Here is a 119,713-nt window from a genome sequence, read left to right on the forward strand (position 1 = left end):
CAGGAAGCACATCATTGGAAATATGAAAGAGTGCTTGGATGAGATCTAGCTTTTATGTGCCTCAAATACTCTTATATACAGGTGAATCTGTCATTAGTGGGACAAACAAAAAACACTTAAAAGAGGAGGATATGGCCTGTTTCAGATGCAGGAGAGCACGCAGCAGCAGGCACTGTCAAAACATGGTGGAACATGCCTGTGTAAAACATGTGAGCTACTGTGTCTGGGGCCAAATTATACTCATTTGATGATGAAAGAGGGATAGTTAGAAGATTATCACTTTAATTTGCCTGCTTTCTACTCGGAAAATTTTTTAAATGTAACTTTGATTTGACGGAATTGTACCACAGTTTGCCTCTTAATCAGTGTCAAGGTTTCTAAGAGAAGTTAAACCTGACATTTGGAACTGGGGCTGCACAGTGACTCAGTGGTTAGCACTGTCGCCTTGCAGCTAGAACAGGGGTGTCAAAGATAAGACTCGCAGGGCGGATTGGATCCTCTGGCGGGCCGGTTTTTTAATGACTTTGGACAACTTTGTAAAGTGAAAAAATTACAAAGGCGAAAATGAATACTGACTGTGAAAATATTTAAATGTATTGAGCACTGTGCAAAACAATGTGAGTCAGCAGCTTCAGTATGACAGTTTGGTTTGGTGGAACCCTAGTGTTGATGCACTGCCACAACTTTTATGCATTTTTTATGTACACATTTTCTACATTTACAAGGAAGGGGGCTAACTTACCCTTCTTCCTAAATAGTTCCCACTTTAGTTTGTGTGGTGTGTCAGGATTACTTCACAAATGTGGAAATGAATGTCATTGTAACATAACTGCACTGCACAGTGGCTTGGTGGTTAGCAGATTTGGCTTGCAGCTAGAAGATCCCCGGTTTGTGTCCCGGCCTGTCCGGGATCTTTCTGCATGGAGTTTGCATGTTCTCCCTGTGCAGTGTGAGTTTTCTCCGGCTTCCTACCACAGTCTAAAAATCTGAATGTCAGTGTGAGTGTTTGCCTGTATATGTGGACCTGCGACAGACTGGCGACCTGTCCAGGGTGTCCCCTGCCTTCGCCCGAGTCAGCTGAGATAGGCTCCAGCACCCCGCGACCCTAGTGAGGATAAAGTGGTGTATAGAGAATGGATGGATGGATGGATTGACAAGTTGTGAAATATTATATTATTCAGTTCCAGATACCTGCGACTAAATGTTTTGTGCCTTTGAAGATACACTGTGGTCTGCAAGTTGTGATATACAAATGGTAAACTGAGGCATAATATTGTTGAAATTTTACCTATTTTGCTTAAGAAATTTCAGATTGTTCCTAATGTTTTGTAAAAAGATAGTTCATTAAATCTGAACATTGTCAGAATGTAGTTTTTTGCACTAAAACAAAGGAAAAAATTAGGAGTTGTCGTTATTTATCGGTTATTATGGTATGATTTTAGTAGTCCGGCCCACTAGAGAACAAATTGGGCTGAATGTGGCTCCTGAACTAAAATGAGTTTGACAACGCTGAGCTAGAAGATCCAGAGTTCATGTCCCAGCCTTCAAGGGATCTTTCTGCATGGAGTTTGCATGTTCTCCCTGTGCATGTGTGGGTTTTCTCCAGGTACTCCGGCTTCCCCCCACAGCACACACTCATCACCTCATGAACAACTGAACGTGTCAGAATTGAGAATAGGCTGACACATACTTACTTTTATTTTTATATTTTTATATGAATTTATGATTTCAGATCATAATTCCACATTGAGAGGTTATTGTTTTTGTGTATGTACAGATATGTATATTTGTATGTATGCAGGCTATGCTATGTACTGTATGTGTCTCCTAGGTTTTTAGAGACTCTTGTGACAGTTCTGGTGTGAGTGTGAGGAAGATATTTGTGGGGTTTATTGCATTATTTATATGAAAAGAGGACTTTCTGTCACAGTTTGACAATAGGAAACTAAGCACAGCTCACCCTTTGCTGTGTTGTTACCTTATGAGGTTATTTGGTAATTCTAAATTGTCCGTAGGTGTGAATGTGAGTGTGATTGTTTGTCGCTAGCTCTGTGATAGACTGGTGACCTGTTTAGGGTGTCCCCTACCTTCACTCTAAGTCAGCTGAGATAGACTCTAGCCCCCCGCGACCCTAATGAGGATTAGGCGTTGTATAGAGAATGGATGGATGGATGGATTTTGGAAATGGCTGGTTTTGTCTTGTACATTTTGACCTGTAGAAGAAGGTGCAACTGCAGGGACCAGACTCTTAACTCTGTTGCAGATGCATGATGATGATGTTTTTACACGATGACAGAGAGGGAGGCTTATTCACGGATACCATGTGTCGGTTTGTGTGTCTGAACAAGAAACAGGGGGCAGGCAGATGTTACGCATTATGTACCAGTCTGCTGCCTCTAAAATTGTTCTGCAAATGAGGATCTTAATGAGAGGCTGTGTTTGTGGGTCAAGGAACAGCCTAATCATGCTAAGTCAATTGCATCTTGCCTCGTTGTCTATGTGTGTGCGTGAGTGTGCGCGCGAAGCAGTGAGCAGATGAACCGACATTTGTCTGACTCAAGACGAGTGCCAGTCATCATATTTCTTCATTTTCCTCTCTCACCCTGTGCTCCACACTGGCTGGACACTTAAGTACATTAGCCGCACAATATGGAGTTGTCTTGTTTCACCAGCAAAACAGATGTCAGATTTGTGTCTTTGTTCGTGTGCCTTTTCTCTCCATTTGCTTGCATTCAGTTCTCAAAACTCGCACTACTGACTCAGGATTCATTGTGCCTTCAGTGTCTGTGACCTTACAATGGGTCATTAAAAACCTAATAGGTAGGCAAATATCAACAGGAGCAAGGTGTAAGTATGTCTGTAAAAAAGAAAAAATAATATTTAAAACATAAGCTGCCATATAAAGATCAATATCATATGTCAATGTCATTCCTCTTTACCATCAACCATGCAGCGGCTGAGCTTTGATATAACAACAGGGATTTATAGCCTTGTAAAACAGCGCTTACAGACACAAGGGAACCTTTATTCTATGTGGTGTGTGTGTGTGAGGGAGAGAGAGAGAGAGTGAGTGATATCAAAATAGTTACACGTCTCTAGACCGTTGAGAGGCTAACATTTTCTACGACTGTGCAATTTTGACACTCTATAAAAGTTCTTGTCTGTTTTTCATTTAGAATTATGCTACTGTAATTTTTAGGCATTGCATTTATGAAATAAATGTATACTACTATTCAAAAGTTTGGAGTCACCCAGGCAATTTCATGTTCTCCATGAAAACTCACACTTTTATTCATGTGCAAAAATAATTACACAAGGTTTTTCTAATCATCAATTAGTCTTTCAACACCATTAGCTAACACAATGTAGCATTAGAACACAGGAGTGATGGTTGCTGGAAATGTTCCTCTGTATCCATTAAAAATCCACCTTTTCCATCCAGAATAGTCATTTACCACATTAACAATGTCTAAACTGTATATTTGATTCATTTAATGTTATTTTCATTGAAAAAAAATACTTTTCTTTCAAAAATAAGGACATTTCTATGTGACCCCAAACTTTTGAACACTAGTGTATGTTTGAAAAATAAGAGTAGCAGCATTTGAAGCATTTTTAATTTTTTTTTTTTTTGGTTCTTTAACCCAATAGGAAAGCTGTATATGACCTTTCATTTTGGACTGTTAACATTCAAATGATGATGGACTTGTTTATGTGAATTACAGCATCATTAGCTGCAACATCTGCCTGTTACGTACAACTAGTAAGTTCAACGAGAGTATCCTGAGGGCAATTAAGTGACAAATATTGTGCAAGAACAGCATTATATACAACCCTGTCAATTTCCACTTCTTAGAATGTTTACTTGACAATTATCACACCTAAAATAAGAAATAATATTCTGTACTTTTAGCAACTAGTTCTCAGCTGTAAACCACAAACATCATAGGGTTCTGTATACTAATCAGTCTAAATCAAAATGAGTACTACCCAATACACAGTGAACAACAACAATCTGTACCCTTGATCTGTTATAAAATAACCTTAAATGTTCTGTGCAGTGATGTACATTTTAAAATACAATAAAATACAGTAAGTAGCACTCTATACATTTAACAATAAACCTGAGAAAACAATAACAAACAGTAACAATATTCCATATTCTTAAGTCATTTAAGAGTGCACAGATCAGCAAACATCATAGTTTTCTGCATAGAAATCACAAAAAGCTGCTCTCAGTAATATTCCACAGTGAGCAGATGTTCTTGTGTTGCAGGTCCATGGTCCAGACGTGGTCATCGCACAGGCCGGGGGGGGGGGGGGGGGGGGGGGGTTCTGGCACCGTCTACTTCCTAGAGCACCTCCTCTTTTTGCATTCTTCATATGGGATGGAAATAAAGTAATGTTGGTTTAGCGCGTCCATCAAAGGCCTGTCGGTGTGAAGCAGGAAGCCCTCCACAATGAAGATGTGAGTCTCCTCCTCCTCCTTGTGGTTGGACTTCAGGACAATCTCTGTGTCCAGGGTGTTAACACCATGAAACTTCTCAAACTTCACCGGGTTCTCCAGCCACGTGTAGATCGTACTCATCATGGTGTCCATGTCCAGAGCAGTGATGACATCATACTGCTTAAAGCCATCTTCACCAACTTCAATCTGATCTTGGGACTTGAAGAAGTCATCTTGATGGACATTCAGAACTAAACTTCCATTTTCCTTCTTGTACTTCTGATACTAGAACTAAACGTGTCTTCAACACACTGGTTTTAATGAATCAGCAGCATCACAACAACAAATGAGACAATTTTCAACAAATTAATGAAATTGATGTCATTTAAAACTATCAGAGCCTGTTTTAGTGTCAAATTAAAGCTGACTCCGGACAACTAGAACATTAACGTTACTGTTTTAATCACATTTAAGTTTCCTCAACGTTACATTAACGGCAACCAGCCACAGTTTTATGAACTTAATGAACCAGATTACAGGAACACAACGCATTTCAGCTGCTGACAGGAAACAACACAAACATCGTTAGCTTGATGCTACATTTAGGTGCTAATCAGGACTGGTCAGCTAGCTCAGTTAGCATCGTTAATTCACATTAAAGCTAACATTCACTGGATGCTAACTCTCTTCTCTGGTCAACACACACAAATAAACTCCACCAACTCCTGGGATTCACTGCTCACATTATATCTGACTCTGAAGTTGAACATAAAGTTCATTAAAACCGGCACCGATCAGTAAATTATCATTTATTATTTTATTAGTCCTTCAGTGTCTGTTGGTCCAATCAGCTGAAGGACTGAATTACTAAACTCAAAACTGATTAAAACAAGACAATGGACAGTAAAACTGTCTGTGGAAATTGTGCTGCTTCTCCACTGATAAATACCAACAAACTAAAACAAACTGAAGTGCTGCTTTTAGTGATTTTTTTTTAATAAATAGCAAATTTGAGGCTTTTATTTTTCTGGAAGTAAAAGGAAACGTTGCTTATCCGTAGTTTCGCTAACTTAACTTTAGCTGCACTTTTACCATGTTCTGATAGATAATTTTTTTTAAATATTAAAATAGCTGCACTTCCTTTGTATATTTGGCGGTTTCTTATGTTGCTGCTGTTTCATTGCAATTATGTTTGTCAAGCCCAAATGAAAAACGAATCCATATTCTGGCTACATGGAGTGACCGGAAGTTAGCCGACCTAGCGGAAGTGCTAATGAGGTCTGCTCTGGCACGGATTATTATCGTCACACATGTAGCTTTGAAAATAAATCTTCTACAAGACACAGAGTGTGAGCTCTAATGTTTCTCTGTGTGACTGTGTCTGACTTCCTCTAATAAAAACCTCCTGTTCCCTGGGAGCTGCAGCCATAGATATGGGGATGGCTAGTAACTACGTCATCGTGTCCAAAAACGTCACTTCCGTGTCCTACCAAACCAACGATATAATGGTGCTGTGTTGTGTCCTGTGTTGCAACAATAGAAATGATGTAAATAAAACGATATCTTTCAACCACTTTCCTCTGGACGAAAAGGAGAAGAGAAGATGGCTGACACTGATAAGGTAAGTCGGATTTCTAATCTTAGAAAATACATTTAGCGCCGGGAGCTAACGTACGCTAGCTAGTATTAGCCGCTTGAATCATGTTATCTTTTTGTGTTATGAGGAGTGTTTGGGCCACATTACAAAAGAAACTAAAAGTGGTCGAGATTAAAGTCTCTGATAATAAGTTTATACTTTTAATTTATAAGAATAAAGTCTGCCGAGAGAGACTTTTGTCCCAGTTTTGGGGACTTAGACTTGCTTGACCAATCTGCCCAAAATACTCGACTTGACTAGGATATGGGTCTATGTGACTTGGATTTAATTGAGTCCAATACTTGGACTGACTTGCTAAAAATGTTTGACTAAGATTGTTTTAACTGTTATGGATTCATGATTAGTGTAAAGAGATGCGTAGTTATTTACATATGCAAATTAGCCATGTGCTCCGGCAGAAGTTAGCGCTCGAGTGTGCTGCTGGGAATCTTTAGAGTATACTTTTCAAATCTAACATAACAACTCTAACAAAGCCAAGTAAATGACATTTAACCTCACACAGATGATAAAGCTAGCTTTATTTCTGACATCCTGTGTTTGTTAGCTTACACTACTTAGCTACTCACCTCAACACTGTACGTTTTCCTTTTCATTGACGCCTGCACTTTCCCTTTAAAACCACCTGCCAGCACACTAACTCTTACAACTCTGTTTGAGTTGTAAGAGTTAAGACCTCACTTTACCGACTTCGGAAAATCCGCAAAATAAGATGTCACAGTGAAAAAGGTGACCGGTTCTTTCGCTACTGCCATTGTGTTTTCATTCGGTACGCCGCGGCTTGGACACGGAAGTGGTCCATGACGTCACACTAGCCATCCCCATAGCTATCTATCTACTGATTCATATATATGCACATTACGTGAGAATGCAAGTACAGACAGTTACGTACTAAGAAACATGAGCCATAGTCTTCTTACCAAAAAGGTACAAATCTGCTCGTTTTCTCCTCCAGCATCATGAAACGTCTTCAAAGTTTCTTCAAATCCAAACTAAGCACAATCAAAAGCTCAAACTAACGTCATTGGTGCATTTAGGTGCAGTCGGACAACGAAGTTGCGTTCAGGAGCGTTGGAAATCGGTAAATTATGTAAATTTCCAATGAAAATGTTGGAGGGGCTCATGGGGTGGCCTATCAGATCACAGGGGGGACCACTGCCCCCCCGTGCCCCCCCCCCCCCTCCGGAAGATCCGCCACTGTCTGGACTGTATTTTTGATTAATTAATGGTTATTTTCACTGGGAAAAAATGTATATAATACATATATATATATATATATATATATATATATATATATATATATATATATATATATATATATATATAATGTATTTATAAAGATATAAAGATATAGTCTTCTTTTTCTTCTTGCTGAATATGATGAGTACACTATACTTTTATTTGAATTTTTGAAAAAGACTGTACTTTCTTCCAACCGTCTTCTGTACCCACTTTATCCTATTGAGGGTTTTTGGGATGCTTGAGTCCATCCCAGCTGATAAAGAGCAAAAGGCAGGATAAACCTTGCCGGGTTGCAAGTCCATCACGTGCATTGTCTCTATTTGACAAAGGACCATATGAACTGGACACCACTGTGTGGTTCTAATTTTTTCCCTCATCTTCCATATAGTCTTTGTGTTTATTACCCAGGACATGCAAAGATCTTAAGACTGCTTAAAGTATTAAGTCCTTAAATTTAATCTATCTAATATGATTCAGATGTTGTTATCAGATGTTTTTGACATTTTTGAACCAACCTTTTGAACAGTTAAAGCCTTTAAGTGAAATTTGATATGATGGGGGGAGAAAATCAAGAAACATTTTCATATTATTTGTGTGGGAATAGAATTATAAATTATCACATTATTAAGTAATTTCTAGGATTATTGTGTTAGGCCCTCTTTATGATTTCCACCTTACTCTGTGCACATTGTACCTCAAATCATATTTGAAGAGGACTTCATGTCCAAATCCAGTTTGCCACACTTAAATGCTCTACATCTTTATCTAAAATAACGACTTTGTCCGGCAGCCAAGGAGGGTCAGCTGTGGTGTCTGAGGCTTATCTTTGACTTGGGTTCCGTTTCCCGTGATCTCACACTTTCACGTATTTAAAATGTTTAGATTTATTTATCCTTCACACAAAGATATTGATGAACGAGGACTGTTTTACTGATTTTTTTGAAAGCATCCTCACTTTACTTTTCAAGCCTCCTACTTTTGCAAAACAATGTGTTTAAGGACAAACATGCATAACGAGCAATAAAACCATGTGCAAGTGACAGGCAATGCATGTTATTGTGTGTGGCACTTACCCTTCATACAGGCTGCACAGTGGGTTGGTGGTTAGCACCGTCACCTTGCAGCTTCCCGGTTCCCATTCCCCTCTCAGGATCTTACTGCATGGAGTTTGCATGTTCTCCCTGTGCATGCAGGTTAATTGGTGATTCTAAATTATTTAATAGTTTGTTACCTCCACCAAGGAGGTTATGTGACACCCGGCGTCTGTCCGTCTGTCCGTCCGTCTGTTAGCAAGATAACTCAAAAATGCCTGGGCAGATTCACATGAAATTTTGAGGGGATGTAGACTATGGTAAGAGGAAGAGCTGATTTAATTTTGGTGGTAATCCGGAAAGGATCCTGGATTTTGGATCACTTTGAATTTTTTAGTATGTTTTAGTATGTGGTCCAAAATATGACAAAAACATCATAGGTTAGTATGTCGTCCTAGCCTAGCCGCGCTAGACAACCCACGGCAATGAATTTAATTCTCAGCCAGAGTGGGTCTAGTTACCCTCCATAAGGCTCGAGGCTGGATGCTCCTAAAACTGGCCGGAAGAATCACCATGAAGTGTAGAGTCAGAAGGCGGGCGTAACGAAGTGACGACAGAGGCGCGACGATTCTGACAGAACAACCGGCGCACAATAAACAGTTATCTTTTGACTCGGCTTTGGCCACAGCTCTTAAAGATTTGAAGCTAAAATTCAACTTGAAAGATAAACAAAGGACGGCACTTAAGTGTTTCATTGAGAAGAAAGACGTATTTGGACTTATACCGACGGGATATGGCAAATCCTTAATATACCAGTTGGCTCCGCGGCTCCGCTGGTTGGGAAGCTAATGGGACTTAGCCACAATCCGCCAGTGCTCTAGGAACTACGTCAGCCTATTTGTTGCGTTGATTGGTTGTATACCTACCCAATTGCTGCAGAGGGATTTGATAGACAACCTTTTAGCCCGCCTCCCTCCCTGTCGAGCTTCCCTAGACCCTTGTGCCCTCAGAAACATGGGTCTAGCATGGCTAGGCTAATGTCATCCAACAAATTGGAGAAAGGTGTCCAGATAGCTCAACTGGTTAAGAAGGTGGCGGAGGTCTGCACTCTGAGTGCTTTTCTAGTTTCTATATGTAGCCCTGTGATAGACTAGTGACCTGTCCAGGGTGTCCCCTGCCTTCATCCTCAGCCAACTAGGATAGACTCCAGACTCTAATGAGGATACATAATGAATGGACATTTTGTACATAAAATGCAAAAAATGTGCATGCGACAATGTGTTAAATGACCATTTAAAAAGAAGCATGAAAATGCAAACAAGAGTAAGAAGGGGAATTAGTGTGATATAGACATAATAAAGTGATTAAAAATGATTAAGTCGATAAAAAAAGCAAATGAATTACTCATCCACATCCAACGATTTGAATGATTAGGAATTCTTTCATATATAGTTATTTATAATTTAGCACCAGTGGACTTGACCCGTGGTGGTCTGGACTTGGTAGTCGCTGCTCAGAGTTGGTCTTGATTGTAGTTTAGTCAGCTAAAATGTTCTTCTAAGATGAGAACCCAGTGAGAGACAAGAGCTGATTCAAGAAGTCACAACCAGAGCAAATTAGAAGGGCCTCTAACAAATAAAAAGAGAACATTCTAACTGGAGGTTTTCTTGGAAATTTATTACAGGCACATAAATACATGCACGTTATTGGTCCTGTTGTGATAAAGGACCAAAAGACCAAACGCTGAAATTATTTTATCCTGTGCAAAACACCCATGTTTGACCATTTAAAGCAGAATTTTAATGTTGTTATTCTTTAGGTAAGTTTTAAAACTGTGTATATATATGTTCTGCTAAATCATACCCAACTTAATTTCACTGAGTACCATCCCAAGAGCACCATTTGATGACAACTGCACCTATACAAGAATTGTCGCAGCTAAGAGTGATCACAGTCACGTCACACTTTAATTTGATTCAGTTTTTCTGTGTGCTGTGCCCTGTATGGATCAAACTGATAAATAATAATGATTTGTGGCTTTACTATTGAAAGCATCCTCACGCCATTCAGCCTACTACATCAGCGTGTAGAAGGAAAAACAAGTGCAATGTTCAATCAACCAATGTGTGAGTGACACCCAAAGGGTCAATATATAATTGAGGGACTTTTGAAGTCCATGAGACATATCCTGCATGCATTTTTATGTAAGTTAAAAAAAATTACGTTTTTTCACATTTGTTGTGATCATGTCTTTACAGATTCCATAATTATTTATGATGGAAACAATCTTTATTAATAATAAATTACTGGATATCACTAAAATGTCAACTAAATAATGATCCAAAATTCATAACAATCACCTTCTAATTAGCAAAACAATAATAAAACGAGCTTTTTCAAAAACGGTTTTGATTGTGTTCTTTTTACTAAGTTGAGATAATCATGACAGATATTTCTTTTTGGCAATATATCAAATTTTATCTGGAAAATAACAAATTGTATCTGCGTCCGAGAAATCACTTTCAACTAAGTTACTCATGACAAAAACTCCGCTCAAGGAAGTGTGTTAATTCCAAATCACACGACCTGCTCCAAATGATGTCCTTTCCTCCTGAAGAAAAGACTGGCAAGACTCCAAGGCTGTCTTAGTTATTGAATATAAAGTAGTGTGTGAGTCAAGTGTGGATTTATCTCATGTGAACAGGCTTACTACAATATCTTCATAAATAACTTCCGATTTCAATTTTACTCAATTTTCTTTGTAATATATTGTAGAAGAATCTTTCTGTAAAAGTGCCATGTGGTGTTTGATTATAGGCGGTAATGTTGATTTTATTCCTTAAAACAGCAAAATTGTCAACTACGATACCTGTCAACTATGTTACAAAAAGTCTTGCAATTATATATTGACCCCAAACATAGTCTTAAAATACATTAAAAATAAAGCATAAAGGACCAAAACACCACAAATTACTTCAGCTCATGCGAAAAGCCCACGTTTGTACACTGAAATTACACTTTAGTGCTGTTACTGTGTAGAAAGTTTAAGAAAATGTGAATAAACATGTCTTTTTACTAAATCAGGTTAAACATAATTGGGTCGAGTACCAAGACGCCGTTGTTGTTGGAGCCAGAGCCATACCTGACTCCATCTCCAAGGATCCGGATCGTGCTGCCGTACATGAGCGGCAAATGTCGTGAAATGACGTTAACGCCCCTGACGCGGAGGGACAGAAGCGGAAAACAGCGGGCTCGTTTGAAAGGAAGAAGTCATCGCCGTGGTTACCGACAGTCGTGTTGCTCACTGAGAAAGTTTGGTTTTTGGCTTTGCAGGAAAAAAATAGCTCAGTACGTTGCAGTGAATGTTAAATATGCCTTTGAAGCATGTTGTGTTGTTTTTCGAGGCACTGGCGTTGCGCTGAAAGCTGTCAACACCAGACAACAAACGGAAAATATATAGTGTTTAGCGTAGAGGTGGCTAACGTTAGCTGCTACAGTAGCACTGTTTTGCACAGACATCACACAGTCCTATTTCTGTTGGTGCTGCTACAGTCTTGATATCTGTCTGCTTAGCACGTTATCGAAACAGGTAAGAGGCAAACTACATAGTGTCCAGTTAGCTTGTAATCTGCGAGAGACGGGCACCGTTATGTAGCTAACATCACATACAAAAATACAAACACCCCGCTGATTATTACTGTTATTACCGACGAAGTAGAAGCAGGTCATTTGCTGATAATGTCCCATCTGTATAATCTTTAATCCACTGCTACAAACATTTGTATGCTTCTCATTCGAAGTTCTAAACTGACCTCTGCTTTTATTTTTGCTTCCTCGTCAGTCCCAAAATGAGCTCCAAAGACGACGCTCGCGTCCTGGTTTTGGAGGAGCAGGTGAAGAGTTTATCAGATGAGTTGATGCAATGCCAGGTATGTATATACATGTGTGTTTAAAGTCATATAGTGCTGTAGTGTCTGCTATTTGAAGGGTGTATTATTTCATAAGAAACGCAAACGATTAGGACTGACCTCCACATAACCCGAAAACGTTTAATAACTCTTAAATGGCTAAATCTGCTGATTGCACTGATGACACTAAGTTTAATTTTCAAATTTGGATCATGTTGACAATTGTTCAGCTAATTTAAAAAGCTTACAAATGCACCAGAGTGTACAAGTACTACAACTAGTTCTGCCGGTAAAAAAAAAAAACAAAAACAAAACTGAAAACTATTAAGCACATCTTTTTATGTGCAGCCAGACACTTCTTCTTACAGTTGCCAGCACTACTTGCTCTAAAGCAGATGCTGTATGCAAAGCTTTTCTTTCCCTTTTTACTACTTATCATTTTAATCTGCTCATTGTGCACTTTTAAGAAAAAATCCAGTTCTTTTCTAATCTTATTTATGTCTATTTCTGCTCAAAAAAAGTCTGTGACTCACATAAGATACATCTACAGCAGGTTTTTGTCACAGAACAGCAACAAATATGAAATAATTCTTGGATATATAATGCGGCGCATGCTACAAAGTGTGTGTGTATATATATGTATATATAATACTCAAACTACATAATGATGATGATGATGTTTATGACAGTCATCGGTTTAAATTGCATTTTTCCAGGGATTTTTTGTTTATTATTTCTAAATAACATTTTTTTTTTCACTAAACTGAATACAATATGTTCAGTCAGTTGGCTCCAGAAGATTGTAAATGTCTCATTCAGCAAAGGCTGTAAACAGTGCGTAGCATCCCCAAATTTTCTGTTTGTTGAAATAAATGCGAACACAGACACAACATGCTTCTGAGCAGATCTGAGAAGCTTTCATCTTCACTTTATGAGTCAGTGATTGAGGGAGTCCTTGCATACTCACCACCAGGTGGTGTCTAATAACATGAGTGAATTGATCCCAGCATTTCTCACTTTGCATATCCACACTACCTTGCTGTACAGGTAGGTAGACAGCTGTGGATTTCAGCAGATGAGGTGTTGCATTGGCACTTTTATTACAATGTTGATACCACCTAACACGGTTTGCCAGGAACATTTGTTTTGGTTCTGTTAGGCTGTAATCACACATATGCCTATTAACTTATATATCTTGTGCTCAAACTTAGGTCTGACTTTTAAATTAAAATTTGGAGGAGTACTAAGGTATCTTTACAAACCTGTATAGTGGTACAAATCCATGTGTGCACCTATGCAATTCAATAAACGGAAAACTTTATTTATTTACTCCCAATTCACCAGTAACTTGTATTATTGCATTATATGACTGAAAGAATACTCTTTGCATAATTTAAAATCAATAGAAGAGACACAGATTGTGAGCCATCAGTCACTTTCTGCTTTTAAAATGTGCATTTGTGAAGCAATTTGTTGGAAGTTAGTTGTACATAAAGTTTATGATTTTGGTAAACATAGTTTATAGTGTTGTAGTCAGTAAATTAAATATGTTGTGTGTTATTTTTGTCATCTAAAATTCATATTTAAATTCATATTACACATTTTATATATCTGTTATTTTAAAAAATGTTTCCACAGCCTATAGCATTTATTTCTCATGACAGTGCTGTTTATTTACACTACAGTTGAAAAGTTTGGGGTCACTTAGAAATTTCCTTATTTTTGAAAGAAAAACAATTTTGTTTTCAACGAAGACAACCTAAAATTAATCAGAAATCCAGTTTTAACCATCACTCCTGTGTTCCAAAGCTACATTGCATTCACTAATGGTGTTGAAAGGCTCACTGATGATTAGAAAACCCTTGTGCAGTTATGTTAGCACATGAATAAAAGTGTGAGTTTTCATGGAAAATGAAATGAAATTGCCTGGCTGACCCCAAACTTTTGAACGACAGTGTATACCACTGAGTAGTCCTTTGTCATGCAAACTTTTGACATATACGTGAGAACACCTTTAAAGTGCAGCAACATTATTAGAATGTTTGTTTCAATTACAATGCACAGCACTGCAGTTTTACTAGTTTGCTGGTGTACTTAATTGATTTCAGACCTACGATTCCTGTTGCTTTACTCTTAACTGACATGGAGGCCGTCCTTGGTGGTCTCATCTCAAGTAGAACATCAGCAATTCTGTGTATCTAATAAGGACCTTAAGTTGTAGAGTGTACAATTTAAATAGTGGCATTTGAATACTACTGATGTCTTAAGTCTCTGGCATGATGTACTTCAGGACAGCCATTAACTACAAAGAGTCTCTTCTGTCAGCCAGCAAATGTTCCTGCTAGACCACGCTACTACTAATATGTGCTGAATTCCAGCGACTCTCTCTGGTATGTTTAGCCCATGGTGTTTCAGTGTCTGGATTCAGAATGAATAATTCAGAGATCATCAAACACATATTCAATGCATCTTTAAGTACACATACGGCAGAGGAGAGCTCTTGATGAGGGTCCTCACTGAACATTTGTCTGTGGAACGGCTAATGGCAGCCAAAGGCCAGACACAGGGAGACCACGTATTTCAAGTAAACCATGCTGCTTAATTTAATCGTTAGCCGCACTCCGGAGTTGATTTGGTGAGATCTCTATCTCCCTTTAACCCTGTTCCCTCTCTGTAAACACACACACACCAACACTCAGATGCATATAGAGACAGAGACCTACAGTCCTTCCACTTTATATGTTCAGCTCATGGTCTTATCAAGGTCTGTTTCTGCCATTTTAGTAAATAATTGATTAGACACTTTTGAAAAGGGGGTTAAAATTCATGTACTAATTGGAGACCAGTAGATTCCAGTGGGAGGGATGACTTTTATCTTATGATGATGTGAACATAATTTATCAGATAATTTTATATTAAGTCGATTTGGTATAATTCTGTCTTTTAATGTCAGAAAATGTAGTTTTTAGATGTCCCTCATTAAATGTAATGTAGCTTAAAAATGTTTGAAAAACCAGCGAGACAATTTGAATTGGAAATGTGTCAGGGGCTGGCTGGGTTTTTCCACTTGAAGATGACTCTCTCTGTCATCAGTTTTGAGTTTCTTTGGGGCTAGTTACTTGGGAGCCGTAGTGGAAAACATATCCGGAGAGCAATTGATTAAAAAAGAAAATGCAAGCTCGACTGCTGTGTTTTGATTTGGATCCCAGCTCTCCGCAGTCATAAATAGTGCATAATGACAAGTGTCAATGCTGGCTCCCCTTGAGTCGAAGGTCACAGCACTGCTAAGAGAGGCTCATGATTAGAGAGGACAGGCCAGATTTAAAAAAAAAAAAAATTGTACAAGATGTTTAAATTATTGATTGACTGCTCCTACTATCATATGCTAATGTCACTGAGCATCCTGTTTCATTTTTTGTTGTTTTTTTTTTTGGTGAGAAGAGCTGCGATGTGTTGCAGCTTTCCCTTTTAGGGATTTATCAAAATCAAACTTGTTGTCAAATGTATCAGGCATGATTTATCTCAATTAAGAATAACAGCTGTTGAGTTGCTAAATCCTTTATTTTCACAGGCAGACAAGGAGTTTGTGTGGTCCCTGTGGAAACGCCTGCAAGTGGCAAATCCGGACTTGACCCAGGCTGTTAGTTTGGTGGTTGAGCGGTGGGTAGATTCATCCTTTGCATTGCTACCTGAGAGGCTCAACAGCTGAACATTGCTTTATCTCACAAGTGAAGAGAATATGTGTGAAAGTCATTCAAGGGGTGTTTAAAGCACCTTGGCCGTTCTTCGGGGGTTATGACGGAATCTGGTGCAGATGCTGATTTAAGCCCTCTTATCCCCCGTCTAGCAGTTCAAACAACGGAAACCCTTTTAATGAAAACACTCTTCTTCTTCTGCTCACATGCTGGACAGTTGAAACAGTCCTGCCAAATGCTTGTCTTTATCGGATAAATTGTGAGATTGGGTATGACCTCTTTTGCAGGATGACTAAGCTACACGGAAAATAGTGGCCTGGGAACTTTCGGAAAAGACAGAGGTTCAGGCTTTTTCCTGATGATGCACATTTGGCTACACAAAATATATTCTTTGTTATTAGGAAAGATATTGTGTCCTCAAATTGTCTTTCTTTTATCACAGTACTTTAAGAACTGTTTGTTTATTCTACTTTCAGCAACAGCCCTTAAGGTTTGTGTACAAATTTATTCAGTTTTTGCTGACATTTTTCTTCAGGGAATGCGATAGAGCCATATTTTCCGGTGCATATCGCACACTTTCTGAGGTCTGTCAGTTGTTAGTAAGCCCTTAATAGAGGTAGAACACAGTGCAGAAACTGCCTCGATACCTGTGCCTCTCATTTCTTCTTCTCACCCTCTTCAGTTCCTTATAGCCCCTTAGGAAACCCATCAAAGTATGTAGGTCCACCGAGACCGGTGGGGGAACATGCAACCAGAGAGTGTATGTGTATTGTATCACCTGATGCGCAGGAGGATATTGACATGGTAATTGTGTCGACTCCAGTCAAGCGCTGGTGCCCACTGGGAACCGCCATTCATCCCTCCCTCCCCTTCCTGTGCGGATCATGTAGAGTGATTGGTTGGTTGCTCAGGACATGGTGAACACAGCCCAATATATGAGGAGATGCAGCTAGGCCTGCCTGCGTTCCAGCCCCTCCAGGGACAACAGATACTTATTTCAGCGTCTGCCGGGGGAGAGAGCTGATCAGAAGAGGCAAAGAGACGATAGAAAAGGCCTCAAAGAGGGGAGGTGTAGAAGGAACAAGTGATGAGTGGAGGGAATGGGTGGTCTCTGGTGGTCTAAAGCAGTTGAAACAAACAGGTCCCCAATTGAAGCCTTGTTTTTGACTCCCTAAAAGTTAATTATGATAAAAGACGTGCTAGTCAACTAGAGAGAGGGTTCAGAGTTTGGCGCTGCAGCATTGTAGTACTGTAGTTCTTTTGTTAAACTTTAGCTTTAGTGAACATGAAAAGGATTAAGATATTTAAAGATATGTGTTTTTTAGCTGGTAAGTGCAGCAAGTGGACAAAGAATTTGAAGTTGACAGTTTGAAATTAGCATGATTAGAAAGGACAGAGTCTATACACACGTGGACAAAATTGTTGGTACCCCTCAGTTAAAGAAGGAAAAACCCACAATTCTCACTGAAATCACTTGAAACTCACAAAAGTAACAATAAATAAAAATTTATTGAAAATTAAATAATCAAAGACAGCCATTACTTTTGAATTGTTGATTAACATAATTATTTAAAAAAACAAACTAATGAAACAGGCCTGGACAAAAATGATGGTACCTCTATAAAAGATTGAAAACTATTTGACCAGAGTGACATGATTAACTCAGGTGTGTCATTTAATTGACATCACAGGTGTTTCCAAACTCATAATCAGTCAGTCTGCCTATTTAAAGGGAGACAAGTAGTCACCCTGCTGTTTGGTGAAAAGGTGTGTACCACACTGAACATGGACAACAGAAAGCGAAGGAGAGAATTGTCCCAGGACATCGGAAAAAAAATGATAGACAAACATCTTAAAGGTAAAGGCTATAAGACCATCTCTAAACAGCTTGAAGTTCCTGTGACAACAGTGGCTCATATTATTCAGAAGTTCAAGACCCACGGGACAGTAGCCAACCTCCCTGGACGTGGCCGCAAGAGGAAAATTGATGACAAATTGAAGAGACGGATCGTTGGAATTGTATCCAAAGAGCCCAGAGCAACCTCCAAAGAAATTAAAGGTGAACTCCAAGGCCAAGGTACATCAGTGTCAGATCACACCATTCGTCGTTGTTTGAGCCAAAGTGGACTTCATGGGAGACGACCAAGGAGGACACCACTGCTGAAAAAAACTCATAAAAAAGCGAGACTGGAATTTGCAAAAATGCATGTTGACAAGCCACAAAGCTTCTGGGAGAATGTCCTTTGGACAGATGAGACCAAACTGGAGCTTTTTGGTAAGGCACATCAACTCTATGTTCATAGACTCAAAAACCAAGCATACGAAGAAAAGAACACTGTCCCTACGGTGAAACATGGAGGAGGCTCAGTAATGTTTTGGGGCTGCTTTGCTGCATCTGGCACAGGGTGTCTTGAAAGTGTGCAAGGTACGATGAAATCTGAAGACTATCAAGGCATTCTGGAGAGAAATGTGCTGCCCAGTGTCAGAAAGCTTGGTCTCAGTCGCAGGTCATGGGTCTTCCAACAGGACAACGATCCAAAACACACAGCCAAAAACACCCAAGAATGGCTGAGAGAAAAGCGTTGGACTATTCTAAAGTGGCCTTCTATGAGCCCAGATCTGAATCCCATTGAACATATGTGGAAGGAGCTGAAACATGCCATTTGGAAAAGACACCCATCAAACCTGAGACAACTGGAGCTGTTTGCTCATGAGGAGTGGGCCAAAATACCTGTTGACAGCTGCAGAACGCTCATTGACAAATACAGAAATCGTTTAATTGCAGTGATTGCCTCAAAAGGTTGTGCAACAAAATATTAAGTTATGGGTACCATCATTTTTGTCCAGCCCTATTTCATTAGTTTGTTTTTTTAAATAATTATGTTAATCAACAATTCAAAAGTGATGGCTGATTTTGATTATTTAATTTTCAATAAATTTTTATTTATTGTTACTTTTGTGAGTTTGAAGTGATTTCAGTGAGAATTGTGGGTTTTTCCTTCTTTAACTGAGGGGTACCAACAATTTTGTCCACGTGTGTACTGGAAATGACAAAATTTTACTGAAAAAAGTTGCAAAACATTTACATTTGAAATATTTTAATAACGTGGATGCTTTTTTCAGATAATCTAGCTGTTGAATTTGGAGAATAAGCTTGTTATATACTAGTTTAGTCACTCTATGCTCTCATGAATATGGACACGTGTTACTTTTTTCTTTCCTTTTTCTTCTAGTGAGAAACACAAAGCTGAGATGAAGGACCGGAAAGTGTTGGAGATCCTCCAGTCCAAAGACTACAAGATACAAGAGCTGGAACAGGTACAGTACAGGCTGTTACTCACTGTGTTAAGCAGATGTCTGTCAAATCTCACTCATATTAATTTGTATATTTATGTAACCAAAGCTGTGAATTGTATGTATTAAAGCAAATCAGAATAAAAGTAAAGAAATCTCTAGTAACATAAAGAGAAACTAAATCCACTTTATACAAAAGTTACAAAAGCATTCCTATATTTGAACTTTCTGTATTAACAAATCTGGAAATCTTGTTGGCTAACAACCAGTTCCAAAGGGACAGCGACAAAGCATCTATCTGACATTTCAGTCACATCTATTTCTTCTATATAATTATTTATTTGATGTCTTTCACTAAAATCGGTTAGGTTTTGATATTCTATTTGACACGATCCTCTTTTGCCTTTTCTTTGGTTGCAAACGAGTGTTTGTTATTAGCTTTTATATAAATAAATTAAATGTATCACAAAAAAGTGATACATGAAACAATCTGTGTATTTTTATCAGTATCACTTTCATGCTATCTCTCTCTCTCTTACCTGCTTTTGCTTCGCACCTTTAGTAATATTTCTTGATGGTATGATGGCTAATGATAATGACATCACTAATGTAATTTACTCCAAATCATCATCCCTTCACCGAAGCATCTGTCAGTCTCCTTCATTAGCGCCCCTCATCCAGGATTGTGTTCATTCTTAATGAGACTGGCTGTAATGGAGTCATCAGCCTGCCAGTGCTTTTTGCCATTAGCCTCCTGAGCTATCATAATAGTAGCTCATAGGACTGCAAGATATGTTATTAGTGCAAACTTTATTTTAATGCAGCACATGCTTTTAAAGTAAAATATTCTAGTCAGCCAAGATAGCTCACTGTTTTCTCACAGGATTCACAAAACTGCGGACAAAATATCTTTGAAGCACAGAGACTCCCAAGTACTACAGCAAAACTCTCTTGATAGTTTTCTTGATTTGGAATTGTTATGAATGTTTCTGCTTTGCATTGTTTCTGAAAAAACAGAATAGAATTCTAATGGATATAATCTTTATCCATGTATCCAAATAATGATTGACCGTTTGGCGCCCATGGTGGCCAGCTGGCATGCAAACTCTAAAACTTTTTAGCATCTAGATTGGACACTATCAGTGATGCAGCAAATGTCCAGAGAACAAGCTGCTGTATGACACTACCATTGAAAAGTTTGGGGTCACCCAGGCAATTTCCTGATTTCCGTGAAAATTCACATTTTTATTCATGTGCTAACATACACTCAACAAAAACATAAACACAACACTTTTGTTTTCGCTCCCATTTTTTATGAGATGAACTCAAAGATCTAAAACTTTTCCTACATACACAATATCACCATTTCTCTCAAATATTGTTCACAAATCTGTCTAAATCTGTGATAGTGAGCACTTCTCCTTTGCTGAGATAATCCATCCCACCTCACAGGTGTGTCATATCAAGATGCTGATTAGACACCATGATTAGTGCACAGGTGTGCCTTAGACTTTCCTCTGTAATTATATTTTACAAGACTCCACTCAAAATCGTTCAGTTACCTCTGCGTGAGGCCTGCTTCGTTTTAACAAGACTTAGATAAACTGAGAGCTTTACTGGTTTGGAATATTGTAACTTAACAGTAGCCTAAATTAATGACGGGCACATGACTAACCTGCTACAGCTAAACTTTACCTATTCATCCAGTGTGCCAAACCTCAGAACCAACCTTCCATGTTCCTAACAAACATTTGAACCTACCTCCCTCTTGCTAATTTCATAGCTTGCAAACAGCACAAACAGGTAAGACAAATGGTGACTTAAACACGGTTAAACTATTCATGCTCATTTGTGTTTAGGTGTAAACGTACAATATATTTTTTGCTTTCATAGAAGCCTTGCATTTTTGCTGCATTTCTTCAGAAGAGTTTCACAGCTTTTTTTTTAAAAAGCTCATTAATAGCGCTGGGCTCTGTGCTGTGTCATCCGGCCCTCTGACAGTCATCATCTCATCCATAGTCTTGAGCCATGCTCACATAGTGATTAATTGGTCTTCCCTCTTTTTTGGGGGGCGATGTGATGGTTCGCTGAGTCCACATTGGATCTCAAATTTTTCTTAATATATCGGCTCTTCCGCTTTGATGATCTTTTTTTCCCCTTGTCTTCTTTTTTCCCTCCACCTCTTTTACGCTATACTTTTGTAACATAATTAGCTTTCATTTTTGAACTGCACTGGGAATTTTCAAATGCTAATCTTTCTGTCCTAGACCTCTTAACTTGGCGGAACCCCCCTTTTTTTTCTCCTCTATCAATTGAGCGCTACTGGGGTTCAAATTGTTCTTTCCTATCTCATTATCAGCGTTTGAATTTATTTTCTGCTCTCCAGTATAAATCTCTATTAAAGCCCCTCTGTTCTTATAACGGCAAGCTAGAAGTAGCAAGGAACGCTAAATCCACTATCTGGATATATCTGAGCGATTTCCCTCTACATGGCAATTAACTGCATCCCAGAGCACAGTGTTATTTGAGAGGAGGGTGTACCCACAGAAGGCTGTGGATTACCAGCCAATGCCAAACCCCAGCTGATGTAGTGTTAAGAAGCCAGCTTCCTCCTGCTCGGGCCACAAAGTCTGCCAAAAAACATGAATTGAACATATACCAACATCAGAAGTTGGTGGTCATTAAATCATTGTAGTGTTTCTGTTGGCCTCTTGTTTGTTGAATCTTGAGAATCATCAAATTAATCATCAGAGGACTTTGTTCTGTTTGTCTTGTGGCTAATAAAATTAGAGTATAAAAATCTATAAACTCCAAATGTTTTCCTTTGTTTTAATGCAAAAAAATATTTGTTCTGAAAATGTTCACACTTAAAGAATTACTTTTTTCACAACATTATGAACAACCTGAAATTTCTTACAAAAAATAAATTCAATTTCAACAACATTATGCCTCAGTGTATCATTTAGATATCGCTACTTACAGGCACAAAACGTTTTATCACACGTATCTACAACTGAATGAAATAGCATTTTACTTTATGATCAAAACGACAAAATGTTACAAAAATGAGACACAAAACGATAAAAGTGAGAAACAAAATGACAAAAAATGAGACAAGCGACACGAAACAAAACAAAGAGACAAAGACTGACAAAAAACACTTAAAGGCGTCAAAAAAATAGGCAAACAACACAAGCGAGACAAAAAAACCACAGAACACTGCATAAAGCAAAGCAAAAATAAGACCTGTGTTATTGAACTGGGGGTCAGTTGGGTGCTAATAGATGAATGTGTGTGAGGGCTTTCTCTTCAATCATTAATCAAAAAACAAAAAATTAATCAGCAACTGCTTTGAAAGTGTAGTGGATGGTTTTCGCTCTTCTTTCAAACTCGTGTTTTCCAAACAGGTAATTGTTCCTGGTTCTTAAACCTGCCATTTTTTTTCCATTGTCTTAACTTCCTCGTAAATCTTTATGTTTTGGTGTGTTTTTTGGGCAAAACAAGACATCACTTGGAGCTCTAGAAAGATGTTGTATGCGTTTTCTGAGGCTTTAAAGACTTGACGAGGACCTTGTTTAGTAACAGCTGGCAAAACAGATGATTATCAAAGAAAATGAGTCTTTAGTTGCTCTTCCATTTCTGTTACAGGGTGAAAACCAAGTTTGCTAAATATCAATTTTATACAGTCAGTATGTTTTCTGTTTAATACGCACAGATGTAATGTGAGTTAGTATATTTAAAAGTGAGTGTTATATGTGCTTCAGACCATAGTAGGGACGTAATCCACATTTTTGATTTGAGTTTCCAATACTTAAAATCCAAAATATAATCTGCCACCCTCTTTCTCTCTTCCTTTCTTACCGTGTCATTCACTGCCTTTCTTCTATATCTCTGTCTGCCACAGAAAGTGTCAGGACAGCAGCAGGAGATTAACAACTTTGTACAGAGGAGGACAACAGTGGAAGAGGAGAGTGCTTTAATGAAGAAGGAGCTGACAGCTCTGCGTGAACAACTGGTCAATAAGAGTCAGCAACTTAAGGTTGGTGGAACCAAATTTCTGTGGCAGTCTGGGCCTCAGATTCGAAAAGTCTCTTTTCTTTGTGGCACCTAACACGACAAGCCCCCTGTGGCTATGGCTTCAGGCATTTGAATCATTTAGAAGAGAAAGGATTGTTCAGCCCTCCTGAACACAATCTCAGTGTCTTTGTGTCGTCTTCTCTCATTTTCACCCTTACTCTTTCTAGCTCTTTTTTTTTTTTTTTTGCTTTTAGCTTTCTTTCTTGCTACTGACAACAGAGAATACTTAACAGCTGGAAAGTCTGTGTGTGTGTGTGTGTGTGTGTGTGTGTGTGTGTGTGTGTGTGTAAGATAGAGAGAAGGAGTCAAAGGAAAGCAGGTTGTTAACTTGCAGATAAATACTTAATGCCTCCTTCAGTGGGGGGAAAGTGAAAAGTGTGCACATGATGGTGTGGCTTCTACCTAATTATGCTTAGATGGGACACGGCTATGATTAATTGATAAAGGAATGGTCCTTACACAGTCTTGGTGGGGTCTCATGGTGAGAAATCGTGGGGGACAGCATCAAAGGAGACCTCGGTTGAGTGTAATGGGTCTCGTAGCAAGCACCATTCTCATTAGGAGCCTGTCATTAAAGCTGACAGACTGGCCCCTGCACCTACATGAGTCCAGCTCTTGCAGCAGAGTTCGGCCCACACCAACCAACATCTGGCCACGTGGGCCCAGTCATACAGCACAGGTGACCTTGGCCAATCAACGACCCATGCAGGGGGCTCCCGCAGAAAAGCCGCTTCACTGTTTACATATTCATTTCGGCTTCAACCCCGTGGGCTGCTTCTTTCTGTACCTCTCCGGCTTCCTTTTTTTTCATTTTCTCAGTTTGAATTGCTACTTTTTTCTGTTTCTCTTCTTTCGTCACTATTGTTTATTTGGCCCTGCTGACCCCCCGCTCCTCTCTGCACACACACACACACACACCTCTCTTGTTCAGGAAATGAAGACGGAGTGTAGGAGGAAAGAGGAGGAGGAGCAGCAGGTGGTGCAGGCTCTAGAGGAGGAGAAAGAGGGATTAACTTCCCGCTGTGCCGCCCTGCGAGCTGACCTGGAGGAGAAACAGAGGCAGGCCAGCAGCCAACGAGACCAGAGGGATGCTGCCCAGGCCAGATTAAAGGTATGAGCACGGTGACAAGTCCATTCAGACACACACACACCTTGAACTCTCTGATCCCTCACAGCCTTTCTTCCTCGCCTTGTGAATATAAAAAGATCTCTGTAGCAAAACACATAATTGAATATGCAGAGACTATATTCAAAGGAAGGAAAAATTATGATTTAACACAGGGGAGACAGATCTTGCTGGGTTGGGGTAAAAAATGAATTGGGTGGACCACAACTGAAAGGAACTTTTGTGAAGTTGTTGGTATGTGCGGGTTTCAGAATTTGTGCTGGTTGTGTGTTGTGTGTCATTCAGTCTCCCTAAAGCAAGCAGGTAGTATTCAAAATCTGTCTATTGCTACAGTCATCATTATGGATCAGTACTTTTCATCACCGTGGGCATGAGAAGTACAGTGACAGATTTTTGAATATTAAACCAATCGAGTGGCAGTCAAAATCCTTGAAGAATTTTCCATTTCAATATGCAGCCTGTTGCCGTTTCTTCACAGAAATCAACTTCCTAGCAGAGTCTCAGGACATAAGAGCTGCAGGAGAACCTCACATTCTTCCCCTTCCTTATGAACTAATCGTTATGAAATGTATTGCTCCCCTAGTCAAATGGAGTCAGACAGAAAGTCCTGAATAAGTCAGAGCTGCCGAGTAATTACACTTGGATGGGATGGAGCCCGGCAACTAGTATATGCACATCCATCACAGCCGGAGACACTCCACCTGTTCCTCATTTTTTGTATCATACATTGATTTGAAAGATGGAGATGGAGATTATGGGATGCACGGGGGATACATCATGCCAATTTGTTTGACATAGCAAAGATTTGTCCAGGACTTTATCATTTAATTCAGTCATGCAAGCATAGATAAGATATAGTTATTATTATTACTTAAACTGCACAGAAATCGAAAAATGTAATGAAACTATAGCCCCTAAGCTAATGCAAATTTAGTAAACACCAATGTGTATGTTATAGCAAAAATATTTTTCCTGTAATTTTCAGTGAATACTTGATTTGTTGTATGGTTTATACCGGGTTTGGTGACTTATTAGTGTTTGATGTCATGCCTTAAGGAAAGTCTGTCACTAACACCATTCCTGCACCTACCGCACAAAAGCATCATAGCAGCAGGTGCAGTCTCTAAATATTCTGGTATAGTGTTACATCCATGTACATTTTGCGCTGAGGTGAGTCTGCTGAAAGTCAGTGTCACACAAATAAAGGCCTAAAATATTTACCACCCTGCTCCTGGACTTAAAACTAAAACCGCTGTCACAATTTCTATGTTTTTGCAGTTTTTATGAATTAATTATTTGTGGTGTTGCATGTTTTTGTTGAATTTCTCAGTAAATGTGTGAGTTGTAGGCATCTAGTAACAGCAGGTAGATTTACAACGTCAACAATAACACTGTACATATCCAAATGCTGCTATTGATTCCTTCACAGAGTAGGTAAAGTATACCACACTTCCCAGTTGGTTTACGGCTGTGTCATAAAGAGTCGGCGCAAACACATAAGCTGGCATAAAAATGCTGACATAAATATTTATTCAGAAATACACTACTGTTTCAAAAGTTTGGGGTCACTTAGAAATGCCCTTCTTTTTGAAAGAACAGTGTTTTTTTCAATGAAGAGAACATTAAATGAATGATAAATCCAGTCTAGACATTGTTAATGTGGTAAATGACTATTCTAGCTGGAAATGGCTGATTTTTAATAGAATATCTTCATAGAGGTACAGAGGAACATTTCCAGCAACCATCACTCCTGTGTTCTAATGCTACATTGTGTTAGCTAATGGTGTTGAAAGGCTAACTGATGTTTAGAAAACCCTTGTGCAATTATGTTAGCACATGAATAAAAGTGTGTATTTTCATTGAAAATGTGAAGTTGTCTGAGTGACCCCAAGCTTTTGAATGGTAGTGTAAACTGGCATAAAAATGCTATCATTAATATTTCTTAAGAAGTATATTTTTTGCAAAAGACTGTCAATTTAAAGTCATTGTTCCTCTTCTACATCAGGATCTGGAGGAGGAGCTGCATAAAGCTTGGCAGGAGCTGTCTGCCTTGCAGAGCCACAGCAGAAGTCTTGAAGCTCAGCTTTCTTCCAAAGAGAGGGAGGTAACAACCAAAGAGGAGCAACTCGATCGACTTCGGTGAGCCCTACCAACTGAAGCAGTGTCTTTGTTCTTGTAACAACCACACCCTAATACCTAATACACCCTTTGGGGTGACACAGATTTCTTCCACTCTGGCTCACCTAAAGCCACTTGATAAGCCCTGCATAGTGGATGTGCTTTAAAAGAGAGAGAAAAGGGAAACAGGGCAGGCTTTGGCTAAGCTTTAGTCGATATGATAAAAACTGTGAGAACTGTAGGAGCCTTAGTGGTAATCTCAACCTTTTTTAACTACTTTTCTGTTTTAATGCCAGAGGCACTCTAACATGTCAGTCACACCAGGACTATAGAGTATTCTTAAGGCTTTAGGTAGGTGATTAAAGATGTCCTTATAAGTTAGAGGAGCACTTTGTGATAATTCCATGGAAGGACACGTAAACAAATGAACTTTGATGCTAATTAATGTTGCTCTGTTGAGAAATTAGCCGTTGTTGATATAAGAAGGAATGTGAATGTATCACTGTCCTTAGTTCATTACAGTGATGTAATTTGCAGTTTGTGAATATTCTCATAATGGTTGTTATTTCCATGTTTCTATGGGGAATATGTACTAACCATGAAAACAAATATCTGGTGCTATGAAGACTGTACACAGGGTGTCCCTAAAGTCTGGACATATAGGCAAAAATACACATTTTCAAGAGATGAGATTTTAAACAACATTTTATTCAATATATTGTTTTTTAAATATATTGAATTTAATACATTTGATAATTGATCAAATATATATTTATATGATAGCCATATTTAATCTGTGGAGGCAAAGAAATTGTAGTTGATGAGATCTCCTATGTGTCCAGACTGTAGGGACACCCTGTATTTGTTTAAATAATTTAAATTATGTATTTAAATTACACTATTTTATATTTACACACTTTCAATGTTATTTTAGAAAGAAAAAAAATCATACACCCTGATAATTCAGATGCCTGGACATGCTCTTGACTTCATATTTTAACCCTTTAAGCTTCAGTCAATTCCAGCCGTTTTCAGTACAAAAAATCGCTAATATTCTATTTTTAAATAAAAAAATTACGAAAAATACGGGGAATATTGGACGCGCATCGGGAGGTGCATTTCCTTGAAAACGACCGATTCGGGGATTTTATACTGACTTCAGGACATGTTTGGATAAAATAGTTTACTGGCTTGTGTCATCTGATGTAAAAGGTTGGATTATGGCCGTTTTTTGTGGAATCTTTTTTTTGTGTGTAATAATAAACCCGGAAATGTGAGTCGCGCTGTGTGCGTTGAAGCCGTGTATAGAGAACGGATGGATGAATATTTGTTTTTGTCGGACAAATGTGTTTTTCTCACCCGCTGTGGTAATCGCATCTGAAAGTGGTTTATACCGGCGGATTCATGAGAATCTAAGCTTTCCATCGGTGTATAGTGTTTGTATAATCGCGTTTGCACCCGTCGGACATTCTTGAAATTCCTATGCAAATTAGTAGGTGTACCGCCGGCGGTACACTGAAGCTTAAAGGGTTAAGGAATTTCTTTATCAGGATTACGGATTCTTTATTTTTTTTCATCCAAAATCAAACCCATAAATTTAGACATATAATTTCAGAATGTGGATGAGGAAAATAATTTCCACCCTATACATACATAGAATTTTTCACAAGCTTTGACTGTGTATAACGCACTCAGTGTGTGTGTTCAGTCGTGATTTTACAGAAGTGCAGACTCTGTACAGACAGAGCACGGAGCATGCAGCCGAGCAGAGCCACCTGATCAAGCAACTGGAAGGACTCAACCTAGACACACAGAAGGTCCTGAGGAACCAAGAAGAGGCACACACTGCTGACACCACTTCCTATCAGCGGGTACTTGTGCATGCCAAACCTCAAACTCATCGTTGTTAAAAACCACTCTGTTGCACTCCATTTGGGCCTCACCCGCTGTTGTGATTTATTTCCAAGCTAGTTGTAACCTGCAATTATTTTACTACTGCCAGAAAAGCACTTTTCTCACAGTTACTCAGTTACTATCCAGTTACTGTGAATAGGTTCTCATAGTACCACACCTCCATCTGATGACTGTGCAAGTGGAGGTATAGAGAGAGACATGTTGCAATTATAAATCATAAAATAGCTATTAAGAAACCTTTTTGGCCCTACTATGTATCATCTTTTGTTTTGTTTTTTTGCCTTTCATCCTTTGTTTTTGCTATTATTCCCTATTTAGATGGTCTTAACAATGTTTTTCTCAATGGAAATAAATAAACATTCCTACAGGAATGCATAGAACAGTTTCCACATCAGCTAAGTACTATATTTGTGTCACGTTCCTCTGGTTGACTTATTTCCCCTCCTCTTCACCCCCCCTTTGCCTACTTTTCCAACAGTTCTGTCTCATTTATGTTTGTTGACAGCTATACAAGGAGTTGAGTCAGTGCTACCAGGCTCTTGTCACTAGTGAGGCCAAGCTCCGTCAGAGTCACCAGGAGCTCAGCAGCCAGTTGGCTCAGAAAGACCAGCATATCTTGGAACTCCAGACCCAGCTACAGCAACAACAAGAACAAATACAACAGCAGCAGCAGCAACAGGCTCAGCAGACAGCCCTTTACCCCTCACCAAACAGACAAACCAACTTCAGGGTAAGCATCGTTCTTCTTCTTTACCGCCTCTCCCACAAAGGCCTTCTCTTTGTAGACTTTATAAAGTGCATAAAAACTCCAGGCTAAGAAGCGTTCTTCTTGGTCTGCTGTAAAAGTTGTTGAAATTTCATATCCATGTGTGTGGGTATGGACAATAAATTTGTTTGCTTACGTTTTCCAGAATACTGTACCTATCTTTTCATTTATATAACCAACATTATATTTTGCCACATCTGCCAACCACTTGTCTTGGCCTAGTGTGTAATTGTCCGAAGGTAAAGTGATGTGTTGGTGGATTAGCAGGCACATCAGTAACTGACAAGCGCCAGCATGGCCTCTGGTGGTGGTCTTTAACTCAGAATCATTCTTTTGATATTTCTCTAGTTCACCCTTGATCTATCCGTCTCTCTTAGCACCACTGTCTTTTATGTCAGCTATCTGATCTTCTCCACTCTCCGTTCTCGGCACACGTGCTCTCTCTGACTTACTTACTTTATCTATCTTCTTTCTCCCCTCCCAACCAAGTAACTGGAAATCCTTTTAACACACTCCGGTCAGGTAGCAAAGACAGATAAGAGGTGGAGAGAGGTGATTTAATTGGAGCCCAGTAATGTTCTTGAAGATGATGTTACAGTTCTACATCTGTCAGTCACCAGGAGTTCGGTTTTGGCTCTTTAGCTTTGAACCGTCACCCAAAGCAATAGAGGCCTTTAATAACTCCTAATGATATAGTGATAGGTGCTGGACCACACAGTGTCAAACATTCGGTGGAAAAAAGCATCTACATCTTGTACACTTTAGCCACGATGGAATCTGTCAATCTGTTCTGCAGTATGATTTTTGCTTCAGTTTAAATTGGATCCTGTTTCAAATAAAACTGCTCTGGAGCTGATGCAGCTAAGATAATATTTTTGCAGCCGTTGCGTAATATGTCTATACCTCCGCTGACTGTAATTTCTTAATTTGATTGGTTGATTTTCTGAAAGTGCTGCCCCCAGACTGTGGAAGTTTCAAGATATCAGCTCAAATGTTAAGTGAGTTAAAATCACCCTGTCTCACTTAACCCTGTTAATTTAACCAGCGGTAAAGTATAAATGGATCATTTAGTCAGTAATTAAATACAGTACTGCAGTGTTCCTCCAGTAATTAATACTGCATTTAGAGAAGATGCAGTTAGTGCTGTGTGTGTTAATGTGCATTTTTTGTGTGTATGTGTGTGTAGTATGGCCCTATATGCATTCACACACGTATATATTTAAGTGTGAGTTTGTTTTGTCAGACTGAAGATGCACTCCACACTTTGTCTCTTTGCCGCCCGGGTCAGACAAAAAAATAAAAAAGAAGCGGAATCACAGATCTCCATGGCTGAGAAATAATTACGAAAATAATCATGTGTCTCGCCAAAAGCTAAGAATGAATAATAACTTTTGTTTACTGAACACATGTAGCTCCTGTCTGGCTGATTTGTTTCTTTAACTTTCTTCCCTACTGACATCAAAGTGAACAGATCAGGTATCCCAAGGTATAGCACTCAGTCAGGAGGGCTTTCTGTTTCCCACTCTGTAATTTCACTGACAGGTTGTGCGTATGTGTGCACGTCTGTGTCTGCGTGGGTTTGACGGAAGGTGTGTGTATCTGAGCACATAATCGCAAATTCTGTAACAACTTCCTCCCGAACACCTGTTAAATTCAAATGCTCAGGTTGTTAAGGCAGATTTAATTTTAATTTTAAATGTTTTGGTGGAAGTTACCATTGGAGGTGATCAAAGTGCTGATCGCAACGGGAGCACAGGGGGAAACGCGGTGCTCATTTGAATATGGACCAGAGCGACGGCTTTGAACACCCCTCCCGCAGTGGTTTAGGTGGGGGTGGGGATAAAGGAGGGGAGGGTAGGTGAGCGGAATAGCACTCATTGTGTGTTATACTTCCATGCTGTGCACAAAGATTGATTGTCTGTTCTCTCGTGTCTTGTGCCAAGCTAACTCTTTACACATAAACTTACAAAGGCTTGAATATGAACCGTCCGCGGTATACCAAATGTTCTCAGTCAAGCTGTCAGTTGATGTCAATCATGTTATGTTTTTTAGTTAGATGTCACCTTCTCTATCAGTCAGCTTTTAATAAGTGAGGATTTCTTTAAAACAGCAATATTCCAGTATTGTTAGCTATCACAATCTGCACCATCCAAGTACGGAGACATTGCTGTTTTTTCATGTTTTCAAGTTATCTGTCTGTACATTCATGCATGTATCCATCTAGTTTTTGAGAAGGCAATATGTCTTGAACGCCTTAAAGGAATTTGCTAAAATTTGAGACAAACTTTCACTTGGACTTAAGGATGCACTGATTGGATTTTAGTGGTCAGTGTGACTTCACAAAACACATTTCTGATTATAATTCAGAAATTCATACTCAAATTATATCAAAGTTTCAGCCCCAAATGTCTAATGGGAAATAATTCTGACATTTTATATCCAAAAGATCTGGACAGACATGGACATAAACTGCAACTTGATTTGTTGAGGTATATACCATAATATTGTTAATGCTAATTTTGATAATATATGAATCAGAAAAAAAGAAGTTGTAGAGCAGATGGCAACACTTTAAAATGTGAGCAGTCCTAAACAAATTAAATTTATACTGATAAAGAAACAGAGGAAAGAAGTAATTTCTCATAATGTAGAGTTTCATCTCAAGATTGTTCAGTTAGTCAACAGATCGACTGTTTCTTCTTGTACTAACGCACTTGTCCTGTTTCAAGACTTTTAGTATGGATGTATTTGTCTGTTGCATTTTGAAAACAGTGAAATATCTCCATAATGTCAGGTTGTAAGTGGCCCAATGCCCCGATCTTCTAGCTTTAGGACTTGGCTGATGGTCATGCACCTGGATGACCCCCACGCACAATGAGATGCTGTCTGAACAAAATGCCAAGTTATGGACGTTTGGGTTGCCAGTTTGGGTGGTCACCATCACATTCTAAAGGCAGGGAAGATCCCTCATTAGTGGACAAAAAACTAACTGGAGTGAACATTTAATCATTTACAACTATCTCCGTTACTGCATCATCGTATTTACAGTAGTCTTGTGCTTGGCTACTATCAGAGCCGAGCGGTGATTAAAGACCAACATTAGAATCCATAGCAGACCCCCAGGCTTTCTGGAATCATCACCACCCTAAATGAGTGGTAAGCTGTTAATTGTGTGGGCAGTCATTCAAGCACTGGTTCTTCTCTCATCAACATTGGAAGAGGAAAATTAAACATTCACTCCAAAAAAGTTGTATCTAAATATACGGAAAGTAGCACTTGTTGCCTTTGAAATATTTACTGAAACTTTATTTTTTATGTATTTCACAGGCCTGTTTCACAAAAGATATTTTGACATGACACATTTGGAAAAGTATAGCAAAAAAATTGAACAATGGCTGATTTCCATTTAGCTGATTGGAGTTTGGATGTGCTTTGGATTGTCTCATTGGGGCACTCGGTAGAGCAGAACCAGTGTTAATGTCATTTGTAGTGACTGTGTTCTTTCAAAATAGTGTTAAATTTTTTTTTTGTGCAGATTTAGCATTACAGGAAAGAACAGCGAAGAAACAACAACAGGAAAGTCTGTTATTGGCTTTTCTAAATAGATTTTACCCTCAGACATTTTTGCTGTGTTTTTTACATTTGCTTCTGGCTTGTTATTATATTTGTTAATCTAAACACTGTTAGATGTATAATTAAAGTACTAGTTGCAGACACATGCGTGCTCAAATACACCCACCATTTGCCTGGTCACCTTTGGCTTTGACGAGGCGTTTCTTTTGATCATCATCATCATTAATAGCAAACATCAAGTGAAAATGATGAACCTTAATCTACAAAGAAACACGGAAATACTGTTTTCAACTAAAAACTAAACAAACAGAATGGGAGTCAGCCAGAGGCTCTCCATATTGTGTTTTGTATGTCTGTGTTTTTATTTACTGTGCAGAACTGAAGTTTGTACTGTTTTTGACCTTCTGGTACTCCATAGAATGGATGTAAGCTTAAGGATAGAGAATACTAGGAAGCAGCATGGAATCAGCCTCTGTATGATTTTCACCTTGAATAAATTTCAGGATACATACGATCATCTCTGCTGGGATTCAGAAGGATGTGATAGAAAGGTGGCAAAGTGTCATATCTCTCTGTTGACTTTCTCTTGGGTTTTGATTTGACTCATACCTCCCCTTTACTGCAACTCTCAGGACATCCCTCAGAGTACGTTAAGCGTTTATTGCAACTTGCTGCTTGTATTTGCATGCCTCTCTTTCTCAGATACTTCAGTTTGACTTATTGACGTAAAAAATAATGTACTGTGGATCAAATAATGCCTGCAAATTTTAGCCTGATTCTTATAATACAGTATTTATCAACTACTCTTCTTGTGTATGCGGAGTGTGTTAATCGATAAATAGTATGTCAATTTGAGTTTGGATATGAATGTGTATTGGAGCTGGACCATGTCCAGGGCTGGAGACATACTAATGACATAGACGCCAGTGGTGTGTTTTACAAGCTCAACTGCTCTCATTAGATGAGAACCTCAGTGTAGCACAGCTCGCCTCATTAATGAAGCACAGCCATGTGCCGCTTTAGAGACATCCACTCACTCGCTCGAGCACATACACCCGGGTCAAGCAGACTGTGTGGGAGGACTCAGGGCTTTTGTACGCACACACACACACACACACACACAGAACACAGATGCACCTACGTCCAACTTTCTGTATGCTGTCCTTCTGCAAAGGTCCCTTTCCACTGTGCTATCAGTTAACATGCTCATACATAAACACACACATTCCTTGAAGAATCACCATCTTGAATACAAAGTGCACCTGTCCTGGTGGGGAGCGTGCACCTTATAGCCCTCATTTCTCAGGCCTATCCAATCACTTTCTTTCCACAGATGTGTGCGGATGTGATCGTGTGAGCTTGTGTTGTGTATTCATGCTGCTGTCGTGTGTGTTTGTGTGTGTGGGGTGGGGGCCCCTCCTGATTATAGCTACTCCATAATTAACAGTGATCAGATTTGTTTTGTGGCATAAATGGTGCATGTGTATGAACATTAGGCCTGGCAAGTCTCATTTCAAATTCAGCTCAAGGGCTCGGCAGCAGACGGGTCACGAGCTTCAGGGAGCACAATCACAAGCCTCGCTCCATATGGTCCTGCCTGCGCATCCTCACCAGCGAGGCCGCGAGTGCCAGACAAGTTCCCCCAAGAACCTAATCGTGTTCAGTAATTACCAAGACCGGCTTTTCTCTTTTTCCCTCCCTCCTCAGCCTCCTTCCAATCTCTTGCTCTTTTTTGTTCCCCACCACACACTGCCATGCTCTCTCTTCTCTTTTAGCCTCATGCTCGCTCCCCGTCTGTTGGTTTCGCTAAGCTGCTTGTAATATGTTTATTTTTTCCCTTTTATATCTTTGCTTCTTTATGGTTTCTGCGTTTTTCTGTTTTCTGCTGAATGAAAATCAGGATGGGGACAAGAAAGATTGCAAGAGGAAAAGAAGTCAGACACTCCCACATTAGTTAATTTCTAAATTGCTTTATGTGGCTGATGCCGAAAAATGTACTCCATCCTCCTGCCTGCCTGGAAATTATAAATAATTGTAACAGATGCGCCAATATGGCCGGCCTCCAATAAACGAGGCCCCAGATAATTTGACCAACCCCCTTTGACAGGCCAATTTAATAAAACATGAACAAAATCTTCCTCACTAATAATTTATCATCCCCTCTCCTCCCCTTTGGTTAAAGTTGATTACCCTGGCAGTTAACAAGGTCACGCCCAGATGCCAGGTTTCTGATAATGCAATCAGGACTTGTTGGGAGAAAAGGTGATGACATCCTGTGTGGTTTCTTCACAACCTGGCCTCCCTGTACAACACAGTTGTGAAGGCTTTTGTTGGTCGAAAGACTTTTGATTTGATGTTGAGTGGAAGTGTTGTTGACAGCATGGGCAAGGCTGTTCTCCTCAGTGTTCACACTTTTATTAAGGATTAAAGAAGAGACAGGTGTGAATATCTGCAGGTGATAGAGGTATGTGGGTGTACGATATGTGGGTGTACGAGTGTTAATGCCACGATGAGAACTTGACTATCCATACACACTGTATATCAGCACATGTCCTTGGCAATGGAATGCAACTGTTTTAAAACAAAATTCATGATAGCCTTGAAGCATATATATGCACAATATTATGATGGGCTACATGAATGTTCATAGCAACAGCAGCAAAAGTTTTGTAGATTAAAGTGAGATATACACTACTTTTCAAAATTTGGGGTCACCTAGACAATTTCATGTTTCCATGAAAGCGCTGAACTTTATTCATGTGCTAACACAACTGCACCAGGTTTCCATCATCTATTAGTCTTTTAACACATTAGCTGACATTAGAACACAGGAGTGATGGTTGCTGGAAATGTTCTCTGTACTCTATGGAGATATTCATAAAAATCAGCCGTTTCCAGCTAGAATAGTCATTTACCACATTAACAATGTCTAGACTATTTCTTATTCATTTATTGTAATTTCAATGGAAAAAAAATTCTTTTCAAAACAAGGACATTTCTACGTGACCTAAGTTTTGCACCAGTTAGTACATTATACAATCATACATGCACGGTGTACAATAGAAATGTACACATGCAAGTGCATAGTTGTGGTGTGTATACAACTGTTGTTTGCTGACTTTAATCCTTGTCCTTAGTTGTCTTTGTTGTCGTTGCTATGTAAGAGGTGTACAGAAACAGTCAATCTTTAAATTACCCATTTGCTGCATTAGAAATGTTTTACACTTTGTTGTTTCTGTCTATGTGTTGCACCAGGTTGGGCTTTGCATCATGTGCCATATTGAAACCTTTGTCAACTATTCTTGAAATAATTTTAACACAATATGACAGTTGCTAATTTACCATTATATGTTCTATGTAGAAAATCTTGTTTGTTTTAATGTTTTTTGATTTTCTAATAATTGCCAACAAAATTAAATCAGTTCTACAGTGGATATTACTACGAAGCAGTCAGAGCAGTATGTGTTCTCTACATTTGTTTTTTTCCTACAGTGAATTGAACAATCATGAACAAATTTTTCAAGGTACACTGACAAGTCACACACTGTTGATTATTAATGACCTGTCTGTAGCCCCTTGAGATCTGCTAAAGCTCAGATCACACGAGATATTACTGCTGAATTGCTCAATTTTGGAGACATTGTAGGCAATTCTTCTGGTTTTCTAGAATATGCTTAACAAAAAACAGGTGTCACCAAACCAGTTCCTCTTACCTATCGACAGTCTTATTCACCTGTCTCACAGACTCTGTTCTTTTTTCATTCCAGGCAGTGTCAGAGCAGTCTGTTGCTGAGCTCAGGGGTCTGGCCCGAACTCTGACCAGGTCTCCACTCGAAGTTCAGATCTCAGGCCAGAAGACAAGAATTCCATCACAGATCTACTAGTTCTGTCAGAAGAGCAGGTATGTCAGCCCACACTACTGGCAATTATTTCGAAGACACACGTGGGTGAGCAGCTAACATGACCACACTTATCATTACCATTTGCTCAGACTAGATCAAAGTCATAGACAAGGGATATAATGGAAACGGTCCTGTTGAGAATCATGTGATTTTTCAGACCCAGCCTCTGCCACCTTTGTCCTGAGCTTCCCAACACACACACACAGATGCCCCTCCTACTGTGACCAGGTCGGCGTGTGCTGCTGGTTCACGCATGCCTTGGGCTCAGGCACTGGCTAATTTACCGCTTCAGCAGTACATTATGAAAAGAAAGAGCTTTGATCTTCTCAGTATTCAACTCATAAGTTTGGCAGGACATGTTTCTAGATGGCCTCACTCACTCGAAGCTGGCCTGAAGACACATTGTTTGATTTATACCACTGTCCTCATTATGTCTTAAACTGAAGCGCTTCTAGTCTGGAACTTTATACATGTAATTAATTATACTGTGCAAAATAAGTAATAGTATTGACATCATTTGATATTCTTGCCTTTCTACAGGTCTGCTGTATTGCCCAAGGACACAAGCTCACACGCACATATAATCAGTCTGTTGTTATTCACCGACAATTTATTATTAAGAATGTGCGTGTGTTCGTTCTGTTACAGTAAATCAAAGCAGGGCTGTAATGCAGCTTTCACCCAATAACTTTTGATCCTTAATTAGACTGATTATAACATGAATCATAATTGGATTACTGAAGTGTAATCGGTGCATCTGTTGTCCTTATCAATTGGAATTAACTTGCTGACTATGAAATGCAGTCCCAAGAGTTACTGATTAATACTATAGTATTCTGCCCCTGACTACACCATACACTCACACATTCACTCATACATATGTTTACAATTAGATTTTATGTGTACGTGATGATATCACAGCTGCTCGGCCAACATTTATAGAGAAGATTTTAATCAAGAAAAAGGGAACAAAACTGACAGTGCAAAGAACAACGGGCTATAATTCAATTGCGTTAAAGTTTATTAGATATGATTTTAGATTCAAATCAGTTTGTTTTTGAACACATTGTGATTTATTCCTTTATTGTTGAGTTATTACTGCACCGTATCCAGAGTTCGTTCTCCCACTGTGTGATTGTTTGTCAACAAAATGGGTTACACTGGTCAGTCTCAGTACATAAATGTCTTGCTTGACCAAAACGCATTACACTCACAACCAAATTGCCATGGCCAAGAGTAAGGGTGGAAAAGCTTCTCTTTCAGAGAGATTTGTGCACAGGCCATTGCTCTTCCAAATGCAGGAACAACTTCAGCAGGTGCTTAAGCCCTTTGCAGAAGTAGCCGCTGGGTGCAGAAGTGGTGGCAAAGGTACAACAAAGGAAGATCCTTCAAAGACTTGGACGTCCATCTGGCCTAACTGCAAGAGCCAAGGATCTGATGAGAAAGGCCAAGGGTAAAAGACACCAGTCATGCCGGCGACTCAGTCAGAGGCTGAAAAATCTTGGAGAAAGATATTTCTAAGAGTGCTGTGCATCGTTACTTAACAGAACATTGAGCAGAAAGCTTACAAGAAGCAACGTACCCCGCGACTCAACATACTGCAGAAGGAGAAGAGACTGGCTTTCACAAAGAAGTACAGAACTCTGACAACAAAAGACTGGGAGTACTGGATTTTCTCTGATGAAACCCCTCTACTTATTCAGACACCAACAGTCAGAACAGCTGTAGTTGTATACAGATGATGGTGAAAAAGTACCGTCTTCTGAGCAAGCGAAATTAGTGCCAAGTATGTTTGGGGCTATGTCACTTCATGTTTCTCAGAGCTGCACATTGTGCCTCAAGTACCACTGTTAATGCACAATATATACCCCACCACCACCGACCACCATGAAACAGCTCAACTCTGGACCTGTGAGGGAGTGGGGGAAGACAGAACGATCCACACTCAGAAGCTCGTACATTCCATTCCTGAACGACTGAAAGCCGTGATCAAAGTGAAAGGGAAGAATACTGTTATTCCTCCACCAAGGAACACAGCGGAGTATGTGACGATTGCCATTGGTTGTCTGTCTGTTCGCAACATTACTAAAAAAACAGATTAACCCATTTCAGTGAAATTTCAGGAAGGTCAGAAATGCACAAGGACCAAGTGATTAGATTTTGGCAGTGATGAGGCTATAGTCTGGATCCACGGTTGTGAATATTTCTGTATTATTGTGAGAAAGCAGCACGACGTCACTGTAACTATGACAACCAGTGAACACTACATCAGCTGCCTGCTGACGATCAATGATTGCGATCTACTACAATCGACTGCTGCAGACCATGAATTTTCTCAAGATTTCATCCATTGGAAATGATACGACTGAGCAGTCTTGATGGAGTACTGCGCACTCTGACTGCTTTTCTTGTTGAATTAATTATATGCATATTCAGTCTTTGAGCTTTTGTTTTTCTTGGAGAACAAACTTTTGGAACACAGTGTACACAACATTGAACTCTATAAGGCTGCCAGTACTGCACACCTTCTTCTTTCACCAAATAACAGTGGAGTGCTCACGCGACTCTCCCAGTATGTGATTCTCCTACTCACCACTGACTGTAGAGTTGTAAAACCTAAGGGTTATACTTTTAGACAACTAACATCATAATCATGTTTAACTTAAGCATTAAACCACAAACGTTTTCAGTAGTTGTCACCGTTGGATGCTTAACATACAAATATGATGATGGTCCAAAGAAACCATACACCTGTTATGCTTCATTACATGCCATTTAAACAGTAATAGCAATCTGCAAGGTCAAAAGTGATGAAACGAGCCTTCTGTGCAGCCTACTGCTACCACCTAGGAAACAATTTGCAGCTGTTCTACTAAGTGCCCTAAGTGAAATGTGGTTATTGACGGAGGCAACGAGCAGCTCACAGTGGTACATGGCTCACAATTTGCTGCTTATAGTAAATAATAAAATGATGTTGATTGTTTGGGAAGACACTTCTTTGTTTTCCAAGGAAATAATGTGTGTGGACTTCATGAAGAAACTGAAACTTATCTGGAAAAATATGCATTTGAAATAATAAACAATCAGAAGTTACATTTATTAATATTAACTCAATTTAAAACCACTTGGAGTTTGTCTTGGAAGATAAATTTGCTAATTTATCTAACAGAATATTGCTTTGAGTGGTCAACTGTTGAGCAGGGATGTAACTTAGAATCAAAGCTTATTTGGTTTTAAAAGCAATGCATTACATTCACCCAGCCATTTTGTTGTGAGGTGGCTCCAGTGTAGGGCTTTTGAAAAAATGTCCCCCTTTAATATATATTTTTTTGTAATTGTGTACATTGTTTGAGCTTTGTGTGCACCCACACATTTACCCCTTGAAGTGTGTATGTATGTCTGGCTACATATGTGTTGTCCTGTGTTTGTGTGCAGATTTTATTTCACCGGGGAACGTGAACAAGTTTATCTTGAGAGCTCCAGACACACACATAACATGCTACTGCAGTCATAAAGAAGCCCATTGATGACAGTGACCCCTCTCTCTGGGAAATGGAGGGAGAGAGAGTGGAGGAGAGGTGAAGGGAGAAGGAAGGCGAACGATGAAACATTTTTTCTTTGCTCCTCTGACCTCTCAGTAAATAAAACTTTTGCTTTAGCTGGCATACAAACTCTATTTAGATAAAGGCCTTTCTCCTCATTTTCCTCTTACTCTATGCCCTCTGCGACTCCGTCTGCATTGCACTCTCATGTTTACAGAGCCATTATGGGTTGCTGTGCACAGGTCAGTTCATGGCCACCAACCAGCTGCTGAGCTGAGGTAGACAGCGGGGACATCTTTCTTTGCCTCATGCTCTCTGCTTTTTATCATTCAGGCTTGTTTTGTGGAATATTGACATCAGTGCCAGAGTATAAACTTTCCCATACAAACAAAAGGCATTCATATGTCTGGGTTGCTTTAGCAGACCAGGGTCCAACTCAAACAGGGAGGACATCTGTACCAAATCTCAGTCATTTGTCAGTGTCACCATGTCATTTTTCTTGTACACTCCTTCAGACAAAGCACAAAGCAATTTATCACCTATCATTCTCCCCCACAGAGAAACAGTAATGACTGTCATTCAGCTCACTGCTACATATATCCTCCACAAAATGTATTTTCACCTGAAAACCAATTTAGAGTTCATCCTCAGAAAGTCATACTTTGTAATTAGTCATCTTTACTTTTAAGTTTAGAGCTTTTAGTTGGTTTGGATTCCCCCTTTTGGCCCCTGTGTTTCCCCGTTGTACATACAGACTAAGCCAGTTGGCCTGCCACTCATCAGGAATATGCAGATCAATCTGCTAATTAGTTGCATAGAGTCATTAAGGCTGAGTTAGAACACATGGTTGGCACCCATGCAGGCATGTTAGCAGAACCTGGCGCACCAGGTCACTGGAGTCAACTGTAGCCCCAGGGCACATTCCCAAACACGCTTACATGCATATACATTATTGTCAGAAGAAGATTTTTTTAAATATGCATTCTGCAATAGTTAAAAAAACTTAGTTATAATATTTAAAAAAAAACATGATTAGTAGCATTTTTCAGTAGCTCCTATCAAGTGTACAGTACTTCAGTTCTGTAGATACCTCTCTACACAGTAGTTTTCACTGTTTCTGGTAAAGTCTGCCTTTTATGTGAAGGATTCCAATTGCGGAGCTGTACACAAGGTAGTTTACTGACAGCAATGCAAACAAATCATAATCAGTTGCTTACATGCATATCAGTGTTACCATTTCACAACAACATCTGATCATGTTATATCAACCTTGTCTTGTGCTCTTTTAACAGATGTATGAGTTGCTCTTTTTCAGTTTAAATTAATGAAATTCAGTGGATGTTTTCTCATACTGTGGTTAAAAAAAAGTTTTTAACCACTAACATTTTTTGATTCCTGACAAAATGGAATTTAAAGAGGAGTTGACTTAAAGATGAGGGTACTAAATTATAAATTAAACAACAAAAAATTATGACTTCATTTAAAATTGCTGTACAGTGATTGGCCTAACAAAATGCAACCGAGCAGCAATCTTTCATCTTTAAATATCCTCTAACATAATTAAACTGTTTCCAGCGGTTTAATATTAAAGTAAACCTTATGTCTGATCTATGTGATGAAGTTACATGTTCCCTGTAGCTGAAGTGAATCCAGCTGCTGGAGAAAGCTGCTCAGCTGGAACAGATGTCCACTAATATTGTCACAGCAACTTTATTTGTCCAGGAAATCTGTCACCTCTAAAATGTATTTATTCTCTAAGCAGAGTGTTGCCCCATCATTTTAGTTTGAATGTTGTGAAAGCCGGTAATCAGAGTCTTGCTCCTGCTGAACGTTAGCAGCTACAGCTGCTCTCTGCTGACAGACCCTCAGCTTTCAGCCTGCATTTGCCTTCGAGAATCCTTGTTTAGTGTTGGCATGAGCCTCAGGTAGCTAGCTAAACCAGACAGCCACCAGACACCTTTTCTTTTACACCTTTATGCTTCAGATTTCATCAACACTAGTACCACCGTTAGCAGTTAGAAAGCAGGAAGGTGTGCTCATTTTACGGATTTTGGCGGGTGGTCAGCAAACACACCTATACCTCCATCTCATGAAACAGTAGCCAGTAAACATGCTATATATTTTCTGATGTAAATTTCCTTCGTCTTGTGTCTTACCTTTCAAAATATTTTTATTGATTAAATTATTACAATAAATAATCAATTGACAGTTAAACATCCATATTCCCAAAACACGTTCTGTTCTCCCAGTGGATGATACATGTTTGATTATGATTAGAACACTGGAACACTCTTGCTGTTTTCAGTAGTAACGACAGGTGTCACCAAATCAGAAAGGACTGAAATGTTTAGTTCTGTAATTAACTGACAGCAAAACTTGTCAACGTCCATGAAAACACAGCTTTGGAGGATGTTGTTTTACTGATCCACTATCCTATCATTAACCTCCCCACTTCACCATCACCTCCTCCTCCTGTGCTCCTCATCCACTTTTGCTCAAGGACTGTTGTGCATTTAGTCGCATTGCATATTTTAGCTTGCCATCTGGTCAGCCCTGCCTGGCACTACAGGGGGCCTCCTATCCTCTCATATTCATATTCCACTAGCATATTGTTCCCACTGCTTTTCTACCGCACGGCCCCAGCACTTCTTCATTTCTTTATTTATTTCTACAGAAGAGGCTGGCTAGCAAACTGCACCCCCTCCTAATCGGCGGCTCTTCCAGTTGTCCTATCAAGTGTAACCTGGAGGCCCCTAGTAGAGCAATTAGAGCGGCCTCCCTGCCCACCTCTTGTAATGAAGCCCAGCACATTCTGGAATCTATAGCCCCTTTAGTCTCCCCTAATGGGACATCATTATTGTCAAAGAAACAATGTAAATGGAAATGAACATACTCATTAGCCAGTCGCAGGGAGAAACCTTTGCTGCTCTCAGCTTGCAACTCCTGCTTCCAAACACACATGCATGCAGACGCACACACACAAAAGTAAACCTCCCTTCAGCTTCTGTGGACTGCTGCTCCAGCTTGCTTTATTCCTCTGGCAGCCTGTTTGTTTGTGTGTGCATATGTGTGTACCAAAGAAGACAATGTTCATGTTTTACTCAAGGTGAGAGGGGAATGGAGTGAACATGGATAATTCCATTATTGGCATTCACTCAGTGTTTCTACAGATGTTAATTGCTGCATGGGTTTGTGCCTGTCCATGTAAGTGAAGTGTGCTCAAGTTCTCACCCCAGTGCTTCTTTGCTTACCCGTCCCAGGGTGCACCTGTGCAGCGGTCCAGGTCTCTGTCCCCAGCCAGCAGTGTGGGGTTGGAAAGCGGAAGAAGGGAAGGAGCAGAGAGGAGGATTCAAGACCTTGAGGAGCTGCTGCAATTGAAGGTGATTACTCGCTAATGTATATGAATACACATAATATCTTTGTCTTTCTCCCCTTTTTTCACAATTATCTATTTCTCCCAAACTCTTTAAACTGTTTTGTTTTCTTTCACTATAAGGTACTTAAAGGTATCATTTGCTAGTTAAGGTGTGTTCATTGGCATAAACTGGTATCCATCCGCTGATAGTGTGAAACACCAGACTGCCCTATTGGAGCTGCTTGTTGCTGTGTCTTACAATTGCTGCTATCCACTGCTGGGTTGAAGAGAGGTCTGCAGCACTGTAACAGTCACAGTTTGCAAAGGGTTCAATTGCACTACTGCTGCCACAGCCTCCTCCATGACCTTCTCCTACAGTGTCTTTCACACACGCATACATATATGTGTGCACACACAAACAGAGTGTGCGTAGGCAGCGAAGCAGCAGGAGAGGAGCTGCTCTGGTGAAAGTGGATGCAGCAGGGTTTTTTCCTTAAACGAATCAGCTTTATTGGTCTTTTAACCTTCACATGTTCCGTGATATTCTTCTCACACTATTCTTCATTCCCATGTCCTTCTTGTCTCTCAGACTGACTGCAAGCAAAAGTTAATCTTCACCTCAAACCTATGTTTCTTTTGGGGTCTCAAAATTTGACTTCCTCTTTTTTTAATGCCAGGAGAGTATATTTCCCCAGTTCATTTGGACTTTCACCTAAACCTGTCCTCCTTAGTACCTTTCCCTGTTCTTTCCATCAGCTGACCAGTGAGTGAGTGTGTGATTATGCAAAGGTCATCTCCTTTTGAACACAGTCCTAGGAACACATTAGGCACCATTTCCTTGTCAGATCTGAAGTGTCTGAATTACATCACTGGCAGACACCTAGACAGTAATGCTCTGCAAAGCTGCAGACAACACGCATGACTGTCTAAGTTAATGGTGCCATTTACTTGTCTGCCGGGTGAGGGGCATTTAGCAAACGTATGCACAGAAGAATGTGACCACATTAATGAGGGCATTAGTTCAGAGCATGATTTAGTGGTTTTGTCCTTTGCTTGGTTTTGACAGTTAGCAACATGCCCTCCATCAGCTGCACTTGAGATCTTACCTTCAACCTCTTACTACTGTACTTCGCTCTGTCCGGTTCGTTGTTCTGCAGTTGATCCTTTGCAGTTCTTTCCGATAGAATGCTTTTCAAATTGGGTACAGCAGCCATACCATTGACATGTTGACCTTAGCGGCTAACAGCAGACAACAAACAATTCGCTTAATAATGGCCTCCTTTTTTTCCTTCTGTACACTTTCAAGTAAAAAGTAAAAAGTAGCTGTTGCTGTGTAATTATTTTTCAGCTTGAGAACGTCCACAGATGTGTATGCTGCCTGAGTAAGGGGGTGTATTGATCGGTGGGCAAGGGTCTGTGGCCTTATGACCAGAGCTGGGCTGCCCAGGGGAAACTCTATAAGGAGCCTGGGAAGCCATGATGTGGCTAATGCCCTGCCACTTGCTCCTTCCCACCCTCCTACCCCTCCATCAGTCAGCCCACAACTCTTCTGTGTCCTCCCTCAGCTCCTAGTTCCACCAGTTAACACTGCTCTGGTCAGGCCCCTTTCATTAGAGCCTTGTTTTTGAGAGGTTGGGGGCTGCTTGAAGGGGCTGAGGATGTCTTGCAGATGTCCTCTGTGAATAATCCACACTAGGGAAAATCCATACTTGTCACACTGGAAATGTGGATGTGCATCGCGCTCGTGTGTGCACAGCCGTTGTGTGTCCAGTCCATGTTTGTGTGCTCTCTCTGTTCTCTTTGTCCTTGTTAATAATAACAGGGCTGAGGGCTCGCATTTCCCTCTCTGCAGGGTAGCCGTGTCATATCAGCAGTAAACAAGCTCCTTCCCTTCAGAAAGCGCTCGACAACTCTCCCTAGCCCTGGCCACTCAAGCAGAAACCTGTCCTGCACTCTTCCTTTCACTTTTCCTTAGGCTTTGCTCTCTCTCTTTCTTCCCTTTCTAATTTCTTTGTTCTCTGTCTTTCTCTTTCTTCTACTTTCATGAGCTGACTTTCTCTCTTTCCTTGCTCTCTTTCCACCTCTGTTTGTCCTGCCTGTTGAAAGTATTTTCTCCATCGCCCTCGCTGTTAAGGTCAATGTGATGGGGAGGAGGGGTGCCCCTGACAAGAAAAATCTATATGTTGTCTTCTCTTACTCCTTCTTTAAAGCAAGAGCCCAATCTTGCTGTGTTTTAATAGCTGTCAACAACAGTGTCAACAACAAACCCACCACTACAACCCCCACATCACAACACATGCTGGTCATCAGTTGGTAACTCCAGTGAGTGAGTTTCTTCCTTTCACACGTGTGTGAAGTGTGTGTGTGTGCATGAGCATGTACATGACTGCTTGGTGTTCTCTAGCACCACTGACTTGTCATGTAAATGCCGTTCTTTAATGATGTCTCAGTTGCCCAGTAAGAGTAGAAGCACTTGTCCGGGACCAAGGAGAAGGGAGAAATGAATCCGAACCTGCTTGTTTCTGTCAGGCAAAGATATATCAGCTGTAGACCAGTTTAAACATGTAGATGGTGAGCAGCTTCCCTTAGAATTCCTAGCACACTGTTGTTGAATGAAGCTGACTGACAGATTTTGTCGCTGTTCTTACAGGTGGAGGAGAATGAGGAGCTGAGAAGGGCTCATCATAATCGGCGTGAACGCCTGTGTTTGTTTCAGACGAACTACAAGACAGTGAGAGATCAGCTGAAAGATTTGGAGAAATCAAACGGCTTGTGAGTATAGAATTCACATTTAGTAGCAAACTCTTGTGACACATCAGGAAAAATAGGTGTGAATACATATCGTACAGTTACTCATACCGGACCTGTTGGTGTGCACACAATAAATCTGTAAATCACAAAACCTGTGCATACACAAAGCAACTTTGATAACTTCCAATTGTGCCCAGCAGCAGTGTGTAAAATAGATTTTAAAGCGTATAACTCACCTACCTTGTGTTGAAAGCCCATGTGAAACAGTACAACCCCCTGAAACCACTCACAAATAGTCTTAGGGCCCCATTGCTCTCCACATGCTGTCTGACAAGACCTGAGTGGTGGATTTGGGAATGTAGGAGAAATTCCTGTCTTTGCCTTTGAAAAGCTCAGAGGTTTTAAGCTCAGTCAATTTGGGCCGTTTTGTGCCAAGTGTATGTGCGCTTCTGCGCCTCTTCTCCCACAGCGTTCATTAAGATGTGAGAGCCGGAGACTAGAGGTGTCTGGTCCTGGGGGTGCAAGGTGTTTGAGAAGGCCTGTGGAGGGAGGATGGAAGAGAGAGGAGGGAAAAAGGCCATTTCCTGCTTCGACCTGTTATCTTCAGTAGAAACCACAGGATTTTTACACACTGAAAATTTCATTAACATAAGGATCTTGTTCTTTCTATTGTCTCCCCAGTCTTTTCCCACTTTCCTGTTTCCTCAATCCACCAGCATCGTTGAGGCCATTTAAAGTGTAGCAAAAGGTGCATATGTTTGGTGGCCGTGCGGGAGCAAAGTGTTGACCCCGTCAGCTGTTTTCTCTCTGGGTTAATTAAAGAAAACAGCAGTGCAATGTGAGCCCGTGTGAAAGTGGTGTGAGTGAGAGAGCATGTTCAGCCCTAGGCTCGACTCGGCTCATGTTAGCTCAGTGCGGCTCAACAGCATGTGTCTGAGACAGTGGGAACAAAGACAGAGATGTAGACAGAGAGCTTCAACACCGGTTGTGCCACTGTTACACATTTAGGATGTTATCAAAGGAATGTCTAGCGAAACACTGTACATTTAACAAGATCTGAATGATAACCTTGATTTTTTTGAGAAAAAAAACATGTATGTCCCTACAATGAGACAGACATGGCTTTGGTTAAAAGTATAGACGTCTTAAAACTAGAGTTTGTATTGTAATGTATTGTGTCATTTTATCTGTATTTCATGACTGATTTGACATGAAATTGATGCAATAGGCAGCTTTGCCCTTTTCAGTCAGAGCCTTCCATGGCACCAGCCAGTCACTCAATGTTATGATCTTGGCATTCATTTGGCATTAAGCCACATCCTTAAATAGCTGTTAAACCCACTGGGGTAATGCCAGCTTGAATGAGAGACAATAGAAAATGACTTAAATACTCCCATTAGTGCAAGGAAATCAGGGCCCTAACAAGTCAGTAGGGATAGGCGTCGAGTCTCATTGCATTTCGAGCTTGTTAGGGATTTCCCAGTAGCTTCCATGCTGTGTTGTTGCCTTTTTGGAAAGATGCGGGGGGTCGGTTTTGTTCCCCTTTTGTGTGCAGGACCAAAGACGAGAAGGCAAAACAGCCTCCCTACGTACCTGCCAGATCCAAATACCTGTGGTTGCGCGCACACACACACACACACACACACACACACACACACACACACACACACACACACACACACACACACACACACACACACACACACGTATATACACACACATTTATGTATTCAGTAATGTCCGTATTTGTTTCCCTCATAGTTTCATCTCCCATCCTCAAAGTATTGATTCAGAATCGGACAATTGGCTGCTGTACGGCGAGCTGCTGAGTGATACCAGTAGTGTGTGCAATAACCAGTCCCGCCCAAGGTAGATCTACCAGCCAATCACAAAACAGATGAAGGATCCTTTAGCTCATCGGTATGCAAGCAGTGCGCAGTTGGCCAGTCCCAGTGAAACGACGCTGCCATTCACCATTACTGTACCACCATATTTTCCCAAAATGGCATGAAGGAGAGGGGAAAAAGCCAACTTCTTATTTATATTAGAGAAGGGAAAAAGTTTTTTAATCAGACTGGGGATGATGGGGGTGAGCAAATAAAATTAAAGGTTATTAAAGCATCCGTACTCTGATCAAAGTTGCGCCCATAAACAGATTCCCCCTGATTCAGAGCAATTAGCCGCAGCAGCACGGAAAAGTTCTCTCTATTTCCTCCTGCTTAATAATGGAAACTAGGAGATACCGTAGGGGAGGATGCACTGAGGCCTGAAGAAGATAGCTCTCTCATGGCTCCATGTTCAACAGCTTTTAGGCCCACTGTAAACAAATTAAAATGTATAAAGCTTTACCATGACTTAATAAAGCTACATACACCTTTCTTAAGCTATGCGGTTAATACACTACAGAAGTATAAATCACACACAGAGTCGTGGATTCAAGATCATGTACTTCACGGATCTGGGCACGGTTAGTATAATTTAGGCTACAGTCACTGCGCTTGCAGTTGAATACGTTTATCAGACTCTGTGCCCATACAGTACAGTGAGATTATCCATTAAATAGCTTTTCTCTCTGGGAAACTAACAAAAGCCCGTAGATAGCACACATATACAGTCACACACATAGACTACAAAGAAGTTCGAGGGCTTCAAATTGCTCACAGGGGCATTAGCAGTATTAAATGAAAACATTTGCCATTCCTCAGTAGCCTCCAACTCCCAGGCACCAGGGTTTAACTAGTATTAGCGTAGTGTGGCGGCGTCTACATAGCCAATACTGACCAGTGGAAATGGAGCCCTCTGCCATAGCAGTGACCCTCACAATCCATTTCCACACCTCTGCCACATTGATTGAGTGAAAATGAGAAACTGTAGTGTGTGTTTGCTTGCATGTGTGCTTGTGTGTGTGTGTGTGTGTGTGTGTGTGTGTGTGTGTGTGTGTGTGTGTGTGTGTGTGTGTGTGTGTGTGTGTGTGTGTGTGTGTGTGTGTGTGTGTGAGAGAGAGAGAGAGTGACAAAAATGGTATTCTCTTCTCATCTGCTACTTTTGCAATCTGTGGATTTCTCGCCAAAACCTGTTTTAGTTTGCAAATGAAAGGCTAATTGGAATTGAATGTGTTGGGCTAAGGCTGATTGATGACTTGGATGAGTGCAGGGATGCAGTTGGGGGCAGTAGGGATGGTGTGTGTGTTTGTGTGTGCGTGTGAGATTTTGAAGGGGAAGTTCAATGGAGGCAGCAGCTACTGAGCACAAAGTGTCATTAAGTATTCATAAGTGAGGTGTACACATTTGAATGACCTCGTTTGCAAGTGTGTTTTTGCCATTATTTACATTTGCATGGCACACAGGGAATGCTCCACTGCCCTGCCACACGGGCAGTGCCTTGGGCTTTAACAAACATGCATACGTGTGTACATGATTTGCCACTGAAATGTCAAAGTCAAGGCTGCTCATTTGAATACTGCTAAAGATGGCTGAATAACAAAAGCACAGTGAGACTAAGGGGCCTCGTTACCCCATGTGAGTTGACCAGAGGCAGCAAGGTGATGTACAGTACCAACCGTTTTCCCTTGTTAGTATTTTTGCTTTCCATGTGTATGTGCTGAGTGAGGCTGTTTGCTCAGTTTTTTTATGTCTACATTCATATCTACATTTTCTTGTTCTTCCATTTGCATGTTGTCTTCTTATATGTTGTGTGTTGTTTATGTGTGTCCAGGTCAGGAGGAAGGATGCAGCATGCAGAGCCCTGGCAGCTTCGACAGGAGAACAGTGATGCTGTGTGGAATGAGCTCGCTTACATGAAAAGCCTCAACAGGAAACTCTCCCTTGAAAAGTAAGTCACCTATGGTCAAACTTATCTTCCTTAAAAATGGATCAAACCAGCACTGGAAATTTGAGGGCACATTTGTGTGAAACAGTTTTTATCGCTAACATGTGTGCACACTTGCCGACATGCACTCCCACTGTCCCTTCTTGTTTGTGGGTGTCAACATTTGAATGTGCCCTATCCCAACTTCACAGCATCCATCTGGCCCTCCACATCATTACCAGCCAGCAGGGGCAAAAGCAAGATCATTAGACTCTTCTCATTTGTAAAATTGGCTGCCCAAAAATTCACACATAAATGTGCAGGAAGTAAAATCACATTTTTAGAATCCCAGTGTTAGTGAGTGTCAGTAAGTATTTTGACATAATTCTAGTTTCTAAGCTGAGTATATTGTTAACATAAATGTCAACCTAGAGTTTAGTGACAGTGTTGACAGTCACAGTGCTACTTTTCTGCAAGTTCAAGTGTGTTTCACCTCATTGCTTTCTTTGTTACCTCATGTCTCTTCACTCATTCCGTCTTGATCCTGCTTTTGTTTTTTTTCTAATTCTCCAGACGTAGTATAGCCATTGTCTGTCTTGATATAGAGAAGCCCCTGTAACCGTACCACTAACACTGACCCTCTGTGATGCTACACAAAGCTTGGCCTAAAGCCACAGTCTACCTCTCTCCTGTCTTCCCTAGCCTTCACCTCTCCTCACCTCTTCCCTTCCCTCTCCTATGCCTCTGTACCCTCCTCTTCCCCTCTTCCTACTTGTCTTCCCAGTTGCCTCCCTCCGGCCTTCTGTGATGCTGCAGTAGGCTGAGGCCAGAATTCTGGTACTTGCCCCCCTCCTCTGCTCTCCCCTCTGCTCACCCCCCTGCCCTGTCCTCCTAATCCCAGCTGAGCTCATTATGATATAGCCCGGCTGCCTCTCTCCAAGCCTGAGCTGTCCGAGCTAATTACAGGCTAGCAGCCCTAGTGCCGCCGATGCTGCCTGTTAAGGGATGTCCGTCCGCCTGCCTGCCTGGCCACGACTAGAACTGAGCAGAGCTGAGCACTGGATAGTCTAGGGGCGGGGCATGTAGAGGTGAACAGTCCAAAGTGAACATGCAGGGTCCTTGGAACTGACCTGCAAGGAAAACCACAAGGGACGGAGAGCGGCTGGCCTCTCCCATACTGTGAAACTGGACTGTCCTTTGGGGTTAGTGTTGATCCCCTTCATGTGCTCCTGACCAGCTCCACCTCATTTCCTCCATTCCTGGCCATGGGATCCCTTCTTACCCGGGTGGCTGGTGCAAAGTAAACTTGGCTGAGATCTGTAAACTTGTGCTTTAGAAAAACTCTCTATTCCAGGGCATGCATCTTCACTCACATACAGCTCAATGTGTTCCTGATGTCTTCCTATCTCTTTTCTAACCCTCACTTTCTGCCTGTTGTGAGAATTAGCAGGAGTGAACAGATAGATATTTGGGACTGTAGACAAAGCCAACTGAACCACATAACTTTACTTTCCTGCAACAAACAATGCAAATATTTACCGAGTAACAAAAAAATGGCAAAAGTGGGGCTATCCTTGTACAACAATAGCGAAAGTTGGTGTAAACATACAGTAGCTGCCAGGAAACTCTGGGGCAGTTAAAGCTTGTTGTTCCATTGACCATATTGTAGTGATTGTGTTGGTGAAGGTTATGCTAGATAAGTGTTAGCAATGATCCACTAATGGCTAATTAAATCTTGGCAGTTGAAAAATTTAGGGCCAAATAAAGGCCCTTTATAAAGCTTTAAATGCCTAGTGGCGGGCTTTAGCTGAGAGCCTGTGTTTAAACTCCATTTGTCTCTCATTTGCTTTCCACATTGTCATGATATCATTCACAGATGCTTCCTCTCACCTTCTCCAAAAACAGCACTTGTAAAACACTGTCTTGGGGCCCAAATGACCATTTCCCACCATGAATATTGCTGTGATAACTCCTGCACAGTGGGTCCCCACAGTGTTTGAGAAGGTTATCGCACCCAGCCCCCTGTAATATCTGCACTTGAATAGGAGGTTGAGGGGGAAGGTGAAACAAGTCTGTACGTCTGCTCTCTTAGCTGATTTACAGGCTTCCCGTGGCTCAGTTTAATGACATAAGGATGTATTAAGCCACAAAAGATTCTTTGACACCTCTTTGTTGAAAATATAGCATGTTGCTCTTATGGCATGCAGTGCTAGAGAGACAATTTCTCTTGTAGCCTGATGCTTGCTGGACATACACATCATGTAAATGCTCATATTTTTGTTGAGTTTTGGAATGCTGTCGAATGAGTGGAACAGTGTTTTAGATTAATGTTGTTCAGATATTTAAATTTGTTAGCTATACATACAACCTGGTAGGTGAACCCCAGAGCTTTACATTGCTAATGTGGTTGTAGAGGATTTCATTGTGTAACAACATTAACATAAAGTTGCTCCTTCTTAGCTTTTTTTTTAAACAGCTTCCTCTCCTCTGTGAAAGCAAAGACATAAAGACAGTCTGTCGTCATCCTTCCTTCTTTGCTCCTGATCTGCTAATACTACTGAAAATTTTTCCAGCATCCTACTTGAAAAAACTACTCTAAAAGTCAAAGCTCTACCTGGGAAACATGTTCGCTGACTTATATGACAAACAGTCATTATGATCCACAGCTCAAAGAAGTGAACAGTACAAGGGTCGTTCCAGAATTGGAGGACATTTTACATCTCGCCCATCAAATTTGTCTCTTGTTCCACTCTTCTGATGACCAAAATTGAATCTCAGACAGTTAAAATGAAATCTAAATCTCCAGTTTTTTTATTACTTTTTTCATTCATATCTCTTGTAATTGTAGGAACTATTTTAATCAACATATTTTAAATAATAATTACATGCAACCGTGTTAGTATAACCTGTTTAGCTGGTAGAAGAAGAAAACAGTAAATCACATGAAACGCTGTAATTACCATCATCAAACAGTTTTCCAAAAGAATGTATAGAACAACACTATGTTCTCTCTTCTATTTTTCATATTTTATAACATTGTCAGCCTTGACTGAATGACTCTACCTCATGCAACCCTGTTATGCATATTATCCGGAAAAGACTAATTCTTTTTACCGTTTTCCATCAGTCAGTTTGTCCTCTTGGTCAACAGTAACAGCTAGCTAAATATCTAGCTTCTACTCCTGAGAAAAAGCAAAAGAAATAAAACATGGAATAAAAATGGTATCACTGATGTGTAAGCTGAGCCAATCAAGCCTTTGATAGTGTATTACGATTATTGATGAATATGTAGCAGAAATTTGTAAAAGAGAAGATTAATTTTTTTAAAATGTTGAAGCCCAAATGTCCTCCAATTCTGGAATGACCCACATAGGTGATAAAAATATTTCACCCTAATGAAATTTATGGCGTCACTTCTGCTTTTGGTAGAGTCTAAAAAAGTGATAATGTGTATTGCCTTTACCATCAGATATGAGTATATTTATGATGTAATTAAGGTAGGCAGCCCTCTCATTTCAACATATTAGCCCACATTACCAAATGTAACCAGTAACCATTAAATATTACCTGGTAATGTTGTTCCTGTACAATACTGCACAGATAGTTTGTCCATATGTCTTACTATTTCTGAAGTGATATTTGACCGCATCTGTAATTTATTTTTCTCTTTTGAATACCTTTTTTTTATTTTGTGCTAAGAACAGTACGACTGTAAAAAAAGACTACACTGGTCAGTTCTGTGCTTTTGCGTTCATCACTTGCCATATTCACATTATTAACTTTGTAAAGCCTTTTCTGGACATTGGTGGGACTGTCATCAATACTTCAGTTTATCCATTATTTATAATTGAAGAAGCAGTATGATTTTTTTTTTCAGCTCACTTTTGTTAGCCAGGCCAGGGTTTCAACTTTTCATTGTAGTAGGGAACAGCTCTTTTGCTTTTATTCTTCATTCAGCAAACTGTCTAACTGCACAAACTCTTTTATATAATAATATAATGATGAACTGACTGAATCTGACATAAAGAGCCCTCCACACTCAACATTTAACCTGTTTAAAACATCTTTTTAGTTTCTTTATGCCTTTAAAGCAATAGGAACTGACAAATTAATTGACACCAAGGATGAGTTTCTTCTGGTTGTGTGGTCCATCGCTGGTAAGCAACTATTGGCAGCGTAGGCTCAAAAATTCGCAGTGGGATCATTTTATCTGCCTCATTATGCATCTGTCTGCGGCACTCCATGTCCATGCTTGTTAATTGTTGTTAAAGGTCTGTTGGTAAAAAGAGGCAGGGATTATTTAGGCTCCATAAACAGAATAAACACATGCAGTGCACCCTCAGACTTAAGATGCTATACTCAGACGACATCAAAGCATAAATTAGCTAGCGATTACTGGGGAAAAAGCCTTTGAGATCATTTGCACTGCTCCTCTGTAGAGAGTGACCATTATGGACGTGAGCCTCCCCAATAAGCGACGTTGACTCTAATTATGTTTAATAAAGTTTACCCTGATGTTCCTCATATTCCTCTATTTCTTTTCGTTTCATCTTGATTTGCTAAAAGGTATTAGAAGTAATGAGAGTCTTTTGCCCCCCGGACCAGGGCTTAGTTGGAGGAGGGACACATTTGTTCACACAAACAGAATGTTTTATGCATGTTCCTAAATCAGACAACTAAGGGTTTTCCTTCATTAATTATTTGGTAAATCAGTTATTGTGTTAAAAAAAACAGCTTATCTTAGCCGGAAGATGATGATGCAAGCTTCAGTGTGCCATCAGGTCTCATCTGTTTTCATAAAGATTCAAAATAAGAGCACAAAGAACGCATTCAAAAATACAATATACAGTTACAGTACAGATTATTGTGTGCTGATTTTCTCTCGTTTTAATTGACATTGTCAGACAAAGTTGTATTTACTTGTGCAAATGTTCTTAGTTTTCCTTTATTTAATAAATACATTACAGCATTTGGATGTTGTTTGATTCTATGTTTAAATATCGTGTAGCATCAACAAGCCACTTCAACTGTGAATATAGTGGACATTTAGGTTGCTACCTTCTTACTTATAACATAAATCTCAATTTACCTCTCATATCAGTGGCCTGTGGCTGAAGAACCAAACTCATATAGACTCAGTGTTGCTTCTGCTGATGCATTTCCCACAGCTAAAGTGCATCACCAAGGAATGTGAACTCCACCAGTCACCATTTCTGCTGACAGCAGTGGCTTATCCACCCAAACTCCCTCCAAGAAGGAGCAGCCTTCTCGTCTGAGTTTAACCATGGGGGAATCCCCCCACACCCCAAAACAAGATTCTTTCCCCAGCGATAAAGATGCCAGTGGTGTTTTCACTTTCTCACCCTATTCCCTGCTTTTCCCGTGTATTTTTATGTGCCGAATAAGAAACCAAGAGGAGGCTGGCATGTGAAAGCACAGTGGCTCCAGATGATGTTGTGTTGTACACCCTTGTGGATGAAGGCTGGCAGTTTGTGCTCTAAGCTGTGTTCGGTGCAGCACAGGTAGAGATGAGATCAAATGACATGGAGTGGATAGCTCAGGGCTGAAGTTCTAGCACTGCATGAGAGCAAAAATGTTTTTTAAAACAGGGCCAAAAGAGCGGCGTGAGACATGGACTTGCATTGTAGACCACATCATTACCAAACATAACACCTGTCTGTTGCCATTAGTTTAGTTTCTGCCGAGAAACTTCTTTTGCTTTTATGCCTGCTGAGTGTTATTCTACCTTAGGTGAAGCGGCAAGTTGAGAGGGAATTGAAAATTGTCCAGCTAGCTTCATTTGATTTATCATCCAGATATATATATAAAAGAAGAACTCCTCTGTAGGAGGTACAGCTGTAGCAAACCTTCTCTCCGCTGTGATATGCAGTGTATGACAAGAAAACATGGTTTTATTTCACATAAATTGCTAGTTACTGGAGGTAGTCTGACATAGGGAAAAGATAGGAAAGGTATTTGTTTCAGATGCAGGTGTTTATAATGTGATGCAGATCAGAAATGTAGCTCCTTGAGGATGGAATTTTGCTTGCTACCACCACAGCCTTACAGTGTTTCCTCAACATCTCTTCGAATTCTCACAGCTGCTCTTTTCCCATCATCAGAACCCCAATAGGCTGAAAATACCAACCTCTGTTTATCAAATGATACACTCATGCAAGGAAAACAATGTGTGTGGAGTGAGACTGTAAGAGAAGATAATAGCAAACACCTTCCAGTTCTAACCAAACGGTTCCTGTAGCGCTAAATTGAAATCATACGTAGTTTTGACATTTGTTTGAATGTGTCGCCTAAAGAAAAAGAAAGAGCAAGAGAAAATGCTGTCCACACTAAAGGCGGTGCGTTCATTTAACAACTCATGCAATTTAACTGACTGATGCTAAAGCAGATATCACAACTAGCTTCATACTTAACAGAGTTCTTAAATGCAAATGGGCCAGCACACCAAAGACATTTGAATGTCCTGATTTATATTGCGTTCTTATTACTGCACTTTCAACACCTCTAACACTGGATTCACTATCTTTTGCAGATAGGAACAAATAATCCATCAACTAGGTGTTACTAAATATGAGTGCAGTAGCGCTTCATGTCTACAGTGTTGTTGTGAAACTGGAGGACCCTGGACAATGAACTCTATTTGAAATTCAATCTGTTCTTCATCTAAGAAACTATGCTTCAACCAGACTGAATGTTTTGCATATGAACTTTGCTTTACCATCAATACCATCGGCATCCGAAAAGGCATAAAGGGGAAACATGAGATGGAACAAGCTCCTTCCACATACTGCAGATTTCAGCTCATTTGTCCCATTAACAGCCCGGACGCATAAAGCAACGCCGGTGCCTCATCGACTTGAGTTCATTTATGGAGGAAGATCTATAGAGTAGCGACACATATCCATCTGCTTCCTCACCCTCTCTGGGGAGAATCTTTTGTGTACTTATTTAAGCTGTGGTCAGCCATTAGACCGGGCCTCTTCTGGACTGTATGGGCTAAAATGCTAATTGTCTTCTCTGTACGATGGCTGTAACTTTTCCCATTATGGTCATCATAGTTCACCACAGCCACAAATGCCCTTTAACTCCTCGAACGCTTCACAGAGGAGTTTGCTCTTCTCATCATGTGCATTAAGAAGTCAGTCAGAAAGAAGACCTACCTTTGTAATGAGGTTAACTGAGGGAAGAATGCCACTACAGTAGCTTGTTTCCAGTGTTTCTCTCTGACTCTTTGGAGCAGAGGGGAGGGAAATTAGGTGTGTGTTTCAGGTGTGGTTGTCTCAGTGGGCTTGTGTGTATCCTCAGTAGACTTCAGTTGGGGTCCTAATAATAACTTGAAAGTGCAAAGTCTACAGCATGGCTCCACATAATTAGCCTTTAGCAGGAATCAAGCTAATTGCAGAGAGGTAATTGGGCACGCTTTACAGTCTGTTTGTCTGTTGTGATACGCACACACGCAGATGCACACTGTACTTTCTCACCTTGACGTTTCATGTTGCTTGTCACTTTGATTTCCAGATGAATTAAAAAGCATTTTAATTAGTTGATTGCTTCACCGTGTCATCCCTTCTTTTTTTTCCTGAGGAGAAGCCAGCACGTGAGAATCGGCTTAAAATGCGGGATAAAAGTTTCTACAATAATGTGTTTCAGAGTGAAATTTGTACAGATGTAAAAGATACATATTATCCAGTGCTTGTGTTGAAAGTGAGTTTGCAATTCTTTTGTTATTTCATTTATGTTTTAAGAAGAATAGATGTGATGTAACTGTGGTGTGAAGAAAAGTTCATGTTTGTGACTGCAGAGCTGTCCTGGAGGAGGAACTGGACACACTGCGAGTCCAAGCTGCAATGGACCGGGCCACAGTAAAGGAGCTCCACCTGTGTCTGGCTAATGAACACCAAGGTGAGCTCTTTTTTTAAATCTATAAATATTGTTTTTCTTTGGAAGGGGGCTGGCTTAAAAGTGATCATTATTTTTTTATAGTCACTTATTTATCTACATGCTTTCTTTGACCTTTTCTTGATTCTTTGTTTCACAGTCGGTTGCTCTGGAAATGTTTCACGTTAACACATTTCACTGCAGTTTTTCTCGTGTCAATTTTTCTGTATTGTTCTCCGCAACGTTAGCTAATGTTCAAAGCTCAAAGAAAAGTATGCATGCTTAACATGACAGCACCTTTAAGTAATCCTTTTCCTTCTGGGCCATGTGTATTAATGAGCAGAATTAATAAGACTACTCCCAGTGGAATTAACAGGACAACTCAATTAAGACTTGATCAACTCGTGGCCAATTGATTGGGATATCAAGTAATGTCCGTGTTGCCTGCATATGTCATTGCCAAAGTTAAAAAGCACATCGCTTCTAATCCAATCTGCAGCCTTGTCAGATTGTTGACCACTGCAACCAGTGGCCCTAATTAACTAGTTCAATAACAGATCTGTTCTAGATCACTTTAATTTTCTTCACAACCAATTGTGGTGTCCGTTGCAGATGCAAGCATGTGATTTAAAGGATTGTGCTAATTAAAATAGGGGATACTCTCCTATTGACGGTGAAATCAGGAATACTTGGAAATAAGCTCCTTCGAAAGGACATGCATAGTTTTACATCTGGTCAGACAAGTAATCTCTCAGTGTAAGTGTTACACAAGAGCCTGGGTATTTATTTTCTTGTGTTTTGAGCTATAAATCATCTTGTTGTATCTACAAGGTAAAAAAAGAATTTTAAGTCAAAGGGTTGCTCAAAATTGTACTTTGCCTAGCCTCACACAAGTGTTGTATGCCTGTATTGTATACACAAAACCCACAGAAGCACTCTTTAGCAGTGCATATTTAAGGAAAAAGATAAATTCTATCAAAACCTAAGCTTCATTATAAAAGCTGTACCTATTTCAATTGTATTTTAGGTTTATGTGATTGACAAAATAGTTAAATACATTCTGTAATCTTTTTTGTAAAGATTATCTTACTATTATCTTTGTACTTTTGTAAATTATTAATCTTATAGTTATTTTATACTTTAAATGAGGCTAAGTCATCATAGCAGTATTGAGAATATATAAATCTGGAATAAAACTGGAGTTAGGAGGAGATAAAGTTAACATTATTAAGAAAAAATTGTGAATGGCCACAACATTTATTTCTGAAGAACCCCTGTGACCTGATCAAAAGGGTGGAGGGTTGAAGCACTCACACCAGGATCACACTAACCAAAGGCAGCAGATGAAAGGAACAGGGCCTTTGTGCTGTATCCTATCAGGAGACATGGGAGGGACGTTAATGTATGCCGCGGTGCCAGAGCCTCCTTCAACAGTGGGTGACTAGGGAGCCACCACGTCTTCTTATCAAGGTAGTGCTGAGGTGCCAACTCCCATGCCACCAGTGTTGGAGCTGGATAATTGTCTCCCAACCTGGTTATGTACCCAGCGAACACAGCAGCCCTCCTGTCCTATTTGGTGCTCTGTCTGATTGAATGTGACATGTTGGGAAGACAAAAGGGCAGGCTAATTCAAAGTAACAAACTTCCCTGGGCAAAGCGTCAATGCAAAGCAAGGGAACAGCCGCTCTTTACAGCCTAACTCTCTCTCTTTCTACTTTCTCCTTCTATGGCCCCTTTCTCCAACTCACTCTCCAAAAGATCAACTGACCTGAAAAGTCAAGGTCCTGAATATTTAATGTTTCCAGCCTCATTGTACAAATTATTTTGGTCGTCCTGTCATGAATGTTTAACAGGAGGGAATGAAAGGCAGAAAGTTTTATATTGTTTTGTGTTGCCGTCTGCATATAGGTGAGCAGGGCAGGTCCTTCTACTTTGGCAGGTGGATACTGTATGTCCGACAGTTACACAGAGCCCTCTTAGATTGTGTATGCTTGCGTGAATATGTGTGCATACAGTCCCCATGCACTTGCACTCTTGAATGCATGCATTCTGTTGTTATCATAAAGCATAAATCGTATGTTTGCCAACGCCACTACTGAAGTTCCCAGAATAAAGCAGCATGTTTGTCTGTGGAGATTAGACGTCCTTTGGGGAAACACAGTGGACTACAAAGCAGTGCAGCCTGGGGCTATGTGTCCACAAGGGATTCAAGCACTTCTCTTCGTTTGTTTAAGATCCCTAGAGAGAGGTTGCACATTGTATGTGCCAGTGTGTGCTTTTGAACACTGTTTTCCTGTTTCCTTGAGGATTAGTAAATAAAACACCCTTCTGCTAATCGGGAGTAAATAAAAAAAGTCTATTTGATAAGATTTTTGAAACAGGAGGTGCATTTTAGCAGTGAAGATTTTAAGTCCATATGAAATGGCATTAGTGGTTTTGCTTTGCTTCTGATTTGATTGACAAAAGAAGAGAAAAGAAACTGGACCTCACGAAGGAAATTAGAACTTGCTAATGCTAATTGATTTAATGTACCCTTTTTATTATCATTCTATTGATTGAGCAGCCTGCGTTTGACATGTGTCACAATAACGAGCTTTGTTCCCCTTCGCAGAATTGCTGCAGAAAATGGTAGAGGAGCACCAGGTCAAGAGCAGCACTCCGAAAAAGCCTTCTCTTTCTTCAGGCCGAATGGAACAGTCATTTAAAAAGGTACAGCACTATGCCATCACTAAGTGTTCTTTGTCACTGCCAATAAAAGAAACCAGACAGAGCCATAACTACAGCATGATGTCTTTCAAGGATAATTTCTGTTCTCTCTTTGGTGAATTGGTCATACAGTAATTTCCAAGTCAAGTGTCATCTAAGAAACAGTAGTCATCGGCCAGTGTAGAATTTCATTCCGTTGCTATGCCGATGACAACCAGTTGTACCTCAGGACTGACTCAACCCCTTCAACTGCTCCGTCACCATCATCATCATCACTCTCAACACTCACCACCTGCCTGGAGGAGATAAAGGTGTGGATGAGTCATAATTTTATTCAACTGCACTTCTCTAAATCCAAAGCTATACTTATTGGCGCCCCTCACCAAGTCCACTTATCCTCCATAACCACCATCTCCTTTTCTGGACAAAATAACCAACCTCGGTGTGAGACTGGACCCTCGCCTAACTTTTGAAAATCATATCAAACATCTGTGTAGATCCTGCTTTTTCCTCGTAAAGAACATTGCCAGACACGTCCCTCCCTCACCGTATCAGACGCTGAGAAGCTCGTCCATGCCTTCATCTCCTCCAGGCCCTCCTCATTGGGATCCCCAGCAAAAGATTCCACAAGCTCCAACTGATTCAAAACTGCACTGCTAGGATCCTACTCAGAGTAGGAAAACATGAACATATCAGCCCAATACTCCGCATGCTTCACTGGCTTCCCATCACTGCCAGAATAAATTATAAAGTCGCTGTCATCACTCATCAATGCATTTGTGGAACGCCCCACCATACCCCCAAGAACTCCTCACTCAGTTAACCCTAACCTGGAATACACGCTCTGCAATTCAGGACCTCCTCCACGCTCCCAGAACCAAGCTGTGTACTATGGGAGACTGGGCCTTTTGCGTGGCTGCACCACATCTGTGGAACTACTCAGCCACCTCAGGACCCCACGGACAGTGGCTGCTTTTAAAAAACAGTGGAAAACCTTCCTTTTTGAACAGGGTTTTAACTTACTTTAGGTACTCATTTTTAAAATTGTAATTTTAAGTGTTTGTGCCGTTTCTTTTCACTGTGTGCTTGAGGTACTTGAGGATTTCTTTAAATGAAAAGTGTTTTATAAATCAAATCTATTATTAGTTTGTTTTTCTCATAGTTACAAAGCAAAATCTACAAATATCCACAAATACTACATAATATCTCAGAAAGTGGTAGGTAGTTTAAAGTAAATTTTGAACTGAAGCTGTTAGTAAGTTGCACTTGTTTGCTTTAAAAACCCTGCTTGCATGAGTTTGTGTGTTGCCCCCCTTCTGCCGTCATTGCAGTGAATCATCAGAAGCGAGGATAGCTATCTAATTTTGTTTGAAAGGTACCAGGCTTCACCAGCGAGCAGAGTGAGAACCAAAAAAAAAAGAGAAAAATTGCCTGGAGGCACAAACCCAGCAGGCACCCACTGTTCTCTTAAAGAGTCTCCACCAAAGATCTAACACACAGACTAAGTGCTCCTCGTTGCTGTCTAGTTAAAGGTGATCAGGGTAAGGGGTGCCAGTCTGATGTCCACAACCTTGCCTGGCTGGAGAGAAGGGTGTCACTCCTCTTGCTTACCCACACCACCATCTCCTCCAACACACACATACAGACACTATCCACGGCATATAAACTGTAATTACACACTTGAGAAAATGTCAGTGAAGAAGGAAACCACTGTGTGCATGCTATCACAAAGATCAAATTAAGAACTGGCCTTTCTCATAGACTTTTTCTTTCATGCTAAAGAACAACAAACTAGGAAGTGCTCATGTTGGACATGTTGGTTTCACTAGCAATGCATGAGCACCATGTTTAGGGCAAAACTGTAGATATGCGAGGGGAAAAAATGAATGTTTTGTATCACTGAGGCTCCATATCTGATTCTTTCAGATTGAGCAGCTGGAGCAGAGGATGGTGTCTCTGGAGGACCAGACAGAGAGGCTGAGGGAGGAGAAAGAGCAGCTTCTTGAGGCCAACAAAGACTTGGCCCACAACTGCCACAGACTCCAAGCCTCTGTGGATCATCTGCGAACCCAAGAAGCTGTCTGTGAAGAGGCAGCCCGTGCCCAGGCCTTGGCCCAGGGGGTGCAACATCGCAGTGAGATCACGGCTCTAGAAGCTCAGCTGGATGCATCTCAGAAAGAGGCTACCAAGCTTCATCAGCAGATGCTGAAGCTGAGACAGGACCTGGGGATTGTCAGAGCAGCTCGGGACTTCTATAGGAACCGTGCAGCAGCTCCAGCGCGGGCAGGTGGGATTGCTAACAACATTAGCAGCAAGGTCAAATTGAAAACAACCAGACACAGAGGTCTGCTACGCCAGCGCAGTCACCAAACAGTCAGCCCCAATCAAGCCATCAGCTGGCAAGGCCGCAGCACAAGTCCCGCTAAGGACGAGTGGGAGGACATGAGCGTCGATAGGTAATGAGACACATGCACACGCACAGACGCACTCATTCTCACTACCTCCTCCCTCATTATTTTTAGGTGGAGAGGGTGGGCTGGCTGAATTGTGGGGGGCACACGGCATCGAGGGGACAACGTGCATATGCAAAGCGTAAGCAAATGGGTGATTGAATTTCATTGTCTGTCTAGTTGGTATTCAGGAGCCAAAAGAAGAATGTGAGCAAGAATGATAGAGAGAAAGAGAGGAGGGGGAAACTACTGTCAGATCCTTTGAAATATCCTGGGACGCCTTGCTCGGAGCTTATTGACTGAAATTTGCATGCAAAATTAGCCACCTCTCTACACAAAGTTGAACCGATGCCAGAAAAGCCCAGGGATAAGGGGGCCGCCAAAGCCTTGATACCTTCCAGCGATGCCATTTTCATGCACTAGTCACGCTACCCCGAAATTGACAGTTTGGCAGTTTGATTTAATTTACTGGTTCTTTGCATATTTACTAACCCCCCCTGACAGCACTAAGGATCCCCCTGCAAGGACCCACCCCCCAACTCATACACACGCAGCCATATATGCTTGGAAGCTTACCCTATCTCGAGTCTAGTTATGTTGCTTATCTTGTGGCATGTCAATTCACAAATATCTGTGTGTACGTGTGTGTGTGCTTCTCTTACCTCCTCCAGCCACCCCTGAACGCCCTCCCAACACACACATGCATTCCCTTTCCATCCCACGCTCCTCTACTCTCCCTTCGCTTTAATTTGGTTAGATAAATTTTGAATGACCCTATTCGGATCAGTACCAGATGTCTACAAGCTGTTTAACACCCTCTAAATTAAGAACCATCGACAGTAATTATTTCATGTATGTTTTATGCAAAAAAGCCACTGAGCCAACATCTATTGAGTGATGGTTGAAATGATTTGATTTCGAACACTCGCTGATATTTATTTCCCTTCTCTTTCTCTCCCTGTATGCCTCTCTCTATCTGCTCTCTCTTTAGCTCAATCCTGCTAACTCACCATTTCTTCACCAACTAATTCATCAGACTGTAATCCACCCCAGCTCTATCCGCATGAGGCCGTTTAACGGGGACCGGGTGCAGCTATGCGCTGCTTTCCTAATGCCTCTCCATGTGGCTAATAAGCAGCAGTCTAATAAACGCTTTACCTGAGAGGAGGATCTAAGTGGATTTGTGAAGAAGGAGTCTAAACTGAGATGTTGCCTGATTTAAGGCACCTGTCAACTGATTTGCTACTGTAAAGCCTTCTGTGTCTCTTATCTTGCAGGGGTCCTCTTCATGTCTTGTAGACGCTCCCGGAAATACAGTATTTCTGCCTAAGGAGCTGTGGCCTAAATAGTGCCAAATAAAGATGTCAGACCTTTTAAGGCCACTGACAAGTCTTTGTTTTTCCCCCCTTCTTTTACTTGATGCCTCTGGCTCCCTCTCTCAAGTTTTGAGCTGCTGGAGGCAGCTGACCATTTTGAGCAGATCAGCAGTTTTGCTAGTGAGCAGGACAGAATGAGAGCAGGTGGGCAAATCTTCCTGAGTAGTTCTGGTAGATAGAATAACGTATATTTTTTGTATTAGACATGTTCTTTATTCGTGTTGGAAGATGGTACATTGCAGATGATAGGGCAACACATTCAGGCGAGGTAATAATATACAATGTCTGGTTTCTTAATTAGGTGGTGAGCCACCAGAACTATTAGAAGAGCTTTGCAGCTTCTTGCATAGAATCTCCGTGTTTCTGAAAGTCTGCTGGAGCCATGAAACACCACTGATTCAAAAAATAATCCCTCATTTAATCCCAAGCTATGACATAGGGAGCGTTGTTCATTAGTGTCAGGATTGATCGCTTGTTTCTTGGTTCCCCTCACACATTGAATGTGCTTGACCACTGACAGCCAGGCCAACACCTTGCATGGTAGCTCTACTGCAACTGGTATCTAAAGATCTTTTTCTTGTAAGCTTGAAAGTGTTCTATCAGTGCAGTGCTGTTTGGATTTATGGTGGTGGTGGTGGTGGAGGGCCTCTCTCCATAATCTCCTTGTGGTGTTCAAATGGGATGAGGTCTGATAAGTGTAAAAAACAAGATTTTTATACTTCTGTGTTCTTAAATTTATCACCCATCTGTATTTGACACTTCCGTTTTAAACCCAGCCTGTAAATGCACAGATGTGTGTTTATGTAGAATGGGCACACTACACACATGGCTCTCCAGAGGTACCACTATAATGTGCCTGCACAGAATTCATAGCTATATATTATATGTTAAAGCACATCTAGAATACAGCTTTATTAGCCTGTGGAGTTACTCTGGTTGACTGATCTTCCTGATGTTCACTACAGGCAAGTGGAGACAGAATCATGCTGAGTAGAGTTCCTGTCTTTTTGAGTGCCTGTGATACTTGCTCTGAGTGTGTTTAGATTAGTTGTAGGTTTAATCTGGAATTACAGAATTGTGACTGCAGTCTTAGTGGTGGTGATTAGTAATCCTCCGAAAGTCCCTGTGCCCCTTCCAGAGGAGTTTTAACCCTAACTAGCCCCCAGGCCTGTCATGTTCCAGTTACATCCTCTCTCTGTGGTCTTTACCTCCACTGCTTCTCCCAGGCCCCACCTTAATAAACCCGCCAGCGTAAATGTCACTGGCTTCCACCTTCACGTCAAAGGTCACTGTCAATAAACCTGTGTGTGTGCACGAGCGGGTGTGTGTGTGTGCGCATCTCAGGAAGCCCTTACCGTGCGTCCATCAGATGCAACTTTGCTTGGCTCCGCTCAGCCGTGCCTCTCACACATGTCTGTCACACACAGAGGGCTAATGAAGGCCACAGCCGCTCTCATACATGTTGATGCATTCACCAACAGCACCAGACACTGCAGCTTTTCACTTAATTTACACCCACATTTACACTTCCAGCTCAGAAATTGGATGGGACATTGATTTTCTGTTGGAAGAAGGGGGGTGAAATGCACATATTTTTGCTTGATGTCAACTAAATCAACCATAAAAGGTAAATTGGATTTTTGTCCAAGGGTGGTACTTTCAGAACCAGGGTTGTGGGTTCAACTTCTGGCCTGTAATAAACTTCACCTTTCTCTACAGTGACAGTGGTGAGCAGTATTCGGACAGTCTCAACAGTGTGGCCTCAGGGACAGCGCCCTACAGACAGCTCGCTAATAGAAAGGTTGGTCTCATCTTTTAATTATTTTGGATTTAAAAAAAAAGAAAAACTTCTAGTCAGATATTATCATCAGCGTAGTTTGTATTCCAGTGCCGACTTCTCCTGCAAGAGCGATGTTCTACATTCATATGTTGCAGTTTATATGAAGAACCAGCTTTTACATAATTTGGAAGAGCCTACAGGTTTTTTTGTAGTTGCTTTATTCTTGTTGTAACCATGGCACCATTAGCCCACTGGTATAATATCATCATGAAAGCTGTTCTACATCCTAAAATACTGATTCCAAACTCTTATTCATTTACTGTAGGATGTGTCAGTACAGTCTATAAAATGGTTAAAATAGTGTTTTCTTTTTTTTAAATAGGTTACAACCTGATTTCAGAATAGTAAGAGTAAATTCTTCCTTATTGAATAAGAAAGAATTTGTGGAGGTGCTTTAAACACAAAAATGCTCAGTTAAGTCCATGTCCTAATTTAATTCCTCAAAACACTCGTGTGTGTTCAGTCTTTACAGCTACATTACCACAGCTAAAGAATCAGACAATATTAATGCCACCTCAGTGACACTGAAAACTAAATCTGTTGTGTTCCAAGGTTCCTTATAAAGTAATTTAGCAAATGCGCTTTTTATTAATATGTTTTCATTCTCAAGTGATTAATTCTGCCAGGGTAGCCGTTAGAGTTGTATGAAATTACCTGAGCTTTTATTTATTTATTGTTTGACAGATAGGAACAAAATATTTTGTTGATACTGATTTTATATTTGCTTGAAGTTGTAGAATCAGTCCTGCTCTTTTGTGCATCTCTCTGCGCACCAATGTGTCTTTAAAAACACAGGTGAGCTTGACACCATACAAGAAAAGGAAATAAGAAAAATAATTAATCCAGCTTCCACATATGTAGCTTTTTTTTTTTTTTTTTTTTTTTGCTGACGGTCATGCGAATAAACGATTACTTGCTTTGGTTATATAATCAATTAAAAATGGGGACTAAAAAGCCAAACATTTACTTTTTCTTACTTCTCAAATTTGAGGATTCTTTGGTTCTCGTCATTATATATGATAAAGTGATTTTAAAAGACATTTGAATGCATCTCCATAGACTTGAATCACTTATAATAGGCATTTTTGACATGCTATAGGCCACTGTTGAATGAATCTGGTCTTCAAAGTGTCCACCCTTAATGCTTGCATTTACTTGGCTTCCCGGTGTGTGGGACTTGGTGCTCCTCCTTTTCCATCTCCTCCTCACACTATGAAATCAATAGGTCTGGACCCTTGCACTTGTCCACATCAAACCACTTCACAGCAGGACATGGCAGCTCCAAACCCCAGGGAGAAAAGTCCGTCAAGAAGAGGGATGAAGAGAAGAGAGTGGGGGACCTTTATAGATGTTCTATCCTTCTCTCCTTTCTTCCCTTTCTTTTTTTCAGAAGAAGGGGAGCAAGGTAGAAAGTGAAGAAGAACAGAAGACTGTTGTTGTGAATGTAACCAGGGAGCTGCCAGGACCCTTATCTCAGATCCCCCCCTTTAGTTTCCCCCCTCCATATCCGCTAAATGTGCCCATCAACTCCTCCCGGGCTCATCGCTATGACAGCCCAAGCCCCTCACGACTTGCTCTGTCACAAACCAAAGGGTTCATCTCCCCTCTCCTCTCTGCATGTGTGATCAAACCTGGCACTGATCAAATCCTACCTGACCCCCATACAAAGGATGTAGGCAGAGAGGAAGGAGGGGCATGGTAGGGGGCCCTTCTTTGATGTCACTACAAACGATGGTGCAATTGGGAGGTGTCGCACACGCACATGCACACACACACTTATGCGTGCAAATGACTATACACTCGCACACACCCGTCACACTGTAGGAGTGAATCAGGGCTTTCAGACAGTGATTGAACAAAGGCGGTATTTGCAAGCATCTGTCAGAAGTAATATCCTCGCTGAGAGGTGTTCAAGTTGGAGTCTGTTGAACACGCTCAGGTGAATTATTAAAGCACAGGGTGATTTGTCTTGTCGCGTTAAACTGAGCACACTCTGTGATCATGGTGTCATTATGAGCCGCGTTTCAGGAAGCACAACATGTCAACTGTTGTGTTACATTAAACAGCTGCTGTTCATCATCGCCTCTGACTTTTTTGTTCTTTTAGTCCTACAGGTGTGCGCCGAGCAGGGCGCCAGCAGCAGACTCTCGCAGAAAACGGCACGATGTTCTGGCCCAAGGTAGCACAAGTTTTCCTTTTTCGCAGCCATGCTAGACTACAAAAATCTAATCGACTATTAATTGAAGCAGAAAGAACACTCAATGTATTTACACGCTGTCGATCAGAAACAAGTATTTGAGAAGTTAACAAGCTTTGTTTGTTTTTTTTCAAAACTTGACATTTCTGAATTAGTTATAAATGGAAAATGTTAATCATTCAGGTTGTTAAATATATCACAGCTTTCACTTGTGCCTACACAAAGGCACTTTCACATATGCCTGTTAACTCCCACCAGTAGTTTCTATATAGGGATTTTCAGGTTTTCTGCGCACTTGTCAACTCTGAGGCAGCTGCATGTACTTCCTCCTGTTAGACAATAAACAGCATGAGCCCTGGGAACAAGGGACAAGAGGAGAGAAAAGGAGGTGGAGGAGGATGCCAATGAAGACCCAGCGCTGCTCCTCCTCTTCTCTGCAGCAGCGCATCGAGTCTCTACAGCGTCACATTGACATACTGCGAAGTGCCAGAAAAGATGCTATGCTTTCAGCCCAAGAGCTGCGAAGGGCCAATGAAATAATCACGGCACAGCTCAACTCCCTCACTGAGAAACTCTGCAGCAGCAAGCAGCTCACACAGGTAACTTGGGAAAAACAGAGAGATGAGTGAAGGGAAAAGCCAGTTGCAAGTGTTTGGAAGTTTCTTATTTTTCTGCCTTTGTCTTTTTGTGTGATTCTTTTGTATTTTCTGGGGGCTGAGAGTGCAGCAGTAGCATGCCCTTATCATGCTTAATAAGTGTGGCTGACAGGCCTACCCTAGTCTTTGGAGGTCAGAACCACAGAGCAGAAGAGAGGAGGAGAATCTCTTACTCTCTTCCTCTCTCTGACTCTGCCATTGTGTTGTCCTGCTGAATGTTTCAGCAAGCCAGTTCTCCACAACAATCTGTGTCACCAGCAGTTACATTTCTCCAAACATGTGCACTGGTGTTCATACACACACAAGGTGACTGTTTTATTATGGATGTCAGTGCCACACACCCATTTAGTTATTTAGTACCTTCCTCCGGGTAGGAAACTTCTAGACTAGGTATAGTGTATAAATAAAACACCAAGCGCTTTGGCCCCTAAACAGTATCTTTCCTGTCAGGGCCTCCTTATACACGTCAACATATGTACACACATACATGGACACACGTATACACACACCAGCACCTTGACAGTCGTTAATCTGACAGACAGGAGACTTCTTTTGGTGAATTCAGACAAAGCAGCAGCCAGTGAAAGCCCACTGGACGCCTGATTAGGTACATGTGTTTGTATCTGTATGTCTGTATATTTGCTGTGTGAAATAGTACAAATATAATGTATTGGACTTGTACACACAGGTCAGAGGGCAGCCCTCACAGTGTTGCTACCTAGGAAGTGGCCCTAGTGCACTTACCCAGGCATCTGATTGCTGAAGCCCAACGAGACCTTAGACTCAGACACAGCAGTCAAGGCACACATCTAGACACACACACACACACACACACACACACACACACTGCTGTTTGAATGAGTGGACAGAGAGGGAATTGTTGTCTTCCTGTTTGTTTCCTCTTTCCTCCTGCAGTATTAATGCCACTCCACCAGAGAAAGTTGGAGTCGACTGACTGGCCAGAGCCAGGTCTTGTTGCCCTCTCTGGAAAGGGCAAGAGGTGATGGACTTTGGGCTTGTTCCAACTGGTCCTGGCCAACTCTCTAACTAAAACTCTGCTTGTAATTGGCTTAGGACAGCCTCCACAGGGGCCATCATTTGAGAAGTAGCATGGCAGTTTCACAGAAACTTGTTTGTGTTGCTCTGTCTCCTGATCCTTCGGTCATTTTGTCCTTCCCTTGTTGCTTCCCTCCTTGCCTCCTTCCATCATTAAGCCATATCTTCTTACATCTATTTGTGCTTCCTTTGCCCTTTCTTCTTTGATATGTGTGTGAGTTTGAATTTTGAGGTGTAAATATTTTGATAAATGAATTTAACAGTTGTTATTCAGGTTGTGTTTTTGTTATACTGAAATCTATGATTTCTGAGAGGAATAGACATGCAGTGGAAAGGTCTGATGTGCTTTGTCATGCTGTGTGGTGTGCTCTCCACATCTCAGCCGAACTGGAGCATGTGTTAAACAGGATAGCGACACTTTCAGCACTCACTACAGCCGCTGATTTCAAGTTTTGGATGCTTACTTTTTACTTTTCTCGCATCATATTCATCATGAGGCATGACTCCTATTTATTGCAGTGTGTGGTTTATTTTTTGTAGCTCTCAGTATTATTTTCATCAGTTAAGATGACATTACAGTTATAACCTGAACTGCCAATATCTAGGAATTTGGCAACGTTTTTGCAGCTACAGAGATTGTAAACAAACCCGCACTTTAGCCAGATCTAAGCAAGTTAATTTGAAGGTAAAATATTGGTAATAATCTCTACATGTTTGGTAAAATTGTGCATATTCAACTCCAACTACTGAAGAATCCACTAAAGCCTAAATTTGGACCTTTTTTTGTTTGTGTTTGTTTTTTCTCCTTTGTGTTTGTGTTTGTTTTTTAAGTGTGGATTTGTTCAAACCTCTATGATCATCTCACTTTTTCTGTTTCTTGCATTCGTATTATTACTGATGATGAATGATGACTACAAAAATTAGACACAAGTTGTAATAAAGTAGAGAAATCCTTTAAGGAGGCATAAGTAGCTTAAAAAAACTCAGGTGGCAGGTGAAGTCTAGCTCTTGACAAAATGTGCTAGTCATGCATATCATCCAAACACGGGATCATTTGGTTGCTTGGATTATCTGCCTCATTCTGTCATTAATTCCACATTTACTTGCTTTGCCAGTTCACTGTGACATCGCCCCCCGAATTTACCAGCCTTATCTCTTTAAGTGTGGAGTGTCCTGCCCTCCCCTAACATGTAAGGGGCTGGGATTATTGGGGGATTAAAGGAGTGCTACAGACATAATAGCCTAAAAAGGAAAGCTCCAGACATTATTTAAATGAGTCTGGTCAGCAGAATAAATATAGCGCCATTGAGGAATTGGTACAATAAGACATCACGCTAATGTTCCAGAGGTCTGTTTCAGTTTGGCTATTGAGTGCATGCAGGTGTGACTACATGCATTTAAATATGTATTTGTGGTGCATGACTGTTTCAGCTGCCTGCTTTTCTTTATTTATCCTTCTAAGGATGACTTCAAATGGCATCAGTGAGACCATTGCTCATGAGAAAGAGAGAGAGGTGTCCTCTCTCTTTTCCTAATGGACTAGCAGTATATCAGTCCATGTCAATGTCATCTCTCACCCGGGCTGAAAATGGCCTGTGAAATCAAAGCCTGTCTTACAGGAAGTGTCATCAATGCCTCTCTTAATTCGTGCACCACTGCCACTTTTCCATTCTCTACCCCTCCCTCTGTCTCTCCGTGTCCCTTGGGATATGGCATGTGTGTCTTCAACAGAGAAGAGGAAACCTAAAACAAGAGGGATTCTATTAAAAGGTGTCAGCCAGCAACCAGATATCAATAACCTCCATGTATGCGAAGCAGAGAGCAAACCCCTGGGAATCTGTGGTTTCACTTGGGCGTGTGTGTGGCAGTGTGTGTGTTACCCTATGTGTGCAGCACACATCTTTATGTATCATGTCTCCTATTTGTGCCATTATGCTTTCTTGATCTTTGATACGATACTAGAGCAGCTAATTGTGGCGGTATTGAACCAAACTCAACAATGTCATTCTGGTCCATATTTCCTAATAAGGAAGAAAGCTTTTTTTTGGTCTCCACCACACATATGTGGTCAAAAGTATTTACCTCAAATACTTGTGTTCAGAGTCATTGATACACTGTACATTCTACATGGTCAGTTCGTGCCATTGTTGTTCATCAATGCTGAGCTCCCTCTGTCACAAAGTGCTATCTGATTCTGTAGGATAGCTTCATTATGCATGGCAATCACAGTGTGAATTAGACCATATTGATCAGGTAACGGCATCATCTGTCTCTTATGTGGCATAAAAAAGAGTTTTAAGACAGATAAGACATTAAAGCAGAGGCCGCCGCGCTCCTGTGGATAAGGCATGGAATATTTCAGATGGGTTTGCTTTGCCTGCAGATTCATAATTTTCATGTAATGTAAATATAAAATGAAGACTAGTGTCATTCAGAGCAGTTGTTCACTCTTACAGCAGTAGTAAGTTTTGCATTGCAGCACAGACCCAAGTCCTGAGAGGAAACTAGACTTCTATATCTTCTATTGGATCATTTTTCAGGCTTTAAAGAATCCAGCCTGTGACAGCAGATTTTGCCTAATTGCAGGGCTTTTCACCAACGACAGCTAGGATAGTACACGAGTAGTGTTATACTTTCCACGTCTGTGATTACACGAGGGTCCACTAGAGCACACATGTCATCTGCCCAAGTCTAGATGGACCTATTTTGGGCTACATTTGAATGTCCAACTACGCTATTTCAACAGTAGCATGCATGCGCAGATTACGTAGACGCCAATGCACTTGGCATGTTTGAAACAGAGTCCTCCAAGCACACTTCAGAGAAATACAGTAACAGATATCCATCTGCAGAGTCTGTCTCAGGAGATTAGGATGCGATGACAAGCATGGCTACCTTTGTGCATTTGTAGCGCATGCTTGTCTGGTGGAAGAGCTGTAGGAGGAGGCCTTCATTACTCCACCAAAGAAAGTGGCAGAGTTACGTGACAGTCAGCGTTGGTATGTTTGTCTGTCTGTTAGCAATTACTCAAAAACAGACTAACAGATTTGGAGGAAATTTTCAGGGATGGTCAGAAATGATAAAAGGACTAAATGATTAGATTTTGGCAGTGATCCAGGCTTATGGTCTGGATCCATGGATTTGTTAAACATTTCTGTGTCATTGCAAGATAGTGTCACTGTAACTATGACAACGAGTGAATACTACGTCAGCTTCCTGCTGATTGTAATCCTACTACAAATACACCGCTGTGGACTTATCCATCGGAAATAATATAAGAAAGAACTGATTAAATTGTGTGTTTCTGAGTCCCTTCAATTCCCGCCGACCGCTACATATTTAGGGCATGTGATTCGGTACCAATACATAACATACATATGCAAATAACAAACACACGCCTGTGGTCAGTGCAAGGTAATTTTGTTTGTTGGTATACCTATATTATATGGCCACATTCTATGTTGCTGTGATTTCTGACATGATTTTTTTTTCAAGATTTCAGCCGTAGGAAATGTTACGACAAGAGAGTGCTTTTCTTGTTTGTTTATTTATTCATTCATTCATTTATTTCACCAGATTTCTGCCTACCCTATTTTTTTTTATATTCTCTACCATCTCATGGACTCGTATGTCGTATATCCCATTACCTTTTAACTCTCATCACCATTTAACACTAATAAATGTTTCCTCGGTTTTATAACGGAAGGCAAAACTTTTAATTTAACTTATGGTATCATCAACAGTGGCTTAACTCAGCAATTCTGTATGTCGGTCGATCTGCAGAAACTAACCTCTGACCTGGCTGGTGTGGAACAGCAGAAAAAGGTTTTGGAGATGGAGCTGGAGCAGTGGAAGCAGATCACGTTGCCCCCTCAAACTGCACCACCACCAACCACACCAGTAAATGCAGACTGCTCCTGCAAGGACAAAACCACACCTGCCCCAGCTAACCCGGCACCCCAGGCCCTGGAGACTGAAGTCAAACAACTTCAAGCCAAACTTAAGGTTAGTATTTATAGAGTTAATGAACGGCCCTCATGCTTTGTCTTGTGGGCATGCCTTATGAGATAAATCTCTTAATAGGATGATGGAATGATAGACTATGTTCATTTCCAATTTTGTGCACTGTGAAGCCTGAGTGGATAATACCATGAGTAACAAGGATGATTGTGAGAACAGTAATGTTATTGGGCTCAAAAAATGTTTCTATTAAAACAGTTTTTTATGTACTGTGGCGTATCAGGTAAAAAATAGTAATAAATATTATTAATGAATTTTGTACATTATAATTTTTTTTTCTGATGATATTACACGTTATAGTAGATTTTTGTTTTTTCAGTTAGAAAAAAGCCTTTCCCTTAGATTTTATCAAGCATTAATATATCTGAGTCACATTTCTGTGGTTGAAACAGAATTTGGTCCTTGAGGACTTTAGAAAGTCCAAAAGAAACTCTGTCGAGGTTTTACTTTAAAATCATGCTTGGTTTAAAAAAGAAAACAAATTCTTGAGCCTTTCAATTTACACTTAACATCACCTGAAATTGCATGTGATTTCAACATGAATTAGCATTTCTTATCATTTGATCTCATTTCTGAGTACCTGTCAAAGAGATGAGAAATGGGGAATAACAGAAGAGACGTGCCCTACATCATAGGGAATGAGGTGTGATTGGTACCGTGATATTATCACCCTCTCAGCAGCCAGCTCGTCAGTGTCACCGAGCAGATTGCTGCTGTCGTTACACACGGCTGAGGAAGTCATGGCAGGTGACAGCAAAAGGGAGAGGTGAGGGATGTGCCATGGGGGTGCACACACTGAGTGAGCTCATTGTCATGAGCTTGTACTGATACAGTTCCCACCAGAGACAGAGGCCCTTTAAACCAAAGTGAACATGCGCGTTCAAATATCCATCATTCTACTCATCAAAAGCCGGCCTGTCATCATCAGGCATATGTCTTTGATACTCATAAAGAAAAGAGTAAAGCACACAAGTGTTCACCATTACTTACGGGTTAAATGAATAACTAATGACTAAATAAACACTCTCATGTGCAGAATATATGTACAGTTGAATAGTGGTTACATTTTCACACCGAGTCTTTTTTCTGCAAAAAAGAACAAATGCGTGGAGAATGTTTACCAGCTGAGATTTATTGACTTATAAAATGTTTGCTGCTTGTTTGTTTAATCTGTTATTGAGCATATTAGGTATTCAGTTTTTGTTAGTAATCCACATTTAAATATATTCAGCACCTTAGGTGTATCAATTGTTGTTTTTACTAATTACTCCTTTTATCTCAGTCCACTTAGGAAAGTACAGTTTTGCTGTTAACCTCTTTTAGCACCTTCCACCCTCCCACTGTAACTATAATGAGGAGGCATGCTGTGCTTGACCTGTCATCAGCTGTGTCGTGAAAACCTTCCCCACCCCCCGTTGCACACGTTTAAACACATTAACAAACACACTCACCGTGTGCCCTCTCCCCTAGAGTGCAAGTGCAGAGGTCACAAGGCAGGTGGCAGCTAACAAAGCCCTGCGAGGCCAGCTCCAGGAGAAGGACGACAAGCTCTGCCAGCTGCAGGACAAGTTAGTTTCACACCTTTGTCTTCATTAGTGGTGCTTCTTTCTCTTTGTGTTCCTCGCTTACTGTTGCTCTGCAGTACAACTCCTCTTTTGCTTTATTTACCTTTCTTTCTGCATTCCTCTCTGTCTTTGTCTCTCCATCTCTCGGTGTCTGCATGTTTGCACATTTCTCTACAGCTCTCATCTGCAGTGTTTGATTCCACCATGTGGCAGCACTCTGTCTCCACTCCACTTATGCATGCTTCTCCTCTCTGAATCATTTGTGAAATTATGCATGTTCTCATGAGCGAATGAATAAAAACCAACTGAAGGAATTAGTGTGTATGCACATGTGTGCATGTGGGTGTCTTTTGTGTCATGTAGTGTGGTGTTGCTTCCGTGGGTAGCTGATGTGGAGTGCTGATCAAAGCAGTGTATTGATTGTGTGCCGCAGGAGGGACCATTTTGGCCCATGACACTAAAACCCACACAGCATCACTCTGGCCTGTGGGCCACAAGCCCTAATGAGTTACATGGTTCACTTACTGTGGTGCTTGCCGCATTACATAGTCATAATGTACTGTAGAGCTATAAACAATTCACTTAAGGAAACTGTCAAGATTTGAACTCTGCCAGGCACATATCATCATTCCGCATCAGGATCTCATATTTGAACTGGGAGGAAGGTACAAAGAACAACTTGGCTTTCCTCCCTCTCATTCTCTTTGTCTAGTATGCTGTGTCCTCTGCCTGCCATTTTCAATAATGCATCCGGGGCATGTGTACAATCACAGTGGATATGTGTTTGTGTGTGACCAAAGCACCGCGGATCACAGCCAGGCAGAGTGAGCATCCCTCAGCTGTGTTTCCACGACAGCCTCTCCTCTGACTCTTGTCACACACTCACCCCACTCACGCACACACACTCGTAACTCGCTATCTCTTGTAACCTACCACTCCATTTGCCTCCATGGAGGGACCCTTCTCAGAATGAAAGACATGTCTAGACGTCTCTGAAATATACATCTCAGCACACACACAGGGAGCAAGGCTGCTTCGCCTTAAAGAAGAGAAGGGGGAAAAAAGAAATGAATTTCAAAGTACACCGGCATGTCCTCAGTCAATATCCGGCACTATGGCCCTGCCTTATTTATGAAGCTGCTTCTTTCATCTTTAGCCCTGTTGTCTGTCAGCCACATGAAACGTCCACCCGCACTTCATTCTTAACAACATACACAGAAATGTGCGCTCTCGCTCTCCCTTACGCTCATGTACTTCAGACCACTGACTGTTATCATTACAATACACGCATGTTTGATGAACAATATTGCCAACAAGCACAGAACAAAGGGAACAAACGTGTGAGTGATCGGGATATAGTTTGAGGCACTCTTTCTCTCTTTCCACTAACACTCATAAATAGAGATCACACACTCCGGCAGAAGCTCCATATATCCTTCATTCTTTTTATCCTCTATTCTTTTTGGGGTGTAGAAGAAGAGAACATCTAAAATAAATGTTGTCGATCTAATTGCCATTAGCATTGGGGCATAGGGAGCTGCTGGGGCTCTTATTGCTGCTCTCTGTCTTTAAGTCAACACCAGACAGTCATCTGAAAGGTTCAATATGGGTTTTCTCATTAATGGCCAAATCCATGGGGTAACCAGCCAGCGCTACTTCCCCCCAAAGTCCCCAGGCTAGACTCCTCTCTCATTTAATTTAATGTCACTCCAATAGGACAAGCTCACATTTATTTAACCAGTCTGCCCTCAGGCATTCATCCACCTAGGGAGGCAGGGACATTTACTTACACGAAAGCATTTGCTCGAGCATTGCGTCATCTGTTTATTTAAAACACACAAACCATGATGCGTGTGGGAGCTGAGAGATCCACTGCATCTTTGAAATTTAAAACAAAACTGCAAAACCATTTTAATTAACGGCATCCTTATGATCTTTATTCTATTTGTTCCAATTCCCCAAGGTATAGGCAACCATGAAAAATGCCTTATATTTGCCTTTTATGAAAACAGATTAAAACATGCTAACATACTGAGACCATTTAAAACGAGGCCCCTCTGCAGAAAGCAGGAATATTAAACATGTCAATACAGCAGGTTATTGAAATGGGAAGTGACACGTGCTGCATGCTTTTAACAGTTGAGACACAATCAGCTTACGATACAGACACATTGCCTGTCTTTAGGGAACTGTTGTCAGCGCAGTGCAGCACACAAACAAACAACATTTTTTAGAGCATATTCCCTTCGTAATAAGTCCTTCCCAGGCCAAGTTCCCTGCTGATGTGTTTTTATATGACTGGAGTAATGCTGAGCTGAAAATAATAAACATTTAAATGCTTGATTACAGTCTTTCAAGTAGTGTCACTGCTGATTCGAAATGCCGTTTGTCAAAGAGGACTCCCCAGTCACACTTAGTGCGGCATTCCCTGCCAGAGCACTTGCTCTAATATATGCCAGTTAGAATTATATATGCATCCTTATTTCACCCCCTCCATTTACCCAAGCAGCATGCCAGTGTATTTAGTTGTCATAATGAGCTGTCATGCCTGATGTACTGCATGGGGACACTGTGCCTGCCAGCTTTGCGTGTGTGAGTGTGTGTCTGTCTCTGTGTGCGTCTGTTTGCTCTGTAGATGCTGCATGTGAGGCTGTGTCTGTGCAAGAGTATGACTATCTGTTTAGGCCTCGTACTCATTTATGTTTGTACCTGTGATTGCGTGTGTGTGTGCGTTCCTGTGTGCATGCTGTTAGGATGAGCCACACGGAGCGAGATGTGACCATGAAACGGCAGCTGGTGGAGGATCTGAAGACAAGACTGAAGTTCCTGCAGGAGATGGAGAAAAGCTACCGGGGACAGGTGGAGGAGCTAGAGAAGAAGGTACGGCCAGTGGATCGCAGCTGATAATTCTTGTATTCAGTTAATTCGAGACTCTTTGGTAGAATGACGAAGAAAATGAGGTATTGCAGCACTCAGCTTTTCTTAAAGCCTGGAGATTATGTCTCCTGGAAGACTAAAGGGAAAGGAAATCTATTTGAATTACTGTTGCGTTTGCTTACAGAATACTTGTTTGCTAAATTGAATTGAATGAAACTTAAGATGAATATATGATTTAAGTATCTCCAGTAAAAAAGACAAAACAGCACTCTCGCTTCTGTTCTGTCTTTTTGTGCAGGTGAAGACTTTATCGGAGGAGGCCGCCAACAGGAAGGCCCTCATTGAATCTCTAAAGAGAAGGCTGAATGTGGCGACAACAGAGAAAAGCCAGTACGAGGCCTCCTGTACAAAACTGAAAGAAGACCTGGGAAAAAAGGTTGGAATGTTTGCAAGGTTGTTCCAAAATAGGGTATTGGATCATTTAATTTAACTTTTGTTTTTTAAAACGTCAGTTGTGACCCGCACAAGCATGTTCTGTGGATCAATGTGTTTAATTCCTTCTTACCTGTGTGTCGCCAGAGTTTACGGAACTGAAACAATTGTATGTCATCATATCAAGGCGCATTTTAATAGTATGTAATTAGTGGCACAGAAAGTTTCAGAATTTTAGAAACCCAACTCCACCCACATCTTCCCGAGCTGTCAATATTCAGTCCTTTTTCTTGCGAGAATGTTTATTTTAATCTAGAGTTGTGCACATTAAAATCCCTGCATTACTGGAGCATTTTTAATAATAACTGACAGAAAAGAGAAAACATTCAAATGTAAAAGTGTCAAATATTTAAGGTGAGAGTTTTTAGTATGTTAATACCACAGAGTCGATCGTATAGATTTTATTGAGGGAATAACTTCAACTTTTGTTTTAAAATGAAATGTGGTGTAAGTTTGCAGCATTGGATTTTTGTGCTTTCAGCTCATTCTTTCTAAATGTCCCCAGATCAATAGGAGTCACCAGGAGTCACCAAAGTCAGAAATGTTGAAATTCTACACAAAGGGGCTTTAAAGCAATTCCCACAAATGTCTCACAGACCTGTGCAGATTCTCTACTTTTTTCCTGAAACAAAGGAAGAGTGTTTTCTTTCAGCTGACCAGTTCTGCCTGCTATTTTTCTTTACAGGAGCAGCACATGCATGCCCTACAGGCTCGTGTGGGAGCCAGTGAACAGGCTTTGGCTGCACTGGAACAGACAGCCACTGAGCAAATGGAGGGGCTGACCCAGCAGAGCTCCCATGCCTTGGACAGGCTTCAGAGGCAGCTAGGCCAGGCCTACTCCCAGTTGGAGCAGCTTCATTCTTTTATCAAGGTACTGTAGTAAAGGGGCAAGGGCCAGAAGTCCAGAGTTTTTATAGTCAAATCATCTAACTTGTCTTCAGCCAGTATAGTGTGGTTTTTCTGCAAGTTCTTGCCCATTGAGTTGTAACGACATTGTGTGGGAAGGTCAGGTGTAGAGGTTTAGTGCATTGTTAATTGGGTAAAAGTTGAATTTGAGGGGCTTGGCAGGCTGACCACTGTAAATGAAACTGGCCCATGAAACACAAAATGTCACGTCTCTTGTGGTGCTGTGCCTACAATACACCGTACAGCAGTGATCACAACTATGCACAGCACCTGCTTAAGGGTCTCGATGGTGTTTTTCCAGAGTTGCTGAGGTGATTCTGGAAATACTCATGAATAGAGTGCCAATTTCCTGTAATTTTCCCCAGCAGAATTATGGTGCATGCACGGTTTAAAATTCAACTGTTGAAGTGAGGGGCCTGTGTCTGTGAAGAAGCAAGTGACTGATATAGCTACTGATTGGCTGGTGATAGGGACAAGCCCAGCAGGATCTCTCTTTTATTATTGTACAATACAAGTCACCCACTCATCAAGCTCTGCTATTCATTCGGCAAGCTATGAAATTCACATGCCCGCCTGGCAACCTATTGGATGTGTAACAGATTTGGCCAGGCAGTCACATTAATAGTCCAGTAAATCACACTAAACATTACGAGACATTTAGGTATCAGCTATTTGCAACTTGCAGGTGGGAGCACAGAGAAATTGTCCCGTAATTGTGACTCACAATTTCAAAATTGCAAGAAAAGGTGTCATAATTATGAAAAAGAGGTTAAAGTAGTCATCACTAATCTTTAGTGGATCGAGACGATAGTTTAATTTAATGAACATGAAAGTGAACATCATTGTAAGAATTGCTAACAATAACGAAATACAGTGCCTTTTTGCTACACTATCATTCAAAAGTTTGGGGTCACTTAGAAATATCCTTATTTTTGAAAGAAAATCAGTTTATTTTCAATGAAGATAATATTAAATTAATCACAAATACAGTCTATACTTTGTTTTGTGGTAAATGACTGTTCTAGCTGGAAACGGCTGATTTTAATGAAATATCTCCATAGGGGTACAGAGGAACATTTCCAGCAATCATCACTCCTGTGTTCTAATGCTACATTGTGTTAACTAATGGTGATGAAATGCTAATTGATGATTAGGAAACCCTTGTGGAGTTATACTAGCAGATGAATAAAGTATGAGTTTCATGGAAAACATGAATTGTCTGGATGACCCCAAACTTTTGACTGGCAGTGTAAGTATTACTGAAACTATAACGAAATACAGCGCCTTTTTTGCTGTATACCATCAGTTGTACTGACAACTGTCACATATTACTTTGATACTTAAGACAATTTGAAAAATCCAGCATGTTATAAGGCGTTCCAGTTTGTGTTTAGCACTGTGTTGCAATCTGAGTGAATTTTTTTAGCCTGTCTTTATTTTAGTGATATATAGTGAACTTCTAACAGGTAGCAGTCACAAGTATGGCATCTTGATCTCACAGTCTTAAAATAACTATCCCATTATTACAAGATAAAGTACAATAGACTAATGGGGCAAAAATGGGAACACTTCATCACTTATTCATGTTGCAATATTTATTGATCAACATTGACCCCAGACTCGTGGATTTCAGGGCTAAGCCCGGGTTCTCCATGACCTTACAACCATGCTGGTTCAAGACATGAGTTGTGGAGGCAGATGTTTGTAATTTATATTCAGATGATCATCTTTACTTGTCAAGGCATCAACCGAAGAACTAAGTCATTCCAGACAAGCATCAAGGAGCCAATGGTTCAATAAACTGCTGATATTCAAAAAGGAGGCAATGTTCCCTAGGATTCTAGGATGTCTTATGGGACGTCTCTTTGGGAATTTGGGAGTGGCCAAGCTCAGACTGTATTCCGAAGAAGTAGAGTATCAATTTGATGACCTCAGAATTGTAATTGCTTTACAACTGGCCTCTCTGTCACCTCTGCAAGACACTAGCCTAACCACCGGGATAATTTGATGTGTAGTCAAAACACCATCTCTGCAATTAGTGGACAGCCTGCTCTACCTCCTGAGCAGCAGGCATCCAGGTGGAGAGTGAAATAAACAATGAGGGGTGTTCATTGTTACAATGTACATACTATTGTAGTGTAGAGGGCACTTACCGTCAAAGCAAAGCTCTTAAATTACATTTCAGTCGACACTCATGAAGAATGAAATCTTGCCATTTGATTACTAATAAAGACGTCATAGTAGAGCTGCTTCTCTTCATTTTGAAAGGAACCAGCTGAAATGGTTCAGGTATCTGATCAGGATGTCTGCTGGATGCCCTGGACATGTCCCCACTGGAAAAAAAATCAAGCGCCAGAGGATAGATGGATGAATGAAAGTGTACAATGTGTGTATGTGCCATTATGATGTGTCCACTTATTCTAATGTATGGGAGACACACCACCACTGTGACCATGTTGTGTGCCCATTGGAATGGGCACTGTTGTCTTTGTCTAGGCCGTAATCCATCACCTAGAGGTGTGTTTATGTGTCTGTGTCAGTCTATGTGTGTGGTCTGCCAGAGACTGATAAAGAATGTCCATCTCTTCTGCTCAGTTTGTGACACCTGCTATCAAAGGAGGAAGGGCTTTCCAGAGATAGATAGTGGTGGCAGCATTTTTGCAGCACAGACATAAATCAGTACGAGATTATAGTTCGGTAGCCATTCTCCATTGTTTTGACCTCACAAGTCAGAGATGTTAGGGGTTATTGAAACCATTCCAGTGTTGTTATTCTCACTTGGATCTCAGAAAAATTAGAGAAAGATAGGATTTGTTTTTATCTTCTGCTTCCTTTCCCAACCGCTGATTTCTTTCACACAGCTAAACCTTTTGCTTCCTTCTTTGCAAATTGGCTGCTACACACCATACACATTCATATAGCGAAGGCGGCCCACATGCATGTAAATCTGCATGTAAACTAAAAATAGACACTGCACTACATGTAAAAGCTCACGACGTATACACATGCATAGAAATACAGTTCATGCTTGTATTACTCTTCCCCTCCATTCCCATAACCCTGAGCTGTTGGGGCCATTGTGTTGTTGCTGAGGATTCACATCATTGTTTGTCTCCCCCTGGCTGCTTGTGATCCCCTATAAGAACACCAAGCCCTTTGATTGGACTGCCTGACGTCCGGAGGAGATTTAGTCTTGTCATGTATTGATCAGGACTGGAGGGCTGCACATTGTGTGTTTGTGTGTATAGATGTGTCTGTTTGTTCTTTATGAGCTTGTTTTTTTTGTTCTTTGTGCCTGTATGTGGTGTGTGCATGTGTTTGTGTGTGGAGATTTTTTTTTATTGTGTGCCAGCAAACCCTTTTGGCCCCTGCACACGCCCAGGCTGTAAGCACTGCTCTTGAACTGCTAAACAGTGGCCCTGCATGTAGTGACTACTCCACAATACACCGACACTCACACCACTGAGGAGATTGTCTCGTGCAAAGAATATTTTGGCTTGTCATCCCTACAGAGAAGCACAATACTGGCCACAGTTTGGGTAATATATTTTTTAGAAATATGAATGTATGGGTGTTTTTCCTTTAAATATCTGAAATTGAGTTGAATATTCTGAACCCTACACCAGTGATGTAAAAGCACATTTATTTGTGAAAGCCACATCTACCTGTGTAAGTTGCTTCATAATTAACCAGGTTTGTAGGTATAGGATAACTGCTTAACAGCAGTTTTTTTTTCCATCAGTGCCTGGATAATAAGCGTTTTCTCATCCCCGCTCTGCTCTTTATATTTTTGAATGGCCCTTCGTGTTTCATGTGTGTGAAGAGTATTTCAGAGGTAGCTAGTTATTAAAGAGGATATCTTTTAGCTGCTCATTTGATCCCCATCTCCATGCCTAATCCTCGTCCTGTCTAAATTGGCCCTCTGGCTGCAGTGTGTGTGCATGTGTGTTTATTAGCACACACACCTTTTCCATGTGTGGTGTTTCAATAGCTTGTGTGTTTGTGTTCACCGTTCCAACCGTCTCTCCCAGACCGAAGAATGAGTGATAAAGTCACCCTCTAAACAGTGAATATCTATTAGGCTGTAAATAAAAGAATAGGATTTCCTACTGTTAGTTTATTGAGCTATTTATTCCTAAAGGGGTAAACACAACTCTCACAATCACCTAAATGACCTAACTTGCCTTACTCTTATCAGGAAACAGGATGATGTTATGGTCTTTTATGTACTCTGTCTTTATACCCACCTGAAAAGTCGAAGGATAGTGACGCTTTACAAAATGAAGGTTGGTCACAGTGAGTCCGTCTACGAAAAGTGTAAGTTAAAGGCAATTGGGGCCAACTGCTCAGTCTCCGTGGATAATCTTTCACCATTTTAATAGTCTACAGTTCCATACTATAGTCCTAAACACTCAGCGGCTCTATGGGAACAGTACCCGGTTGTGCACTGCACCTGATACATGTACTTGGAGAGAGAGGAGTGGAGATGTCTGCCGGCTATTCACGTTGTTCGTTGTGTGATTGCAACTAGTTACTGGTAAATGCCTTTGAGTGTTTTGTATGTTTTGTGTTTATGTCTGTGTATGGGTAAACGCACTGTACTTCTTGTTTGCTTGCTATAATCGTTCAAGAGCAAGTTGTACTTTGTTTTGTTTTTTTTTATTTGTTTTGTGTACTGCAAGTTCTCCTGTCTCTAGCTTTCCCTCATCTGACCATCCTATTCCAAGGTCAGCTTTTTCAGCGGGCTTACAGGGAAATGATACAGAAGATTATTGCCTCGATCAATAAGCTCAAAATGAAGCAAAGGGGAGTTACTTTATTGACTTCTCGTGTACAGTGGCAGTTTTAACATTTAATTGTCTCTCTGTATTTAGAGCAAACTCCCATTAGTGCCCGACAACTGTGCCATCCAAGCCTTCCTCGTCTCGGCTTGCCATTCACTCGGCACCATTTGAAACAGCCCCTCATAGCTTAATTATTAACAGTGTTATGCTGCCCTGTTGTACTGTGAAGACATTCAGAAAGCAAATAAATAAATGAATGGCTGTATTTTCAGTAGCTCTCTGTCTTTCTCTCTCTGATGCATGATTCCCTGTCTGTGGAGAATTTAGCAAAACTTGGGGTGCGTTTGATATCAAAGCTGTGTTTCCTCTCAGGCTTTCAATCGACAGGGCAACACCTCAGGTCCACGTTCCTACAGGGAGCGTGAGGCGAAACCGAAGAGAATCTGAGTGTGTCAAACTCAATATTCCTCCATAATGTCTAGGCCTCTCTGGCGCATGCTTGATCAATTTCATTTATTCATCTGCCAGGCAGAGCTATCCCTCTTGTTTTTCTACATCCATTTCATCATCCTCTTCTTTTTTTATTCCTTTTTCTCCTCCCCCTTCAGGCCTTGGCCAGTGAAATACTTTTAGACGTTCAAGAGGTCAAGCAGCAGTTGATGAAGAGGAGGAGGTTGAGGCAGGCCAACTCTGTGGCAGCAAAGGGCGCCCTCTCAGCCAAGTCCATGATCAAAGCCAAGTCCATTGCTGCCTCCATCCTCAATATGTCAGAGAATGATCTCGCCGACATAATGGAAACTGATCAGGTAAGGCCAAGGGACAGTGGTTCGACATTTCATGCAAAAGCTAACTTAAGGATCTATATCAAGTTTATGTTGTGCCCAGAGCACTAAACATACCTATAATAGATTTTCTGTGCTGTAAATTGTAAAACATATTAAAGTTTTTGGTTGGTGTTTTAATGATTGCACCTATGACTGAAAAAGGGGTTATATCATCAGTATTGGCTTGTAGCTTTGGGTGTTTTCTTTGTCAAGTAAAATTATATTGGTGCCAAGAAGCTACTTTGCCCTATCCTCTGGGAACATATACTTTAGATTGCCATTGGTGTGAAAGGAAGGAAATCATGAGAAACAGAAGTCTCCTGTCCTTCGTTCATTTGACCTGTGTCTGTCTACCATTCTTTATTCTTGCTGGAAATCTCTCTTTGTCTGAAGTTCTGTTATTGAGGTTTGGATAGATGTGGGCAAGTAAGCACTACTGAACAGCACTTTTGTAAAAGTGGAACAAGCACCAAGACGTGTCACTAATAAGTTGGGAAGTAGCAGAGAAGGATGTGGCACCATGTTTAAAGCCAACGTTCGTGATCTAGACAAGATAAAAAACCTGTCAACACCTGCTGCACCTGTCAGCTTAATATAAGATTTAATATGGCGCAAGTTGAGTAAGTACCACTTTTTTTTTCTTTCAGGTGAAAGTAGTCATTGAACTAACTGAAAATTCTTGCTGTTGACGGTTGGCCACTTGCAAAAGTCTGTTCTTTTCCAACTTGGTTGGCCCTCCTCTCTGCCATAGATCATACCCAGCCACGTCATCAATTAACAACTCCATGTTACAATCAGCCTCACATCCCTGGGGGCTTCCCTCCATCTATCACAAGATGAGAGAGGGCACACCAGGCACTTACTCACACTTGAAACCAATTTTAGCCTTTTGCAGCACAGCTCCACCCAGGAGATGACAGGGAACAGTTTCTCACTTGACAAAAAGTCCCCTCATCGGAGCTGAAACCTCTCTGGGTAAAATCACTCCCATCTCCTCACCACATATTTCCTCTGTTGTACTAATGGCCGTTAATGATGGGCTACTTAGTGGCTTAACAGCAGCATGTTTATCTTTTCGGTCCATCCTCGCCAAAGAAGGTTGAAGGTTACAACTTGGTTTTCAAGGTTAAGGTTACTATTAATTTAGGTTTGGGATTAGGGATTTGGTTGATGGTGAAGGATAGGGCGTTATGTCAACAGGCTACTCTGAAGTAGACAGACCTGTGCATGAATGTTGCTTGTAACGGGAAAAAAATACATTGTACACAAGGATTTTTTACATAGGAGGAGATGCCAGCTTGGGATGGGGGTACCTCAGGGTTAAATCAGTCAAATACTTTAGGGGTATGGATATGTACTTGTGATGATTAAAACATGCATTTACACGATATAATTACCTGCAGTCTGATCTCAGCCCTATATATGATACAGCATTGAAAATTACTTGGAGTTTTGTCAGAGCCGAACTTCATGTTATTTGTTTCAGAGCTGCGATTTATCTGAACTCGTCCCTCAAAAAATATGAGGCACTTCTGTATGATCTTTGTAGATTGTGTGTTTTTCGCTCAACTTGAGAACGTCACACGAGTTTGTTAGGGTGTCCCAGCAGTCTTCAACAAGTCCAACGCATTGCAAGCATATTCATTTATTCACTTGGTTGTGCGATACCAGTGTGCTGAATGAGAGTTCAAGGCTCAGCGGGATTGCTTTTACTTTTCTCTTTTACTTTTAAATGAGAATACCGCATTGCCAGCATACTTTCTTTCCTTTAGTTTGGCAGGTGCCACACGTCAAGAATATTTGCAGAAGTTTCGAACATTGTAGGGCTCTGGTGCTTGGTTTTGAAATCAATGCATTTTTGAATTTCAGGCTTATCAGAATTTTTAAATGAATTATTCCTGGTCTTGGTTATATTTTAGAAGTATTTTGGTAATAGATGACCTTCATGTAATGACAACCATCTTTTCCAAAGGCTACATGTTTTCTGTCCTCCAGAGCTTTAGTCTTAGCTTGTTGATCTTTTCTTCCAAAAATAAAAAGATGCAAGAAAAAAGACTTTACTGAAATGCTTTTTACTTAACATAAATGCCATTTTGACTGGCCTGTTTTTGATTATTTACTTATTATTGACTGTTTATAAAAATTAACAAAGCCTCCCAAAGTCACCCATCATCATGTTAAGGCTTCCTTGACAGGAGTTTTGAAGTTTAGTGTGGTGACTCCAGTCATCGCCATCTTCAGAGTGCTGTCTCCTCTTGACTCCCAGCTAATCCAAAACTGAGCAGAGAGGTAAAGGGTGAGTGAAGCTGAGACGTGGATGACATATTTCTGGGCCATGGACTGTCCTGTGATGGCACCCACCTGTCACCTAAGCTGGCCAGTTCCTTTAATTATGTGCTACATTAAGCCTTAATACATCTTGAATGGGTGAGGTGCCCTACTGTTCAAAGGTTTGGGGTCACCCAGACAATTTCATGTTTTCCATGAAAACTCACACTTTTATTCATGTGCTAACATAACTGCACAAGGGTTTTCTAATCATCAATTAGCCTTTCAACACCATTAGCTAACACAATGTAGCATTAGAACACAGGAGTGATGGTTGCTGGAAATGTTCCTCTGTACCCCTATGGAGATATTCCATTAAAAATCAGCCGTTTCCAGCTCGAATAATCATTTAACACATTAACAATGTCTAGACTGGATTTTGAAAAATTGGAAAAAAAACAGCTTTTCCTTCAAAAATAAGGACATTTGTAAGTGACCCCAAACTTTTGAACGGTAGTATATATGAAGGTTTCCTTCACACACAGTCATCATTAACTGGGAAATCACTTATAGACCCAAACCGATTTGCGTATCAGACCGTAACATGTTTTTTTCTTCTTAAAAATTTGGCATTTCAACATGTGGGTCTATTGGGATAGACTCATATTTGAAGCCAGCCTTAAGTGGCCCTCTGAGGAACTGCAATTTTTGCCAGTTCAATTCATTTTTCAACCCTGAAGGATGATGATGGCTATTGACAACATATCACAGAAATTAGAGCACCTTTGTTCTAAAATGATCCCATTTGAATAGAGACTTGATGTGTTTTGTGTGTAGTTGTATTTATTAATTAATATTCAAATCTTTCACAAATCACTTACAGCTACTCCACTACACAAACACACCAAAGATTGTTTCTACATGCACACCAGAAAGGATTGTAAGTGTGCTCAAACATGCCCACTTAACCCATATTTTTTCACTTGTATCACGCTGCTTACTGTTATTTGCCTCTGTCCATTCCATAGAGGGCAACAGAGCACCAGAAAGGCCCAAGCAGCTCCCGGCTCCCTGGGTAACTTGTTGTTGAGTTAATGATCCAGATGTAATAAGGTTATAATTGCCAGGCCAGTTTGTTTTGCACCTAATGTAAGATGGAGGGTCAGTGCTTCGTTATATTTCTACCAAGGGTGGACAAGCACTCTCACTCTTGTGCATGTACAGTCTTTTAAACACCGTGTTCACCCGTGTTGTGAGAAGTTTCAAAGTAGCAGTCACAAAAAGGCCTCTCTGTCTCAGTTCCTTTTCTCTCTCATTAATATAACCACACACTTGCTCCGACCTTGCTCTTTATCTAGTTCTCAGTTACTCAAGCATCATTCTCTAATTAGGCAATCTAGCACTGCTGCTACTCACCAAAGCTTATATATAGCGGGGAGCAGACAGCTGGGGAACAACATGCAGAGGCACATACTTAATCCAAATGCCACCTCTCCAGACGTGTGAATTGGGTTCTTGCAGTCTTTCGTCATGCATACTATGACATGGTCAGAGTTGCACAGGTAATGTGTGGTGAGATGTGACTTATGTATAGAAAAGTCCTTTCAGCCCTCTCATTCACAAAAAAAACCACATCTCATTGGGAATATGCGTGTAGTTGACTGCTTTAGATAAGAGGTGGCAATGATTCAAAACACGTCATTTAAGTAGCTGATTATTTAAATGCCAATTTATTCTCAGCTGAAGAAAAACACAGACGCTCATATCAATAGTGCTATGGATGCTGTGTAATCATCACCTGAAGCAAATGTAATTGCCGTTCATATAAAGTTTGCGTGAGCCCCTTTGCAAGCTTGTATTATTGTTTAGAAGCCACCTCAGACTTCACAGGTTTGTGCCAGTAGGTTCTCCATTCTGTTTAACACACACACACACACTCACTCAATCCCTTACTCACTCACACTTTTCCTCTCCTGCCCTTCCTGTTTCCCAGTGAGGCAGAACAAGGCTCGTCACATCATTTCCAGTAGCAACAGTCGGGGTTGAAGTGAGGAGGTATCACATTAGTGCTGAGGTGTCCATGGCCACACAGCCGCTCCTCGCCCCAATTAGCAGTAACAAGGCTACAACTCTATTAGGTCTTTATACACAAGTAGTATGCAAAGGTATACCGGCGTATCCTGCCATTGAGTCTCCAGAGAGCTTCTTCAAGGTCCTGGCTGGTGTGATGCTACATTTCTGCCCTTTAGCAGCAGATTTGAAGAGGCCAGCGTTAAGATACTGTAGCGTGTTCTCTTTACAAACCTCATACTTTGATGATGATTGAATTGACATTTTTGTACAACTTATCCACTGAAAAAATTGTCCTATGATTTATTGAAAGTATTTTCTCTAAAAATCTGAATGATTCTCCATCTCTGTGTGTCTGTTTCACTCCCCTGTCATTTGAATGCATTGATATGTATTTGCTGTTTTTCTTGCAGGGGACTGCAGCCTACTTACAGAGTCACAGAGACCAGGAGTGGCTGGACAACCTAAACCGCATCCTCCAACAGAAGGTCAGACTCACCCACCTGCAGTAATGATGATATAATCTACTCATTCCTGCACAGCCATTTGAATGCAGCACTGTGGCACTCTAAAAAAAAAAAGTGCATTTTGTGAAGATATGCAAAAACACGCACTAACTTTATTTCCCTTAAGATTTTAATTACAACTGGAACTTTATTGTATTTGCTTTATTTTAGTAAAGAATATAATTGGTTGTCACTGCATTAATAGAACTGGCCATTACCAGGAGGCGGAGCAGGTCTTCTTTTTTAAGTATCATGCAGCAGGGAGAGCAGACATGACAGAAGTGCTAATTGTTAATACAGTCTAATACGGTGCAGCTATGTTAACCTATTTCATCCCAAACACAATGAAACCCTTTTCCTATAGAATAAAGTGTATTTGCCTAAACTGTGCATTATTTTGGTAAAAGATGGGACTTAGAAATCATAAGCACTTCAGTAAAAAGACAGCTAGACTTCACTTTATGGTTCCTGAAGACATTTCTTCTCTCATCCAGTAGGTTTCTTCTGTAGTAAACTAAGCTCTAAGGATGAGCATTATTGAAATTCTACACAGATAAATGGATAAATGCTGATATATATTTATGGTTAAACTGTGCGCAAAGTTATTACTGCCAAGAGTTAGTTTTTTAATGTTATTTGTGCAATACCTAAAATTTATTTTGTGACATTATTTTTTGGTTTTCTAATTGAGTTTCATCATTGTTTATTTAAACCTTGAGATCAGTTTTAGGGTTGAATGACAATATTATCCTGTCAGTCTACCTATAAAAAAATAATATGCTTTATAATTTTATTTTTTGTGCAGCTGGAGGGAACCATGATTTCTAGTGGCTTTATTTTTGTGTTGGCATTTCCATACTGGTTAGCATAATGTGGCACTGCTTTGTCAGTCTTCAGTACAGAAAAATTTGGGTATTGCTTTCACCCAAATACAGTAAATGGAGGATGAATTTTAGTTCCCACCCCAATGATCCTGCTCTAGGCTCTGGAAAAAAAAAACAATGATGCAAAAGATAAAACAAAGAAAAGCAACTACATCCTCACTGTGTGTTGGAGTCTTTGTGTGCACACAGCCACTCATCTGTGAGTGCTCTGCTGGAGCTTTGCTCGAGTGCTGTCAACGTCTGCTCGCTGTGATATGTGTATGATTGAGAGTGTCGAGTATGTATGTGTGTCTTGTCTGTGTTCTTGTCAGCGGCTGCCGCAGGCACTCATGCGTCGCCTCCGCACCACGACACACACCAGACACTGTTCTCTTGTTCCCCAGATCTTCTTCTGACCTTTCCACCTTCCTCTCCCCCTCCCACACTAACACACACACAACACTCTACTGAATCCATGTTTTTCCCTTCTAGCTGGACAGCTCTCAGTCCCTGCTCTGTCTCTCTGCCATCCTCCACTGTCCCGCATTCCTCTCTCTCTCACTCTCCCTCTCTTTCTTACTCTCTCTCTCTGGCTCAGACCCCGAGGCAGCTTGTTAGTGGGGAACTAAATATTGATTTGGCGGGCCTGTCGATGCCGGGAGAATGAGCTAGTGTCCACCAGAGACCTCGGCACCGGCAGCCTGCTATCGACGTTTTCCGTGGGCAGAACAGGGGTGGTGGAGGGGGGGCTGGCGCTGGTGTGCAGAGTGGAGGAGGAGAAGAGCGGAGTATGACAAGGCTGAGACTCGCCCCCAGGTCCCTGTGGGGACCGCTGGGACCACCGCAGTCATCCCCCTTCACTGAAACAGACTTTTTCTATCCCCTTTCAAGTCCATCTTGTTTTGTTTTTTGTTTATTTATTTATTTATAATTTTCTTCTCTCCTCTCTATCTGGCAGTTTCCTCTCACTGTCTGATTTTTAAAAGCATATTGTCATATCAAGTGGACAACAAGCTCTGTCTTTTTTGTATTTTTGTCTTTTTCTGGGGGCGTCTCACATGCTAAGAGAACAGAGGAAATCTCTATAAGGATTCTTGCTGCTGGTTAATGAGGTAGATCTCCTAATTTTCTGTATTTAAGACCACTGTGATTAGGTGCCTATGCTATGTGCAGGCTGATGCTGAGAAGCCAACATTTTCTAGTGAGCGCACTTGAAGAACTCTCATACTGAACCCCCTTGGTTTCTCTACTATCTGTCATAGCTTATGAAAGGCTCACCAAGCAGAACATCTGTGAAGTGGAATGGCCTGGCCTGTCACCCTGCCTGTGACACTAATAACACACTCCCCTAATAGTGATATGATCTTACCCGGAGCTGCACTCACCCTCTCTTCTTTGGATAAAAAGACACAGAGACAGAAATAGACCCAGTGAAAGGAAAGATGAGAGAGATCCATGTCCTTAACTGGCTGGCTGTCACTGAAAGAGGATGAGGATGTGTCCATCTGTGCGCGTGTATGTCTGGAAATGTGTACATATTTGTGTGTACGTTCACACTCACGACAGACTCATCTTGTCACTGTCAGTGCCTAATGGAGCTGCCAGTGGGACAGCACTTTATTATCTCAGTGGCCCTGTCAATAGCAAACCCATCACTCACACTGCACGCGTGTGTGTCTGTGTGTGTCTGTGTGTGTTTGCAGACGCGAAATGGCTCATGAGAGGTGTGTGTACAGTATCTGTGTCTCTGTGTGTTTGGACCATTGTTCGCAATCACTGTCATGTGCTGCCACATGTCAGCATAACAAGAAAAGAGAGACATCCGCAACATACTTGCAAACTTTAAGTTGCGGACTTGAAGATATGTGATGTTTTATGTGCAGGATTACTTTCCCTTCATGCCAAAGAAGTGCCATAGATTTCTGGAGCCCCCACACCGCTGCCCCACATGTCCACTCAAAATGAAATGAAACATTGCATTCATTTCCTCGTCTCTCACCTCCACTGGTGAGTTAATGAAATCAAACCCTATGCCTCTCAGTAGAGAGCCACCATAAGCAGCGCTCCATAGCCAGAATCAAGGGACGATGCTATCTAATAATCATGAGCAGGCCAGGGGGTGTACTGTATGGCTCCACCGCAACCTACCATGAATAAGGCCAGCAGTGAAGATGGAGTGTCCATGTGGGCCATGGGGTCCAGGCACCGGCCCGGGGAAGCATTGATTTAATTGCCTTTGGTTTATTTGTGGAGTCCTAATTATTGACTGGAGGTAGAATTTAATGGGCCAAGTCTTTATGAAGACAGGGAAATGACTGGCTTCTGCTGCTGGCCAATAATGAACAGGAGGAGCATATGCATGCAAGCGAGTGCACATGCACGCAAACACACACGTTCCCTCCAGATCATTTTTCAGACTCATTTTGTACACACACATACCTATCTCAAGCCTCATGACAGCATAATAACATTTAAAAAGTCATTGACTCTGTTGATTTCTTTATGAGAGGACAGTGGTTTGGTTTACTGGTATGGGGTGGCGCTGAGGGCCTGCTAATATTTACCTCACAATCACACCCAGGGGAGACGTACAAGCATCACTTCTTATCAGCCTCCCAGCTATAACAAGCAGGTGAACATTACATTAAGACAGTGGTAGAGGCAGGCTGGACCAATCTGGACTGGACTTGTTATAAAACATCAAAGGCGTTTATGGATAGTCTCCAGGGCTGAAATAATTCCTGTAATTTCAAACCCTTATCAAACTTTAGGGAGGGTTTTGCTGTAGCTCCTTTCTACAGTGGTAAATGGTATTAAATAGCAGACTTTGTTCATGTCACGTCTTGCCAAAGCTTCTCAGCATATTGGTACGTCCTTGGGGCATTACATCATTAACCCTTGGTTTTAAACATATCAGTGACTCCGTTGCCTTACAGTGCTGATGTGCAAAGAAACTTTTCTATTGTTGGCACTGTGAGGGTGAGGGGTAGTGTGTTGTGTTGTGTGGCTCATTATGCCTCTGTAATGACAAGGAACAGCTTCGAGTCCTACACTTCTCTCTGAAGGAAAGTGACTCTAATTAAGCCTCGTTTAATGATTGAGCTAATTAAATCAGCCACTCTTTTTTTGTCTCTGTAAGTGTGTTTGTATGTGTGTGGAGGGGACTTGAGCCAAGCCTTTGTACTATAAATATGTCACTGCAACAGTGGTTGGGACTGGGAGGAGGTTCCCAAGAGAAGAACTGGTGTTATAATTGTTAATATCAAGAGCGCCCTTTTTTTGGTACGTTCTGCTTGCATTTGAGAGAAATAACAAGCGCAGATTCAGCTTATTGGTCCTTAGTCATTAAGGCAAGCTACAGTATTGCACATAACATTTTCCAACAGATGACTCTGATCGAGGTTGGTAGAACATGTGAATGATCTTTTTTGTTTTCCTTGATGCATGTTGCTGTTTTGGTGCCAGTCTGCTTGCACCCAATAGTAGTCCTGTGGAACACAGTGGACTCTTTAAGTCAGCACAGAAAGAGAGTTAATGATAAAAGTGGACATTTCCTGACTGAATAAATGACTAGATGTGTCGATTTCCTGTATGTCACCAAACAAATATTGAAAAGCAATACATCTGGGCTGCTGTTTGCTCTGTATGTGACAGTTTGCCGCCAGCACAGCCACTTTTGTTGACTGTAACTGCTTCCCAGTACATTACCTTGGTCAATGAGCCGTACTGTTAAGTTGTTATGTTCTTGATTGCTGAATTCTACCTAAAGGTTGCATCTCTTTTGTATGGATATCACCTTTCTATATTTATACCCCCATCATGCCTGAATCACCTCATTTTCACACCTAATGAGTAGGAACCTGAAACAAAGACCCGGTGCTTTCCTGTGTTTAATCTAGGGTGTATTTAGGTCAGATCCCTAACAAATGCATGTTGCACACCGAAGTGATGTTTCCAAACAACGTATCAAGAAAAGGAGAGATTTTTAATTACAGTATTTGTGGCCCCAAGTGTCCAATTCCCTTTCATATCAGTCTCTAGTGGCCTAAAGGGGAGAAAAGAGAGGGATCTGCTGTGCTGCAGGGGTAGGTAATTACGAAGAAGAGCTAGAGAATAGGCTTGTCGGTGCTTTAGTGATTTTCTTACCTGAGCCCCTCTTTGCAAATGTGACATATTCATTATTGGAGATAATCAAATGCAAGACTTTTTAGTATGGTGCCTTTGTGCTTTTTTTAATCTATTTATCATGTTGTTGTTGTTGTTATTCCCCCGTTTGATAAATTTGATTTTCAAACAAAAGTGAGAAGATCAAAGATCAAAGAGCTGTTTTTCCCCCTCTGTGATAAAACTACTGTAACTACTTCTCCCTTACCTTGACTAGTGGCCTAGATTGGAGATGACTAACTAGCCAGGGACAAAGATTTATCGCAGCTATCTTTTATCCTTTTGAAAACCCTGAGATTATACCAGTTAATTCTGACATTTTGTATGGTCATAATGTAGCACTCCCGTAAGACTTTTAAAGGCCTAAATGTTGCTTTTTTTTATGGAGTCCTGGCTTAAGCAGCATCTACCTAATTTTTACATAACTGTTAACAGGTACATTGGCCATTAAAAAGCTGAGAAGAAACACAATTTTTTTAGTACTCACAGATGTAGCCTCTTATATCTCTTTTGACTCTCTGATTCCCCCTCCCTCCTCATTCTTACTCATTTAGATATCCAGCAGCCTGACTCATTCTCTACAACTACTCACAAATTGGGCCCTTGGAAATAATTGTGCTAACCCGTTCTGAGGGAGAAGACAAAAGAGCTGGAATGATCGATCTTTTATGAAAAAAAAGTTCTTGTGTGTAATGCCACGACCAGACAATGGTCACTGGAGTGCTGCAACTTTGAGCTGCTCCTTGCCTTGAGGTGTGCCCCAGGCTGTAGAATAGCAATGTCATTTAATTGGCTCATAAAAACACCTTTTGCTTGCAGCTCCTGTCCTTGTATTCACACACACACATACACATTTATATATATTTATATATAAATATATATATATATATATATTTATAAATGTATGTCTGTGTGTGTGTTGCTGTAGACACACACACACATACACACACACTTGTCAGTGTCAGTGGCTTTACACGTCAGTTCACTTCTGAAACATGTTCGTGAAATCATACCTAGACAAAAGGTCTGCTCTGCAGGGCCTGTTGAATAGTAATAGGTGTGAGTTAACATGGCTTAATGCTACAGTAGCTATTTTGGTGTTGCCAAAGGGGACAGGGCCTCTTGCAAAACAGCGGTTGTGTTGCTTAGCGCTGATGCTGGTCCTAGCTAGCTCTGCCAAAGGGGACAGGGGCCCAGCTAAATCAACTGTAGCATAACATTAGTGCCAGTTCTTAACACTGCCTTAAGCAGCCCAGGGGATCCAGTAGAGCAGCTGCATCACAGCTTACCTCCAACCATCCTGCAGGGTATCTGTCCCCAGCCAATGTGGCAGTTAGATGAAAGGGAATGATAGTCCTGCTTATCCCATTTGTGAGCTTGTGTGTGAGTGTTTGTGTTTCCTTTACCACAATCTGCTGATGTAAGAAGCTAATCATAAGGAGATTAATCAGGACAAGACGCATTTTAATCGAATGTAATGCAATATCCATCAACCAAGAGACTGAAAGATTCTCTCACCGTACACGGTAACATTCATTATATAAACTCTAGCGGAGCTTCATGTTTATTCTGTCATGCAGCTATGATGAACTTTATGTGCTTTTTATTTCTCGTGAAGGAATTAACAGAACAAAACTGATTTAAGCCTAAATGATAATCTTTGTTGTATCTCTCTTCTGCATATTACCTGTTGTTTGTCCAATATCCAATATTCATAGACACTTTAAAAAAAGAAGGAGCTGAAAGTACGCAGACTTTGTTTGAGACTTAAATCTCCCTCCTGTTAGGTTTATCTAAATCATGTTTACCTGTTAGGGTTGTTTACCCATATTCCCATTTTGGGACTTTTAATGATCCCATCTCCGACTTGGCTGTCCCATAGAGCCTTGTGTTGGGGCTGTGTCTCTATTTTAGTGAGTTTGTTTGCATAGTTAGTGGCTCTAAGTGCAATTAGCTGATTGGAAAATGTGTGTATGTGTGTGAGACAGAAAGAGTGAACTCTCCCTGGAGGACAGAGGCAGAGGGAGATGTCTCAGCAGTTACTTCAGTGTGGTTGTTCTCTGAGGAATAGTGCTGTGTTTGATGCATCCAGTGATGCTGGAACCGGCTCCCAACTGCACAAGTGCGCACTCACACTCACACTTTCACACATACTTCCGGCCTTGTGTTCCCTGCTCCTGTTACCTTTAATGAAGAACACAAGGTATCGAGGGGCAGGAGGACTCTGGGAGTAGGTGTGTGTGTGTGTAGGTGTGTGTAAGTGATAGTTTGAAATCACATCTTTCCTGTCCTTAAAACACGTCACTGCTAGACTTTATTCCAGCATGTTATTTCATATTCCCCGATGCAGTGTTGAACATTTGAGTTTGTTGAAGCGCTTTGTGTGTTTAGTTCGTTGGCTCATGGTTTCACATTCTGTTTTATAAAATACAAACTAACAGAAACCATGATATCAAGGTTGGTGTTTTCATCTAGGCCTGTCCACTTCTCATCTCATGCCATGTGACTTGGTGAACTGCTCAGGGAAATTATTTGTTTCCGGTGCTCAAAAAAGGGGGGCTTGTAAAAAGTAGCTCATAACTTGAGGAGATTATTTATGGGTGATACAGTATGAATGCCTGCCTTTGATCAGGCGCCCTAATGACCATAAAATCCTTGTGTCGATTCAGAACAAAAACAAAATTAGCCAGAACTCTGAGGAGAGACCTGCACCCTCTTTATTATCTCTTTCCCAGCAATTCCATGATGATTAAGCAAACATTTTTAGGAAATTCCTTCATGTTCAACCTTTGTAATCCTGTATGATTTAAGGGACATCAGTTCTCATCCTCTTAATTTCCCAGTATAGATGCAGTCCAGTGAAAACACACGACAAACAATAATGTAAATGTTCCCAGTGATGTTAATTATGCCTTTAGGCACTTCTGCTAAGAAGTGATCAACTTGTGCTTCTGGGGAATGTGGAGTTTGTCTTCAACCTCATGAAAACAAAGCAGTGGCTTCCATTTTCGACATATATAGGACAGATTCACTTTTTTTTTCTTTTCTAAATCTCTCTCAAAATACTACTTACATGCTTTTATGTACACTACCAGTCAAAAATTTTAGAACACTCCAAATTTTCTAGTTTTTTTTAATAGAAAATTAAGCATGTTAATGTCTCATTGTACTCTGAAATGGAAGCATAGAACAAATAAACAAATGAAGTTTAAAAAAAATCAATTTAGAAACCAAAATGTATTCTAAACTTTTGACTCATCGAAGTAGCCTCCTTTGGCAGATAGAACAGCTGAACACACACATTATTCATTCGTTCTACAATGGAAATCAAATATTCTTCAGAAAGTTCTTCCCAACTCTGTTGCACAAATTTCCATAAACGTGTGGTTCTTGTAGGTGCTTTGCGTTCACTCTTCTGTCCAGTTCATGCCAGCTCCATGTCATTCAAGTCTGGAGACTGTGCTGACACTCCATGTTTTCAAGCTTATCGTATTGTTCTTTTTTCCTAAGGTAGTTCTGGCATAGCTTGGTCTTATGTTTTGGGTCATTATCTTGCTGTATCAAGTATGAACATACCAGAGGGTCCTGCATGGTGCTGCAGAATGCTGTGGTAGCCGTTTTGGTTCAGGGTTCCTCTCACTCTGTACAAGTCACCGACCCTGGATCCAACAAAACAGCTCCAGACCGTCACACTTCCTCCTCCTATGTTTGACAGTTGATGTCACACACTGAGGAACCATCATTTCTCCTAAACAACGGCGTACAAAAATCTTGCATGATGAATCAAAGCTTTCATATTTTGATTCATCAGTCCATAATACCTTCTTCCAGTCTTCAGTAGTCCGTTTGGGACTTTCATGGCCCATGGAAGATTCTTTTTGTTATTCTGACGTCTTAGCCATGACTTTCTTGCTGCAACTCCACCTGTCAAACCTGCAACTCCAAGTCTTCTCTTCACAGCTGAAACAGAGACTTCTTACTACGATCATTATTAAGCTGTGCTTGAAGCTGTTGTCCTGTGAGCTCCTATCACCAAGCTGTTGACTCACAGAAATTTGTCTTCTGATTCTTTTGTGGCTTTTGGTCTTCCAGACCTCTTCCTGTCAGAGTTTCTTCAGTTTCTGAGCCTTTTGATGGTGAAGAAAACTGTACTCACTGACACCTTGGCTTTCTTCTCAGTTTTTGTAGTAGGAAAGACCTCCATTTTTAAGTGTTTTGATGGTGTGTCTCTCTTCTATTGTTAATTGCCTTTTCCTCACCATTTTTATAGCAACACACTACTTTCTGCAGTACTGTACTGTTCAAATAATGCTCTGGAGGGTTTGGTGCCACAATGTGTTCCCACACTACATTTATGCAGACAGAGGGGGTTGTAAGTAATCAAGAAAAGTTGGGACACCTGTAGGATTTGGTAGCACCAGCTTTCAAGGCTTGAACAACATCCACTGCTGCAGAACAGCTTTAAGATGTTAACCCATTTCTTGTTCCCTGAAAAGTACATGTTTTGTATAATTCTGAAATGTCCATTATTTTTCAGTTTTGGATAACCTTTCCTTTTTGTTTAACCTCTGGCAGTTCACCTCTTACCTTTGTACCATTTCAAGCTATTCATTGGACTTGAACTACTTGAATTTCAATTAAAAACTGGGAAAATTGGAGCGTTCTAAGTTTTCACTGGTAGTGTATATTAACACATTTTTGCTGCTGTAGTTCTTCCTACTCCCACATTGGAAATGAGAATAACATTTCTGACACAATTCCAATGCAAGATCAGGGATCTTCCATCTGCCAGTATGGACTGGAGAAACAATTACAATGTCAGACATACACATGAGACTGACCATTTGACTTAATATTCAAGAATCATGCATGATCACTGAACAAACATGGAAACTTAGGAAAAGTGAGTTGTGTAATTAGGCTTTGAAACTGCTGCTATGTAGCCAGCTTTGTGAATTGCCTTGTCAAAACACTCAACGTGAATTGTCCCACTGAAGTTTCACAAGTCCTAAGGCCCCATCTGGGGTTCGCTAGTTTCACAAAACAGCAAACAGGCTCTCTGAAAAGCTGCCAGGTGTCAAAAATCAGATTTTTTTTTTTTTAAAGTAGTTGTGCATTTATGTGTTTTCCTCGTTTTCTCTAACCCCTTCCACCCCCACACCCTTTTCCTATCCTCCCCTCCCCTGCAGATCCCCTCTGCTGGCCAGCTAATGGAGGCTGTGCGCGTGAAGATGAAGGAGAGGAAAGTGCTGACAGAAGAGCTGGCCACGCTCGCAACACCAGTCAGCGAAAAAGCCTGACTCCCTGGGCTGAGGCTGGGAAAACTGTCATCCTCTTCTTTTTCTCCCTCCCTTTTTCTCTCCCTCCCCAGTTCCCACTCAGTGGGAGCTGGGCTGAGCCAAGCTGAGCCGGGGCAGCAGAACCAATATTTGTGAGAAAAGCACTGTCGACTCACTCTAGGCCACAGGCTCAACACAGCACCCCGGCTTTTGTAAATGAGCCCTCGACATCTGTGTTAGCACTCACTGCACTATGTCTATCAGACAGGCCCTTTAGTGCCAAGCTAATTTACAGGGCAGCCGCTCTCCTCCACTCTCACTGCAGACCTGGGGTGATAAGGCAAATGCTTACACTAATGTTAAAGTTACACGCTTTTTCTTTCTTTTCTTTTTTTACTTTCTTTTATCTCCTCTCCTAATTTATTTGGCACCTCGAGGACCTTAGGGTGCAGAGATTTGACCTCGCAATGCCAAGTCAACACTTTGAGAAAGTCCAGTGCAGCTCAGAACAGAATATCCGCCGAAAAAGGTTAAATCTATTTAGCAAACTGCTCTTCGAGATCCTGTTCAGTGATTGAAGCCAACAATTGTTTCATATTTTCAAATCCACTGCGTGTATTTATTTTTGAAGTATGTTAACTTTATAGATGGTGAAGATTGGTGACTTCCTCTGTTCATTTTTTCTGTTGATAATTTATGTTAAATGACAGCTGCTTTTTAATTAAAAAAAACCCTTTTAATATCCAAATAAAAGCTCATTTGACTTATTTCTGCCTTCTGTCCTTTAAAGACTGTTGAATTGCTTTGATTTTTATCACCATGTCTAAATGTTCTCTCATATTTTGCTCGTTCCAGCAGCTCAAAGGACTGTCAGTCAGTGTGTGATGGTGATGGCGGACACTCTGCAGGGCAGCAGGGTTCTCACACCTCTGACATGATTGACAGCTGCCTGTTGGCATGGTTCCTGTCTGTAACAAGTGACCCCCGCTGTTGACATCATTAATAAGGGTTCGGATGAGCACACACATACAGAGCGGTGGTGCATCAGAGGAATGGTTCCATCCTTGACACAGCTACCTCCAATCCCTTTTATCTGTTTCCCTTTTCCTCCCTCTGTTGTTATTCATTTAGAATATTAAACCATGATCCTGGTCTCCTCTGTCCTTGAGCTGGCATCACACTCAGGAGATCCCACACTACTCCTTTCAAATCACTCCCTTCTTTTTTTCCTCTTTACCTCTGTCGGCTTTTGTTTTCCTCTTCACCACTTTCCTCCTTTCTTTTTGGTGTGTATAATTAACAGTGGTGTGAAGCATCCTCCATTCAGAAATTAAAAAGAAATAATTCCACTTTTTAATCCCCCCTCCCTTCCAAATATATGCTAATGATGTCGTTTTCCTTTATCTTTTTATAATAAAGGATTAGGCCAGGACTGTCTCTCGCTGCAACTCGGGGACCAATTTAGCTGGGATCCAGGAGAGACAAACCCTAGTGGTTAATTACCATTCATTAACATAGTTTGCATCTTTTCTTCTTCTCCAATACCCAGGAGTCAGCTATTGTCAATATTTGTCCCATATAAATTTCTCCAGTCTTTTTTTTCCCAGTCACTGTCCTCCAGCGTAATGCAACTAATGACAAACATTAATAACTCAGAGAAATCCGGTGGCACGGTGGGTAAAGAAGAGCAAAACATCAGTGCCACGCAAATTATCCGGGAGCCCCCGCCCTTTGCTGTCTGACTGCCTTTATTTCTCTCTCTTCCTTTTAGCGTGTAATGCATAGTCAACATATTTGCTCGCCATCCGGCCTCGGCTGACACACTCGTGCTATTTCTGTGACATATTCAAATGCGGGCCCCCTCAGCTCGTACTCCCTTGGGTTTAATTAACCTGGCCTTGCCTCTGACGCTCCCTCAGTGAAGATGTTAAAACGATCTTGAAAACACCCTTCAAACAACCCCCCCACCCACCCAAATCCAACACACACACACACACACACACACACACACACACACACAAATTTCTTCCACTAGGCGCTGTATATGATTCATCTCTCTCTCTTTTTCTGTGTAGGAATGGCGTGCCATACCCTTCTTTTCTTCTCTTTCACTCTCTCCTTGTCTTCCACCCTTCTTCTCTTGTACAGCTCTCATTAAGACAGATTTCCTGTGGGAATTACTTTGATCAGTAGTTCCAAATGCAAAGTTTTTCTGCCTTCCCCTTTTATTCATTGCAACACAGTGTCATTTTTTTTGCCTCCATCTTCATCTCATTCTCTCACCCTGACTTCTTTTTAAATCCAACTTTCCTGTATTTTTTTTTTCTTACCACAGATTCCTGCAGGAGATGGTTCCTGAAGGGGTAGATGAGGTCAGGGTCACGGGTTGACTTTGGGGTCGATCGATGATTTGTGTGCATGTGTGTTTGTGTTGTGTGTGTCCCAAGGCTTCTCTGTTGTACTTTTAAGTTCCCTTTGTCTGGTGTGAGTGCGTGCCACTTGGGTGGGAAGGCGGGCAGACCACAGTACAAAGAACAGTCGAAGCACAAACTGAGAATTTCTTCAGCCTCCATCTGATACACAATTAGTCCTTGCAGATCTCGTCAGCCAGCTGTGGAGTGAATAGAAAACAGCCTCTGGTGATTTCCCTTACTGCACTGACACAGTTTCACACCCTAGCTATCGCTGCCAATACAACAGTCTGCTTTGATTTTGGAGGTACAGACACTTGGCACTGTCTTAAATAACAAGGTACTTGTGACACACAGCCAAATGTGTTTTTGACAAATATATAATGCAACATGTTTACAGTTTTCATTGTGTCTATCATCCATGTTTGATCCACAGAGAGACGGTTCAGTAACAAAAGGTAGATGTTTTTTAAGATGTGTAGGACAGAAATCACTTCTGCATTTCAGCCAATCACAGCAAATATTGCTAAAACTAGTATGTTTTCGCCATGACTTCTCAATATATTCAAGTATAATGTTGTTTTATATTAGATCAGATGGCACCTTAAAAAGAAAAAAGGAGTCTCACTGTCCTGATGCACATATGCTATGTATACAACCTCATTGATCTTCACTTGAACAAGTCCCTTATCCTCCTCTACAGTGCTCCAGACATGAAACGGCAGCAGATTATGGGTGGATGCGGCCCGCCGTGGGAAGCTAGGGAGCAGATAAAAAGGCAAGCCACTCAGGGGACTAAAGCTATGTTTTGATGCTGTGTGATAAAGCAGAGGCATAGAGCGAAAGGAAGGCGAAAGTTACAGGATCTGGCTGTCTGTATACCTATATATACATCTGTATATCCTTTTTGGGGTTTTCTCCCTCCACCTCACTCGTCTTATCCAACGCAACCAAGCTCTTCCTGCACTTTTATTGTTCTTTGACACTCACACTTTCTCCGTCCCCGTGGACTGTCCTAAGCCTTGTTCATGGCAGCTGTCTCTCTAAAGCTGTGGCCTGAGCTCCTGGGGAGAAAAAAGAGAGAAAGGGAGAAGGAGGTAGGGGTTGATCTGCTCTCTAAGCCACCTATTCTTACAGCATCGGAGGGAAGCTGCAATCCTCGACATTGCCTCAGAGAGAAGCGACTCTTTTCAGTGTGACTACCTGAACCCTCCAGTGTCCTTATGATTAATCTGGGATGTTGTTTCAACTGATGTAGAAAATGTGGCTCTTAATATTACAGATCAGTCAAAGTGCCATACTTGAGTGCACTGTATTGTCGGAGCTTTTATGCTTTAAAATATGCCAGGCTCCCAAGCAGGGGATTTTTTGCTCCAGCTTAATCAGTAAGCATGCTATCCATAGCTCCATTTTTGTTGTGTGCATTCAGATTGAAAACAAACGGCTAAAACAGTATCAGTCTTCATTTGTCCTCTCTGTTACAAAACAGGCATCCAGCCTTTGTTTTCTGCTCCAGCATATATATTAATGCCTTAGTCTGGGGTATATAGCTCCTCAAAGCACCTCTCCACCTTGACTAACTTTTCCAAGCGCTCATTAGCGGACTGGCTGAAGTTTGGAGGGTATGAAGCGGGCTGGCAGATTACCCCCTGTAAAGTAGCACACCTCAGGTAATCACACTAATGAATTCAGGCGCCCCCTCCCCACTCATCCACCCCTTGTTCCTTTCTCCATTTCCCTTTACTTACTTTCTCCCTTTCTTCCACAGTGGCTGGTCGGTGCAAGAAGTGCCAAACAACAAAGTGTTTGTTTGCATAATATTAGCACTGCACGCTCGCACACAGTGGCGGGGGCCTGACTGCAGGACTGACTGGAGGCTTCCCATGAACACAGGTGGAGCAGGGCAAGCATCACTGGGACCAATTAGAGCAGAGCACAGGTACATTAGCATGTTTGAGTGGAGTGGGATGGCGTGGGGGATTGGTGGACCTCATGAAACACACAAACACATGACTACAGCCTGGCGTGAGTTAGCTGGTCGTCTCCAGTGACATGACTGGCATATGTGTGTGACAAATAACCCCTGGTCTGCCGTCAGAGCTTATTCCTTTTTTTCTATCCGCACTGCAGACATATATTACCGAAAGATACATTTGCTCTCTTCTAGAGATACATAAACACAAGCATTTGCTATTGTTTTATAGAAGAAGGCAGTTTCTGGTGGGCTGTTGCCTCAAATCTGAATAGAGACAAGATGGGAAATGTGATTCACAGTGGCACTGAAGGTAGACCAGCATGATCCTAAGCATTAAAAAAAGCCTTTTTTCTAGTCAAACTACCATGTATCAATTGAATGTAGTAACTAATAAGTAAACATTAATGAATCATCAGTTTAGGTAGTCTACATTTGTCAACCCAGTTGGACATGCCCGCAGAATGCAACTGAAGGGATTTCCGATGAGATTCTTGAACCGTCTTAACTGGATCCTTCAAGAGTAAAGAACAGTGTTTCGTCTCCAAGCTTCTTTGATGTTTGATCTTAAGACCTTAAACTATCCCTAACAGTGAGCATAGACACCGGGCCACTTGTGTCTGAGTTCCTTTTTCAGTCACTACACGGAGCTCATGATCATAGGTGAGGCCTGGGATGCAGGACTTTAATTTGGCTTCAATAGATTGTGGAAAACTTTGCAGTGAAAGAAAAGTAGAGTCTTACTCAGGCAGAAGCACAGATCTCAGCCATGTTGGTTGGGTGATGGAGTAGTTTGAGACACCCAACACGCCCTCTGTGGAGAAGACAACGTTGGTTGACAAACCATTGACTAAGGTAGTCAAAATGTCTGCAGTTGCTTGGTAGAACGGTCAGAGGTTCTATTTTTATTAATGTATTATTCTTGATCCAAATACGGCTTGATGGAAAGGATGATGTAGCCAGCTGCGATGCAGATTCTTTGAACCATGAAGAAGTGAATCAGTTCTTCAACGCTTGCAGACGTGCAGCCCACGGGCCAAAACCGGCCACCCAGATGGTATTGGACTTTGTAAAGGGTAAAATTACATTAACTCTAATTTGTACATTTGTAAAACTATAAATTTAAAATAATTTCTAGACCATGACAAGTTGTTTTGATCGTAGTCAGTCAATTGATCAATCAAACTGTATTTATATAGCACTTTCCATACAATTAAAATGTTAAAACAAGACAACCCCTCCCTCCATATATACATATATGCACACAACTACACATGCATGCACACACACTCTCACCACGGACTGTAGGGGGACAAGTAAAATACCATATTGTTCATTGTTCTTTGGTCATTTTGTGTCTCATTTTTGTAACATTTTGTCTTGTATTTATTTATTTTTGGCAGACCTTTGTCGTTTTGGTCATAAAGTAAAATACTGCATGGTTCAGTTCCAGATGACTAAATGTTTTGTACCTTCATAGATAAACTGTGATCTGGAAGTTGTAATGTGTAAAGATAAACTGAGGCATGGTGTTGTTGAAATTTTCTTCAGAAATTTCAGGGTGTTCATAACGTCTTGCAAAAAACAATTCCTTAAAGGTGAACATTTTCCGAACGTGCTTTTTGTTGCACTAAAACAAAGGGAAGCATTTGGAGTTGTGGTTATTTATAGGTTATTATGCTCTGATTTTACTGGTCCAGCTCACTTGAGATCAAATTGGGCTGAATGTGGCCCCTGAACTAGAATGAGTTTGCTACCCCTGGTTTACACAGTCACAAAAATGAAAATGAATTGATCTCATCAATCAGTAGGCGTTCAGATATGCTCATGAATATAGAGACACGGTTTGTAAAGGCTGTTCACCTGTTTCTTCTTATGAACTACTTGTTACAAATAGCTTGTGATTTAGATCAAATCCGTCTTTGTCCCCAACCTAGCAGTCCTGCATCTTTGCTTCTGGTAAATGACCGGGTTCTATTGATCTCATTAGACTGTGGCCTTGAGGTCTTATTGAGAGTCAGCACTTCTGAGTCTTTGGCCATTAATACACTCAGGTGACAAGTCTCAGTCTTAATTTAGGTCAGTTTTCATCGCTGTCTGCGACATACAGCTCATTTAACACAGTGTGTGCACATTGCAAAGCTGCAAAACAGGTTTCACACTTGACTAAATGTTTTACGGCAGCTGTTCGTACACGACAGCCAAGAGTTCTCGTTTAGACTGAAGTAGAGTTGTCTGTCGATATGAAGACTGACAGGGTGGCCGTGCAATTAAAGAAGCAAAAGTAGTTGCTTTGTTAAAAGCAACAGTTGGGGTAATTCTATTAGAGAAGCATGAACATGAAATGTAGAAAATGCTAAATGAGCTGGTGTTCAAGGAATATACACTACTGTTCAAGAATTTGGGGTCACTCAGACAATTTCATGTTTTCCATGAAAAGTCACACTTTTATTCATGTGCTAACATAACTGCAAATTTGTTGTCTTTCTGACATAGATATATTCCTTCCTCACAGTCCACAGGCTGTTCGTGGGGCTTAAATCGGTACTTTGGGAAGTGCCAGTCTGAAACCGTAATTCTAGCCTGATTTAACCATTTCTTTGCCACTTCGGATGTGTGTTTGGGTTCATTGTCTTCTTAAAAACACCCAACTGTGTCCAAGACCAACTTTTGTCACTGATGATATCAGATTTTCCAGAAGAATGTGGAGGTAATCCTCCCTCTTCATTATTCTATTTAATTTGTATAAAACACCAGTTCCACTGACACCAAAATTGCCACACTGCATAATACTGCCACCACCATGCTTGGCGGTAAGTTTGGTGTTTTTGGGTTGAAAGGTCTCAGCTTCTCTTCTCCAGATATACACTACCGTTCAAAAGTTTGGAGTTAGCCAGACAATTTCATGTTTTCCATGAAAACTCACACTTTTATTCATGTGCTAGCATAACTGCACAAGGGTTTTCTAATCATCAATGAGCCTTTCAGCACCATTAGCTAACACAATGTAGCATTAGAACACAGGAGTGATGGTTGCTGGAAATGTTCCTTTGTACCCCTATGGAGATATTCCATTAAAATCAGCTGTTTCCAGCTAGAATAGTCATTTACCACATTAACCATGAATAGACTGTATTTCTGATTCATTTAATGTTATCTTCATTGGAAAAAAAAAAAGCTTTTCTTTTAAAGTTAAGGACATTTCTAAGTGACTCCGAACTTTTCAACAGTAGTTTTCATCTTTAAGATGAAAAGAAAATCACTTGCATGGTGAAGAAAATTCACTTTATGATTTCAGAGCAAGTCCAAAGTGTTATTCAGGACAACATGTAAAGCCACATGTTTCCTTCACCACAAAATGCAAATGAGCCTCAAAAACAGAAGTTCACCAGAATCCAGTAGAGCTCCTGAAGGTTCTGGGACTGATAAACAAAAATCAGCTTCTATCAAAATGATGGAAAGAAGTGTTAAGGAGAAAAAAAGGAACAGCTTGCGAACCAAAGCACCACCTCATCTGTCAAATGTGGTGGTTCTGCTATGGCTGCCAGTGGGTCTGACATACTGGCATTTATTGATGATTTCACTGCTGACAGAAGCAACAGGATGAATGTTGAGGTGCTCAGATTCAGCCAAATGTCTCAAAACTCATTGCATGACAATTCATTATTCAGCAGGACAACAATCAAAGCCAAGCAAAGAATTTTTCCTTGACTGGCTGAGTCTAACACTCGTCCAACTGAGGTGCATTCCTCGTGCAGTAGAGCAGAAGAAAAACAAAAAAGACTCCACAACCGGTTCAAGGTGGCAGCAGTGAAGGCCTCAGAGTGCACAGCCTAAGGTGGAAAAAGGCCACTGCATTCCACCATCATCCAAAGGTGGAGGAAGCATCTCAGTTTGAGACGGCTGCTTTATTGTGAGGGAAACATATGAATATCTGCCAATTAAATCGTTACCAAACAATTTCTCACCAATATGTTGGTAAAGGTGTGTAAAAACATGGTTTAAAATGTTGAATTTCAACTCCCGTGGGGGGCTGCACAGTGTCGTAGTGGTTAGCACATTCGCTTTGCAGCAAGAAGATCCCCGGTTCAAGTCCCGGCCTGGGCCTGGGATCTTTCTGCATGGAGTTTGCATGTTCCCCCTGTGCATGCGTGGGTTTTCTCCAGGTACTTCGGCTTCCTCCTACAATCCAAAAATATGCTGAGGTTAATTGATCACTCTAAAATGCCCGTAGGTGTGAATGTGATTGTTTGTCTATATACCGGGCTTTGCAAAAGTTCTGTTACACGGTTTCATGATCTTTAGAGACGTTTACATGTCGGAGTGAAAAATTCAATCAAACAAACAAAGTTCTTCCTTATAGGCAGGTGTCATTAATACAAATTTGTTCTCCGGTGAAGTTGTATCAAGATGGAAGTTAAAAGAGATGAGATATCTGCTCTCCTTCATGCTGGCCACAACAAGTCTGACATAGCCAAACAGCTGAACATCAGCCGGATGACCGTCCACAGAGTTGCAGAGTTCTTTCAGGTCTTCACCATTCTTGAGCCTCTCCGTGACTCATTCGGCTGATGTTCTGTTTGGCTATGTATACAGCTATGTCAGAATTATCAATTAATGATCAGGTGTTCTCACCTTGTATTTCACAACACAGGGGAGAAGGGCAGATGTACATGTTGAAGCTTAGCATGATGCTGTCGCAGAATGTTGTCGGTGCCATCTTTGAGACAGAGCAAAATACATGTTTCCAGTTATTTTGGGGCAAATTTTGAGGCATTTTGGACATATTTTGAGGCTTTTTTTTTCCTTTTTTTTACAATACTTGCTAATTTGGAACAGGTTTCAAGTCATTTTGGATCTTTTTTATTATTTTAGACATGTTTGAGAGTAATTTTAGACATTTCAGAGTAATTTTGGACAAATTTTGAGCAATTTGGGACATTTTCTGACTCATTTTGACAAATTTTTGGCCATCTAAGACATGTTTCCAGTTATTTTGGACTATTTTGGGTAATTCTGGATAAATTTCATATCATTTTTGACAAATTTTTGGATCATTTTGGAAAAAAATGTGAATTTATGTGTGCATTTATACAAACAATCGTATCCAATATGGTCCAAAATTGCTCTAGAACATCGCAGCTGCAGGAAAAACACAAAGATCAAATCCCAGTTTATGACCATGTGACACACAAAACCAGCAAACCGCAAAAGGTTCACATCTGTTTTTTTGGCTACCGACTGTGATTATTCCAACTTTTGGTGTTAATGATCAAATTTGAGACAAATGTTCAATAACTAAGTGAATGATAGCAGTCTCATATGTGACTTCAGCTCAGCCTCCATCCGTCTGTGCTGTACCGCTGAGATTTATGGTCTCCCGAGTTAAGACAAATGGACGCTCACCTCAGGTCACACTGGCACACACAGATCAGTGAACCGTGGAACTGAGCAGTTTATCAGAGCTGCCTGCTGAGACCAGTGAGCAGGAAAACCGAGCAAAGAGTCACTTTCTCTGAGTCAATAAGAGCCGCTCATACAAAACTAATGTTTGTCCTTCAGGTGTTGCTTCAGTGTGTCTGATATTCCTGCTGTCACTGTGGAGCTGGTCTACCTTGATGGACTACTCCAGTCAGACACGGTGTGCTGTGAGGAACTTTCCCGTGTGAAACCTCGTTGCTGTACCTCTGTTTGACCACTAGGTGGAAGCAAAGCATCACAGTTTGTGGTTATGCATGTAGATGACTGAGGATGGACAAAAAAACAAGTGAGATTTTTAAGAGTGACAAAAACAAATTGAATTCTTATAGATTTTCATTTTAAAAAATCACTTTTTATTCTGACATTCTTGTGTTAGGCAAGACAACATTTTTTTTTTAGAAAAACTAAAAAAGGAGATTTAAATTTACTTTTAACTGTTTTATATGAGATTCAGTTTGGTCATCAGGGTGGTACAAGAGAATAATGGCATTTGAGGGAGAACTCCAGACTTAATTAATATATTAAAAATATTTTTCAAACATTCTTTTCTCATAGCTTTTTTTTTAGATTTGGTCTCAGGACAAGTAAATTTACACAACAGCTGCATGTTTTAGTATTTTGTACATGGATTATTTGAAATTTGATGAGTGAGACGTTAAATGTAATCCAGTTCTGGAATGACCCGGTTACTGTCAGTGGACCATTATCAGAATTAGGTATTATTTTACTGTTTTTTTTTTCATTGTTGCATTTCTAAATGCAATAATGTGCAGACAAGGAAGAATCTGAGTTCTCCATGAAATCACAATGTGAGCGATAACCTCCTTAAAATAGTATTGTTTTTTTGACAGTTTGGTCAGTATTTGTGCAACACGTCTGTCGTTGAATGAGAAAATGCTCTTTTAAGATCCATTTTTACATTGAATTTTTTACACAAAGGCGCTTTTGTAATATTGAATATAATCTTTCTTTTTTCTTTAATGTCCGTTTTGATTACCCAATTTTTCCGAACAGTTCTTATTTTAAGAAAGAACAGAGACTAAATAGTTTTCAGCCAATGCCTAAATTCTCCAGTAGATGGCGCTACTACAACATAACAAATCCCTCCTTTTGGTCGGAGCACTGCCTCCACCTCTGATGTGGAGGAGTGTGGTCATTTCTGGAGAGCAGAGCTGCACTCAAATAAAAATGTGATGAGATGATCCAGAAATTAAACTGTAGTGAAGAAACGAGTCTGCAGTTTAAACAGAAATGAACAGAACATATTTTATTAAAGTGCTGCTCATCTAATACAATAATAGATTCATCTGAGAGGCGTGGATTCGTATTTAACAGATGTTTTCAACATTCACAGATATGCAACTGTAATGTCAAATTTAACAAAGATGTAGTCTGAGATGTGTTTTATTATCTGGTGTCATTAAACATAATGCCATCGGAGAGGCTTTACTTCAGTTATCATTTCTTACAGAGTAATGGTGAGAAGACACCTCCCACACGTGGACACATGGCTTTACCATTATGCGAGATTGTGTTTGTGTGTTGTAAATTCATTAGTTTTGGATTTTTGTGTGTGCTGGGTCCGTTCATAGAGAGTCAGTTTGATAGAACTGGAGGAAAGATGGTTCCATATTTGGATGGTGGAGGGATGTCAGTGTTTGATGGGAACTGTCCAGGGTGCTGAAGAGGTGGAAGCCCAGAGAAACTAGTTGTGAAGCTTCAATTTATTTATTTCTTTTCAACTATGATGAATGTGGAAGTAATCCTCCTCCTTCATTTTTACATTTAATTTGTATGAAACACCAGTTCTGCTGGCACCAAAATAGCCGCACTGCATAATACTGCCATCACCGTGCTTGATGGTAGGTTTGATGTTCTTGGAGTTAAAGACCTCAGCTTCTCTCCTTTAAACATATTCTGGTCAACAGCTCTTTTTTAAATTTTATGGTGCAGGTAAGTGAAATTTTCAGAACTGTATCGGAACATCTGTAAACTAACATTGTTTTTGTTGTTTATAATGTTTGTTTTTTTACAGTGTATGTTGTGTTGCTTTTCGATGGGCGCTGTCCAGGGTGCTGGAGAGGTGGAAGCACAGAGAAACTATTTTCTTTCTTTCTTTCTTTCTTTCTTTCTTATGTGTGAACATGAGTAATGTAAAACAGAATAAACTCTTGAGATTTTCTTGAGAACCTCTTGAAATTTGAGGAAAAAAAGTTGCAAGATAAAAGTAAAGGTTGAAGTAAAAACAAAGTGTAAATGAGTCTCTCCTTACTCTGAAATAAAAAGAATGCAATAGTTTTGTTTTTTTTAAAAACTTGTATTCTATTTTGAAATAAAAAGAATACATTAGTTTTATTTTGAATAATTTTGATTACCCTTGAAGAATTTTGCAGTCATTTTTATCAGAAACAGAATGTTTATATGTATATTTATGAGAGACTATTTTGCCTTTCTTTTAGTCCACAATTTCAAACTGCGCCTCAAAGTTCAAACCCTCTGAATACATTTGCAGGGACAATTCTTAGTTCTAAACCTTGAATGTTTTTCCAAAATGAAATTCGAATTATATTTTTCTCTTTTATTCTAAAATTAAAAAGAAATATTATTGAAATGAGTTTGATTTTTAAAAACCTTTTTTGCAAGTATTGAATAATTCTACAATGACTTATTTTCTTTGAAACAAAAATAAAACTGGGTGAAAATCAAGGCAAGAATATCATAAATAAGATATTTTAACACTGAGCAGCAGCACTGTGGATGCTGTATTCCAGAGGTGTGAAACATGCGGCCTGCAGGTAAAAATCGGCCCTCCAGAGGGTCCAATCCAGCCCGTGGGATGACTTTGTAAAGTGTAAAACTTACAATAAGTGCAGATTATAAATTTGTAAAACTATAGATTTAAAATAATTTCTAGACCATGACAAGTTGTTTCGATTTGAAGTAAAATACTGGGTTGCTCATTGTTCTTTTGCCATTTTGTGTCTAATTTTTGTTGTTTTCTGTTGTTGTTTTTTTTTGCCTGACTTGTTGTTTCTCTCATGTTTTTGTCATTTTGTGTTTCCTTTTTGTCTCACTTGTGTTTTTGTCTTATTTTTGCCATTTTATGATTTGCTTTTTCTTTGTTTTGGGTATCGTTTTTGTCGTTTTTCACGCCTTTGCTGTTTTTTGTCTCGTTTGTGTCATTTATCCATTTTTTGTCCCTTTGTAACTTTTTTGTCAAATTTTTTGTCTCGTTTTTCTTTGTTTCATGCCATTTGTCGCATTTTTTGTCATTTTGTGTCTAATTTTTGTAATATTTTATCTTGTTCTTGTTGTTTTTTGTCTTTTTAAAGTAAAATACTGTGTTGTTCAGTTCCACATACCTGTCACTAAATGTTTTGTTCCTTTGTAGATACTCTGTGATCTGTAGGTTGTAATGTGTGAATGATAAACTGAGGCATAAGGTTGTTGAAATCGAATTTATTTATCTTCATAAATTTCAGGTTGTTCATAATGTTTTTTAGAAAGACAATTCCTTAAATGTGAATATTTTCAGGATGAACACAGGTCAGACTTCAACTTACAACGTTAATTACAGTCTGTACAGTTTTTGTGCCTAGAGAAGCTTTCTACCAACAAGCAGCTTCTCAGCCTACCTGCAGTAACTGACAGCATAGGCGTTTCTAGCCCATTTTTGGGAGTGCTCAAGCACCCCTAAATTGAATCTCAGCACCCCTAAAGTTTGAGAGATTTTTTTTTTGTATTGCATGTCCTTTTTTAACAAACCAGAAAAGTGTAAAAATCATACAGTACTTGGTTGATATGTAATGTTTTAACAACAAAAATACAGTACTCCTCTCCTCTTATCTTGCCACAAAAATGGTTTGATCCCGTCCAACTTTCCCGACTCGGGCTCTGAGCCTCCACCTGCAGAACTAGGCTGCCTCCCACAGAAGTATTCCATACAGAAGCACATGTTCCGTAGTAAGTACCCGGTTTAAGTTAGGATACGTGGCACGATTCTTAACTTCTACCACTCAGTACCAACACATTATTATCATTACAAGTCCTCATTTTTGCTGCATTTAATCACAGGTTACTATTTATGTTGTTAGGTAGGAGTTAGCTGACGTTTTTTTCTAGCTAGAAAACGTTACAGGTGGTCAGTGTCTGTTTGAACTGGACTGAGGAGCTAGCTGTTGTGTCAGTGCATGTGTTAATATTAAAGCCAAGTTGCTACTGACTAGCTAACTGACTGGATGCCCATTAACATTATAACTCCTATTGTGTGTGTGTGTGTGTGTGTGTGTGTACAGACAGAGAGACAGCCTCATCATGGACATAAGACTGTTTTAAAAAAAAAAAAAAAGAGCCAGGTTCAGGTAAGAGTAAAAGATCAAATGGTTTATCTATCATCAGTAATGTTGTAAGTTGGATCAATATATCAGAGAGAGAGGATGTTATTTATTTGTATTGTTATTGGTATTTTTTCATATTTATGTAATTTTTCATCTAGTTGAATACAATCTATTTGTGTATGATTGTCAGTCCAAAGAGGGAGAGACGAAAAAGGGGGAGAGGAGACTGCGCAAGGTCAGGAAGAACCAGGTAAGAAAACAAACATAGAATAGTGGCACGCAAAACAGTAACTGTTAAGATGACAAAGAAAAGCATTCCATTCACAATATAATTTTACATATATGTCATGGAAGTTATGTGTTCTCCCTGCATTAAATGCTTTCCAGAAGCACACTTAATAGATATCAGTGGACTTCATTTTAAACAGGACATCTTCATTACATTTTCCTAATTATCTATATGCTTTAATATTTGCTTAATTTCACTACACAAGGAGGAGAAGAGCAGGGAGAGACTCGGGAAGATGAGAGAGAACAGACCAGGGAAAGAGATGCTGTGTATCGCTTTTCAAATAAAAGTCAAAAATTAAGTCCAAGGTCCATTTTTGGTGCTCAGTATAGGGGGCTAGTTTACTCCACAAACATGCATGCTGTTTATGTGTATGTTAAGGAGCTGCTGCATCTAAATTAGTCATCTTTTCCCAGAAATTAGGGTTGTGATAGGTTTCTTTTAAGATTCCAGTGCATTCCTCCTTTGCTGTGATTCAGCATTTAAATATCCTTTATCAGATTGGATGGTTTAGTCACAGACTTTTTCAAAAAGTGTTATACTTTTCTTTGACAAATGTGGAAATGAAATTGCATTAAAATGTGCAAAGCAGTGAAATTTATCTTGCCTGGCCAGGCACCTCTGGGTGCTCAGTACCCCTAAACCTCTGATCCTAGAATTGCCCCTGACTGACAGAGACACTATTTTTTAGCCACGCAACCTCAAAGCACTGTGTTAAGCCTCCAACTATACAACTACACATCTGAATCCATTCAAATGATTCATGTTAGTCTAGAGCAGAGCGTCAAACTCATTCTCGTTCAGGGGCCACATACATCCCAATCTGATCTCAAGTGACCAGTAAAATCATAGAATAATAACTGATAAATAACCACAACTTCAAATGTTTCCTTTGCTTTAGTTCAAAAAAGTACATTCTAAAAATAGTCACATTTACATCTTTTTGCCAAACATCATGAATAAACTGAAACTTGTTAAGAGAAATAAATTCAGTCTCAACGTTATGCCTCAGTTTATCATTTACACATTACAACTTCCAGATCACAGAGCATCTACAAAGACAAAACATTTAGTTACAGGTATCTGGAACTGAGAAATATAGTGTTTTACTTTAAAAACAGACAAAATATTACAAAAACAAAGCCAAATACTACAAAAATGAGACACAAAATGGTAAAATTGAGAAATAAAATGACAAAAAAGAAACAAACTACATGAAACCAAACAAGAAAGAGACAAAAAATTTGACAAAAAAAGTGACAAAGGGACAAAAAATTGACCTGACACAGACAATGCACCAAGTGATGTATGAGACATAATAATTCAATATCAAACAAAAGACGTATCAGCTTATCAGACTATTTAAACAACTAACCCTTCAGTTCATTTATGATTTCCTGAACACTGAAAACTCCATCCAGGCTCTGAACTCAGGACAGTCGACTCTGTCATGATGTCTCTTCTAGAGAATGTAGAGAAGCTGAGAAAAAATGAAGAGTTCATTTGCAAAAACAGATAACTCCATTTTATAAATTTTCAGAAAACTCAATTTTTATTGTTTACTTGAGATAATAATAATAACACTAATAATTTATTTTTTCTCTATTTTGTCATGTATTTTTCTACTGAGTCAAATCTACACAACTTCACTTTGATTGATGTTATCTCAAGTAAACAATAACATAAAAAGTTTTCTGAAAATGTATCAAAACGGAGTTATCTGTTTTTGCAAATGAACTCTTCAAATATTTATTCACCTATGATATAAATAATGGGTAGGATTTGATATTTGATAAAACCGTACATTAGTTCAGAGCTGCCAGGTTCTTAAGTGATGTAAAGAAAAGCAGCACTTAACAACAGTTTGGGCTGGTTTGCATTGAAACACAGAACTTAAAATGTTCCTTATCTATTTAGATGGTTTAACTCCACAGTATAATGCTGATGTCTTAATTCAGTTTTCTGCCGTTGGGTCACTTTCATCACAGTTACTGCTCTCAGGACTCCCATTCGTACCTAAAAACTAAAGACTACCATTTCAGTTAAAGCGAAACTAAACCCAAATTCTTTTCCTTCTTGCTTGTAGTTTTTCCTGCAGCTGCACTAGTCACGTCCACTGCTGGGTTCTTGTGGTTGTCCTGCTTTTTTGTATCAGTTGTCTCATTTTACTCTGCTTCTGCTTTTCCTCCTTGTTTTTATAGTTCTACTTCTCTTCTGCAGCTACTACTCTCTCTAACCTATCCATGGTTCATGTTCTGTTTTGTTTTTTTTGTCATCTCTCCTCCCTTTTCCTCGCCCTAAACACCCTCCCTGAGCCTGGCTCTGCTGTAGCTCTCTTCATGTTAAAGAGTTTTTGTCCTCTCTACCGCCACCAGTAGGTTTTTTCAGACTGAATCCTTGGATTTGTTCAGTTTTCTGTGTGCAGTTTGGTAGATTTAATAATACTGAAAGGTCTTCGCTTTAATATTTAAACTTGTTACGTACATTTTTTGTTAAGCTGATTTCTCAGAAGGACGCTTTAGCTCCGTTGTTTTAACTGTGTTGTATAAATGACACCTTTCAGAGGTGTCTGGGCTGAATGTTTCACCACACGATGGTAGCGTTTCCACTTTTACCAGAGCCAATTACAGTCAGACATTTTCAAAACACCCAACAAGGCTGAGGTAACACTGAGAGCATCACCGTGCTGTCCTCTACAAGTTCTGCAGCCCTCAAACACAAAAGTAGAACCTCCGCTCTCGTGCTTCTCTGTAGGGAATAGAAATCTAACTAGAAATGTAAGCATGTGGTGTTAAACTCAGTTCTACTTTGAAGTCAGAGTTCAAATCCGAATCCCAGAAACGTACAACTGTCTGGATGCTTTTTGAAAGTGTAGTAGCTCCATCAAAGTGCACACACATGCACTTTTTGTAAATGTGTGTAAAAAAAAATCTACCCTAAAAGAATGAGTTACAGTTTATTAAAGTACACACAGTGATTTGGGACATTGTTTACAGTTTAAGTCTGGGTTTTTTTGTTTGTTTGTTTTTTTTTGTTAGTTTTCAGGTTAACATGTATATTGATACTGTTTTTCCCAGTGATTTTACTTGATATTACCTGTAACAGTCATTCCAGAACTGGAGGACATTTTATGTCCCACCCATCAAGTTTCAAATAATCCAAAATACTAAAACATGCAGTTGTTGTGTAAATTTACTTGCCCTGAGACCAAATAAAAAAATAATAGAAAAAATGTTTGGGAATATTTTTTAAAATAAAAAATAAGTCTGGAGTTCCCCTTAAAATGTCGTTTTTCTCTTGTCCCACAACCCTGATGACCAAATTGAAACTCAAAAACAGCTAAAATGAAATCCAAACTTCATCCTAAACCTGTTTTTGGTAAAAAATAATAATAATAATAATAATAATAATTTTTTTTTTAAATTTCATTTCATTGTTCTAATTTGGGGAACTTTTTTTTAAATCGACATAATATTTTAAATGGTAAATATTATGCATGTGTCCCACAACAACCCTGTCAGCATAACTTTTTTAGCAGACAGAAGAAGAAAACAGTGAATCACATGAAATGCTGGAATTAACATCGTCAAACAGTTTTCCAAAAGAATGGGTAGAGCAAAGCTGTGTCCTCTATTCTATTTTTCATATTTTCATAACATTATCAGCTTTGATTGAATATTTCACTCTACCTCATATTATCAGGATCAGACTAATTCTTTTGACTTTTTTCCATCAGTGAGTTTGTCCTCTTGGTCAGCAGTAACAGCTAGCTAAATATCTAGCTTCTACTGCTGAGAAAAAGCTAACATTAGCATGGATTAGCAACCCTGTTACTGTGATTAGAGTAGGGTTAGCAAAAACAAATAAAACATGGAATAAAAATGGTACCATTGATGTGTAAGCTGAGCTAATCAAGCCTTTGATAGTTGGAGTGGATATGTAGCAGAAAATTGTAAAAGAGAAAGTTTATAAAAAAAATTTTTGAAGCCCAAATGTCCTCATGGACGTTGAACATGGAACATATGTAAGCTAATATTATTGTTGTTGTTTTTTGTAGTAGTTTTTTTTACAGTGTATGTTGTGTCACTTTTTGATGGGCGCTGTCCAGGGTGCTGGAGGAGTGGAAGCGCAGAGAAACTAATTGTAAAGCTTATTTTTCGTTCTTTCTTTCTCTCTTTTCAGCTATGAAGAATGTGGAGGTTATCCTCCTTCTTCATTATTCCATG

The 119,713-nt window shown here is 40.5% G+C and overlaps 1 protein-coding gene across 1 annotated transcript; it reads left to right on the plus strand.

The window, feature by feature from the left end:
* The first annotated feature begins 11,513 nt into the window (after nt 1-11,513).
* On the plus strand, nt 11,514-101,764 carry cntln (centlein, centrosomal protein). The gene is made up of 27 exons (XM_051945974.1): nt 11,514-11,722; nt 12,216-12,303; nt 15,854-15,942; nt 19,211-19,295; nt 23,176-23,310; nt 24,280-24,459; nt 26,480-26,613; nt 28,301-28,463; nt 29,012-29,236; nt 36,613-36,728; nt 43,504-43,669; nt 46,295-46,416; nt 50,110-50,226; nt 58,022-58,122; nt 60,710-60,807; nt 62,731-63,260; nt 66,350-66,431; nt 68,577-68,649; nt 69,004-69,266; nt 74,163-74,384; nt 75,870-75,967; nt 78,718-78,844; nt 79,140-79,277; nt 80,019-80,204; nt 85,632-85,829; nt 90,599-90,673; nt 100,908-101,764. The coding sequence occupies exons 1-27, from the start codon at nt 11,556-11,558 to the stop codon at nt 101,016-101,018; spliced, it is 4,089 nt and encodes a 1,362-aa protein (XP_051801934.1). The 5' UTR covers nt 11,514-11,555; the 3' UTR covers nt 101,019-101,764.
* The last annotated feature ends 17,949 nt before the right edge of the window (nt 101,765-119,713 follow it).

The sequence above is a fragment of the Acanthochromis polyacanthus genome, chromosome 3 (assembly GCF_021347895.1).
Source record: "Acanthochromis polyacanthus isolate Apoly-LR-REF ecotype Palm Island chromosome 3, KAUST_Apoly_ChrSc, whole genome shotgun sequence".
NCBI lineage: Eukaryota > Metazoa > Chordata > Actinopteri > Pomacentridae > Acanthochromis > Acanthochromis polyacanthus.

Bases quoted from the DNA above. Each gene is read 5' to 3' on its own strand.
- cntln (XM_051945974.1), top strand. From the start codon at position 11,556: ATGAGCGGCAAATGTCGTGAAATGACGTTAACGCCCCTGACGCGGAGG. The intron at 60,808-62,730 runs GTACAGCACTAT...TGATTCTTTCAG, and splicing joins TGGAACAGTCATTTAAAAAG to ATTGAGCAGCTGGAGCAGAG. The intron at 63,261-66,349 runs GTAATGAGACAC...CTTTCTCTACAG, and splicing joins GAGGACATGAGCGTCGATAG to TGACAGTGGTGAGCAGTATT.